Source organism: Melospiza georgiana, chromosome 26, assembly GCF_028018845.1.
Source record: "Melospiza georgiana isolate bMelGeo1 chromosome 26, bMelGeo1.pri, whole genome shotgun sequence".
Taxonomy (NCBI): Eukaryota; Metazoa; Chordata; class Aves; order Passeriformes; family Passerellidae; genus Melospiza; species Melospiza georgiana.
In genome coordinates this window covers 2,569,008-2,702,500 of record NC_080455.1, presented here as the reverse complement: position 1 = coordinate 2,702,500, position 133,493 = coordinate 2,569,008, and the positions used below count along the sequence as shown (strand labels likewise).

Below are 133,493 nucleotides of genomic sequence, written 5' to 3'. Positions count from 1 at the left end.
TTTTGTTATAGTGTATTTTAAAAACTTTTTAGTAAATAATGTATTGTTAAAGTCTAGAGATAATTAGTTTAGTTCACTATTAAAAGTATATACATATTTGTTTTATATAATGTTCGGGTTATAATTAATAATACAAAATATATTATGTATAAGAGGAGGATATGCGATTATATATAAATAAATATTTATATATATATAAAATATATTTAAAATAGAATAAATAGAATGAATATTATGTATAAGAGGAGGATATGCGATTATATATAAATAAATATTTATATATATAGATAAATAAATAAATATATATAAAATATATTAAAAATAGAATAAATATAATAGAATAAATATTATGTATAAGAGGAGGATATAAGATTATATGTAAATACATCTTTATATATATAATAAATGGAATACATAGAATAAGTACTGTGTATAAGAGGAGGATATCAGATTCTATATAAATAAATATATATATCTTAAATATAGATTAAATAGAATAAATACTATGTGTAAGAGGACGATATAAGATTATAAACAAATATTTATAAATATATAAAATATATCATAAATATAATAAATATAATAGAATAAATATTATGTATAAGAGGAGGATATAAAATTCTGTATAAACGAATATTCATATGTATTTTAAATATAGAATAAATAGAATCAATAGAATCAATAGACTAAATAGAATAAATATTCTGCATAAGAGGAAGATATAGGATTCTATATAAATAAATATATATATCTTAAATATATAATAAATAGAATAAATATAATAGAATAAATATTCTGTATAAGAGGAAGATATAAGATTCTTATAAATATATATATCTTATAAATATATATATATCTTGAATATAGAATAAAGATAAATATAGAATAAATATAGATAAGGATAAAGATAGAATAAATATAAATGAATAATTGTTATGTATAAGAGGAGGATATAGAATAAATATAATTGAATAATTGTTATGTATAAGAGGAGGATATAAGATTGCATATAAATCAATATATATCTCTTAAATATGGAATAAATAGATAAATATCTATATATAAGTATATATATATTTGTTTAGATATATAAATTTATGCATATAGATATATATTTATATAGACATATATAGAAATCTATAAATATCTCTGTATATAAATACAAAGATAAATATAGAATAAATATAATTGAATGATTATTACATATAAGAGGAGGATATAGGATTGTATATAAATAAATATATATATCTTAAATATAGAATAAATAGAATAAATAGAATAAATACCATGTATAATAGGAGGAGATATATATATATATATGTAATAAAAATATTAATAAAAATAAAATAAAAATATTAATAAAAATTATTAAGAGAAGGAAAATCTTGGAGGTGAGTTGGGTGCCCAGGCTGGGTGGGAATGAGGGCACATCCAGGGTTAAATGAGGATGGAACCAGGGCACATCCAGGGTTAAATGAGGATGGAACCAGGGCACATCCAGGGTTGGTGAAGATGGAACCAGGGCACATCCAGGGTTAAATGAGGATGGAACCAGGGCACATCCAGGGTTAAATGAAGGTGGAGCCAGGGCACATCCAGGGTTAAATGAGGATGGGAATCAGGGCACATCCAGGGTTAAACGAAGGTGGAACCAGGGCACATCCAGGGTGGGTGAAGATGGAACCAGGGCACATCCAGGGTTAAATGAGGACGGGAACCAGGGCACATCCAGGGTTAAATGAAGGTGGAACAAGGGCACATCCAGGGTTAAATGAAGATGGAACCAGGGCACATCCAGGGTGGGTGAAGGTGGAACCAGGGCACATCCAGGGTGGGTGAAGATGGAACCAGGGCACATCCAGGGTTAAATGAGGATGGAACCAGGGCACATCCAGGGTTAAATGAAGGTGGAACCAGGGCACATCCAGGGTGGGTGAAGATGGAACCAGGGCACATCCAGGGTTAAATGAGGACGGGAACCAGGGCACATCCAGGGTTAAATGAAGGTGGAACAAGGGCACATCCAGGGTTAAATGAAGATGGAACCAGGGCACATCCAGGGTGGGTGAAGGTGGAACCAGGGCACATCCAGGGTTAAATGAAGGTGGGAACCATGGCACATCCAGGGTTAAATGAAGGTGGAACCATGGCACATCCAGGGTTAAATGAAGGTGGGAACCAGGGCACATCCAGGGTTAAATGAGGATGGAACCAGGGCACATCCAGGGTGGGTGAAGGTGGAACCAGGGCACATCCAGGGTTAAATGAGGACGGGAACCAGGGCACATCCAGGGTTAAATGAAGGTGGAACAAGGGCACATCCAGGGTTAAATGAGGATGGGAACCAGGGCACATCCAGGGTTAAATGAGGATGGGAACCAGGGCACATCCAGGGTTAAATGAAGGTGGAACCAGGGCACATCCAGGGTCAGCAAAGATGGGAACCAGGGCACATCCAGGGTTAAATGATGGGATCCAGGGCACATCCAGGGTTAAATGAGGATGGAACCAGGGCACATCCAGGGTTAAATGAGGATGGAACAAGGGCACATCCAGGGTTAAATGAGGATGGGAACCAGGGCACATCCAGGGTTAAATGAGGATGGAACCAGGGCACATCCAGGGTTAAACGAAGGTGGAACCAGGGCACATCCAGGCTCGGTGAGGGTAAAGCCCCTGTGCCCCCCCGCCCCCCCGGACGCTCCGCAGCCCCCCCGGATGTGGCTCTGGGGGTGGGGAGGGGCTGCGGGAGGGGGGAGGCCCCGAGCCCGGAGCTGCCACCTGGGGCTGCCCCACATCTCACACCTCGCTGTTGGCATCCTGCCCTCCCCCAGCCCAGCTCCGCTCTGCCAGGGGGGCCAGGGGGTGCCAGGGGGTGCCAGGGGGTGCCAGGGGATGCCACGGGCTGCCAGGGGTGCCAGGGGCTGCTAGGGGTGCCAGGAGGTGCCAGGGGTGTCCAAGGGTGCCAGGGGGTGCCAGGGAGTGCCAGGGGTGCCAGGGGGTGCCAGGGGGTGCCAGGGGGCCCGGCAGGTGCCCCCAGCCCTTGGGAACCCCCCAGCTCCAAACCCAGCCCCGGGGTGATCATACCTCCCTCCTTGTGGGAAATGGATTTGTAGGAAATGTTTAAAATTTAACAGAATCGTTAAATTCTTAATTATTAAATTCAATAGAATTGTTAAATTCTTAATTATTAAATTTAATAGCATGGTTAAATGTTTAAAATTTAGTAGAATTAAATAATATATATTATATTAAATTAAATTAAAATAATTAAATTTAAAAAGATAAAAATATTATTTATATTATCTATATTATCTGTTATATAATTATTATTTAATTATTGAATTAAATTATATTTTTATAACATATATAAATAATATACATTAATTAAAATATATTATATGCAATCTTACATATAATATAATATAACATAACATAACATAATATAATATAATATAATATAATATAATATAATATAATATAATATAATATAATATAATATAATATAATATAATATATATAATATATGTTATAAATAATATATATTATTTCTATGTAAATTTTAATATAAGAAATATTGATTTAGAAATATTATAGAATGAGATAGGTATTGTTAAGAGAAAAATAGAAATAAGTTTTAAAAGATAGTTTTATAAAAAAACAGATTAGCTACTTTAGAAAAATAGAATTATGAATGATATATTGCAGTAAGATTTAGGAAAAAGCTGAATCCAACACCTGCTGACCCCCAGTGACAAATCCTGGGCTCAGCTGGGGGCGCAGGGTTTGGTGCTGGGCCCTCTGCATGCCCAGGGCTCAGCATCTCTTCATCCTCCTCCTCTTCCTCCTTCAGCATCCCTTAACCCCCGTTGGGTTCCATCCCACATCCCCTCCGTGCCCCCCTTGCACAAATCCCCGAGTCCAGGGCAGGGGAAGTGCCCTGAAAAATGCCAGGGAGGGCATCCTGTGCTGGGGGGGTTATTTGTTTTCTTATGAACAGAATGGGATTGTTGGGGTATGGTTTTTTGAGTTTTATTTAAAAAATAATGGTTTTATTATATGGTAAAGATAATGGGAAGATGGTAATATTTATGTATAGTTAGTGGTAGTTAAAGATTTTTTTGCTATATTTTGAAAACGTTTTAATTAATATTGAATTGTTAAAATTTATAGATGATTGTTTTAGTTAATTATTAAAATATATGTATATTTCTTTTATCTATTCTTTGGGGGGTTTTATTAATAATACATAATATATTAAGTTTAAATCTTTTTATTATTTTGGTAAGTACATTTTTATGTAGTTTTAAGCTTTAGTTAAGTTTAAAACTTAAGTTATTTTTTAATATTATTGTTTGTTGTATTATTGTAATGTTTTAAAAAATTTTTAGATTTTGGAGTTTTAGTTAATTTTTGGGGGTTTATTGTAATTTTTGTTTGTTAAATTATTGTAATTTTTTCTATTTTTAGATTTTGTAGTTGTTAAATTTTGAGTATTAGATTTTGTAGTTGTTAAATTTTGAGTATTATTGTAATTTCTGTTTGTTATATTATTGTAATTTTTCCTATTTTTAGATTTTGGAGTTTTAGTTAGTTTTTGAGCCTAACGACAATTTTTGTTTGCTATATTATTGTATTTTTTCTGGTTTTAGATTTTGTAGTTGTTAATTTTTGGGGGGATTGTTGTGATTTTTATTTGTTATATTACTGTAGTTTTTTTTTTTTTTTTTTTAATTTTTACATGTACTGTAGTCAGTTTTTTATCTCTTTTGTTTTTAAGGTTTGTTTCCTCAGCTTCCTAAAAACCTCCTTACCTTCACCATTTCCCACAGCGCCCCACAGCTTCAGCCACAGAGCGGGCACCCAGGGCCAGGCTGTGCCCCCTGTGCTGTGCCACCGCCCTGGCACCGCCACAGCCCCTCTGGGCACAGGGCACAGCTCGGGGGGGACACAGCAGGGCCAGGGCACAGTTTGGGGGCTGCCCTGCTCCCCTTGGCACCCTCAGCCCCTCTGGGCACAGGGCACAGCTTGGGGGGGACAGAGGAGCCCCAGCCCCTCCTTGGGGCACAGGGCACAGCTCGAGAGGGCTCCCCTTGGCACCCCCAGCCCCTCCTTGGGGGACAGGGCACAGCTTGGGGGGACACATCAGCCCCAGCCCTCCCTTGCTGGGCACAGGGCACAGCTGCCCTGTTCCCTCTGGCAGGCCTGGGGCACAGGGCACAGCTCAGGGGGGACACAGCAGGGCCAGGGCACAGCTCAGGGGGCTCCCCTTGGCACCCCCAACCCCTCTGGGGACAGGGCACAGCTCGGGGGGATTGCCCTGCTCCCCTGGCACAGCCCCAGCCCCTCTGGGCACAGGGCACAGCTTGGGGGGCAGAGGAGCTCCAGCCCCTGCTGGGGACAGGGCACAGGAACTCGGGGGTTGCCCTATTCCCCTTGGCACCCTCAGCCCCTCTGGGCACAGGGCACAGCTCGGGGGGGACAGAGGAGCCCCTGTTGGGGGACAGGGCACAGCTCGGGGGGGGCTGTCCTGCTCCCCTTGGCACCCCTAGCCGCTGCCTGGGGGGACAAGGCACTCGAGGAGGTTCCCCTTGGCACCCTCAGCCCCTCGGGGCACCGGGCACAGCTCGGGGGGCTCCCCTGGCACCCCCTGCCCAGCCTTGCCAGGCACTCTGCTCCCTCTGTGCCCGCAGTGCCCCGGGCTCCTGGCTCCGGACGCTGCTCCGAGCCCGCCGAGCTCCAGGTCAGTTATAATGAAAAACTTCACAAATCCAGGACTGGTGTTTTGCTGAGGACAAACCAACCCGAACAAGCCTGGCACGCACCCCGAAGCACAGGGGAGGCTCTGCTGGGCTCGCCCTGGCACTTCGTTCCATTTCCTCCCGTTCCTCCTCCCCAGTTCTGCCCTGCCCCGGGGTCTCCACACTGGCCAAAAGGCGCTGGTGGCTGCAGTGCCACCCCCGTGTCCCCCAGCACTGCTGGAGGGATTTGGGGGCTCCCTGGCAGGGTTTGACCCTCCCTTGGCTTCCCAGTTGGGCTGGGCTCGGTTCCCCAGCACCATCTCAGCCTGGGGAAGTGAGAGCTGAGCTCAGACACGGCACAGCCACAGCTGCAGCCGGGCTGAGCAGGGGCAGGGGCTGGCACAGCCACAGCACCCTGTGCCCAGCCCTTCATGGACACAGGGATGGATCTGGGGCTGTCCTAAAGGGGGAGGTGGGGTTGTGTCCCCAGAGAGGCACACCCAGCCCTGAGCCTCTTGCTGGGGAGATAAACCATGAATTTGGGTCACTCAGGGGTCACACATGGGGAGTTTTCAGCAATGAAGGTTCTGTCCCCCGAGGCTGCTGGGCACTGCCCAGGCTGCCCAGGGAATGGTGCCAAGGCTGCCAGAGCTGCAGGAGCTCCCGGGGGTGCTCAGGTGGGGGTGTTGGGGTGGCTGTGCAGGGACAGGGGCTGCACTGATCATCCCTGAGGGTCCCTTCCAGCTCAGGGTATTCCAGGATTCTGTGATTCTGAACCCCTGAATGGAAACACCACCAGTGCTCTGAATGAGGAGCATCCCTGGCCAGCGCTCCCAGGGTGGAATTGTTGGGGTGGCTGTGCACAATCCCTGTGGGTTCCTTCTAACCCAGGATATTCCAGGATTCCACCCATGCCAGAGTCACAGTGGGACAAGGACATGGTGCAGTGTGGGACAGGACAGAGCCAGAGGATGTTCCTAAAGCCAGCAGGGCTGGATCCAGCAGAGGGAAGGCAGACGGGGCAGGCAGTGCCCACAACAGCCCTGGGATGAGACTACGAGAAAGGAGGATGGAAAATGGGGCTGAGATGGGAAATGGGGCTGAGATGGGGAACAGGGCTGAGATGGGAAATGGGGATGGGATGGGAAATGGGGCTGAGATGGGAAATGGGGCTGAGATGGGAAATGGGGATGGGATGGGAAATGGGGCTGAGATGGGAAATGGGGATGGGATGGGAAATGGGGCCGAGATGGCAAATGGGGATGGGATGGGAAACGGGGATGGGATGGGAAATGGGGCTGAGATGGGAAACAGGGCTGAGATGGAACATGAGGCTGAGATTGGAAATGGGGATGGGATGGGAAATGGGGCTGAGATGGGAAATGGGCTGAGATGGAACATGAGGCTGAGATTGGAAATGGGGATGGGATGAGAAATGGGGCTGAGATGGGACATGGGGCTCCACTTCCCTGAGAAAGGCTGAGCCCTCTCCGGCTGCAGCAGAGCTGTCACTGGATCTGCTGAGCCCGTGCCACGCACTGGGGACAGAGCCTGGAGCAGGGACCCACCTCACTGTGTGGTTTCTATTACTCCTCACATGAAGCTGAAACCTGACATCAGATCACAAAACCCACCGAGTGAAGAAATCTGGGGAGGGAGGGGAAATCCTCCCTTGGGTCCCAAAGAGGCACCACGGTGTCCTCTCCTTGCCCCTGAACAAAGGCACAAAGGCCACCGTGGTCCGGGTGTCCCCAGGCTTGGACCAGCTCCACTTCAGGGCATCTTTGCAGGCTGGAACTTCCTGATCCTCTCCCATGGGAATGTTTGATTCACTGAGCTGTTTTAGCTTGAAAAAAAAAAAAAAAAAAACAAAAAAAAAAAAAACAAAAAAAAAAAAAAACAAGAAAAGTGCCCCAAGAATGGCACATTCACATCCCAGTGACATCCAAAACTCCAACTCAGCCAGGCAAAAACTCTCCTGTGCCTTCCTCACTATGGGGCACCCATCCCTGCTGTGGGACTTGTCCCGGGCAGCCCTGGGTGCTGTCCCCTTCCTTGGGCAATGGTTACCCTCAGGTTTGACAGCTGCCTCAGCCCCTGCTGGTTTCACCTGTGACGGTGCTGGGTGCCCCATCTGGCATCCTGGACAGCCTCTGTGGGCAAGGCTCCTGTCCCTGTCCCCTGCTCCGTGTCCAACTCCCGTGACAGCCATCTCCTCTGCTCCATCCCTCGCTTTCCTTCCCCCTGTCCCCATTCCCTTTTCCAGCGCCTCCTGCCCGTGCCCGTGCCCAGCCCAGGTTCTCCCAGCCCTCTCTGGGTTTCTGCCACCCCGCTCTGCCCCAGCCGTGCCCTGCTGGGGGAGCGCAGCCCCAGCCTCGGGGAGATCCCCCGGCCTCGGCGAGGGCGCTGCGATGGTTTCTGGGGGCGAGGGCGCCTTTCCTTTCCACTCACAGGAGATTTCCCCGCCCCGAGAACGCCAACCGAGGGTTTCCTGCCCGTGGGCGGATTCTATCTTGGGCTGCAGCCGCCGGGGGACCCCACCTGGGGCCGGGGATGCCGCGTTTCCTCCTCCTCCACACATTGCCAGGGCGCTCTCAGCAGCCCAGATCATTTTTTTGTCGATTTTAAAGGCGTTTTCCAAGCCCCCAAGGGCAGGATTGAGCTCCCAAAGCAGTTCCCCGAGGGTCCCCAAGTTCCAACAAGGATCCCCAGGCTCTGCTGTGCCTGTGGGGGATGATATTTTTCCCCACTGCTCAGGGAAAACAGCACAAGGACCTGGTCCTCACCTGTGGGAGATGGGCTTGTAGAGAAATAAAATTTTTAAAAAAATTTTAAAAATCAAACTTTAAAAATTCTCTACAAATCCATTTCCCACAGTCGCCCAGGGTGGGGTTTCTGTACAACCAGATCATCTGAATGTGGCAATTTGGGGATCACCTTCCTTGAGCCCTGTGGGTGTGCCAAGGGCTGGGGTGGGTTCTGCAGAGCTCCCACCAGCCCATGAAGGGATTCAGGGTGATCGTGGTGGGCATGAGGAGGGTGAGCAGCCCCGTGGTGGCCGTGGGAGGTGGCTGGAGGGGTTTGGTGACAGCAGCAGCACGGCAAAGGAGCACTGCAAGCACTGCTGCATTCTTCAACACTGGCACAAAGCACGGCGCTTGCACGCAGAATTCCCCCAGAACTTTCCAAGAGCTGCCCCAGGCTCTCTGACGTGGGGTGGAGGAGTTTCCATCTCAGCTTTGCCCGGGCTGGGTCCCAAGTGAAGATTCCAGGTCTGTCCCCTCACTGTGTCCCCTCCATCCCATGGGAGGGGACGTGGCCCTGCCTGGCAGGTGCCTGTGGGTGCTCAGTGCCCACCCACTGCCCTTGCCTTGGTTTCCCCAGCTGTAAATGGGGCTGGGGGCTGTGCAAACCCCCTGGGCAGGTCACACCAGGGCCCTGGGGACGCACATGGCCCATGTGCAGCCATCAGTCACACTGCCAGGAGCAGAGCCCCATGGACAGGGGTGTCCTGCCCCGTGACAGGGACCCCCAGGTGGTGGCAGTGGGGCAGCAGAGCCACCGGTGTCCCTGCTCTGTGCTGTGCCCAAAGGGACAGAGGAAGAAGAGGGTCCCTGATGCCTCCTGGCAGGGAGGACAATGAGGGTGACAATGCTCTCAGCATCTCTTCTGTCACCACAGCTGGAAGGAAAGGAGTGAAAGGGGTTGGAGAGAGGGAACCATCCCTGTCACCAATGTCCCAATGGATGTCACCATCCCTGTGATCAATGTCCCAATGGATGCCACCATCCCTATCACCAATTCCCTCAGGTGCCCTGTGGGGCAGCCCCAGCAGGCAGGGATGAGCTGGATCTGTCCTGTGTCTCCAATATCCCATGGGGGACAGTGACTGTCACAGCTCAGCTGGCAGCAGGGGCTGCTGGTGACAAATGGCACCTGCAGGGAGGACAGCAAGGATGCTCTGAGGGAGCTGCTGTGGCCCGTGCTGGGCTCACCCTCAGTGCAGGAGTGTCCTGGGGGTGGCAGGAGGGTGTCCCAGCTCTGGGGGGTGGCCAGGGAGGAGGGGACACCCTCGGGGGGACAGGGTGTCCAAAGCAGCCAAGCCAAGCCCAGAAGTCGCCCCCTGGGGCTGCTCCCCGCCAGAGGCTGGGGACAAAGTCGCTGTAATGTGAGAGATGGGCGGGCTTTAAAAAAAAGGGGGAAAAAAAAAAAAAGACGAAAAGGGTTTTGAGGCCTTTCTTCTCCCTCGCTGTTGTTGTTGTGATCCATAAATAATAATTAAACCACCATTTCCAGCCCAGGCCACTTGTTTTAAATTTCCTGGCTAAAGTGATGTAACAGCTGTGCGTGATGCAACGCCATGTGGAATGCATCATCCAGGAAACCAAAAACAAAATCGCCTTTCTGGCCAGGAGCTCGGCACGGCTCCCGCCCCCAGCCCCCGGAGCGGGGGTCCCGCAGCCCCCACGTCTGGCCCGGACACTTTGATGTCCCCGTGGGAGCCGCCTCTGGGTGAGGGGGACAGCAAGGGGGGGACACAAGGGGGAGGCAGCTCCTGCTCAGGGCCTGCCGAGCTCCAGGTCACTTTTAATGAAAAACTTCACAAATGCAGGACTGCTGTTTTGCTGAGGACAAACAAACCTGCACAAGCCTGACACGTACACTAAAGCACGGGGGAGGCTCTGCTGGGCTTGCCCTGGCACTTTGTTCCATTTCCTCCCACTCCTCCCGCCAGTTCTGCCCTGCCCTGGGGTCTCCACCATGGCCAAAAGGTGCTGGTGGCTGCAGTGCCACCCCCGTGTCCCCCATCATTGCTCAACCCCCTCCACCTGGCAGGGTTTAACTCTCCCTTGGCTCCCCACTGCTCCAGGGAAGAATAAACCCTGCAGGATGCCCCTGCCCAGCCCTGTGCCCCATCCACCTGTGCCCTGTGCCAGTGACCTGCCTCTGAACTGGGGCTGGCCAGAAAGGTCAGAGAAAGGGAAAAAAAACGAAGAGAAAGGGAAAGGGAAAGAGAAAGGAGGAGGGGGAAAAAAAAAACCCAAACAAAAAGAAAATCAAAAACCAACGCAAGGCTGCAGTGGGAAATCAGAAGTCAGAGCTGAGGCATGTCGGCAGCCGGGGCTGGAATGTCTGACTCACACTGTGACTAAATGCAAATATGAACTCAAACCTGCTCCTTAAAGTCCTGGGGATCCAGCGAGGAGCCCCGGGCTCCCACAGGCCCCCTGCCAGTGCCCAGCCCAGCGGGGCAGTGCCATTCCAGGATGGGCACTGCAGCTGGCACAGCCTGGCGGGGCAGTGCCATCCCAGAATGGGCATTGCAGCTGGCACAGCTGGTAGGACAGTGCCATCCCAGAATGGGCACTGCAGCTGGCACAGCTGGTGGGGCAGTGCCATTCCAGGATGGGCACTGCAGCAAGCACTGCCATTCCAGGATGGGCACTGCAGCTGGCACAGCATGGTAGGGCAGTGCCATTCCAGGATGGGCACTGCAGCAGGCACTGCTGTTCCAGGATGGGCACTGCAGCGGGCACTGCCATTCCAGGATGGGCACTGCAGCTGGCACAGCCTGGTAGGGCAGTGCCATTCCAGGATGGGCACTGCAGCAGGCACTGCTGTTCCAGGATGGGCACTGCAGCGGGCACTGCCATTCCAGGATGGGCACTGCAGCTGGCACAGCCTGGTAGGGCAGTGCCATTCCAGGATGGGCACTGCAGCTGGCACTGCTGTTCCAGGATGGGCACTGCAGCGGGCACTGCCATTCCAGGATGGGCACTGCAGCGGGCAGTGCCCTCCGTCCCGCTCTGTTCCACCTCCCCGAGGGGGAATGAGAGGGAGCCGGGGCAGGATGGAGCTGTCACACCTCGGCTCTGGGTGGGACACGCTCCAGCTTGTGCCCCTTGCTGTCCCCACACTGAGACCCCTCCTCGGGCTCAGTGCAGCCACCGGCCCCGCTGGGCAGTCCTGGCCCATCCATCTCCTCTGGACCAGCTCCAGGTCCCTGGCGTGGGTGGCTGTCACAGTGTCCTCAGTCACTAACACAGGGAAAAAGGGTCTGCGTCCCTGGAGGGGGCAGTGCCATGGCAAGGGAATCACAGGGTGGGAACCCAGCCCAGCTCGAAGGAAATTCCAGGGAAATGGAGACTATTCTGCAGTATATATATGATTTTTTTTCCTAAAGTCTATTTTGTTGCCTGGCACTGACTTGTACTTCATTAATTTCCAGTTTTGTAAGAAGGGGTGGGAGGCTCTGAGGGCAGTTGCTGGTGTCCCACAGCTCCTACTGGGAACACAGCCTCCCCCACCCATTTCCACTGTACAGAGGCTGGACCAGCCCAGCATTCCCAAGCTGTCCTGGCCAAGGACTGATCGAGCCTTCCCCAGACCTTCATGGACCCCTGGAATGTGCCCTGGGAACACTGACAGGCCAAGGTGGGGGGTCAGAGGTAGAACAACCTGCCCCAAAGCTGCTTTTGAACAATCCATCCCTCCCTCCATCCATCAGTCCATCCATCCATCCATCCATCATCCATCCATGCATCATCCATCCATCCATCCATCCATCCATCCATCCATCCATCCATCCATCATCCATCCATCCATCCATCCATCCATCCATCCATCCATCCATCCATCCATCCATCATCCATCCATCCGTCCATCCATCCATCCATCCATCCATCCATCCATCCATCCATCCCCCATCCATCCATCATCCATCCATCCATCCCTCCCTCCATCCATCAGTCCATCCATCCATCCATCCATCCATCCATCCATCCATCCATCCATCATCCATCCATCCGTCCATCCATCCATCCATCCATCCATCCATCCATCCATCCATCCATCCATCATCCATCCATCCATCCATCCATCCATCCATCCATCCATCCATCCATCCATCCATCCATCCCCATCCATCCATCCATCCATCATCCATCCATCATCCATCCATCCTCAGGTCTCAGCCTTTCCTTCTGCCCCAGGACCTCTGAGGACACAAGTGGCACCTGCACCTCCTTGCTGATCTCAGTGACCTCAGCTGGTTTTTGGCTCTGGGAATGGGCCCAGGACACCTCATTCAGTGCCCCTGGGTCAGGCAGGTTCTGCTGGGGCTTGTCCAGGGCTGGCCTGCCCAGGGATGCTGGGCTCACCCCCACAATGGTCTCCAAGGATTCCATGAGAGCAGAGTGTGGCCCTGATGTCATCACACAGAGGGGAAACTGAGGCACGGAGACCAGGGACAGAGGTAAAAGCCCAGCCAGAGGAACTGCTCCTCTTCCAGGGGAGATCAGAGAGTCATGGGATGGTTTGGGTTGGGAGGAACCTCAAAGCCCATCCAGTGCCACCCCTTGACAAGGGCAGGGACACCTCCCACTGTCCCAGGCTGCTCCCAGTCCTGCCCAGCCTGGCCTTGGGCACTGCCAGGGATCCAGGGGCAGCCACAGCTGCTCTGTGCTCTGGAAAACCATCGTGGAGGATGACCTTGCCTGTGGGGGAAGCTCTCCATGCTCTCCTTTGGACAGTGCTGCCTTTGGAGCCGCCACTCCACTTTTCTGCCCCGGCATTGCCAGCTCTGAGCACTGCAAGAGCTGCTGTGGAACGGCTTCATTTCAGCCACAGCTCCCAGCACTTGGACACAACCCCAGAATTATTTTCTTATTTATCAGCTGTGTGTTATCAGCACAACCAATTGTGAAGATGGTGAAAACTGCTACTCCCATCCCAAAGGTCCAGGGGAGGGAAATTGAGAACTTTGAGCTGTTCTTGGGGTTCTTGGGAGAATCTTGACAGTTCTTGGGGCTGTGCAGGGCCAGGCGCTGGAGTCGGATGATCCTTGTGGGCTCCTTCCCACTCAGGAGGTCCCAGGATTCTGTGGTTCTGTGTTGCCCATGCTGTTTTGTGCTCCTATCTCACCTCACGAGGTGCCCAGGGGATGCTGAAGTTGCCCCTGAGCCTCCAGCCCCTCTCCAGGTGGGGAATGTCACCAGAGCTCCTCTGGTGTCACCTCTGGGTGGACATGTCTGCAGAGCATCCTCGTGGTGCCCCTTGTGCATCCCCTCATCCCCTCTGCTTCCTCCTGCCCGACCAAAATAGCCTGAAATGGGAAACTGAGGGGGCCATGCTGTGAACTGGAAGGGGGAACTTGTCAGCTGCAAGGAAAAACCCCACAATGTCAGAGGAGGTTTAAGCCTGCCTGGTTCCCCACCAGCAGGCCTGGGGACACACTTTGTGCCATGATGCTGCCACCCATCAGAAAGGAGGCATTATTAATTATAGACTAATTAATTACAGGCTGCAGAGCTGGGTGGAGAGAAGCCTAAGGAGGTTCAACAAGGGCAAGTGCAGGGTTCTGCACCAGGGAGGAACAGTCCCAGGGGCCAGCACGGGCTGGGGGTGACCCATGGAGAGCAGCTCTGCAGAGAAGGTCCTGGTGGATGGCAAACTGTCCCTGAGCCAGCAGAGTGTCCTGGGGACACTGGGACCCTGCCCCTCAGCTTGGGGGGCACATCTGGGGTGCCGTGTCCAGTGCTGGGACAAGGAGGACAAGGAGCTACTAGGGAGGGTCCAGTGGAGGCTCCAAAGACGATTTGGGGTCTGGAGCTTCTCTCTGATGAGGTCCCCTCCAAGCCCAACCATTCTGTGAAACACAAATTCCATTTTCAACATAGACCAAGTGACCAAAACAGCTCAGAGCAGGAAAATCTCCTCACTGCTTTCATCCCACACTGTCCTGGCCATGAATGCCTGTGGAAAACCAGTGAGACCCATCCCACCCCATCCCATCCCATGGATCCCATCCCATCCCATCCCACCCCATCCCATGGAGCCCATCCCATCCCATCCCACCCCATCCCATCTCATCCCATCCCATGGATCCCATCCCATCCCATCCCATGGATCCCATCCCATCCCATGGATCCCATCCCATCCCATCCCATCCCACCCCATCCCATGGAGCCCATCCCATCCCATCCCATCCCATCCCACCCCACCCCATCCCATCCCATCCCATCCCATCCCACGGATCCCATCCCATCCCATCCCATCCCATGGATCCCATCCCATCCCATCCCATCCCATCCCATGGATCCCATCCCATCCCATCGATCCCATCCCATCCCACCCCATGCCATGAATCCCACCCCATCCCAGGGATCCCATCCCATCCCACCCCATTCCATGGATCCCATCCCATCCCATTCCATGGATCCCACCCCATCCCATTCCATCCCATCCCATCCCACCCCATAGATCCCATCCCATGGATCCCATCCCATCCCACCCCTCCCCTCCATCACGGCTTTGCTGAGCCACCAGCAGCAGCAGAGCGAAGCTCAAAGGTTTAATTACAATTGTTGACAGGGAAATTATGGCCACAGATGCAAAATTAGAATATAATTGTGTTAGGGAAATGTTTCATCTTCTCCCTGTCATCCCCGGGAGCGGAAGGCAGAGGGGGAGCAGCAGGAGAGGGATGAGGTTGGCAGGAGGCCCCACAGTGGGGGGAGTGACAGGGCTGGGGGTGCTGGGGGGGTGACACCAGTCCCAAGGGCCACTGGGCCCAGAGGAGGTGTGGCAGAAGGTGGTGAATGGCTCCTTTGTACAGAGCAGCAATGAGGCAACGCTCAACTTCCTTCAGGAGAGCTGCGGAGGGACTGGGGACAGGGGATGCAGGGACAGGACACAGGGAATGGCTCCCACTGCCACAGGGCAGGGCTGGGTGGGAGACTGGGAATCAGGAATTGTGGAATCCATCCCTGGAATGGATTTCCCAGAGCAGCTGGGGCTGCCCCTGGATCCCTGGCAGTGCCCAAGGCCAGGCTGGACAGGGCTTGGAGCAGCCTGGGATGGTGGAAAATCTCCTTCCCCGGTGCATGAGGATGGACCAAGATGAAGTCTAAGGTCCTCTCCACCCAGACTGTTCCATGATTTTATGATTCCATGTGCCTTGGAGCAGCACCTCGCTGCCAGCCCACACCCCCATCCTTGCTGAACTGGGGCAGGGCCCATCCTCACCCTGCAATGATCCATCCCTGATGACAGGAGATGACTTTGGTCAGTGACCCCATTTAAATGCAGGCAATTCTTTCCACTTTAAAAAAAAGAAAATAAAAGCCAAATGGCCCAAAGCTGCAGGTGACAGCTGGCCCCAGATCTGGCTGCAGAGGGGTCAGGCACAGGGAAACCCAAACCAGCGCCGCTGACAGATGAGCCTGGAGCTGCTTTAGCCAGGGAGAACAGCCCAGCTCCTCCAAGACGCCTGGGTTGGGATCCAGGGTGGATGCAGGGAGAGGAGCTGAACCTCTGCCCACACCTGCTGCAGCCACGTGTTTGTACCTCCAGCACCTCCTGAACCACAAGTAACTGGGCAAAGCTCCGTCCATCCACCCCCACACTGAATCCCAGTCCCTCAAAAACCCACTAGAGAAGATGTGGGGGAAACAGCTCGCAGGACCCTGGGGAATGATACAAACACCCTCAATCTAGAGAGCCAGACAGACACACATTCCACAGTCTCATTGGCACCTTTGATCCCAGGCACCTGCCAGCTGCTCCCAAGTGCCAGCACCGGCTACAACAGCAAAGTGGGCAGGGAAATCGGTGGGGAGGTGAGGAGTTCTATGGGTGACATGAACAGTGGGACCCAGGGCATGTGGTGAGACAGAGCTGTGTTGTGGGGTCACACGCTGGAGAGAAGGGATGGGAAACCACAGGGGCCTACAAGGGCTGAAGAGGGATTGTGACAAATAATGAAGTTCAACAAGTTCAAGTGCAACATTCTGCACATGGGTCAGGGCAATCCAAAGCAAAAGCACAGACTGGATAAAGAACAGATCAGGAGCAGCCCTGGGGGAAGGACTTGGGGTGTTGGTGGGTGAGGGGCTCAGGCTGCCCCAGAAACCCCCCCTGTGCTGGGCTGAGCCCCAGCGTGGGCAGCAGGGCAGGGGGGGATTCTGCCCCTCTGCCCCTGGGCTCAGCTCAGACCCCACCTGCAGAGCTGCCCCAGCCCTGGGCAACAGCAGCAGGAGGACGTGGGGCTGCTGCAGCCAGGCCAGAGGAGCCACGGAGATGCTGCCAGGGCTGGAGCCCCTCTGCTCTGAGCCAGCCTGGCACAGCTGGGCCTGCTCACCTGGACAGGAGAAGGCTCCAGGGACACCTCAGAGCCCCTTTTGGGGCCTGAAGGGGCTCCAGGAGAGCTGCAGAGGGACTGGGGACAAGGCCTGCAGGGACAGGACACAGGGAATGGCTCCCACTGCCACAGGGCAGGGCTGGGTGGGAGATTGGGCATCAGGAATTGTTCCCTGTGAGGGTGGGCAGGCCCTGGCACAGGGTGCCCAGAGCAGCTGTGGGTGCCCCTGGATCCCTGGCAGTGCCCAAGGCCAGGCTGGAGGGGGCTTACAGCGACCTGGGACAGTGGGAGGTGTCCCTGCCATGGCAGGGGGTGGAACGAGACGAAATTTGAGGCCTCTCCGCACCCAACGAGCTCCAGGATGTCTCCCACGGACTCTCCACCCCAGCCCCGTGGCTCTTCAGGGCCCGCTCGGGCCCGGGTCGCAGCCGCGCAGGCCGGTCCAGGCCTCGGCGCTCCCCGGTGCCCCCACAGCAGGGCTGCCCCGGCCCCACCACCCCCGGGGCTGCGCTCCGCCGGGGGCACCGCCATCCCCAGCGGCGCGGAAGGTGCCCCGGGGCCCCCGAGGGGGCGGCGCGGCGGGGCCACGGCCGCCACGCAGGTCCCGCCGGGCCCCTGCGGCCCCTCGGCGAGGGTTCCGGGGGGCGGCGGCTGCGAGGCAGCAGCTGCCGGGCGGGGGCTCCGCGACGGGACCCCCGGGACCCCGGCCCTGCGCGCCCTGCCCCGCCGGGGGCCCCGCCGGCGGCGCGGGGGGGAGCCGAGCTGTGGGCGGCCACGGCAACCGGCGGCCTCCCCCGGCCCCGCCCCGCCCACCGCTCGGTGGGCGGGGACCGCGACAGCCTACACCCTGGTTGGCCGCAACACCTGCCAATCACAGCAACAGAGCATTTCCATTGGCTGGGGCCCCGCTGCCTTATCAGTCCATCTCGCGGAGCTCCGGTGTCGTCACCGTCGGTGCTCGACCAGCCGCCCGTCCCCGTCCGCTAGGAAATGTAGTCCCCGCCACGGCGGTGCCCCCGCCGCGCCGCCGCCGCCCCGTTCCGCCTGCCCGGGCGCGGCCACGCCAGTGCGGGTTCCGTGAAGCCCGTGCGTCTCGGCATCACCCCCCTGGCTCCCCACTGTTTGTGCGGGCCGCGGAGCGATACGGCGGGGGCGGGGCGTGCGGCCGCGAGTCGTGAGGGCGTGCGGGGGGGAGGCGGCAGAGGCGGGCGCGGGGGGGAGCTGCCGTCGCTGCTGCTGCCGCCGCCGCGCGGGGAACTATGCAGGGAGCGCGGGGCGGGCGGGCGGAACAGCGGCGGGAGGCGGAGCGGCAGCGGCGGCCCCGGCGGCGGCAGCAGCAGCAGCAGCAGCGTTAGGGCCCGGCCCGGCGCGGGGCGGGGCCGCGGGGCGGGCCGGGGCGCACGCGCCGCCCGGTGCGGGGCGATCGCGCCGCTTCGCTACATTGTATCCGCCGGCGGCGGAGAACAATAGGCGCCGCCGCCGCCCCCGGGCCTGGGCGCCGCGGCCGCCCCCGCCCCCGCCGCGACCCCCGACACCCTTCATGCGCTTCCCCTGCCCCGGGCGCGCCGGGCCTGGAACAGGTAAAAAACGAAATAAAATCAAATGTAGGAATAATAAAATAATAACCACGTCAAGCCGGCCGCGCCGCCCCGGGGCTGCGCGGAGCGGGGGTCCCGGCGCAGCGGGCGCGGGGTGCCGGAGCTGTGGGTGCCGGTGCGGCGGGGCTCGGAGCGCTCGGGGTGCGGGCGCGGAGCGGGACGGGACGGGCTCGGCGCTATTGTCCCCTCGGCAAAGTTTGCCGGGGCCGGGGGAAGGGGGGCGGCAGCGGCGGGGCGGGCTCGGGGGGCGTGCGGGCCGCGGGGAGGGGGTGCGCGGTCCCCGCCGGGGAGGGGGGCCCGGAGCTCGGTCCTGCCGCGAACTTCAGCCGAGCACAGCCCGCCGCGGCCGCCCGGGGGTCCCGGAGCCCCGTCCCGGCTCGGGAGCCGCGGCACCCAGCGCGGGGGCGGCAGCTTCGGCTTTCCCCCCCGGCAGGGAGGGGAGGCTCGTGGGGGCCGCTTCGCCCTCCTGCGCTGCCCGGTCTGGGCGGGGGCTGCCGGCCGGGACCCCCTCCCTACGGCACGGGGGGCAGCAACAACTTCAGCCCCGGCCCGCGGCCGTCCCGGGGCAGCCGAGCCTTTGTCCGGGCCGGGGAGGGACCCCGGGGGCGCGGACACATCTGCGAGGGGGTCCTGGCCCGGCGCCCCGGCCCCGCGGGCTGCGGTGGGGTCAGAAAGTGTGCGTGGAATAAATAAAAATAACCCTCCCAGCCTGGCTTTGGGGCGGCCGAGGGTTTTGTTCACGTTGTCCCCCGGTGCTTTGGGGGGCTGGGATGAGATGTACCCGGCTCCTTCCACGGCTTCTCTCGTGTCCCCCAGCCCCACTTGAGGCACCGGGACAGAAGGTTGGGAAAGTGGCTTTAAAAACACTGACCAGATGCACTGATGACACTTTGAAAATGGCTTTTCAAAGAAAATGAAAATAAGAAAAAAAAAAAAGAAAAAGAAAATTCCCGGGCTGTTTTTTATAGTGGTGAAGGCTTTTAACACGCTGGGCTGATTTCAGCCCTTTTTTATGAAACTTCATTGAAATGTAGTGGCTGAGCCTACAAACACTTTGGATCATGTGGAGTTTTTTTTCTTCTTTTTTTTTAACCTTACGATTAATGAGTTAAATTTATTGGCCAGCTGCCCTTTGTAACCATGAATGAGTTCCTAAAAAAAAGGCCAAAAAAAAAAAAGGAATCTTTTATCTCATCCCAGGCCTCTCTTCCTCCCTCCCAAAGAAATATTTTTCTATCATAGCAAGCTGGCCAAAAAGATCAATCTCCCTTTTGAAAAAAAATAATCTGTAAAATTAGGAAGAATAATATTTACCTATCTTGCAAGGTTGCCTGGAGGGCTTTATTTTTGCAAAAAACACTCCGAAAACAAAATTTTTTTTGTTTCCAGCCCCTTTTGGGAGTGGAGAGGTTCAGTTCTCACTGAGCACGGCCTGGCTGGGCATCCCCAAACACAGCCCCTGAAAAAGCAGCTGCAGGTGCTCGGCGACCCGAAGGAAAGAGCTGTAACATCAGACTTTTTTTTTTTTTCTTTTTTTTTTTTTTAAACAAAACTCGGCAAGGACAAGAGAGCCTCCTGCGGGGAGCAAGTGTGGGGGAAGGCGAGGGGGCGAGCTGAGCCAGACAAGCGCCTGAGTGATAACTTGCCTGAACCCTTTGATAAATGAGTTCACTCTTTTTTTTTTTCTCCCCCCTTTTTTAATTTTTTTTTTTTCTCCTTTTCCCCCCCTTCATTCGCCACACGCCAGGAACAGAATTGGCCTGAACTAGTGGAACTGGCAGCAAAAAACTAACATACAAGTGTGTCTGGTCAATAGCAGGCTTGTTCCTGCCGCTGGGTGCTGTGTGAGGACTCCGACTGTGCTCTGGCCCCGCAGTTGGACGCTGCCGACACGCTCAGGGCTTTTTCTTTTCTTGCCCCTCCGCTCTGTCTTTTTAAAATATTCATCAATGGGGTGGGTAGTTTGCTGTAGTCATTAAAATATCTCTCTCCCCTCCCCCTCGCTTTCTGCAGGACTGCCACTGTTGAGTCTGTGGGAATATGAATCAGCAGCAGCAGAGAATGGCTGCAGTTGGGACAGACAAAGAGCTCAGTGACCTGCTGGACTTCAGTATGGTGAGCGAGCGTGGCCGGGGGGCTGCGCAGCCCCGGGGCTGGGAGCTGCACAGGGGAGGAAATGTGAGCCTGTAAATTGGACATGATGGCTTTCAGATGTGCCGTGTTTGTGTGCGTGCACATGTGCTGCAACTTGTTTATTTTCAAGTTAAAGCAAAGCCTCTGCCCCTCCTCTCCCCCTCTTCCCCTCAAACGTGTGTTGTTCCCTCGCAGGGAAGGCAGAGAGGTTTCTTCTCTGGATGGGAAATTCTGGGGGAATTAACAGAGTTGTGTGTTCTCTGTTTAAATGCTCACTGGGTGACTGTTTCTGCAGCCGTGCAGAGATGTAACTTCAGTAGCTGATTAATCAAGCTTTTTTCCTCTCCCTAGATCCAGACTATTAAACTTTTGCTCCCACAGGTTATTTTGTCACAGTTTGAAATGTGTCCAAGCTCTCCAGCGCGTTATTTTTGCAGGAGTCGGACACTTGTGCTCCCCATGCTCTGCTCTTCTGTATCCTGGAAACCTTGAGCTGCATTTAGGAGGTGTTTATTTTCTAAGAAGCAGGACCTAAGAGTTCCCCCTGAAGGGTGTGCACAGCTCGGGGGGAGGAGAAGTCCCTTTAGTCACAGCAGAGCGGGGTTAGTCCCTGGCACATCCCGCTGTGGCACTGCCAGCGCTGCTGCCTCTGCTTGGCAGGTGACTGGTGGAGGGCAGAGCTGCTGTTCAAAGGCACATAACTGTCTGTTGGGTTCCTCTGTTGTGTGCTGCACCCTCATGGCACTCCAAGCCTGTGTCTTGCTGTGGAGATAAGCAAACGTGCTGCAGAGATAGAAACAACAGCTCCAGGAGGGGGAATGGCCGTGAGAGTCACCCCAGCCTGGGTGGGCTGATGTTCCTGCCCTGTGGGGAGAAGGGACAAACAGGGGTGGCAGAGCTGGGGTCACCTGTGGCACCTGGGGGTGTGCTGAGCCTCATCTGCTGTTCTGCATCCGCACACTGAGGTTCAGCCCTGGGAAATAAAGCTTTTTCTACAGCTGGGGGTTGTACCTGTCCTCACAGGGCTCTGGGGGGTGTCTCTCAGCCCCCCAGAACAAATCTCCTGCAGGAGAGGCCCAGTGCTTCCAGTTTCATACTTCTGCTGGGAGGCTGCTTCTGTTAAATTGCTGGTCATGGGCTTTTCTGGCAGAATGTTTTACAGTGGGTACAGGGACTGCAGTGATGGCATCCCTGTCAAACCAGGAATCTGTTCAGAGTTTTCTGGGGTTATTTGTCCCTCTCAGAGATCCTGCAGGTTGGCAGGAGCCCTGGGGCTTTCCATCAACTGCACTTTGGGTCAGTAACCCACAATCTGCTCCCTGATGGGGGCTGCAGCAGCTCCTGCTTCGCTTTTTCTCCTCCTTGTAAAAAAAAATCAAAAAATCCCATTCACCATTTGGAGCTTTAAAAACCCTCAAGACCTTATTTTCCAATTTAACCAGCCATCCTCATTTGCATGCCTAGAGCTGTATTCCCAGGAGGAGTCTTGACCTGGTCCCTCTGTCCACAAATATTTCTGTCCTTGGAGGTGAATCCACGCCAAAAAGGTTAAATATGGGGTTGGATTCAACGCTCTTCCACTGGTGTAATTCTGAGAAGGACCAGCACTCACCCTGTGCTCTCCAAGGCTGGTGTGGGGGTGCTGCTCACAGCACCAGGGCCTGTGGATGTCATTTGCCAGCAGATGATTCGGAGATGTTCCCTGCAGGAGCCCTTGGCCGATGGGCTCCGGCGCAGCCTGGCCTGCAGCCAGCTCTGTTTCACAAACCCTCATCTCCACACACCCTGCTCCTCTCTTTGCATAAAGGGAATATTAACAGCTCTCCTCGAGGACGAGGAGCTGAAATGGAAAAGCTTCCTAGACAGTAGATGGGTCTGTTGAAGAGGTGCTCCATGGTGTGCTCTCTCTGTGTCCTTGGGATACAGGATTTTTGACCACAAAGCTCGCTCTTTCAAGTGTATTTATATTTTTCTTTGAATAAACAGGAGTGGAGCATTGGTTCGGTAATCCTCTCCAGGAGAGTAGAGGGGAGGGAAAACTAGAGATACTCAGAGCAGCTGGAAGCATTTGCTTCAGATCAGTATTTTGATTCCTTTTTTCTAGGAAAAATGTGTTCAGCCCCAGCAGTCTGTGGTCCAGCCCTGCAATGTGTTTTACTGTGCAGGGAGGGAATTTTAAGGCCCTAAGGGGGTGGCATGGCCTGCCATGAGTTCCTGGGGTCAGTAAATGACAGGGTTGTGTGAGATGCTGCAAACTGGGCTTGCAGTCTGGAAAGAAGAGACTTATCCCCTCTTTAATAAATAAATCTATTGGGTAGATATTGAACACTCACCAAAGCTTTGTGGCACTGTAATTTGCCAAAAGGGTGAAATTCAAAGGAATCTGTAAGTGAGCAGGAGTCAAAGGAAAGGCCCAGTGATGGTTTGGGGTGTGCATGGCAGCACACTTGCCTCTACCCCCAGATAAATTGCCTTTTCTAATTACCCCAAAGTGCAGGTAATTTGTAAGCTTGCCTTCACCACTGCTCCCTGGCAGCAGGCCCAGATGGGCTGCCAAATCTGGAGAGGAGCTTTCGAGAAAACATCCTGCCTGTAGACCTGAGTGGGCAGCTCAGCCTATGGCTTAGGCTGGGCTTTGGTGCCTGCCAGGCTTTGCCAGGCTGTGTATGGGGGAGCTGCCCTCGGCCTCTGCTGTTGGGAGATGCTCAATCACAACGACTTGGATATGAGGGCAAGGTTCTTCCCCCTGAGGATGCTGGGCACTGCCCAGGCTGCCCAGGGAATGGTGCCAAGGCTGCCAGAGCTCCAGGAGTGTTTGGACACAGAATTCCAGAATCACTGGGTTGGAAGAGACCTCCAAGATCATCGAGTCCAGCCCAGCCCCAACACCTCAACTGAACCCTGGCACCCTGTGCCCACATCCAGGCTCTCAGGGGTGCTCAGGGTGGGATTGTTGGGGTGGCTGTGCAGGGACAGGGGCTGGGCTGGATGATCTTTTATCCCTTCCAACTCAGGGTATTCCAGCATTCTAGGACTTCTTGTGCTTACTGGTTATCCCAGGCAGTGTCTCAGCTGTGCCAGCACTGGTGTGCAGTGGGAAGGTGCCACACAGGTGTCCTGGCTGGGCTCTGGAGGACAGGGTCACCCCAGGCAGGGGACAGGGGGGCAGAGCAGCCCTGTGGGTGTTGGTGGCACCGAGTGGCAGCCGAGCTGGGAGCGGGCGCATGCCAGTGCCAGCCGGGGGCTCTGGCAGGAGCGAGGTGCTGCTAACAGCCATGATTATTAGCAGAGTATTAACCATATGCTGCGGGGAGCTGCCTGGCACAGGGGGTTTCTGGCTCTCTGCAGGGTGGGCAGGGGCTTGAGCAGTCACACAGGACCTGCTGCTCTCGCTGCACCGTGGCTCCAGCCCCGCATCCACGGGTGGGAGCCGAAGTGTTGGCAGCAGGCAGGGCTGGAGCAGCTCCTGCTGCTCTGCTGGAGGAAGCTGAGGCTGTGCCCTGCTCCAGCCAAGGCCCAGTGCCTGCATTTCCATGGTAAAACTCAGAGTTCTGTTCAGAGTGAAGCAGCTGTGGAGTTTAAAGTTTGACTACACACACGCAGTGGGCATTTGGGACTGGAGACAGGAAGGTCTGTCTTAAGTGAACATGTATAACATGTCCATGTATTTTGAGTCAAATTCCCTCTTCTCCCCAAATTAACAGCTGGATGCTTTCCATGCTGCGAAATAGATTTTGGGTTTGGAGTTCAGGCCTGAGGTTGGTTCAGCCTGGAGTTCATCAGGTGGGAGAGGAGAGGGAATGAGCACTGATTTAATTTGAAAAGAAGTGCACTTCTAGATGTGCACAATAAATGACATGCTGCTTGATGATCCTCATTTCTGGCAAATTCCCTTTCTTTCTTGGGAGTTTGCTGTATGAACTGTGGGAGTCTCTTGGCTATAACCTCCTCAGAGGAGGGTGCAGGCATTTGGATCTTCTCATGCTCTGGATTTGCCTCTTTTACCCAGGGAGAAACAGGGGAGAATAAATTCTTTGGAAGGGGTGGAAATTGAGCTAGGAGAGAACGAAGAAGTTGTTGTCAGCTCTCAGGGAGGCTGGAGATAGGGCTTGAAAAACCAAATACAGCAACTTAAGATAGGGGATTTTACATAACCGTTCAAATCTACATTATTCAAATCTAACAAAGGCCAACTAATGACCCAATTACAACTCTTGAGAGCTCTTGGGTCCCTCAATGCCTGGGTCCCCTGGTAGGTGCCAGCTCCGGTTCATCTCCTCCCTGCCCCCAGTTTATTTTTAAAGCAGCATTTAAAAGCAGAAAGGAAATTTGCAGTGGGTGGATGAACTTTGCCTCTGAGCAGCACACGCCAGCGAAGGCACTTCATGTATGACTTGTGCTGGGCTCCTCGGGGCAGCTTCAGCCCACACCACAGTGGAAAAAGAGGCTGGGAGCAAGAAAAAAGCCCAAAACGCCTCCTGTGGTTGGCAAGTGATAGATGTGGAGGGGTAACCTGGGGTTCTCCGCTCCCCATCACCCTTCTTTGACAGCGTGAGGTTGTGCCAGGCCTTGGCATGGAGCTCAGGGCAAGGTTCTGCCCCCCGAGGCTGCTGGGCACTGCCCAGGCTGCCCAGGGAATGGTGCCAAGGCTGCCAGAGCTGCAGGAGCTCCCAGGGCTGCTCAGGGTGGGGGTGTTGGGGTGGCTGTGCAGGGACAGGATTTGATCCCTGTGGGATCCACCTCAGGATATTCCAGGATTCTGTCCTTTAGCATCTCTCCTTTCCCTGCTGCAGGAGGGGGTCCATGACTCCTGAATCCCCTGGGGAGGCAGAGCAGGAAGGTGTTGCATCAGCCTCAAAATCTCTCTCCAAGCAGCTGGAGGAGAGGAGGGGTTCCTGTGTGGGAGTGTTTTGGGGGTGCTGGCCATTGCTGTCGTGGGGGACACTCCTGTTCTGCACACGCAGAAGGTCCCGGGTGCACAATGGAACGAGGCTGTTCCTTTTCTCCCTTCATGTTTGCTGCTCAAACCTTGAGTTTTTCAGCCTCAGGAAGTGCTGAGCAGAAATGCTCATGAAAAGAGCCAGCAGTGCTGTTTTTGGGGGGGTTGTTTGTTTGTTTTGGGGTTTGTTTTGTTTTGTTGGTTTTTTTCTTGTGTGAGTGTGCTTTTTTCTAGTCGGTTCATGGTGCATCCCTTCCCCCCTGCTCACACATGCAGCCCTGCCCCTTGCCACTTGGCAAAAAGGGAATTTGATCTCAATCTTCCCCACCTTGAGAAGAGGGAGTGAGAGCACAGGCAGGGTGGGATCAGGCACCTCAGTTCAATTTTCAGCACCATTGGAGATGTTTGCAGAGCCCCCCTCGTGCCCTGCAAGGGGGAGGGGGTGCAGGGAAGCCCTGCAGCAGTGCAGAGGAAGGTGAGCTGCAATCTTTGGGGTTTGTTTTTATTTTCTAGCCCAACTTCCTGAGGAAACAAAGCTCATCCGACGGTGGGGCTGCTGGGCCACCCCAAACACCTCGGGAGCCCCTGGGGTGAGCAGCAGCCTGGGGGCACCTCTGAGGGGGCCAGGGGGCCCTGTGCAGGCAGGTGAGGGCAGGTGTGTGCAGGCAGCTGGGATGAGCACTAAACACTGTTTACACCTTCATTTAAATCCGTGGATAAAACATCTACACCCTGCACATGCATATATATGATCCCAAATTTGTGCTCTTTATGAATGGCAGTTGGTTCCTTAACTGCTCTCTTTGCATCTTTACCACATTTAACTGTTTTTTGTTGGTTTTTTTTCTCCTCCCCAGCATTTGTGAAAACAAAGCTGGGCAGACAGTTCTGTACAAAGGAATGTTTCTGACCACAGCCAGACATCAGCTATGTCAGGGCATGAAACGCTGCCTTTCTGTAGGCTCTTGTGCCATTACATTGTTTAATCTTCAAAGCATTAAACTTTTGAGTTATTCAGACATTACAAAGCTAAAAATAATAAAAATTCAAATGACTTGGTGGTGAAAGTATCTTGAGTAGAAAAAGGATATTAAAATGTTAATTCACTAAGCGTTTTCCCACCAGTTGTTTTATTGGCTGGAGCTCCATTTGTGTGCAGGAGAATTAGTTTTCTTTTCTGCTGCACGCAGGTGCATGTAAATTATTAAATAGCAGCCTCTGAAACTCTCCCAACTTTTATTAAAAATATTTATACAGGTTAGGTGACGAGGTGTGTTTTTGAGGAAGCTCCTGGCAGGAGAGGCTCAGTTGTGATAATGAAGCTGCCGTGATAGAGCAAACAAGTCTCCAGAGCGACCAATTCTGTGAAATATATTAATTTTTTAAATCATGACTAACTGTATTTGCCCTTGGAGCAGCTTCCTCTCCCCAGGCCTGGGGCTGTGTCAGGTCCTGGTGCTCCCAAAGCAGCGGGGTGGGAGCTGCTCCATGAGTTGGGGGCTCATCCCTGAGCCAGACCCACAGGCAGCCCTTGTCCTGCCCAGGCACTGCACGTGGCTGGAGGTGTGGGATGGCACCAGGACTCCTGTGGGAGCTGGGACAGTGAGGGATAAAACAGCTTTGCTGTCATTATCCTGCTGGCTTTTTATCAATGGAGTTGGCCTTTCCCCAGGGCTCACCTCTAGCCAGGGTGAGCAGCTTTGGGGTGGAATGTTGGTTTGGACCATGGCAGGGATGGTCCCTGGCTGGTTTCCAGCTGCCCCTGCAGGAGCTGGGGTTGTACACGGGGGGATGTGTGTGAGAGCAGGGCTGTGCCTCCCTCCTGCCCCTCCTGAGCCAAGGAAAGGTTTTTGCATCAATAATGGGCTGCCTTCCCCTCCCCTCCCCCAGTGTGACCCCTTTGCAGAGCACAGTAAAACCAACATACTGAAATGTCTTTTCTCTTCCCTTCTCTCTCATCTCCTTGTTTTTCTAGATGTTTCCCTTGCCAGTGGCTAATGGAAAAAACAGACCCACGACCCTTGCAAGCACTCAGTTTGGAGGATCAGGTACTGTCATCTTGTTTTTCCCCTTATGCCATAATGTTTCTTGCAATAAATTTGTGTTTGGTTCCAGAGACACCGTAGGGGAGAGAGGGTTCTGTATTTTGGTGATGTATTTCTCGGGTGGTGCTCTGGATGGTTTCCTTGTTGCTCCATGTGTCTCTGGGTGGGCAAAACTGCTCTTGCTGAGCTGTCTCCCATTAAGATGTTGCTGTCTGAGCTGGAGGTTGTTGTCCCACTGCTCCAGGAGCCTGGAGCAGACAGGGCTGCTCTCTAAGCTGCTTAGATGTGTCTGCACTGCCCTGGAAGACTTTTGCTGTTCCCTTCTGAAGATGGGTGGTGGTGGCTCATTGCTGGTGCATTTTGAGGGTCTGCTCCATGCAGCCCCTCCAGCAGCTCGCTGCTGTGGGGTGGGATCTCAGCATTCCCAAAGGGATCTTGCAAAGCCTTCCAGGGTGCCAAGAGGGGAGCAGGGATGCCAACATCCAAGGCTTTGGGGAGGAGTGGGCTGGAGAAGTGGCTGCAATTGGAGGCTGAAAATTGTGCTGGTTGGTTTGAGGCTGAGACAGTGCTGGGCCAGGGTTTTAATGCCCAGGGAAGCAGCTCTGTGCAGGGCTCACACAGGCCCTGGCACGAGGGAGGTTCAGCTCATCTGCCCTCCTTGCTGAACACTTCCCTGTACAGGCTGTTTGCTGTACTCGACCTCCCCTGGCTGTGCTGTGACACTGGGAGCATCCCAGACTGGGCTGGGATTTTTGGAGAGCAGCTTTGATGCCCCAGTGGGGCACTGGGGACCTGCAGCAGCAGGGTGGGAGCCCTGCCCTGCCCTGCCCTGCCCTGCCCTGCCCTGCTCCTGCCCTCCTGGAGCAGGCAAATGTGATGCTCTCCAACTGAGCTGTTTAACTGTGTGTCAAGATGGTTTTGAGCAAACACTTTGGCAGGGAGGGAAGCTGTTGAGTGGGTGCTGGAGGAAATTGGAGGGGAGAAAACTCTCGGGTTAGCCCAGATGGAAGCTGATCTCTTCAGCGAGTGTTCCTTGTGTGCCTTCTGCTGTTAAAATAATCCACAAAAGACGTGCTGCACACTGGGGGGAGCAGAGCAGTGCAGGAGCTCCCATTAACCCGTTTCCTGCTCAGAGCCTGCCTTGGCTGCCTGCTCTGTGGTGCTGGCCAGGAGCAGAGCCTGGAGCGGGGCCCTGCAGCACAGCCAGACCCCCTCCAGCCCAAACGACACCAAATCTGTGATTCTCCCCCCACCCCTTCTTTTCTTTCGGGTGAGTGAAAGGTAATGTTGACACCACCCTTCCTCTGGGCTGCTGCTCTATGGGCCTGAGTGGGAGCAGTTCATGAAAACAGAGCACTGATGTTATACAACTGCACTGAGGGACGTTGCACAATCCCTGCTGTCCCAGCCTCGGACACAGCAGAGGCTCCCTCATCCTGCTGTGGGCATCCTGCCTTGGGAATGCAGCTCTGGGCTGGGTGTAGGGCAAGAGCTCTGCTCCAGCACCACATTTATCCCTTGGTCAGCCATCCTTGGTCTCACCTGGAGTTCAGGGGACAAATCTCATCTAAGTGTCAGCTTTGGGGCTTCTTCCTGCTCCTGCATCTTTGGCTTTTTGCTGGTGGGTGAATAGCTGCAGTATGACATCAGCGAGCTGTGCCATGCAGAGGGCTGTGCCCTGCCTGTTAGAAGGATCCAAGGTGTCTAAACAAGGCCCTAGAAAATGGCAAGAGGTTGTTCTCAGAGACTGTTGGTTTGTTGGTTTAGCTTTAGTCACAGATGCAATCAGGTACTGGTTAGAATTGCAGAATCATGGAAGGCTTTGGGTTGGAAGGGACCTTAATGCTCATCTTTTTCCACCTTCTGCCATGGGCAGGGACACCTTCCACTAGACCAGGCTGCTCCAAGCCACTTCCAACCTGGCTTTGGTCATCCACCAAGGTACTTCATCCCCCAAGACACAGGCAGTCATCCAGCTCAAAATTTGATTTGGAATCATCATTAACCGTGATGTGGTCAGAGGGTGGAGAGCAGATGGTCCTTGGATTTGGGGATCTGGAGTTGCAGGGGGAGCAGAGCACCTCACAGCCACACCACAACCTGGACCTGGAGGTGATCACCCTAGACCTTGCCATGCAGAAAGGCCTGGGCTTCTTTAATGTGTCACATGTGTTCCAAGCACTTCTCAGTTAGGGCCTGGACCTGCAGTGAAGGCAGTGCAGCATTTCCCCTCTGCCTGCAAAGAAGAAGCAAACACTGATTTGTCTGAGTCTTAGCTTGATGCTGTGCACCACAGCACCAGGATCTCTTTATTTGGGCTTGTTGTGGTAACCTCAAGATAACAAACTGATGTTGTCTCGTGTGCCAAGAAATAATGGTGTTTTATCCTTCCCCCAGGATGGGAGCCAGTCCCTGGGTTGGTGTAATTGGGTTGGACATGGGAATTCATGATCTCCCTCTTCCCATCTCAATGTGGAAATGCTGGGGCAGTGTGCAGCTTTTATTCTTTTTCCCCTCCAAAAGAGCTGTTATCTCCAGGCTCTTTCCTCCCCAGGGAAGTGAGGAGGAAGGAGGGAAGGGAGCAAAGCACTGACTGATCAGTCCTGGCCAAAATGAGGTTTTTGCTTCCAAAGCCCAGCTGGTAAATAAAGGAACAGAAGCATTTGAAACAGGCAGTCCCAGTGATAAAATCATCCCAAATCCAAATCCTTTTCTAATTCAACATTTCTTTACCAGAAGTGTTGTTAACCATTGGCTGCCCAGAGCAGGGATGGAATCACCATCCCTGGAAGTGCTCAGAGCAGGTGTTGGTGTGGCACTCGAGGACATGGTGCTGGGCTGACAGTTGCACTTGAACACCCTAAAGATCTTTTCCAACCTTAATTCCATGTTTAATTTCCAACCTTCCAATTCCATGTTTCTAACTGCCCTGACCAATCTGCGAGCGGCCCCTTTACCAAGGGAACCCTTTTATCTTCCCGAGGCCAAAAAAAAATTCAAAGAGTTCATGCAAACCCTCCAGCTTTGAGATCCCTTTGCTTTCCTATTTGCCTCCTGCTTTTATTTTAAGCCCTGCCACTGTTTCCCTCCTTTCTGTCCTCAAATGCTCCGGGGAGGAACTGGTTTCGCTCCCCCGCCGCATGGACAATTCAGCACCTCCGCTTTGCCTTTTCTTAGCAAGGAGAGAGCCAACAATTGCCACAAGGATGGAGCTGACGTCACCCAGCCCGTGGCTGCAGCATTTATAGCACATATAGGTCACCGCGGGAAGTTGGTCTTCCTGGGGCTGGCAGTGCAACCAGTGTTTGCCAGCATGGGCTGTTTTCTGCTGGGTGTTTATTTCAGCCCGTGCCCTCAAAGGGGTTCACCTTCCCCTCCCCAGAGTGTGTTTGTTATTGCAGTAGCAAAACATCTCAAAGCGTGTCCCCCGTCGTATCATAGTTCATAAATGACTAATCTGAGCTGCAGCAAGCTCCCTCCCAGTGCTTCATCGAGCCCTGCCTCGAGCAGGAAACCACTGGGGCTGAATTTCACATGGAAATGACCATTTTAATTGCCATCGAGGCAGTGGGAGTGGCTGGAGGCAGCAGAGTTGTGCTGTGGCCTCGTGGCTGCTGAGTTTTCGGCAGGGTTGGTGCGTGCTGGCTGCACCTTTGCTCCAGCAAAGGGGTTTGGGCTCTGCAGAGCTGGGAAATAAACCCAAGGCATGTGGTTGGTTGTGTGTGAGGTAAAACATCTCCTGGAGCAGCACACGAGCAGCACTTCCACCTGTGGGTGGTGTGGGGGGTGTACAACCATCTCCCTTCCCATCCCAAATGTTGTGGGGTGCCAGGGCTGGGTCCTGATGGGACAGGAGCCATGGGGTCTCTTCTGACAAATTATTCTGCTCTCAGCAAGAAAAACCTCTGTTATTTTTTTTTTTCTTTTCCTCCCATTTTAAATAAGCAAATTCAGCATTAATGCCTTTTTCTTCATGCTTTGTGCCAAAGTGGGTTGGGCTCTTTGCTAGGGCTCTCAGGTGGGTTTGGGAGGGAGAGTCCCCTCCTGGCCCATGTTGTGATTCCCACCCCCAAAATTCATTGGGTGCTTCCTTGCTCGTGAGCTGAGGCTCCCTGTGAGGGAATTGCTTTGATCAGGGGAAGTTCATCAAGTCCATTTGAAGCTGGTGGAGCAGGGAGTTTTTCAAAGGCTTACAAGCTGGTGCATGTAACAAATTTTAAGTTATAGTCTGGTGAACAAAGCAAATGGATTCTCCCTGGAGGGAGGCGAGCCCGGATCCCCTTTGAAACTCTCTTTAAACAGAGCACAAACTCAGATACCTGTGGCAACAGCACCGAGAGTCATAAATTCTCTGCAAGCTGGGGTTGTCTCTTTAATTGGTGCTATGGGGGAGCTGTTTGAAGGTTTAATTATTTTGAGTGCATTGGGAAGCACTGAGTGGGATGGGCAGGGTCTGGTACAGCAGGATGGTGCTGGGCTCCCCTCTACTCTGGAGCTGGGTGGTTTGCAGGGACAGCAGGGCTGGGAAGAGCCAAGCACAGCGTTTCTGTCACCGTGCTGTCAGCAGTGAGTCCCAGGCTGCAGAAACCCATTTGCAACTGTTTTCCATAGTGAGGAAAGCAGGAGCTTTTATTAGCAAGGCTGTATCACGTTTTCCTACTAACTGCCTCGAGTTCCCACATGTTTTGCTTATGCTGAAGTGGGAGTGCTGGGCTCCACTTGCTATTTTGATGGATGATGAAAGGCAGACATGAGGTGTGCAATATGGGACTCGATATTTAGAACTGGCACTTCCCCTTCAAGTTTGGGATCCGGGCTGTGTGTTTTTGTGGTGTGCCCGTGCAAACTGTCACCAAACACACCAAACACAAAGCCACCACAACAGAAAAAGGCAAAGCAGGAAAACTCACTTGCCAGGCTGTTGGTGTGACCATTTGTTTCCAAGTAAATGTTATTGTTTAGCCATTATCAACTGAAATCAAAGGACAGCTGGGAGTGTTCACCTGGGAAAGAGAAGGATCCAAGGAGAGCTCAGAGCCCTGGCAGGGCCTGAAGGGGCTCCAGGAGAGCTGCAGAGGGACTGGGGACACAGGGAATGTGTGGCTGGAGGACACAGGGAATGGCTCCCACTGCCACAGGGCGAGGCTGGGTGGGAGATTGGGCAGGAATTGTTCCCTGGCAGGGTGGGCAGGGCCTGGCACAGGGTGCCCAGAGCAGCTGGGGCTGCCCCTGGATCCCCGGCAGTGCCCAAGGCCAGGCTGGACAGGGCTGGGAGCAGCCTGGGATGGTGGAAGGTGAACCTGGCCACAGCAGGTGTTTGGAAGGAGAGGAGCTTTAAGGTCACTTCCAGTCCAGAAACCATTCTGGGGTTCCATGGAAAATCCTTGCCATGGCCAGGTCCAGCTTGCAAGGCTGTGCAGTCTCATTCCTCCAAGTCCAGACCCTGCCACCCCCTGCTCTCCACAGCACTGGAGCCTTTCCATTGCTGCTGCTGGGGTGCAGGAGGATGCTCCAGCCATGGCAGGGACACACCTGTGTGCTGCTAACAAAGCCTGGGCACTCTCAGTGAGTTCATCTCCTCTGTGCCAGTCAGGCTTTCTGCTTTGGTGTTGCATTTGCCATTGGGAAGCTCCTGCTCCCCTCCCTCTCCCCTTTGTGCTCCCTGTTTTTCCCATGGGCACATCCCATTTACCAGGATATGGAAAGCAGGGTCTGGAGGAAAAGAGTTGGAGGGGCCAAAAGCTGCAGGCAGGGAGTGCAGGTCAGCAGGAAACATGTTTGGGGCAACAAATGTCAGGGGGAGGTGTTCACACCTGTGTGCCTCAATCCAGGGTCACACCCCATCTCTGATCCTCCTCTGCATGTTCCTGCTCCCAGGGGCTTCTCCTGTGCCTTTGCAGTGATGTTGTAACAACCCCAGAATGATTTGGACCCATCTCATTCCATCTCCTGCCATGGCCAGGGGCACCTTCCACTATGCCAGGTTGCTCCAAGCCTTGTCCAGCCTGGCTTGAAATATGAAGGGCTCTCTCTTTCTTGCAATTAATTGCTTCCCATTGAATTTATTTCACTCCTGGGAGTGAAGGTGTCCTGTCCTGCCAGAGGACAGCTGGTTTCTAATGGACACATGAGGAGCAAGTGGGAAGAGCAGGGATGTGGTGGCAGTGCTGTGGGGATGCTCTGGCAGCAGCTGGGGAGAGGCAAATACAACCCAGTCCCTGTCTCAGTGTGTTTAACTTGAGGGGTGAAGGCTCCATGTTTTCAAGGGAAGGTTTTAGGGTTTGTTTTTTTTTTTTTTTTTTGTTCATCTCCCACCTGGAGAAGAATCCTTCTTACTGGATTGAAGATCTTTAACTGTGAAAGAGTACAGAGAATGCTGGGTGTGCCAGAGCCAAAGCTGTACTGAGATAAGTGACAGCTTTTGTTTAGAAACTGCCAGTTTGCCACAGACCTTGTTTAAGCACAGCTTTAACTTTGCCAGAATTGCTGAGGCAGTGCAGGGCTCTCTTCCCAGCAGAGCTCTTTCCTCCCATGGATGAGGCAGTTCCAGGCTGTGAGGCTCAATGGGCTCTGAGGGGATCAGTGTAAAAATCTGAGGGCAAGCTGGGCTTGGTGTGTGCCCTCTAAAAGAACAGGTACAAGCTCCAGCACAGCCCTGTCTTTAATGAGAGGGCAGTAATTAGTAAGTTCAGTACTGGTGGCAGTAATTAGTAAGTTCAGCTTTGATATTGGGAAGAAATTCTGCCCTGTGAGGGTGGGCAGGCCCTGGCACAGGGTGCCCAGAGCAGCTGTGGCAGTGCCCAAGGCCAGGCTGGACAGGGCTTGGAGCAGCCTGGGACAGTGGGAGGTGTCCTTGCCATGGAGGGGTGGAACTGGAAGGGCTTTAAGTTCTCTTCTAATCCAAACAATTCTGGGATTCTGTGAATTCCCTCTGCCCTGTTCCTCAGGGCTCTCATGTCCATTCTGAGCTCTCAGATGCTCTCTGGGGTCAGGACTCTGGGGTTTGGTGCAGCTCTGCCTGAGCTCACCTCCCATCCTGCCCCAACCCAGGGCTGCTGGACCAGCACACGTTGGCTCAGCCTGCCAGCTCCAGCCCTCCACGCTCATTGTGCCCTTTCCAAAGGGGAGAGATGGCTTTGGAAGGGGCCCAGCAGGTCTGGCAAGTGTTGCTGCTGGACCTGGCTGCTGCTCATTTGCAATTCCCCATGCCCTGTGGGGTGCCCTGCTGCAGCACGTGTCCCACGTGTGACCAGCTCCCCAGCCTGGTGCATCTCCATTGTTAATGGTTGTGTGCAGGGACACTCAAACTGCAATTATTGGTAATATTCTTAATTAGAGACAACAAATGGGTGTCTTCAGGGGGTGGATTTCCTGCAAAGTGCTATTTTGTTACTCTGGAGGGCCTCATCTCTCACCTGGTGCTCCATTCCCCAGTGCACACAGCTGAAGGACACTGTAAATACCTGACTGTTGTCTCTGTTGTCCTGGTGGCCTGGAGAGGATCCTCTTCACTCCTGTGCTCCCTGCTCTGGGTGCAGGATTCACCCAGGGCCATTTCCATCATGGCAAGGGAGGGAGCCCAGGGGGAGCCAGTGGTGGATGTAGGGACAACAGAGCTGTCCCAGGGATGTCACAAAGTTTACCCACATCAAATGGAGAGGAGCCACGGAGATGCTGCCAGGGCTGGAGCCCCTCTGCTCTGAGCCAGCCTGGCACAGCTGGGCCTGCTCACCTGGACAGGAGAAGGCTCCAGGGACACCTCAGAGCCCCTTTTGGGGCCTGAAGGGGCTCCAGGAGAGCTGCAGAGGGACTGGGGACAAGGCCTGCAGGGACAGGACACAGGGAATGGCTCCCACTGCCACAGGGCAGGGCTGGGTGGGAGATTGGGAATCAGGAATTGTGGAATCCATCCCTGGAATGGATTTCCCAGAGCAGCTGGGGCTGCCCCTGGATCCCTGGCAGTGCCCAAGGCCAGGCTGGACAGGGCTGGGAGCACCTGGGACAGTGGGAGGTGTCCCTGCCATGGCAGGGAATGGGAATGAGCTTTAAGGTCCCTTCAACTCTCATCACTCCATGGTTGTGTCAGCCTGTTGGATTCCATCTGTCTGGGCTGGGATATCCTGCCCTCTTTGAGCACCTCCAACAGCTGGCAGTGGGGGCACTGAATTGCCCACCAGCCCCTGTGTGGCCAGGACCAGGGACCTGGGCAGTGCCAGGACCAGGTGCTGTTGTTTCCCTGGCACATCCCAGGCCCAGCTGGATCCTTGCAGCAGCCTCAGTCTGATCAGCCTGGGAAGGCAGGATGGCAGTGATCCTCTGGCACTGCCCAGGCTGCCCAGGGAATGGTGCCAAGGCTGCCAGAGCTGCAGGAGCTCCCAGGGCTGCTCAGAGTGGAGCTGTTGTGGTGCCTGTGCAGGGCTGATCATCTTTGTGGGTCCCTTCCAGCTCAGGATATTCCAGCATTCTGTGATTTCCAGCCAGTGGGCAGCTCCCACACCCCCAAAGCCCTGGGATGATGAGTTGGCCTCACTGCAGGTGAGGAGGGGTTGCATTTTAGGAAATCTGAGCTCTTTCAGAGCCTGGTGGCCTTCCCTGTGCTTGGACAGTTCTGGTCCCCTCCCAGCAGAGCCCATCCTGTGCACACCTCAGAGCCCCCCCTGCCACGAGCTCCCCAAATACCTGGCAAGCTTTGATGAGCACATTAGCTTAAACAAATTGAGTTATACCCACAGAGGGAAGAGGTGCTGCACTCCTTCAGTGGTGACTTAGAGTTTAATTAATTTTGTTACCAAATGAGGCATGAAATACAGTTTGAAATACATTGTGGTGCTGAATGTGTAATTGTACAGGGGCCTGGGAGCACGGCTGAGGATCAGGGATCACCTGAGGCAAGGCAGGCGGCCCCAAAACGGGGCTGTGTGACAGCAGAGAGCCCATTGGGGGGACAGACAGACAGACAGAACCTCCAGAATGTTCCCCAGTGGGGAGCAGGCCAACGCCCCATCACAGCAAAGATGTCATTGTGCCCACAGGTGTGGCACTGTTGGGATTTTCCTGGGCAGGATTCAGGCTGGTGGCAGTGTCCCCAGCTGTGTCCCCTCAGGAGCAGCCACTGTGGCCATTCTGCCTTTGCCATCCAAACAGGGATTTGCCTCAGGTTTGGGGGAGGATGGAGGGTGGGGGTTTGCCAATGGGTTGAAGAGATCCTGGTCTGTCTGGCCCTGTCTTGCAGGGTGGAATTGCATCTGAACAAACATCAGAAAGGGAAAATCTGAGCCATGAGAGGAGATTGCTTGGTTCAGCTTTGGAGTTTCTGCAGTGGCTGTTTGGATGCTCTTCTCCCTGCCCTGATTAATGTTTCTGGAGGGAAGTTGCCTCCAGTGCCTCACTCTCCCAGTAAAGAAGGGAAAGAGACAGTCCAGGACATCTGCCTTCATTTTTTAATCCTGAATTTTTCAATTAACTCACCAGGTAGGCCCAGCTCCAAAGCCAGCAGGGAGAAAAATCTAAAAAACACTGTCCATCTGCCTGTGAAACCTGGGAAGCACATCCCCACCTCCAAAGTGACCTCAGGCAATGTCTTCCTCTAAATTTAGCTGGGGATTGCGTCAGGAGTAAGAAGGAGGTGAAGTTAATGTGGCATAAGCTTTTTCTAGCAGGGGAGTTTGCCTGGTTAGACAGGGACTGAAAATAAATAAATGAGCTTCATATCAGAGCCTCTGGGGCCAGGGCTGGGAGGGAGGGCAGCCTCCAGCATGCAGGGACATGAGGAGGTGGCTTTTTTTGGGATGAAGCAGGGCAAGGGACAGTCATCCATAAGCCTTGCCTTGTCCTGGCTGGCAATAACCTTGCAGGAGAGTGGGTGGGCACTGGATGTGGCAGCAAGCCCTGGGGTCACCTCTGGTGGTGGCACCTCCTGGAGCAGGTTTGGTGGTGGCACCTGCCTCTCCTGGAGCTGCTTTGCTGGTGGCTGCTGGGCACTGCTCAGAGCAGAGCTGCTCCTCCCCTTCCCAGGGAGTTGTGAAGCATCTCCTGCCCATCATTGCTCCATCCTGGCCCTGGGGTGAGGACTTGGTGATGTTTTCCCCCTCCAAAAGCCCTCCCAGATGTGTGTGTGTAGCACCCAGGGAGAACCTGACCTGGAAGAAGCCAAAGTCCTTCAGGACAAGCCCTGGGGTCTCTGTTGCCTTCTCTTACCTTTGTGCCTCATCCTTGCCAAGCTAGGGGGACAGATCTCACTTTTGACAAGTGACAAACCCATCCTGGTGGTGGTGAGTGCGTGACCTTCCCTGGGAGCAGGGCTGGCCTGGGCCCCTTGTGCTTTCTGGGACATTTTATTCTGCAGTGATGTGCTCTCCCCTGCAAAGGCTCCTCCTGCCCTGTTAACATTGTTATACAAAGCAGCAGTTTGCCATCTAATTAGGAAAAATACGCACTAACCTCTACCATATGTTGCTCTCCTCCTTGGATTTGCATTTGAAAGTCCAGCTGAATTTCAATGTGAAACTGGATTTTATCCAAATGATGAATGGCCCAAAAAGCTGTGGGAAGGTGGATATGCCTCCCCATCACATATGGTTGGTCGGTTTGTTTTTTTTTTTCCTTTTTGAAGAAAAAATTTTAAAGCAGGGTTCCTTCATTTCTTGTCCCATGGTTCAAAGTGTTCACACCTTTCCTCCCAAACTGGATTCATCTGGCTGGGTGGTCATTGCAAGGCCTGTGAGGAGCTGGAGCTCCAGCCCCATGAGGGAGAGGGATTAGATTTACTCTTTAAAACTTGTTTTTGGTGGCAGCTCCACTCCTGGCTGTGTCCTGGGCTGAGCCCCAGCGTGGGCAGCAGGGCAGGGGGGGATTCTGCCCCTCTGCCCCTGGGCTCAGCTCAGACCCCACCTGCAGAGCTGCCCCAGCCCTGGGCAACAGCAGCAGGAGGACGTGGGGCTGCTGCAGCCAGGCCAGAGGAGCCACGGAGATGCTGCCAGGGCTGGAGCCCCTCTGCTCTGAGCCAGCCTGGCACAGCTGGGCCTGCTCACCTGGACAGGAGAAGGCTCCAGGGACACCTCAGAGCCCCTTTTGGGGCCTGAAGGGGCTCCTGGAGAGCTGCAGAGGGACTGGGGACAAGGCCTGCAGGGACAGGACACAGGGAATGGCTCCCACTGAAAAAGTGACATTTAGATGGGAAAAAATTCCATTTAGATGGGATATTGGGCAGGAATTGTTCCCTGGCAGAGCTGGGGGTGCTCACCTGGACAAGAAAAGGCTCCAGGGAGAACTCAGAGCCCCTGGCAGATCCCAAGCCCTGTGACTTGAAGCCAGGGGATTTGAGCAGTGCCCGTGATTTCAGTGAGAACAGAAATGGGTTCAGATGTGTTCAGTCCTTGGGGAAGCAGGGCTGGAACCAGGAATTGGGGACTGAAATAATCTGCTTTGCTTCTGTGCTGGCAGAGCTGGGGGTGCTCACCTGGACAGGAGAAGGCTCCAGGGACACCTCAGAGCCCCTTTTGGGGCCTGAAGGGGCTCCAGGAGAGCTGCAGAGGGACTGGGGACAAGGCCTGCAGGGACAGGACACAGGGAATGGCTCCCACTGCCACAGGGCAGGGCTGGGTGGGAGATTGGGAATCAGGAATTGTGGAATCCATCCCTGGAATGGATTTCCCAGAGCAGCTGGGGCTGCCCCTGGATCCCTGGCAGTGCCCAAGGCCAGGCTGGACAGGGCTGGGAGCAGCCTGGGACAGTGGGAGGTGTCCCTGCCATGGCAGGGGTGGCACTGGATGGGCTCTGAGGTCCCTCCCAGTCCAAACCAGATGGGATTCAGTGCATTTTCCCAGCCCCTCAGGTGGGTTTGTGTTTGTGCAGGAGCTCCCACGTTGCTCCTGCTGCTCCCTGCAGGGCTCTGGCTGCAGCCCCAGGGTGGCCATTGAGGCTTTTTGGTTTTTCCCTTCATTTGGAGCAGTGGCTGCTCCCAGCCCCTCCCCACCCAGGGCCCTGCTTTGGGCACTGCTCCCCAGGTCCCAGAGAACAGGAGCAGGGCTTGGGGAGCCAGAGCATTGCTGAGCCCACTCTGCACATCCCCACAGTCCCTCAGAGCTGCCTGGACTTCCCCCTTGGCTCAGGGCTGGATTTTTCCCCTTGGCTGAGGGCTGTTTGAGCTGAGTTAAGCTCTGTGACAAGCTCAGCGTTACGTTGCTGAGCTGGGTGTGCTCACATGGCTCTCACTGACCTTTTACCTCACCTACCTGGCAAAAAGAGCTCTTAAAAATCACATCACATCCTGATTATTTCACATCCTCCGTGAATCTGTCATCAGAGAGTGTCTTGGGTGCTGGGCTGGCCGTGGTGCTCACAGGGGAAGCTGCTTGCTTTGGGTTTCTGACTTTTGTTCTCCTTTCTCTTCACTCCTTGGAGATCAATTCAATTTTTAAGACAGTTTTTGTTGGGATTTTTTGTTGTGTTAATGCAGCTGAACTAATATGATTACATTTCCAGATTTGGGTAATGGAATAACAAGTCAGGAAGCTTTTTTTTTTTTTTTTTTTTTTTTTTTTTTTTTTTTTTTTTTTTCAAAGAAAGGAGAACTTATGTCACTTCCAAGTCTCCAGTTGGGAAGCTCTTTCCCTTTATCAGTTACTCAGAGAGGCTGGGGGCTCTCCATCCCTGGGAGTTTCCAAGGCCAGGTTGGACAGGGCTTGGGGCACCCTGGGATAGTGGAATGAGGTGAACTTTGAGGTCTCTTTCCACCCAAACCATTCCTTGTTTCCATGTTCTGCCTGTGACATGAGGGCTCCTGGGGGCTGTGGCCGTGCAGGGACATCCAGTCCTGGGTGCTGCATTTTGAGCTCCCTTTCGTGGTCAGCCACAAACACAGAGAAGTGACAGAGATGATCTGGGTGCCCAAAAAGATGCATCTTCCCTTTGCCCTGAGAGCTGCCAGGCCAGAGGGGCAGTGTCCTCTGTTTGGGGCACAGGCCCTGGCACACCCACCCTTCCTGGGGCAGTTCAGCTCCACCAGCATCTTGAGGCACGCTGGCTTTGCTCATCTCTGTGCTTGCTCTCAGGTTCAGAGCAGGGATCTGGAAAACAGCTCAGCCAAAGCATCTCACAATGGCAACTTCCTTTCTAAAAAGAGAAGGATGTTGTGGAGTTGGTGGCTTCCCATTATTTGCCCCAATTTGAGCTTTCTTGCCGCTGATCCCACAGTGTCAGAAGGACCCAAAGCTGTTGGAGAGTGCCCAGAGGAGGGACACGGAGCTGGGGAAGGGCTGAGGAGCAGCTGAGGGCACTTGGCTGGTTCAGCTGCAGCCCAGGAGACTGAGGGGAGGCTCCTCGGGGGCTGCAGCTCCTCCCCAGGGCAGGCACAGGGGCAGGGGCTGAGCTCTGCTCTGGCACAGGGACAGGAGCCCAGCAAGGGCTGCAGCTGTGCCAGGCCTTGGCATGGAGCTCAGGGCAAGGTTCTGCCCCCCGAGGCTGCTGGGCACTGCCCAGGCTGCCCAGGGAATGGTGCCAAGGCTGCCAGAGCTGCAGGAGCTCCCGGGGCTGCTCAGGGTGTTGGGGTCTCCTGGTTAATGCCTGGATGATCCCTGAGGGTCCCTTCCAGCTCAGGATATTCCAGGATTCTGTGAGTGTCAGGCTGTGTGTCCTGCTCTGCTGCTGGAGCTGGCTGTGGCTCAGGGTGTCACCTTGTGCCACCACCTTGTGTCACCACCTTGTGTCACCACTCTGTGTCCCCGAGCTGCTCCTGCCCTCGGGATGGGGTCCTGGCCAGTGGAGCAGAGTGGGAATGGGGCCGTGGTGTTTTCCCTTTTTGGGAATGCTGTATGAAGGTAGTGACTCACTTTCCATGGGGCTGATAGTTACCCTGCTCCTGTCTTGGATTTGTGTTGTGTAGCCAGCAGGATTATTTATAACTTAGCCAGCATCCCGAGTCTATTGTTTCTGCAAAGAGCAGGAATGACTAGATGACTTCCTGAGATTTTTTTTTTTTTTTTTTTGCCACCCCCTCATTTTTTATTTTTTTAAAAATCTACTTTTCCTTCCAAGTATTATATTTGCCAGTTGGATGCTTTCCCCCCACATCTTCCCCTCCTGATTGTGCATTTGTGCTGCTGACAATCCCACTACCGGTGTTGCTTTAACTCTAAAGTCTCTCCCAGGAAAGGCTGGGGCACCTTCCCATGGCATGAGAAGGTGCTGGGCACTGAGGCAGGAGGCCCTGGCTGTGCCATCAATGGCAGGACTGTCACCTCTGTACCCTGTGGATGCTTTGGTGTTGCTTTAACTCTAAAATCTCTCCCAGGAAAGGTTGGAGGCTCTGCCACAGGAGGGCTGGGGCACCTTCCCATGGCATGAGAGGCTCTCTGACCTTGGGCACCGAGGTAGGAGGCTCTGGCTGTGCCATCATGGCAGGACTGTCACCTCTGTACCCTGTGGATGCTTTGGGACAGGAGATGCATGCCAGGAGCAGGGTTGATCTGGGCTGGGATTGCACATTGAGCTCTGGGTCAGCCTTGTTGTCCCTGCCTCTCTGAGGGGGTCACTTGGGACAATCCAAAGGTGTTCCTGAGCTCAGGGATGTGCAGAGCAAAAGCCATCTCCATCCTGGCACTGCCAGCCTGGGGGATGTGGCACAGGTGGGCATGGAAGGAGTGGGTCCTGAGCCCTGCCCTCAGGGGTGTGGCAGCGATCCCATCTGGGCAGTGTTTGCCCCAAACCCTGGAGCCCTCCTGGTTCTTGTCCCCCCTTCTCTTTACCCACCCACCTGGTATTGATTCACTGTTGGTATCACGAAGCCCAGCAGCCATCACCACTTTGATTAATTAATTAATTCAGCACTTCCATGGAAATCAGTGGGGAGTGAAGGTGCAGGATGGAGAGAAAGGGCAGGGTGGGTTTGGCCAGCTGAGCTGATCTGAACCTTTGAGGGGGTCCTGCATGTTGAGCTTCCTTGGGGAGCAGCCCCAGCTGCCATCCACAGCTTCTCCTCACCCAAACAGCTCCACTTTGCACCTTCTTGCTTGACCCTCACACCTGAGACTCCTGGATTGGGTTTTGGTGTGTCCAACTCCCTTTTGGCTCAGTGTGGAGCTCAGTGGTGCCCGTCCCAGCTGTGCTTCCCTTGCTGTCTGCAGCCTGGCTGTGATGGAGGAGCAGCCTCTGAGGCTGGGCTGAAACAGCTGAAGGGGAAGGAGCCTTGTGGGCAGCAGGGCCCTGCTCAGCTCCTCTCAGTTTCCATCAGTTCAGAACTCAGAACCTGGGGTTTGTTCAATGTCGAGCTGCTGTTTCTGGCTGAGGTGCCTGGGGTCTCTCCCCATGGGTCACCAAGAGCTGCCTCATGTCCCCTCCAGCTCTGGCTCCTTCCCAAGCTGCAGGGGAGCCCTGGCAGAGCCTGGCAGTTCTGGTGCTCCCCCTTTGAGGGCTCGTGGCTCTGAGGTGTTGCTGTCCCTGCAATGGCTTTCCAGGAACTGCCTGGCTCTGCAGGGAGGCGTGGGGTTGATCCAAGTGGAGTTCTGTCCTGCTGGAAACACCACTTGGATATGAGCAGCTTGGAGTGAAAAACGAGTCCTGAATTCTGTCCTGTGGGGTTTTACATGCTCTTCACAGAATTCCTGACTGGTTGGGGATGAAAGGGACCTCAAAGCCCATCCAGTGCCACCCCTGCCATGGCAGCAACACCTTCTACTGTCCCAGGTTCCTCCAAGCCCTGTCCAGCCTGGCCTTGGGCACTGCCAGGGATCCAGGGGCACCCACAGCTGCTCTGGGAAATCCATTCCAGGGATGGATTCCACAATTCCTGACTCCCAATCTCCCACCCAGCCCTGCCCCTGTGTCCTGTCCCTCCATGCCTTCTTCATGGCCAGTTCTGCTCTTCCAGATTTCTTGTGGCACAGAGCCCCAGGTGTAGGTCAGAATCTGCAGGAGTGTCTGTCACTGAGATCCTGGCCTTGGGGCAGAGGTGATGCTCTGAGAAGGGTCTGGGAATTGGGGCATCTCAGAGAAGTGATGTCTGGAACCATGGGTTCACAGCAAACTTCTGGGGCTCTCTTTGGCTGCAGTTTTAGTCACCCCTGGAGGTTCCTTAGGCCTGGACTTCACTTGTTTCCCCTGGGAGCTGCTCCCAGCACCCTGAGCCTGAGCAGAGCAGGTTTGTGCATCCCAGAGGGTGCCTGTGCTGGGCTGCTCCTGCTGCTGCTTGTGTTCATCCCTGTGAGGTTTTCCAGCTGCCAGGGCACCCTTGTGCTGGCTCCTTCCATCCCAGACACTCACTGGGTTGGGTTTCTCCCTGAGCTGGAGCTTACAGGCTCTGAGTGATGTCCTGAGTGAAGGCTGGTACAGTTCCATCCCACCTGGCTCACTGCAGCCTTTCCCTGCAGCACTGGGCAAAGCACTGAATTCCCAATTCCTGCTGGCCTCAGGTTCATTAAATTGAAAGACATAGGAAATAAAACTGGGTGAAAAAATGGGCAGCTCCCTCCAGCCCCCATGGAGCTGAGAGCCAGGCAGGAGCATCTCCCCCAGCTCCCTGCCCTGCCCAGCCCTCCTGGGTCAGCTCAGAAATAGAGAAGAGCCCTTCTCCCCCAGCTTGCTTTGTATTTTTAAAATCATTGTGGTTTTTTGTTCTGTATTCTTTAAATAATTTTCTAAAAAGTTGAAACTATAGAACTGGGGTTTTTTGGTGTTTTTTTTTTTCCTTTTTTTTTTTTTTTTTTTACCCAAAAAAGAAAACTGAAAGAGGGGTGAGACATTGTGGTTTGGAGCACCAGTTGTAAATAAATTTTTGGGTGCTCCAGCATGCCAGGCTTTCCCACCTGGACAGTGAGTGCTTCTCCCAGGAGCTGTATTTGCCCACACAGCTCTCCCAGGGATGATGTGTGCCACTGTACTTTGTGCCAGTAAAAAGCTGAGCTGGCTCAGCTCTGGGCTCTGCTGCCTCCCTGAGCTCTTCCCTCATTTTTGGGCAAGTCTCTCCATCTATACAATAGCAGAAAGAGTTTTGTTCCCTGGAGAGGCTTCGAGGTTTAACATTTACAAAGTGCTTTGTGATCTGCAGATAGAGGAAAGCCAAACAATAGCCAGTGCCCAGGGTTGTGCCAAAGGAGTCCCTGGATCACCACGGCAGAGCTGAGCAGGGCTGGGTGGAGGTGCCTTTTGTGAGAGGGCAAAAACTGCTCCAGCTGCAGCTCTGGTGCTGGCCTGGCCTTTAAAGGGCTCCTGGCAAGGAGATGAGAACATTATGGGATCACAGAGTGCTTTGGGCTGGAGGAGACCCTAGGGATGATCCAGTGCCACCCTTGCCATGGCAGGGACACCTTCCACTGTCCCAGGCTGCTCCCAGCCCTGTCCAGCCTGGCCTTGGGCACTGCCAGGGATCCAGGGGCAGCCACAGCTGCTCTGGGCACCCTCACCTGTGGATCAGAGCATGACTGAAGCACTTGGGTGATTTTTTTCCCGGGCTCCCTATGAACAATCCTGCTCTGGAAGAGATGCTGCCCATTTGCTCTTTGCTCTCCACCCTGGCAAACCTGACGCACCCCATAAAGTGCATGAACTCTCGTTTCCCTGCCTGTGCCGGCAGTGAGCTCTGTGCAGTCCCCAGACAAAGGCAGGCGGAGGGGGCAGGACGGGACAGGGCCGGACGGGACCGCGGCCCCGGAGCTGCTCCTCCCTCCGGGCTGGGCTGGGGCTCTCGGCGGCGCGGGGCCCGCTCGTGTCTCGGTGCCATGGCAGCCCAGGACAGCCTGCCCGGGGGTACGTGTGCTGCCACACGGCTGGCAGCGGGGCCGGGCGAGGGCTGGCAGCGTGGGGTGGCGAGGGCGGTTCGTGCAGGGCCAGCTGGCTCTGGAGGGATTGGGTGGCTGTGGAGGGCAGGCTGGAATTGTGCAGGGTTTCCTCACGGTCTGCGTGCTTTGTGGTGCTGTTGGGCAGGAACTGAGAGCCTTAAAGCTGCTTAAGGACCCCCCAACCCTTTCTAGGAGCAGGAACAGCTCAGCTGTGTCTGCTGCCTGCCCACAGTGTGTGCCCAAACCCCCTAAGCCTGTCTCAGCTGTAACAGCTTGAGGACACCCAACCCTTTTTGGGAGCAGGAACAGCTCAGCTGTGTCTGCTGCCTCCCCTCTGTGGGTGCCCAAGCCCCCTGAACCTGTCACAGCTGTGACCAGGGCAGGGCTGTGGGGGACAGGGGTCTGTAGCTGGGGACACAGCACCAAGTTCAGGTGCCAGCTGAGGGGGTCCTGTGTAGGGTAACCCATGGCCCCCACCCCGTTAGCCCATCGCTGGCACCGTTAATTGCCGTATTGTTAATTGCCGTATTGTTAATTGCTGTATTGTTGATTCCTGTATTGTTGATTCCTGTATTGTTAATTGCTGTGGGGACGCGGCCTGGGTGTGGGGTTTCCTTGCCCTACGAGGGGCTCGTGGGATGGTTTTTATTTCAGGTGGTTTTAGATATGAATCAAACAAGGCGCAGCTCCCTGGAGGTGGTCTGGCTTTGATTGGAGTTTTTTGTGTGTGTGGAGTTGTAACTTAAGAGGAACATTTAGTCTGAATGTGGTGCCTGCTTTGAACTGACGTGGGGTCCAGGGACACCTTGGGAACTCTGCACCTCTGGGTTTTAAATAAACCTGAGTTTGTGTGTAGGTGAGGCAGCATCCTGGGTGCAGCCTGGGCTCTCTCTGGGATGCCAGGGAGCAGCTGAGGCTTTGGGATGCTGCAAGATCAGGGGGGATTGCAGGGTGGGCAGAGCTGTGCAAGCCCAGGAGCAGGTTCCCATGAGCACCCTGGGATAGTGGAAGGTGTCCCTACCCATGGCAGGAGATGGAACAAGATGAGCTTTAAGGTCCCTTCCAACCCAACCAACTGTGGGACTCTCTGAGAGAGTTCAAGCTCTGTGCCAAGGTGAGCAGAGGTTGGTGTGTGCTCCTCACCCTCACCACAGCAGTGTGGGCAGAGCTGCATGAGCAAACCCAGAGTGTGGTGGATCCTGGGCACCAGAGAGGTTGATAACAGCTTGTTTCCCCTTGATTCTGTTGGGGATGAGGGCTCTGGTTGGAGCAGCCAGGGCAGTTCATCCCTGCAGCCTGTCCCTGCTCCCTGTGCCACGGTGGCACCAGTGCTGGGGCTCTCAGAGGAGAAGGTGTGGGGCTGTGGTTTAGCAAACCAGCTGCCAGCTGAGATCTTCCTCTTCCCGTCCATCCTGGCCTGCCCCATCTTGGGGGCTTCTGGGGCACGTTGTGCTCCAAATGGGGAACTGATTTTCTTTGGGTTTCCTGCTGCCTTAACGTGTTCAGCAGCCCCTGGAAAGTCCAGCAAGCCCAGAACTCACTCAAGAGAAATGCAGGGTGGGCAGGGCCCTCTCCTCCCACAGCAGGCAGTGCTGCCCTCACCTGCTGCACTGAGCATCTGGAGGGAGCTTTGTCAGGGGCCAGCATGGCCCTGGGTGTCCCCAGAGCAGAGGTGGGAGCTGCCAGCAGAGCTCACATGCTGGAGCCAGTCCAAGGCTTTGGGGATGACTTTGGTCTTTGTTTTCCTTGCAGCACTACTCTGAGTATGCTGTGCTTTTTTTTTTCCTATTCTCATTTTTATACATATAATTTTTAATTTTTGTTATGTTTCAAACTTGGATTTGCAAAATGCAGCCACTTTCCTTCAAAACAGGAGCTTCTCATCCACAGTGGTGAGCTCAGCTCTCACCATCCCAGCAAACTGCAGCTCCAGGTTTTTAACTGCTGCAGCTCTTCTTGTTCATGTAGGAAAACATTTCTTTGAGCTTCTGATAGTTAAAAGAAAGCAATCTTTGAGCAAAATATCAGAGGAGCTTGTTAATGGTCAATTTTCCTAGACAGTTGTATTAGGATTCCTGATAAGGAGTGTTAGTGCTTGGCTTGACAAAAGCACCAGAAATCGAAGGCTCATGTAGAGGAGACACAGACAAGATAATCTAATGGGTCTCTTTTTGTCTGCAGCTTGTTCTGAGCAGCAGAGAGCCCTGGAGGGGCTGGGATGGGCTGTGAGGGCAGGCTGGTGCTGCTGTGGCTTTGCCTGCAGTGGAGCAGGGAGGGGAAATTGCCTCCCCCTTCCCAGGGTCACCTATCCACAATGGCCAGTCTGTGCCCAGGGTAATGTGAGAGATGTCCACAAAAATCATAAAATCTGCTTTCCTGGCATCTCTGGGGCTTCCAGGGCAGTGGGGTTTTTTTTGTGGCATTTTGGGGATGAGACCAAGGAGCACCAGCTCCTGCCAGCTGCTGCTGAGTGATGCCAAAGCTGCACCCAGGCCATGGTTTGCAATGTGCAGGCAGGAGAAAGGTGCTTCCCTGGTTAGTCCTGGGAAGGAGGAGGATCCGTGCTTCTCATTGAGTGCCATCTACTGGCACCTCACCCGTGCCACCGTTATCCCAGGGCAGTGGGTGCCCAGGCTGCAGGGGTGCTGAGGGTGGGCTCCCTTTGCTCTTTGGGCACTCCCTGCCCCTCGTAGGGCAGGAGGAGCCTGGCAGCACCTGCTGAGGGTGGCATGTGCCAGCCAGAGCTGGTGCCACCACAATCCATCACACACAGGCTGGGTCCAGCACTTGGCTCTGTCCCTCTGGCCTGTCCTCTCCCTGGGGCTGCCCCAAGCTCTTGTCTACACCCAGGTGACACACTGACATTTATAAAACCTTCCTCCCCACCACCTCAGTGCCTCAATCCCTCCACCAGTGTTTAGGCACTGCTTGGAGATGTGTGCTGGAGCTGGATTTAGGTACAAGGGGGTGAGGGCACAAGGGGCTGGAGCAGCTTTTTGGTGTCCCCTGAGAAGTGTGTGGCAGACAAGGTCTGCAGGGCTGGTTGGCAGTGCCATGCACCAGTGACTCTGCCAGGGCATGGGGTGATGGCCCTGCCCCATACCTACCACAGCCTTGGTGCCTTAAAGCTGATGGGTTGGGATTTATCTTCAGGTAAACTCTTCCTGTGACTTGTCCTTGTGGCTTTAGGGCTACAAGGAGAATTTAGGGCATGGGGTATGGTTATACAAAGATGTGGATCCTTTCAGGGTGAGGGACAAGTGAAGTGGAACATCTTGAAGTGTTTATGTTTAAAGAGGGAGAAAAAGAGTTGTTCATGGAAACGGTGCTTTGTAGGAGCAAGTGGATTGAATTCAGCCCTTTTTAATGCAATTTAAATAATCAATGGTCTATTCAATTACAGAAATATTTGGCAGAGCTCTAAATAGGTCACATCTGTCTTTAAATTGTTCTTCAGGTAAATACCTCACTGTGTGGTGTCACATGGACCAGATTCTGTAAAAAGCTGCTGTCTGGGAAGGAGAACTCCTTGGCTGTACATGCAGTTATCCCCAAAGCTCTGCACTGGTGTGCTCTGACCCATGGATTTGCTTTAGGGACTCCTTAGGGAGCCTGGCTGGTGTATTTTGGGTTATCCAGCTCTGAAGCTCGCAGCCATGAGGCTGCTGGCTGTAACTGGATGTGGCCAGGGGCTTTGTTGGCAGCCTGTGCGTTGCTCTCGGGGGCCAGGATGGGATCCTGAGCCCGCTGTGCCCCAGGAATGCCCACCTTGGGCAAGGGGAAAACAAAAACACCGCACGAGTTTTGTTGTGGTGAGCGGAGCCCCGAGGTTACTCGCGAGCAGGAGCTGGCTGAGGGAGGGAGGCAGGTGGTGCTGAGAACGCTTTGTTTGGGAAAGTTTTCCTCATTGTGTCCAGCAATTCTTCTGAGATGATCCTTCCTGTGGGCTGAATCATCGTCTGGGCCAGCGCTGGCTCTGGGGCTGCTGCGGCCGCATCCTGAGCCCCAGGGGCATCCACAGGAGCCCAGCACCCTCCAGGATCACAGATCACAGATCACAGCCCTGCTTGGAATAACCACCCTGGCTGTCCCCCTCACCCTTTGGGGGCTGTTTTCCCCAAGGAAGCTCACAGGGATTTGTTCATTAGTGCACAAGTCATTCCCCAGCATCCCTCTCCCCGCTGAGAGGAGGCTCACAAACTGCCAAGGCCACCCTGGTGGGGTGTACGTGTGTTTGGCCACTTCCCCACATCATTTCCACATTATTTGGAAGCCATCCTTAATTTGTCTAATTTTTAACAGCCCCTGGCCTCCCTACCTGTAGGGCTGCAGCAGTGCAGGGCTGGGAGGGCTCACGTACACACGGCTGGCACTGCCTGCCTGTTTGATCTCAAATGCCTCTCTGGCAAACTTCTGGGGGTTTTTCTGGTCACTTGTAAGTAAACAAGCTCCTGTCCCCATTCGTCTTGTTGGTGAGTAATGGAAACCAAGTGGGAGAAGATTTTTGTTCCCCGGTGTTCCGGTTGCATCTCTGCGGCTGTAATTTGATTTTACATTGCAAATTAAACAATACTTGGAAAGATGCAAATCACAGCGGAAGTAGAGGTGGCTGCTGCTAAGTGGAGTAAGTGGGGGTGTTGCAGCTCCTCTGTGCATCTGTGGGGGTGTGCAAAACACCCATGGCTGGAGGAACATGAGAGGTCACTGAGGGTGTCCCAGGGGAGCCGGTGTGTTTCACTCCTCGCTGCCTCCAGGCTGCTGAGCTCCCTTGTTCACTCAGCACACTGAGGTTTGTCTCTTTGGGCAGCAATCCATGTGTGAGTGTGCAGTGTCTGCCCTGCCATGAGTGTGCAGCTCTCAATAAATGACCTGGAAAAACCAGGATTTGGATTTAGATTCAGTCTTCTCGCTGAAGCTTTCTGTTTAATGGAATATAACCCCTGGCTTTGGGAATTACCCCATATCTCCTGAATTTCAGTTGTTTGGTGGTAGCAAATGAGTTGATGTTGTTGAGTGTGTGTGAGGCAGAAATAGGGAAGGTTCTCCATGGGGCTTTCTGTGTGTTTGTGGGAGAATGGATCCAGAGCAGCCCTGGGGGAAGGACTTGGGGTGTTGGTGGGTGAGGGGCTCAGGCTGCCCCAGAAACCCCCCCTGTGCTGGGCTGAGCCCCAGCGTGGGCAGCAGGGCAGGGGGGGATTCTGCCCCTCTGCCCCTGGGCTCAGCTCAGACCCCACCTGCAGAGCTGCCCCAGCCCTGGGCAACAGCAGCAGGAGGACGTGGGGCTGCTGCAGCCAGGCCAGAGGAGCCACGGAGATGCTGCCAGGGCTGGAGCCCCTCTGCTCTGAGCCAGCCTGGCACAGCTGGGCCTGCTCACCTGGACAGGAGAAGGCTCCAGGGACACCTCAGAGCCCCTTTTGGGGCCTGAAGGGGCTCCAGCAGAGCTGCAGAGGGACTGGGGACAAGGCCTGCAGGGACAGGACACAGGGAATGGCTCCCACTGCCACAGGGCAGGGCTGGATGGGAGATTGGGAATTGGGAATTGTTCTCTAGCAGGGTGGGCAGGCCCTGGCACAGGGTGCCCAGAGCAGCTGTGGCTGCCCCTGGATCCCTGGCAGTGCCCAAGGCCAGGCTGGGCAGGGCTGGGAGCAGCCTGGGACAGTGGGAGGTGTCCCTGCCATGGCAGGGGTGGCACTGGATGGGCTTTGAGGTCCCTTCCAGCCCAAGCCATTTTGGGATTTTGTGATAAAAATTGAGTAAGAGAAGTGAAGGCAGAGAGGCTTTTGGGCCTCCCAAATGCAGGGAAGATCCTGCTCCCTCCACAGGAAAGCCCCAGAGCAGCAGCCAGTCCCTCTCCCAGCCCCTGGGAGAGCCAGCAAGATGCCACACGGAGAAAGAAAACAAACCTGTGACGACAACCAGAGGGAAGAAAATAAACTTTAAAGCTCAAAACACTTCCCCCAGCTGTAAAAACAAAGGCCAGCAGTGACCAAACACGAGCACAAAGGAGAGGCAGGAGAAGGGGATGGAGGATAACACAGTCAGGGCTTTCTAAAGGTCACCAGCCTGCAGGACGAACCCACCGTGTCCCCTGTCCCCAGGCTCCTCAGGACAAACCCATCCCTGTCCCTCAGCCCCAGCCTCCATCCAAGCCTGACAGCCCTGCAAGAAGCAGGATGTCCACGAGGCTCCAAGGGACAACAGTGCAGGGAAACAGCCCAAGAATAACACTGGGCTGAGTCAGAGCCACAACAGGTGTCAGAGGAGTCTGTTCCTCACTGTGCCCTGCATCAGTTCTGCTCTGCAATGGACACAGAGACCCAGGGGGAGGTGACACTGGCACCCACAGCCAGCCTGCAGTGTGACAGGGTGGGTGACAGGGACCATGGAGGTTGGGAGGGCACAAGGGAATGTCCCAAAGCTCTGGAAGTAGCTTGGGATAAACCAAACCCTGCAGAACAACAAGGAGGTGGCCAGACCCAAACCTGGGGTACCCCTTTACAGGAAGGTGTCACACAGCACCATGTTTGTCATTACAGAATCATGGAGAGGTTTGGGTTGGAAGGGATGCTGAAGATCATCCCATCCCACCCCTGCCATGGCAGGGACACCTCCCACTGTCCCAGGCTGCTCCCAGCCCTGTCCAGCCTGGCCTTGGGCACTGCCAGGGATCCAGGGGCAGCCCCAGCTGCTCTGGGAAATCCATTCCAGGGATGGATTCCACAATTCCTGATTCCCAATCTCCCACCCAGCCCTGCCCTCTGGCAGTGGGAGCCATTCCCTGTGTCCTGTCCCTGCAGGCCTTGTCCCCAGTCCCTCTGCAGCTCTGCTGGAGCCCCTTCAGGCCCCAAAAGGGGCTCTGAGGTGTCCCTGGAGCCTTCTCTTGTCCAGGTGAGCAGGCCCAGCTGTGCCAGGCTGGCTCAGAGCAGAGGGGCTCCAGCCCTGGCAGCATCTCCGTGGCTCCTCTGGCCTGGCTGCAGCAGCCCCACGTCCTCCTGCTGCTGTTGCCCAGGGCTGGGGCAGCTCTGCAGGTGGGGTCTGAGCTGAGCCCAGGGGCAGAGGGGCAGAATCCCCCCCTGCCCTGCTGCCCACGCTGGGGCTCAGCCCAGCACAGGGGGGGTTTCTGGGGCAGCCTGAGCCCCTCACCCACCAACAGCCCAAGTCCTTCCCCCAGGGCTGCTCCCATCCATCCATCCATCCATCCATCCATCCATCCATCCATCCATCCATCCATCCATCCATCCATCCATCCATCCTTCCTTCCATCCTTCCATCCATCCCTCCCCTTTTTCTGAGTTTATTAAATCCTGTCCAGTCTGACCCATTCTCCAGGGGGAGCACAGCCCAACAATTCAGTACTGGTGTGAACCTTGGCACCCTGAGGCAGGTCCTTGGCCGTGTTCTGGACACAGGGGATGGTGGCTGTCACCCAGTGCCACCATGGGCACCCTGTGCAGTCGTTTTGCTAGGCCTTGATGAGATTTGGGCTGGCCCAAGTCATTAATTTCCTTAATGATGACTTAAAGGCAAGCTTTTATTTTGATTACCATAAAATCACTGCATAAAATGCAGTGGGAACCTTCCTTTACAGCTGCAAATATGATTTGTGTCTAAAGTGAGGGATGGACAGATTTGCTGGTTGAGTTTTGTTGGTTTTTCCAAAACTTCCTCACCCCAGTGCTTGGCACTGATATGTACATTTATTATTGAATATAATTATCACTGGTTTTGCACATGGTGGGATTGTTGGGATGTCCTGAGCAGGGACAGGAATTGGACTCAGTGATCCTTGTGGATCCCTTGTGGCTCAGGACATTCCAGGGTTCTGTTTCTGGGGTGCCACACCAGCACCCCCAGATCCAGCCCAGGGGCTGCCATGGAGCCTGCCCTGCCCTTTGAGGTTCAGTGGTGCCAGAGCAGCTTCCAAATGAGCAGGAGTTGCTAAAGAGCTTCTTTGACTCCTTTCCCCTCTTTCTGGCTTTGTTTGGTTTTGGTGCAGGTTCACTTTCTCCCCACAGTTATCCCTCATGGAAAGCCATTGGGGAATGGATCATTTCCCCCCACTCCTTCCCTGGTTCTCTCCTATTTTTCCCCGGCCCCAAACATTTCCTAAACCCCATCTGTGTTGTGCAGAAAGTGCTGAACTGGAATACAGTACAGGAGATGCTGAGCAGAGGAATTCACAATCACCAAAGTGGTGGCATCAGCTTTTTGAAGTCAAAAATTATCCCTGAGTGCACATTTGGGGAGGGGGTGGCAGCAGCAGGTGCTTCCCTGGATCAGGGCTGTGTGTGGGGTGGGTGGGGCTGTGGTGGCTTTGGGTTCTGGGTTCATTCAGCATCACAAAGATAAAGGGGGCCAGAAATGGTGCAGGGCTCTGTGAGTTTGATGTGGGTGCTGTGTGTCCCCCCTGGGGATGATGTGTCTGGGCTCTCCTGGGCCAGAGCATCTGTTTATGGAATCCTGGAGTATCTTGAGTGGAAAGCACCCTCAGGGATGATCAGTGCAGCCCCTGTCCCTGCACAGCCCCCCCAAACCCCACCCTGACACCCCTGGGAGCTCTGTCAGTGAGGGGCTGGGAGCACAAACCCTGTGAGGAACAGCTGAGGGAGCTGGGGGTGCTCAGCCTGGAGAAAAGGAGACTCAGGGGTGCCCTCATCACTCTGCACAGCTCCTGAAAGGTGCCTGTGCTCAGCTGGGGCTGGGCTCTGTCTGCAGCAGCACTGACAGAACCAGAGCACACAGCCTCAAGCTGTGCCAAGGGAAATTCAGGTTGGATATCAGGAAAAGGTTTTTTACAGAAAGGTGATAAAGTTCTGCAATGGCTGCCCGGGGAGGTGGTGGAGTCACCATCCCTGGGTGTGTTTAACAAAGCCTGGATGTGGCACTGGGTGCCAGGGTTCAATTGAGGTGTTGGGGGTGGGATGGACTCAATGATCTTGAAGGTCCCTTCCAACCCAGTGATTCTGGAATTCTGTGTCCAAACTCTCCTGGAGCTCTGGCAGCCTTGGCACCATTCCCTGGGCAGCCTGGGCAGTGCCCAGCAGCCTCGGGGGGCAGAACCTTGCCCTGAGCTCCATGCCAAGGCCTGGCACAGCTGCAGCCCTTGCTGGGCTCCTGTCCCAAAGGGAGATGCCACCTGGCCCTTTTGATACCCTGGGACAGGTCAGGAAGTGGCAGCACATTCCAGCCCCTGCCATGGTCAGGGACACCTTCCAGTGTCCCAGGGTGCTCCAAGCCCTGTCCAGCCTGGCCTTGGGCACTGCCAGGGCAGCAGAAGAGCTGAGCCTCACTGTCCCTGCAGGGAGCTCTGGTCCAGTCTCACATTTCACAGCATTGAAGGGGATAAAACATGCCCTGCCCAGCCCCATGAGCAGACCCTCCAGGCTGGCATTGCCAGGGCCCTCGTGCTGCCCCTCCAGGTGTTCAGGGTGGGTTGTTTTATCCAGCCCCCCCTTATTTTTATTGTAATTGTTTTGTCGTGCTCCGGGAAAAGGAAGTGAACAAATTGTATGGTCCCTCTACAATAACGTCCTGTAAACAGCTCCCGGCTGCCTTCCACTCACAGCTGTTTTTTCCTATTTGGGGGTGGATGGGGCTGGTAAATAAACAGGAATTCTGGGAGCTGCTTCCAGCACCCCCTTGTCCCTCCCTGGGGCCGTGCCAGCTCCTCAGAGCCTTTCCTAGGGGTGCCAGGGTGGGCTGCTCCGAGTGGAGCAAACTCTCCTCAGGAAAAACAACTTTGCTGCTTTTCCTGGGACTAAAGCTAATTACTAGTCAACTAATTTTATTGATTTCCAATCCCTTTTAGCAGAGATTTTGCCGTGGGGCTGATTGCCAGAGCGATTAGCACACAAAGCTGCTTAATTTGGAAGTGTTTATCAAGCAGCCTTCTGTCACCTCTGCTTCAAATCAAATTACAGTGGCACCGGTGGCCCTGCCTGTGGTGGCTTGTGCTGTCCCACCCCGAGGGAGGCAGGTGGGGAGCAGGGCTCCTCTGTTTTAAATAACCACGGCAGGCTGGTTGGAACTAGGTGGTCTTTAAGGTTTCTTCCAACCCAAACCATCCCATGGAGCTAAGTATTCCATGATTTGGAAAAGCTGCTGGCTCTGGGGTTTTTCCTCCCAGCTGCCACCACATCCTTGTCCTGCTCCTGCCCTCGGGCACTGCTGTGGCTGCAGAGCTGGAATTTCCCTCCTGGCACTCAAATCCCCACCATGGGCACTGTGTGGGCTCTCTGAGGATGGAAGATGCACCTTCATAGCAGCCACAGCTGCTTCCAAACCTCCTCCAGCCACAGGAGGGATTTGGCCTAAATATTTTAAATAGAATTTACCAACAAAACAAAACAAAACAAAAAAAAAAAAAAATAGCAAGCCTGGCCCAGTGGTTTTGCTGGAATCAGATTAGGCAGGGCAGATTGTGGAGGCTGGGGGAGGGAGAGGCTGAGCCTGGCTCAGTCACAGCTCCAGCACAGAGACCCCAGCAGTGTCCCCCAGTGTCACCCAGGCGCTGCTGGGAGGGTCCCTCACTGCCTCTTCCTCCTGACACAGGAAAACAAGGTGCCTTTGAGACATTCTGAGTCACAGAAATCCCAGAAATTCCTCCCTGGCAGGGTGGGCAGGCCCTGGCACAGGGTGCCCAGAGCAGCTGTGGCTGCCCCTGGACCCCTGGCAGTGCCCAAGGCCAGGCTGGGCAGGGCTGGGAGCAGCCTGGGACAGTGGAAGGTGTCCCTGCCACAGCAGGGGTGGCACTGGGTGGGCTCTGAGGTCCCTTCCCACCCAACCATTCCATGACTGGAGCCTGCAGCACTGCAGCTTTCCAGCACTGCATGTTCTCCTCAGGGTATCCCTTAGCACAGGATTTAAGAGCAAAAACTCTGTATTTGCTTTACAGATGGTATCTGAGAGGGTTCAGGAGCACAACATGCCATTGTCCATCCCTGCATGTCCTCTGGATCCAGGGAGATGGCTGCACACCCCTTGAGCTTTGCTTTGAGCAAGGCAGTTGTTAGGGATGAGCTTGTTCAGAAGACCTTTGAGAGACTCCTGGAATGTCCTGAGCTGGGAGGGGCACACAAGCACCACTGAGTCCAACTCCTCACCCTGCCCCATTCACACAAAGCTTGGGGGAGTCCTTGGCTGTGTCCAGGTGGTCAGAGCTGCCTCCAGAGCCACATTGCCCCCACACATCTCCAAGTGCTCAGATTGGGGTTCAGAGCTCAGAGCTCAAGGACCAGCCCCTGTGCCCAGGTGGGTTTGGGGGCTCTGGTTGTTGAAACCAGGGCAGCCTCTCCAGGGCAGCTGGAAGGATGTGGGATGGATCACAAAACCCTGCCCCCTTTTAATGCTTTTACATAGAACCCTGGAATAGTTTGGGGTGGAGGAGGAACCCTAAAGCCCATCCAGTGCCAGCCCTGCCATGGCAGGGACACCTCCCACTGTCCCAGGCTGCTCCCAGCCCTGCCCAGCCTGGCCTTGGGCACTGCCAGGGATCCAGGGGCAGCCCCAGCTGCTCTGGGAAATCCATTCCAGGGATGGATTCCACAATTCCTGATTCCCAATCTCCCATCCAGCCCTGCCCTGTGGCAATGGGAGCCATTCCCTCTGTCCTAAAAAGTCGTCCTAAAAAGTTCCTTTTTTCCCCACCACATTCTTGATTCTTGTCTCAGAGGCTCCAGAGGAGGCCACTAAGTTGATCTTAGGGCTGGAGAACCTTTCCTATGGGGACAGGCTGAGACACAAGTGGGGCTGAACCCTGAGCCTCCTTTTCTCCAGGCTGAGCCCCCCCAGCTCCCTCAGTCCCTCCTGGTGCTCCCAGCCCTGTCCAGCCTGGCACTGGGCACTGCCAGGGATCCAGGGGCAGCCACCCTGTGCCAGGCCCTGCCCACCCTGCCAGGGAGAATTTCCTCCCAGTATCTGAGGTAAATCTGTCTCCTTTAGGTAAAACAGGTCCCTTTCCTGTCACTCTCCAGTGTTTCTTGTTGGACTTGTGTGTCCAAAGTGTTCTGTTCCTCCTGGGTGGGAACAGCTGTCCTGGCTCTGTGTCACTGGACACTCATCCATAGCCTTTATTAGGGTTCATTGCTGCACTAAGGATGCTTTTTCTGAGCCTAAATGTGGTTAAATTATTTTTATCCCTGCTGAAGCTTAGGACAGCTCTTGTCTATCAGCTCTTCTTGGCTGTGGCAGGAAAACCGTGAGGAAAAAAAAAAAAGACTGTCTGACAGCTACATCTTATTCTATTAGTATGTTTTAATTAGAACATGAGCAAGAAATGTGTTATGAATATTCATGCTGAGGGTTATTAAAATGCACAATTAATCTGTACTCAGTTTAATAACTGTATTAATGGCAAGAGGAGGTAGCTCCTATTTTTGTCGTTTCTCAATTGGAAAGTGTGCCTCAACTTGGGGAGCTGGGAAATGGGGGTATTTTAAAATCAGCTTGGCTCCTGCCAGCAGCATGGGCACGTGGGTGTCTCCAAAACTCACACACCTCAGGGTGGCAGAGCACTGGAAAGGTGGCAAAGCCAAACCCTGCCACAATGGAGCTTCCCTGTGCAGACAGAATTCGGCTCAGTGCCATGGGAGTTTTCAAAATCACAAAATCCCAGAAAGGTTTGGGTTGGGAAAGACCTTAAATCCCATCCAGTGCCACCCCTGCCATGGCAGGGACACCTCCCACTGTCCCAGGCTGCTCCCAGCCCTGTCCAGCCTGGCCTTGGGCACTGCCAGGGATCCAGGGGCAGCCCCAGCTGCTCTGGGAAATCCATTCCAGGGATGGATTCCACAATTCCTGATTCCCAATCTCCCACCCAGCCCTGCCCTGTGGCAGTGGGAGCCATTCCCTGTGTCCTGTCCCTGCAGGCCTTGTCCCCAGTCCCTCTGCAGCTCTCCTGGAGCCCCTTCAGGCCCCAAAAGGGGCTCTGAGGTGTCCCTGGAGCCTTCTCCTGTCCAGGTGAGCAGGCCCAGCTGTGCCAGGCTGGCTCAGAGCAGAGGGGCTCTTTGCAGCATTTCTGTGTCCCTTTGGCCATGATCTCTCTTTGGTGACTTGGATTTATGGGGTTTTTTGCCAGCCCTGGGGGTGTTTTAAGGCAGCAGGGTGTCCACAAGCATGGAGCAGTTGAGGCCCAGAAGGTTCTCAGGGGATCTGCATCTCACCTGGGGCAGCTCCTGGGCAGTGCCCAGAGGCAGCAAACACATTCCAGGTGCCCCAAGGGGCCTCTGAGCCTTCCTGGGCACCTGGGTCACCTCTACAGCTGCTGGGGTGCCCTTGGCTGAGCCCTGGGGCTGCTGAGCCGTGTTCTTCCCCCCCTTCCTCTTCCTCATGTCCATCCTGGCTGCTCCCAGGGTGTGGGGCTGTTTGGGGTGACCCTGCTCAGGGGCTGTGTGAGTGAGTGAGCAAACCCTGCTGATGGGAGCTGTTCCAGACACACCTGCCCAGGGCACACCCTGGCTTTGCAGGGCTGGCTGAGGGCATTTGTGCCAAGCTGCAGATCCTCAGGAACACGAAGGGAGGGGAGAGTGGGCTGGCAGGGAATGTAGGACAGATGCCAGACGTTGAAAGAGGGCAGTCTGCTTTTTCCTGGCTTCATCCCAGAAATCCCTGAATTCCTACAACACCTGCAGGTGCTGAAAATAGGGAGATTTTTTGCTGTCACTTTTCAAGCCAGTAACTGCAGCTTGGGGAAGGTGCAAGACTTTATTTTCCAGGAGACATCAGACAGAGCTGGCATGGGCACCTTCAGAGGAGCTTCCAGAACCTTGGGATGCTCTTGCTGCTTTTGTGAGAGAGTGGAATCACACTTCACCTTGGCAGCCTCAGGAACTGGAGGCTTTTGTACCCCTGGAGGGTGTAAAAAACCTTTTGGGTTTCCTTGGGGGTTGTAGAATCCCAGAATGGTTTGGGTTGAAAGGAACCCTAAAGCCCACCCAGTGCCACCCCTGCCATGGCAGGGACACCTCCCACTGTCCCAGGCTGCTCCCAGCCCTGTCCAGCCTGGCCTTGGGCACTGCCAGGGATCCAGGGGCAGCCACAGCTGCTCTGGGCACCCTGTGCCAGGGCCTGACCACCCTGCCAGGGAGGAATTTCTCCCTGAAAGGAAGGGTTGGTTTGCTGTGACCCCATTTGGGGTGACAGAGGGGCCAGGGAGGCTTGGGGAGCTGTCCTTGCTCTGGATGAGTGGCTCATGCTCTGCAGTTGGAGCACTCAGGGGTTTGCCCCTCTCCAGGCTCTGCCATGCTGGTGCCACCACAGGGTGCAGCAGTTCCAGGTGCCAGGGCTGTGTCCTTGTGGAGGGGATGTGTGACCCTCACCCTCAGCCTGTGCCTCTCTCTGTCTCCTCTCCTTCCCTCCTTGGGGAGCCAGGCAAGGCTCACTTTTAGTTTTCAGGAATTTTGACACAAAATCCCAAAATGGAGGAGGTTGGAAGGACCACAGTGGCTCAGCCCACGGGGCACAGGATTGTGTCCAGGCTGTTTTGGCATAACTCAAGACAATATCTGAAAGGACATTCAAGGGAGGAAGACTCCACAACCTGAGGAAAATTTCCCTGATCTTCCAAGCCCCCTATCCCCCTCCAGAGCCCCTGAGCATCCTCTCCAGGGATATTCCAGCCTGGGAATGCTGCTCTGCTCTCAGGACCCCCAGGGGTGGCTGTGAAGGTCTGGACCCCCATTCCTTGGCTTCCCCTCTGTCTCTGAGGCTCCTGGTGTTCCTCATGGGCACTGTGCTGCTGCAGTTCTTGTCCTTGCAGCCAGAAGGGACCATTTTTCCCTTGGACCATTTTTCCAACCACGTCCAAGGCTGCTGATGCTGCTCATGTCTTCTCCCCGAGCCTTGGGGAGCTTTAAAATCACCCGTGACAGCAAAATGACTCAAAGGAGCATTTCTGCCTCCTGCCTCGCCAGGGTTTGCAGGGATTGCAGATGAATTGCTTTGGAAAAACACATTAGCAAAGCAAAAGTTTATTCTAGGAAGTAGGAGGTGGGAGAATTGGCAGTAATTCTCCCTAGTATCCAAGGTATTATTAGAGGCTTATCCCTGCTCTGCACAGTAATCACATTGGAAATTTTTGATTAGAAAACAAAATCTAAATGAGAATTATGAATATTCATTAGGTGTGGAGATTAATATGCATAATTATGCAAATTAGACAGCAATTAAACACCAATTCTCTGGGGAAATGATTAACACAAAGGCACAGAAATAGAAGGATGTAATTTGAAAGAAGTTTCTGGTTAAATGAACAGTGAGGGGAGCGGAGGAGACAAATCTGAGGCATGTTTGCCATAATAATCAGCTTTGCCAAGCAAAATGGGAGTGAGCCCTGACCCCCTGCCCCCCTGTCCTTGCTGCCACTCAGCTCCTGCTCCCACAAGGGCATCCTGGGGCACCTGGAGGTGCCACCCCCTTTGGAAGAACCAGCACAGGACGGGTCCCCAGAGAGCCACAGGGCCCTGGTGCTGCTGCTGGAGGGTCTGGTGTCACTGCAGTGTGCCCCTGCTGGGGACAGGGCTGTCCATGGGTTGGGAGGTGTCCATGGTTGGGCCACCCTCACTCTCAGCCTTCTGCACATCTGGGATTTCTTCTGTCCTACCCAGCAGAGTGCTCAGTGTTTGTGCAGCACCTCAAAAGATGATGGATGCCCCCATCCTGCCCAGCCCCTCCCAAATCCCTGGATTTGCCCCCTTTGAACACCAACACTGCTCCCCAGCCCCTGGTCACCCACTGGAGCAGGAGATGGAGCAGCACAGTCAGAGATCCTGCAGCTGAGTCAGGTCGAGGTTTTTTCCAGAAGGTTCCTTCTGTGTGGTTTGGTATCAGCTGGAACTGTGGGAGCTGTGCTGATGCAACATCCCAAGGGTTTTGTGTCATGGTGGACATTCCCAGCTCACTGAAGGGCTCCAGGAGAGCTGCAGAGGGACTGGGGACAAGGCCTGCAGGGACAGGACACAGGGAATGGCTCCCACTGCCACAGGGCAGGGCTGGGTGGGAGATTGGGAATCAGGAATTGTGGAATCCATCCCTGGAATGGATTTCCCAGAGCAGCTGGGGCTGCCCCTGGATCCCTGGCAGTGCCAAGGCCAGGCTGGACAGTAGAAGGTGTCCCTGCCATGGCAGGGGTGGCACTGGATGGGGCTCTGAGGTCCCTCCCAGCCCAGCCCATGCCCTGCTCTCTGCCTGCCCAGGAGGTGCCGCCTGCCTGGCCTTGGCAGGAGATGAAAGGAGCTCAGCTCCCACCACAGCCTGTGCAGGAACATTGCAGAACCTCCTGCCTGCTCCTCTGCTGGATCCCTTTGTGCTGAGGATCCTCTGGGCAGGGCTGGAGCTGAGAGGGCTGGGGGTGTGCTCTGATGGTCCCACTTCCTATGGGGAACCTTGGGGGGCTGAAAGGGCACCCCCAGATAGGTGACTCTGTAATGTTGGACCCCCAGCAATTCCCACCTTTGGGCACTCCTTCACTCTGCTCAGATTGAATAGAGCTTGGCCCACAATCTTGCACCACCATGGGCAAAATTCAAGTCCTGCTGGAGCATCCAGGTGGATGCAATGTGGTTTTGATTTATAGTTCAGTCTCTTTCACTGCTGCTCTCTGGGGGAAGGAGGTTCGTGGGTGCTCTCTGGAATAAAGGAGTTAAAATACTTGTTTCTCCTCTTCCCACTGGCCCACGTTTTGAACCATTTCCAGGCTGTGGTGGGATGTGCTTTGAAGTTTGTGGAATAACTCCCAGTGGGAGTGGGAAGGTGAGGAGGCAGAGGGGAGGCTGGGTCACGCCAAGTGGAAGTGGTTTATTAATGAAAATATTGTGTTGTTTGTAGAAGGAAGAGTTAATTTTACGAGAACACCTTTGAGGCTTTGCTGATAAAGCAAAGAGTAACCTTTGTTCTTCCTGTTTTTCACTAGGCTTGGATGAAAGGCCGGGATCAGGTTCCTGGGGAACGGCAGATCAAAACAGCTCCACGTTTGACCAAGGCAGGGTAAGGACAAAGCACAAGCACCAAACTCCAACCAAAACAAAACAGGGCCCTTCCCAGGCCTTCCTGAGCCAGGTCTAACCCTGCAGCAGCTTTTCTGACCCACTTTGGACATGGGTTCTGTGAACTCTCTGGGGTTTTCCCCATCCCCATCTCCCCAGGCTTTGCTGCCTTGAGGTTCCTCCTCCCAGACCTGCACTAGAATGGGCTCCTGTGGCTGCTCTGGCATCTCCCTCCCTGCACCCAGTGTTGGTGTGGGGAGAGGGGACCCAAAGGAGACACAGATGGGTGGGTGGAGGGATCTCATCTGATGGCAAAGCTTCCTGAGCATCCACCCCACAAGACTTTGGGAACCTGAGGAGGGAATCCCTGCAATCCACCCCATTGTCTGGCCGTGGCACCCCTGGTGGGGATGGAGACCTTGGGAAGGTTTTGCAGGGAAGGAGTTGAGGTTGCAACACTGATGACTGGGGCCTGAGTATGGGAAGAGAGAAATGCCACAAACTTCATGGAAATTGTGTAATTTTTGTTTTAATGGCTTTGTGTGATTCATTTTTGCAATGGCACCTTGCCCTCCCCTCCCATCAGCAGCAGAGCTGGGGCTGTGCTGTCAACTCTCATTTGTATATTTAGAATTTATATATTTATATAAATATATCTAAAAATATACATTTATATTTATCCAGCCTTTTCCTTTCCCCTTCACCCCCCTGGTTCAGGGAGGGGCTGCCTGGATTTTACCTGGTGGGTGCCAAGGAGCTGCCAGCATGGGGCAAAGTGGTTCCATGTCCCCTCTTGCCATGTCCCCTCCCAGCAGCCTCTGCACTGCCCAGCTCTCCCTTGGCATGTGGCTAAAATCCTTCCCATGCCCTTTTCACAAGGATCCTTTGGCTTTGCCCCTTCCTGGGGGAGGCTGGGCCCTGTCAGCCTCGTGTTTTGTCCCCTGCTGTGTGTGACTGTCCCCTGTTGTCCCAGCAGAGCTATGGTGAAGGCCCCCACTACGGCGAGCACCGGGAGCTGCCATCCCACAACAGCATCTCCTCGTCCCCGTTCCTGGGAGCTGGACTCGTGGGTGAGTGCTGGGACAGCATTCCCTGTGCTGGGCCTGCTCCAGGGAGGTGGCACCCAGAGGTTCCATCAGTGCCAGCTGTGCCAGCTGTTTCATGTGTGTGGTTATGTTTCCCTGCTCTGTGGTAGCACCCCAAGGCAGGGGTGCCCCCTCCAGGTCAATGCCCCCCAGGATGGGCTGAGTGTGCCCCTGGGAGCTGGGAATTAGGGATGGAAGATGTTTATTTTTAAGGATTTATTAAGGATTTGGAATGACCCTGCTCATGTGGGGAGGTGGCACCAGATGATCCCACCATGGTCACCTCCAGCCAGACCCCCTGGGTGACTGTGACGTGCAAGGGGCTGTGTCACTCCCCAGAGAGCTGGGGGTGCTCCCTGTGCTGCACTGGGGTTTGGAGGGGCCTCTGACCACATCCTGCCAGGCTCCAGCAGCCTGGTGTGGCCCCTCATGCCCAGCTCCAGGCAGGCAGCATGAGGAGCTCAGGGATGGTGATCCTGCATGGCTGATGTGTGTGACCATTCACCCAGTCACCTCTGCCAGCTCAGGGTGGGAGGGGAGATTAAGAGCAGAAAATATCCCTCCTGGAGGGCTTAGAGAGCTCTAATGGCATTAGGTCAGGAATTGGGGTTAGTCCTCCCCACCTTTGCCCACACAGGGGTGGTTAAAGTGCTCCAGCACATGTGGAAGGAGCAGGGCTGGGGCAGGGCTTGCTCGTGGTGAGAAGGGAGGGGTAAGAAAAGGGAATCCTGTTTGAAACAAAATCCCCCAACACAAACCCCCCCTGTGGATGTGGAGGCAGAGGGGAGGAGCAGAGCAGGGCTGTGCTGGGCCAGGAGCAGCCACACGTTGGCCTCTCCTGGCCTGGGTCAGGGCTTGGGGCTCGCTGTGAGCTCTGCCTCCCCTTCCCCCCCTTGTGCTGCTGGGGACAACGTTTGGGTGTCCCTTGGGGATCTGTGCAGGGGAAGGAACCTTTCCAAGCCCCAGGGGGATCCCAGGTACAGGCAGTGCTCACCCTCCTGCACAAATCCTGTCACACTCAGACTGGTCTGACAGGAGCAGGGAGCAAGGACAGGAACTGGGAGGCTGCAGGGCTAAGGGAGCAGTGGAGTGTGTCCAGCCAGATTTCTGTCCTTCCAGATTTCTGTGCTGGGAGCTGTGTCACAAACCCCACAAGCAGCAAACTCCATGGGACAGGCAGGGCTGGAGGGATCTGCCTGGCCCAGGAGAGAAGGAAAGCTGGTGTGGGTTTGAGGGGAGCAGGACACTGCCAGCACATCCCTGAAACCCCACAGGCTGCAGCCCTGCCCTTTGCTCCTGTCCTGGCTGGGCCCTTGGGTGTCACCCCAGCCCAGGGTCCCTCCCAGGGGCAGTGAGGAAGGGGCTGCTCAGCCCCTGGGGTGGAGCTGGGGGAGCACAAAGCTCTGATTTAATCCCTGCTGTTCCCTGCAGTGGCCCCAGGGAGGGATGGTCACTGCTCCTCACCCCATCCAGCCCAGTCCTGGGGTGGTGACCTTGTGGATCACAGGGTGCACACCTGAGCCAAAAGCAGTTTGGAAGGAAAAGCACAGATTTCTGTTCAGCTGTTGAGTTTGAGCTCTTTGGATGAGCGTGGGGCACAATGGGAGCTTGGCTTCAGGAGGCACCTTCTGCACAGAGCTGAGAGGGGCTGCACTGACACAGCTCCTGGGGGAGATGCTCCCCCCAGCCAGGGTCCCATAGGCTCTGGGTGCTGCCCCTCCTGCTCTCACTAAAGGCACAGTGTGAGGGGAACCTTCAGTTCCTGCCCTCAGCCACAACTTCAGCTCCAAAGGCGATGGGGAAAATCAGGATGGACTGGGCAGGGACCTCTGGGCTGTGTTGCACTGGATGGAATAACCTAAATTTGTCAAAAGAGTAAGAAAATAAATTAGAAAGTGCCCAGAGGAGGGACACGGAGCTGGGGAAGGGCTGAGGAGCAGCTGAGGGCACTTGGCTCGTTCAGCTGCAGCCCAGGAGACTGAGGGGAGGCTCCTCGGGGGCTGCAGCTCCTCCCCAGGGCAGGCACAGGGGCAGGGGCTGAGCTCTGCTCTGGCACAGGGACAGGAGCCCAGCAAGGGCTGCAGCTGTGCCAGGCCTTGGCATGGAGCTCAGGGCAAGGTTCTGCCCCCCGAGGCTGCTGGGCACTGCCCAGGCTGCCCAGGGAATGGTGCCAAGGCTGCCAGAGCTGCAGGAGCTCCCGGGGCTGCTCAGGGTGGGGCTGTTGGGGTGGCTGTGCAGGGACAGGGGCTGGGATCAATGATCCCTGAGGGTCCCTTCCCACTGAGCACATTCCAGGATTCCGTGGTCTGTCCAGTCTCTGAGCCTGTGTGGAGCTGCCTGTGCTGGCAGTGCAGGCAGTGGGGTCGTGTCTGTCACTCCTGGTGTCACCTGAACTCTCAGTGGCTGCTGCTGCCCAGGGTGACAGAGCTGGACAGGGCTCTGAGCAGCCTGGGCTGCTGGAAGGTGGAACAGGATGGTCCCTAAGGTCTCTCCCAACCCAAACCAGCACTCCCGGGGTGCTCAGGGTGGGGGTGTTGGGGTGCCTGTGCAGGGACAGGGCTGCACTGATCATCCCTGAGGGTCCCTTCCCACTCAGGATATTCCAGGATTTTGTGATTCTAAACTCCTGAATGGAAACACCCTCAGTGCTCTGAATGAGGAGCATCCCAGGCTGGGTGGGTCCAAACCAATGTCTGAGCCCTCCATTGCTCCCTCCTCCAAGTTTCCCAGCTCTGAGCCTTTGGTGCTGCTCCTGGAGCACAGGGAACCTCCTGGAGAGTTCTGAGCTGCCCAGCCTGGGTGGGGACAGGTGACAGGAGCATCCCTGGCTGTCCCAGTGACAAACCAGCTCAGCTCATCCCAGAGGACGAGGAGGGTGAGGAGAGCTTTTCCAAGTCACCAATTTCACAATTTACCATTCATCTTCAGCAGGGACAGGCGGGGAGTGGGGTGGTTAAACAGCAAGGAAACTGATAAGCCATAACAGATTTCTTTCTAGTAATTATTTCTAGTAATTAGCTGCCTTTCAGAGCAGTGCTCCTAATCGGGTGGGTATTGTCCGTGCCTGTAGATTGGGGTCTTCCTGGACAATGGGTTTAATCAGGGGGTGGTCGCTGCTCCTGCTTTTTTAACTTCTTTTTTTCCTCCTTGTTTTTAATCCCTGGCTGTGTTTTGCCTCCCCTTTTCCCCCAGGCCAGAATTGTAATGGAATTCTAATGGAATTAGCAGTGTGGGGCTGGGGGAGGTGCGTGGTGGGTGGTGGCTCTGCTGGGGCTGGGGTGATGTGGGGGCACTGGTTCTGCCAGTGGCTGCTGGAAAAACTTGTAGGCAGCATTTAAATATTTTATTCTTGGCCTGTCAAGTGCAGGGCCAGGAGTTGGACTTCAGTGATCCTGTGGATCCCTTCCAGCTCAGGCGAGTTCCTTCCCTCCACCCCCATATCTCAGGCTGTTCTGTGATTCTGTGGTTTATGAGAGAAATGGCAAAGCCATGATTTATTATTATTTAAAAGCAGTTTGCTGCAGTGGAGGTGAGATGCTGCCCTGATCCAGGGTGCCAAAGCAAATCCCTGACACTGCCAGGGTGGGTGGGAACCTCTGGGAAGAGCAGTTTGTGTTTTTCCACCTCAAGCTCAGAAGCAGATGTGCACTGGAGGAGAGGCACAAGCAGCGTGGGGGGTTCCTCTGGAAAAGCCCTGGGGGAGGCAGAGCCTGCAAGAGGGAACATGCTGGGAGAGCAGGGAGGCTGGGAAAGGCTCCTCGGGCAGGGCTGGAGGCAGCACAGGCACATGGGGGCAGGAGATGGCAGGGGAGAGGCAGGAGGGGATGCCAGGAGGATCTGGAAATGCTGAGTGCTCTCAGCCAGTGTGTGGGTGCACTGGCTCGAGGTGCCTCCACTGTGCTTCACCTCCTTTCCAAAGGAAACCCCTTTCCTCTCTGAGGGATTTATTCCCACTGTCTTCTCCTCCTCCCACAGGATCCCTTCACATCCACCTGCAGGGTTTCAGTAATTCTGCTGGCAGCAAGGTGGGGTTTGGGGAGATTCCTGGTGGGATTTTCCCGAGTTACTGAGATGTGTCTCCATCCTGGTCCTTGCCTCCTTCTTTACCACCTTTGACACTTTGCCACCTTTCCTGGTTGGTGCCCTGGGCTGTGGCTGCCAAGGGGTGACAGGATGGGTCTGGGATTGCCACCTGTGCCATCTGCATGCCCACAGAAACAGCTCCTTCTGCTGGCAAGCTCAGCCTTTCCTTGCCCAGCTCTGCACCTTTTGAATTTCTGCAGGCTGAGGTACATTCCCATCCAGAAAAGTGCCATTTTCCCTTCTGCCATCTTTTCATAGACAGTTAAGTGTAAAATCTTTTGTGCTGAGTTTTTACTGCTTTTTTCCCTTGTTATGTGATGATGGAGGGTGCAGGAGCTGCCCTCTCTTTGCCAATGTCCCCCATCCCATGGGGCACCCACAGACCCAAGGGTGCAGCAGATGCTGAGTGAGGAATGAGAGACATCCAGAGGAGTTTGTGAGTTTGGGGCAGTGCAGAGCTGGCACTGGGTTCACAGAATCCTGGAATATCCTGAGCTGGAAGGGACCCTCAGGGATCACCCAGGCATTAACCAGGAGACCCCAACACCCTGAGCACCCCCGGGAGCTCCTGCAGCTCTGGCAGCCTTGGCACCATTCCCTGGGCAGCCTGGGCAGTGCCCAGCAGCCTCGGGGGGCAGAACCTTGCCCTGAGCTCCATGCCAAGGCCTGGCACAGCTGCAGCCCTCGCTGGGCTCCTGTCCCTGTGCCAGAGCAGAGCTCAGCCCCTGCCCCTGTGCCTGCCCTGGGGAGGAGCTGCAGCCCCCGAGGAGCCTCCCCTCAGTCTCCTGGGCTGCAGCTGAACGAGCCAAGTGCCCTCAGCTGCTCCTCAGCCCTTCCCCAGCTCCGTGTCCCTCCTCTGGGCACTCTCCAACAGCTCTGGGTCCTTCTGATCTCGTGGTGCCCAAAGTGCCCCCAGCACTGGAGCTGAGGCTGCCCCAGGGCAGAGCAGAGTGGGACAATCCCTCCCTGGGCCTGGTGCCCCCAGCACAGGGTGGCCCTTGGGGCTGCCAGGACCCAGCAGTGACTCAGATCCAACTTGCACTGACCAGGACCCCCAGGGCCCTTCCCAGGGCGCTGCTCTCCAGCCTCTCATTCCCAGTCTGCCCCTGCACCCAGGGCTGCCCCATCCCAGGGCAGGATCTGACACTTGCCCTGTCAAACACCACATGGCTGGGGATTTCTCAGTGTCCCTTCAGCTTCCCACACACATCAGGAGCCCCCTGGTTCAGCCAAAGTTCTCTGGTGATGGCAGAGGCTGCTGGATGGGGTTTGGAGCACCCTGGACAGTGGGAGGTGTCCCTGCCCATGACAGGGGTGGCACTGGATGAGCTTTAAGGTCCTTCCAACCCAAACAATTCCATGATTCTGTGATTCCCCACTGCAGTCACACATGGAAGCTGCAGTGTGTTAGCAGAGGGAGACCTGGCTGCTGCTGTCCAGCCAGCCCCCCCTGGCATTACCCTGCTTTTGCTGTGCTTTAGGAGTAATCAGAACCTGCCTGATGCCACAACCTGCTGTGTCCTTTGTGCCCGTGGCTGCTGCTGCAGTGGATGGAGCTCTTAAGCTCTTTTAGAAATTAGGTCATTTAGGAGATCCATCCTCTGACATTGTGACCTTTGTTTACTTAACGTTTAAGCCTCTGAAAGGAAATGGCAGCAGCACCCAGGGCCTCCTGCTGTCACTGCAGGGAGGGAGGGGAGCCTGAGCTGTGCCAGGACCTTCCCAGCAAGAATGGGGGTCTGGGGCTTGGGGGAATCCACTCTAAAATTTTTGGGTTGAGTTCAAGACCTCCATGGTTAGGTTGCACAATGAGCAGCCTCCTCTCTGTTCCCATCTGGCCCAGGAATGAGAGAATCCTGGGATATCATGAGCTGGGAGGGACCCACAGGTCCATGAGTCCAGCCCCAGAGCAGCTGTGGCTGCCCCTGGATCCCTGGCAGTGCCCAAGGCCAGGCTGGAAGGGGCTTGGAGCACCCTGGGATGGTGGAAGGGGCTGGAATGAGATGGGCTTTGAGATCCCTTTCAGCCCAAACCACTCTGGCATTCTCTGCTCTCTGGGCCCTGTGCTTCAGGGGGGATGGTTTGAGGCATTTTGCTTCCCCTCCCCTGTTCCTCTGCTCCCCAAACCTCTCAGTGGTGTGGGGAGGGTCCTGCCAGCCCCAGTGCATTAAACTGCATCTTAGTGGCCTGGGGCTGGCTTTAGGCTAAGCAGATTGGCAAAATCCTGCCCCTCCCATTGTGCTCACTAAGCCAGAGCAGAGGCAGGATGTGATGTGTGATCCCCTTTGCAGGAAGGGTTTGGGGGTAGGAGCTGGTGCAGTGCCTCTTCCCCACTAGGAGAGTGTCTGGTTGTGCTTCAGAGGGATGGAGAGAATCCCAAAGGACACTGTTGTGCCTCCAGCTGCTGCAGGCACAGCACTGAACCATTTCCATTCCCTCTCCCTTCCCTGTGTCTTTGCTGCCCTGGCACCCCTGGGTGCTGCTGGCTGGGGGCAGGCTGTCCCCAGGGCAGGGCCCTTGAGGCAGGAGAGTGCCAGGATGTTTTGGACAGGGAACATCCCACCAGGTATCTGGGCTCCTTTTTTTGGTTTTTTTTTTTTTTTCCCCTTCAAAACTTTATTTTCAGCTGCATGTGTGCAGGGTGAGGTGGTTGTGAGAGAAGCCCTCATTGATCCTGGGTGCCAGGACAAAGGGAATGGCTCCCACTGCCAGAGGGCAGGGCTGGATGGGATCTTGGGCAGGAATTGTTCCTGGCAGGGTGGGCAGGCCCTGGCACAGGGTGCCCAGAGCAGCTGGGGCTGCCCCTGGATCCCTGAAAGTGTTCCAGGCCAGGTTGGATGGAGCTTGGAGTAACCTGGAAGGTGTCCCTGCCATGGCAGGGGTGGCACTGGGTGGGCTTCAGGGTCCTTTCCAACCCAAATCCTTCTGGGATCTGTAACTTCACAGGGGCACTGCAGGCACAGGGCTGTGCCCACACAGGTCCCAGCTGGCTGTGAGGAGCTGCAGGTTTGGGGGAGCTGAACCTCCCCCAGGAGAGGGGCAGAAGGTGCCCAGTGCCCTGTGCAGAGCAGGAGCTCAGCTCTCCTTGGCTGGGAGTGCATTTCCCTGGGGTCTGTCCCTGTCCTGGCCCTTGGTGTGCTCTGCCCTGCCCCTGCCAGGTCCAGCTCTCAGTGTCTGCAGGGAGCCTTTGGCTGGGGGCTGGCACTGCCAGTGTCCATGGCCACAAATACTGCCCTGTGCCACTGCAGCTCCAGGCTTTTGGTGGTTTTGGACCTGCTCTCTGTGAACTGAGTGCAGCTCCTGCTTTAGCACAAGCTTTTCATGGGACATGAGCTGCTTCATGGGAACAGGATTTGTCCCTTGGCAGGGTCCAGGAGCCTGGGGTCAAAAAAATGCTTCCACTTCCCTCTTACCCCAAACCTTGTCTTGTCTCTTCTCCTTCTGCAGGGAAGAGCAGTGAAAGAGCCTCATACTCCACATTTGGAAGAGACACAGGGATGCCAGGACTAAACCAGGTAATGATAAAATGCACTGAGATTCTCTGCTTCATTTACTGGCTCCCAAGAGTGGGAGTGTGGTAATGAAACCAACCTGGATTTCCATCTCATCTCCATGCACGGGGTCCTGGGAAGCCTCTGCTCTGCTCCAAAACCTCTGTGCAGTGTGGGGGGCTCATACTGGTGTGTGCTGCTGGCTCAGAGGAGGTTAGAGGAGGTTAGAAAATGTTGGTTGTAGCTCTCGCTTCTTTCCCAATCTTCTTCAGCCTCGCTCATTTTGTTGTTGTTGCTCCTGGTTTGTGTTTGATCAGCCCTGGCCCAGCCTCGCTGCCTTTGGGGGGTTCCAGCAGTCAGATCCAAGCAGTTCCTTTCCCTTTCCCTGTGCCAGGCTGGGCATGGGCAGGGAGCATTCCAGGAGGCTCCTTCCCCTCCTCTGCCTGCCCTGGGCTTTCCCTCTCCCTCTCCAGCAGCATCTCCCCCTCCCTGGCCAGTGTCCAGTGCCCCAGTTCTGGGCAGGGTCTCTGAGGGGCTTTCTGTGGTGTTGCAGCATCATTTGAGTGACTGCCAGGTGGAGCTTTGGTTTTATGGTGGGGCTGTGGGTGCAGGACCTGCAGCAGGAGCTCTGTCCAGCCCTGGGGCAGCATCAGGACCTGGAGCTGCTGGAGGAGATGCTACAAGGGCTGGAGCCCCTCTGGAGCCAGCCTGGCACAGCTGGGCCTGCTCACCTGGACAAGAGAAGGCTCCAGGGACACCTCAGAGCCCCTTTTGGGGCCTGAAGGGGCTCCAGGAGAGCTGCAGAGGGACTGGGGACAAGGCCTGCAGGGACAGGACACAGGGAATGGCTCCCACTGCCACAGGGCAGGGCTGGGTGGGAGATTGGGAATCAGGAATTGTGGAATCCATCCCTGGAATGGATTTCCCAGAGCAGCTGTGGGTGCCCCTGGATCCCTGGCAGTGCCCAAGGCCAGGCTGGGCAGGGCTGGGAGCAGCCTGGGACAGTGGGAGGTGTCCCTGCCATGGCAGGGCTGGCACTGGATGGGCTGTAAGGTCTCTCCCATCACAAATCCTCCTGGCACTCCATGATCTCCACAGCCCTGGAAGGGACCCAGCACACCAGAGGCACCTCTGGCAGGCACAGCCCAGCCCTGCTGGGTCACCCCATGTGAACCAGGGCTTTGCTGGGGGGAACAGCTCTGCTTCCTGTGGGGAATACCAGAGGTGTCAATGTGAGCTTGGAACACAGCAGAGCAGCCCTGAGATAACCTGCCCTGCTGCCAGCAGCATCCAGAAATAGCTGTTTGGGAAGGAGGAAGGAGTGAGCACCTCCCTTTGATGTGTGGCTCCAAGTGCCCCCTCAGTGCCCGGCCTGGCCTGGGGAAGCAGTCTCAGCACCGGAGCCAAGGGAGGAGCTTTTGGCTGGACAGCTTTTATTTTATCCATGTACACACACACATATTACATGTTTGAATTTTACACAAATTTGTCATAATTTCCTCCTCTCTGAAGTGAGGATGTTTCCTTTGCTGGAGCAGCTGTGCTGGCTGTGCCAGAGTGGATTTCATTTACCACTGAAGCTGCTCAAAGAACACCGGGCCCGGTGCCAAGTGTTGCTTTTGGATGTGATGGTTTTGCTGGGCTTTTGTGGAGGAGGGGGAATATAAGGTAACAGGAATGGGGGGGCAAATGGCCGGGAGAGGCCCCGGGAGAGGCGGGCACAGGGCTGGGGATCGGGTGGCAAATCCCACTTGAAGTGGAGAGGAGACAAAACCCCCTTGTGGGGGTGGGGGGAGGCCAATGGAGCCTCTGTGGCCCCCAGAGCAGTTGTTGCTTCTGGCTCCAGTTTGGGGGAGTGAGGGGGGTTGACCTTTTTGTTTTGTTTGTTTTTGAAAAGATGAAAAATTGTCTGGTGGAGATGCCCTGGATGTGGATCAGGTTCTTGCTCCAAAAATGCCCTGCTCTGGTAGGGCAAAGCTGGCAGGGCATTTCCCCTTTGTTTAACCCTGAACCATCTCCTGGGGCATCCCCAGGCAGAGGAAATGGGAAGAAAAGCCCTTTCTGTGGGAAATGGCTCCAAGTCCCAGTGTGTCTCCTGCCTGCAGGAGGAGCAGCTCCGGGATCCCTCCGGGTGCTTTCCTTGGCCGCGCTCAGAGCGGCTCCGGAGCACAGGAAACCTGAGCACTGGAACAGATTGCAGGAATGTCACCAGCTGTGAACACACGAGCTCCTCTTTCCCTCCCTGACCCCTTTCTGGAGGAGACAGAGTTTGAAAGCAAAGGGGTTTTTTTCCAGTTTCTCAAAAGCCTGAAATCCTCCTTTATTTCCATGTGTTGCCCTCGGAAGATGGGTCAAAGCTGAGCTTTTGGGACTTGAGGGCCCTTTGGCAGCCCTGGGCAATTCCATGTAAATACACTGAACTTCCTCCTGAGGTGAGAGTGCTGGAGGAGAGGCTCCATCCCAGGAGGGAGCACCCTGGGCTCTGGCTCTGCTGCTTCCCAGCGTGCCCAAGGTCAGCAGGGATAAACAGAGGGAGGAGTTTCCTGGCTTTACAAAGAGGGATTTGGCTTTTCCCTGATAAAACTCAGGAGAAAACCACCCTGAGTAGTGGCAGCAACATTCCACAGCACTGGCCACAACATGGGCTGGTGACATGGGGATCATGCTGTCCTCCTGGACATCAGGGTGAGCATGGCACCATCGAGGTGAGCATGGCACCATGCAGGTCCTACCATGGCACCTGCGAGGTGACTGTGGGACCACAATGTCCCCCACCATGGCACCTGCGAGGTGACTGTGGGACCATTATGTCCCCCACCATGGCACCTGCAAAGTGGCTGTGGGACCAGTGTCCCTCACCATGACATCTGCAAGGTGACCATGGGACCACAATGTCCCCCACCATGGCACCTACAAGGTGACTGTAGCACCACAGTGTCCCCCACCTACAAGGTGACCATGGGACCACAGTGTCCCCACCATGGCACCTGCAAAGTGACCATAGGACCACAATGTCCCCCACCATGGCACCTACAAGGTGACTGTGTGACTGTGATGTCCCCCACCATGGCACCTACAAGGTGACTGTAGCACCACAGTGTCCCCACCATGGCACCTGCTGGTTTGCATCCCTGGTTTGCAGAGGTTCCTTGCTGGGGTCCAGCAGGAAGGCACAAGCTGAAAGCCTCTTTTGTTCCTCCACACCTATTCCCCCACCTCCACCCCCATATTTACGGATTTGCTTTCCCTCCTGGCCCCTTGGCTCGTGTTTATTTTTCCCCTCAGCTGAATTGGTGTGAAGGTGGCTCAAAGCAGCTCTGTTCTCTCCCAGTGAGTCGTTTTGCAGTGTGATTCCATGGAAGGGCTTTTCTCTCTGCTTGTTTGCAGCCTGGTTTCCTGCCCAGCGAGATGGGAATTGCCAGCCCCAGCACGCTGTCCCCCACCGGGGGCAAAGGGGGGGCTCAGTATTTTTCCTACCCCAACAATCCTCGCAGGAGAGGTGCTGAGAGCAGCATAGGTGAGTGACTGTGTCCCCTGGGTGCCACCGTGCCACCTGGGCAGGTGCCCTGCTCAGAGCTGCCACTGGGGAATGAGGGCATGGATGCTGGGAATGAGGGACTGATGTTGCCATGTGTGCCCCTGGCATGAATCTGGTGTTTGCTCTGTTTTGGGGAAGGAATGCATATAAATATCTCTTTTATATGTATAGAGAGAGATCTAACCTCAAAAAAGAGTCAGGTAGAATTTCCCTCTTTCTGGAAAATGCCAGATTAGCTGAAAGCAGCAAATGGCTTGAGGTTCTTGTAAAAACACCTCCAGCCACACTGCACACCACTGATCCTTCCTGGCAATCCCTGGGCTGCTCTGGAGGCTGTTCCTGTGCCTGGTGGCTCTCCTGGAGCTGCAGCAGCAGGACTGTCAGAGCAGGGTGTGGGAGGCAGCAGCAGGGGCTGGAGCTGTGCCTGGGATCAGGGAATGTTTGCTCCAGGAGCTCTCCCTGCCCGCGCCGCTGTTCCCAAGCAGGGCTTGCCCATGTCTGGATGGATCTGGGAATAAAGGCTGGGGTCAGGTGTGAGTTTAACTTGAGAGGGAACACAAGCTCCAGTTCCCCAGAACTGCTGTTTCTCGTCACAGTTCCCCTGCACCCACCAGAGCCACTTTCCTGGTGCTATTTTGGGCTTTCCCCAACGAGTGAAACCAGAAGTGACCCAGTGATGGGTGCACTTTTCAGTGCTTTTCAGAAAAAGGCACCTACTCTGGTGCTGCCACTTGAGCCTGGAAGATGATTCTCTAGCATTCTGTGGGATGAATTTCTGCTCTGGAGGAACATCCCAGCAGAGTCCCTGGCTTGGCAGGTTGCTGTGTTAGCACCCCCAGCCAGGGCTTTCCTTAATTATGAAAAATTTCTATAAATTAATGAAAAAAATTATGAAAAAATAGTTATAAAAATAATAATTATGAAAAATATAATTAAAAAAAAATTTAGCCAGTGCTTCTCCTTGAGCCACTTCTGGATGTTTCCTCACCACCTCCCTGACCTGTCCCCTTCCCCCAGGACACTGTGTCCCCTCCAGAGCTGGAACTGGAGGGATGGGCTGGGGTCTGTCCCTGGGAAGCACATCCCTGCCTCCTGCAGCAGTGAAGCTTTCCCAAGTCTATCCCTGTGTAGGAAGCAAATGAAAATACAGCCCAGCCCTGCATGTGTTCCCTTTCTGCATCCTCTCTCCACAAACCCACTTCAAGTTAAAAGTGTTTCCAAAAAAACCCCCAATGTGGGGTTATAACAGTAAATGTTATTATATTTATGGGCTCAGTCTCTCCCAACAAACCCTTCCTGTCCTGGGATCTCTGTGTGGGTGTGAAACCTGCCCCAAAGGGAGCAGACAAGATTTGGAGAGGCTCAGCCTTGGACATTTTCACTGTTGGTGCTTCCTGGGCCACGGGACATTGGGGATCCCAGCCCTGTCTGTAGCTGTATTTTCCAACCCCTGAGACTTTTGCTGCAGCTCATTTCCCTTCACTCTAACCCTTGCAAACTCAGATCCTCTCTTGTCTGACAGATGGACAGCCCAAAAAGGTTCGGAAGGTGCCTCCTGGACTCCCCTCCTCGGTAAGTGCAGTACTGTGTTCCATTCTCTGCCCTGGAGCCATCCCTGCTCCCTGTGCCCCAAAATGCTGGGGCCTGCAGCCCCAGACTGGCCAGCAGTGGGGTGATGATGGCAACATTGCAGACTTTGCTGGATTTCTCCCAAACCAAAGCTGCCAGCAGCTATGACCCTGCCTGCTGATAGAGCCCCAAGCACCACCTCTGAGCTGGTACCCAAACCCTGGGGAAATGATTCTTTTTCCCATGGAAAATGGCCTCCATTTGGGGCTACTCACACTGGCCCACACTGGGACACCAACTTAAAACTTTGCAAAACTTTGCTTGATTTCTCCCAAGCTAAAGCTTGCAGAAACTAGGACTGAGTGTTCCCTTAAAATCCCAAATGCCACCTCTGAGCTGTTACCTGTTGCAGTGTGATGACATAGGGTATTTCATTCCAATAGATACCCAGTGCCTGGGGAAATTACTTCTTTTTCCCATGGAAAATGGCCTCAGCTTGTGGCCACGTGCCCTGGCAGACACTGGGGTGTCAAGCCTAAAAATTCAAAAACTTTGCAGGATTTCTCCCAAACTAAAGCCGCCAGCAACCAGGACCCTGCATGCCCTGCATGCCTCCCGGGCTGGGATTGCAGCAGGATGGGGAAGGGAATTCCCGTGCGGGAGAAGGGGCAGCGATGGGAGCTCGGGGAAGCGATGGGAGCTCAGGGAAGCGATGGGAGCTCGGGGAAGTGATGGGAGCTCGGGGAAGCGATGAGAACTCGGGGAAGCCATGAGAGCTCGGGGAAGCGATGGGAGCTCGGGGAAGATGGGGAGCTGGGGAAGGAGCGATGGGGAGCTCGGGGCAGCGATGAGAGCTCGGAGAAGGAGCCGATGGGCAGCCCGGGGAAGCGATGGGAGCTCGGGGAAGCGATGGGGAGCTCGGGGCAGCAATGGGAGCTCGGGGAAGGAGATGGGGAGCTCGGGGAAGCGATGAGAGCTCGGAGAAGGAGCCGATGGGGAGCTGGGGAAGGAGCCGATGGGCAGCTCGGGGAAGCGATAGGAGCTCGGGGAAGCGATGGGGAGCTCGGGGAAGTGATGGGGAGTTCCGGGAAGCGATGGGAGCTCGGGGAAGCGATGGGGAGTTCCGGGAAGCGATGGGGAGCTCGGGGAAGCGATGGGGAGCTCGGGAAAGGAGATGGGGAGCTCGGGGAAGCGATGAGAGCTCGGAGAAGGAGCCGATGGGGAGCTGGGGAAGGAGCCGATGGGCAGCTCGGGGAAGCGATAGGAGCTCGGGGAAGCGATGGGGAGTTCCGGGAAGCGATGGGAGCTCGGGGAGGCGATGGGGAGCTCGGGGCAGCAATGGGAGCACGGGGAAGGAGATGGGGAGCTCGGGAAGCGATGGGGAGCTCGGGGAAGCGATGGGAGCTCGGAGAAGGAGCCGACGAGAGCCGGGGAAGCAGCCGTGGAGCCCGTGCGGCGTTCGCCGCCGTGTCCGGCTGAAAGGCGACACCGCGGGCTCGGGTTTCGCGCTGGCGCTGGGGCCGGCAGCTGAGCCCGCTCCAGGTGTGCGCTGCTTTATAGGAAAGCTGAGCAGCCTGCAGGAATATCCCTGCTCCCGCGGCTGCTGCGGGGGAACCGACTGAACAATGGCTTTGTGGCTGCAAGTAATGGGATCTCCAGGAAAGCTAATTGGAGCGGGCTGCGGGGTTCCTGCAGGAGCACGGGAGCTGTCTGGGCCGGGGCTGCGTTCCTGGCTGGAATGTTCGCTCTGTCCCACTGGGCTCTGTCCAGTGACGTGCCCTCAGTCTGTGCCCCATCCTGGGGGAAATCCCTGCTCTCACATTCCCTGGGTGCACAGCTGGAACCTGCCACAGGCTCTGCCCTTGGGACTGGACCCCGAGGTGCTGGTTCTGGAGGATAGAGGGAGAGGAGGGCACTGAGGCCTTGCCAGCTTGGGCTCACAGACCTGGGGATCCATGTGGATCCACGTGAGGCAGAACCAGCTCCAAGAGTGTGTGTTTTGACAGGGAAAACCTGCTTGAGTCACAATCTGTGTCACTGCCTCGAATTTCTGTGGGAAATTTGGAGCTTTAAGCCCCGGTTGACATGTGGGGAAAACATCGCCCCAACAAATGGCCTTTATTGGCCTCGAATTTCAAAGTGCTGGGGCTTGGCCCGTCCTGCTGGCAGAGCCCTGGAGGGCCCTGATTCCCACAGGAAGAGCTGCTTGGTATTTGCCACAGCTCAGCCCCTTCCCTGTGTGTGAGTGACACCTGCGCTCCAGCCTTTCATAGGATCATGGAATGGTTTGGGTTGGCAGGGACATTAAAGTTCATCCAGCGCCACCTCTGCCATGGCCAGGGGCACCTCCACTATCCCAGGGTGTTCAAAGCCCCATCCACCTGGTCTTGGACACTTCCAGGGATCCAGGGAAACCTGTGCCAGGAAGGAGTTTTTCCCCAGCATCCAAACTAAATCTCTGCCCTGGCTGTTGCCTCAGCTGCCCCTTGATGCCAAAGCTGCAGTTTTCAGAGCGGGGGCTGGTTCTGCCTCTTTCCCTCACCCTCCGTGTGCTGGGAGCTGCAGCTTCCCGGTTTGTTTTTGAACTTCCACACCTGGGGAGACAGATCTGTGCCGAGGCAGCGGCAGAAGTGTGAGGCAGGAGTGGCCTCAAAGGCAGCGGATCAAAGGCTCTTTCTTGTCTGACTCGCCCATGCAGGAGCCCGCCCCGTGTTATCGCTGGACCCCGTGCAAAATAAATAGGTTAATCAGCATCTTATTCAAATGAAGTGCTTTAATCTGTAATTCCCGAGCTGCTTTGAAAACTCGCCGAGGTCAGCGGCTGCAGGAGCTCAGGGAGGGTGGGTGAGCAGGGAGTGATGCCAAGGGCAGCCAGAGGGGTTCAGGGGGTGTGAGCAGCAATGCCAGGCAGGGACGGGCACAGAGGAGCTGTGCTGGGAACCCAGGGCCCCTGGGCTCAGTGCTTCTGTGCCAAGGAGGCCACAGAGCTGCTCCCAGGGCTGGAGCCCCTCTGTTCTGGAACCAGGCTGGGAGAGCTGGGGGTGCTCACCTGGACAGGAGAAGGCTCCAGGGACACCTCAGAGCCCCTGGCAGGGCCTGAAGGGGCTCCAGGAGTCAAAGGGCAGGGCTAGATGGGATATTGGGAATCAGGAATTGTTCCCTGGCAGGGTGGGCAGGCCCTGGCACAGGGTGCCCAGAGCAGCTGTGGCTGCCCCTGGATCCCTGGCAGTGCCCAAGGCCAGGCTGGACAGGGCTGGGAGCAGCCTGGGACAGTGGGAGGTGTCCCTGCCATGGCAGGGGTGGCACTGGATGGGCTTTGAGGTCCCTCTGAACCCAAAGCATTCCATGATTCTATTCAGTAGGTGCTGGCTTGGGGCTGCCCTCAGGGCATGGAGCCCCTTGGAGCCTCCCTGCAGCTCTCCAGCTCCTGGCCAGGGGCTGCTGTGTCTGGGCACAGGATCCAGGGCTGGATGTGGCCCCACATCGGCTGCAGTGCCAGAGGAACCTGGGCAGGGATTCTGTACAAGTTGGTTCCTGCAGGATTTTGTTGCCACAGCGAGTTCAGTGCCTGGGAGCTGTTTCAGGCTGTGCATTCCCAGTCTGGTCACTGCTCTGTTTAGCCTCAGTCTGCCCAAAGTCCCACCCCAGCTCCTGCATTTGAGCAAGAAAAACAGGGAGGGAAAAACAACCCCAGACCACAGAGCGCTGCGGATCCCAGCGCTGGGGCTTTCAGAGCAGCTCTCGCCGCGCTGGCAAATGTTCACCGGAGGAAATGACCTCACCTGGAGGTCCCGGGGCTGCTGGCCTGGGGCTGGGGCCAGGGGCTGGGAATGGGGAATGGGGAATGGGGAATGGCCCTGATTTCCAGCTGCCTGCAGCGCCCAGCCCAGCCCCACCGTGCCCACACGTGGCTCTCGGTTGAATTTGCTTTTCACAGCCCCCCCTGTGCTGGCCAGCAAAAGGAACAATCAGCAGGGTCAGGGCCAGGAGTGTGCTGAAGCTTGGCCCCGCAGGATCCTGCAGGAGATGTTCCAGGGGTGCTGGAGCAGGGTGGGCATGCAGCAAGGTGAATTCCCTGCTTTGCAGCGCTGCTCCCTCCATCCCTGCCATTTTCTGGCCGTTGTTTTCTCGCTGGGCTCCTGGCTGGGCTGTTGGTGCAGCTGCCGGGCGCTGGCCCCGAGCCAGCCCCTGCCAGATGGCGCGGGGCTCTCAGACGTGCTGCACTCCATTCCCCAGCCCGCTGCCGCTATTTAATCAAATTATAGCAAAAGTCAATTTGCTGGATTCCCGTCCTGCAGTGCCTCCCCCACCCCCCCAGCCCACGCAGGGCTCCCTCTGCCCACAGCACCCGCAGCATCCCGGGGACCCGGGCCTGGAATTCCCTGTTTTGAGCAAGGGACAAAGGGCAGCTGCCTGTGTCTGTCAGGGTTTGCCCTTCCCCCTCTCTCTTCTTTTTGTGTCTTTATTTTACGAGTTCTCTGTAGAGTCACAGAGTCATTAAGGTTGGAAAAGCCCTCTGAGGGTCACAGAGTCCAACTGTTCCCCTGCACTGCCAAGGCCACTGCTGACCCATGTCCCCAAGTGCCACATTCACACATTGTTTGAACACTTCAGGGATGGTGACTCCACTCCTACCCTGGGAAGTCTGTTCCAAAGCTTCACAACACTTCCTGTGAAGAAATTTTCCTAATTTCCAATCTGAACCTCCCCTGGCCCACCCTGAGGCCGTTCCCTCTGCTCCTGTCCCTGTTCTCCCCCGGCTGTCCCCTCCTGTCAGGAGCTGTGCAGAGCCACAGGGTCACCCCTGAGCTTCCTTTTCTCCAGGCTGAGCCCCTTCCCAGCTCCCTCAGCCTCTCCTGGGGCTCCAGACCCTTCCCCAGCTCCACTGACCCTTGCTGGATTTCTGGGGCGCTTTGGGGTTGTTTTTTAAACAAAAAGAAGCCTGGCACAGGCTGTCCAGGGCCATGGTGGAGTCACCACCTTGGAATTGTTCAGAAAACATGTGGATGTGGCACTGGAGGACATGAGTTAGTGGTGAACATGGTGGTGCTTCTGCTTTTATGTTTGGACTTGATCTTAAAGGTCTCTTCCAACCTTCAGGATTCTCTGATTGTGTCTTTTATTCCCCACCATCAATTTTGTCCCTTTTTACTGGTGAGGGCAAGGGCTGGAAGGGAGCAGCTGGCTGTGGGGAAAAAGAAACTCAGGCAAGTTTCCTTCCCAAAGAGAACTGTGTGTGCCAGGCAGGGCCTGGCCCCTGCCCCACCTCTGCTTTCGTCTGGATTTAAAAAAAAAAGATTATCGGTTTCAGAATGAATCAAAGGAGATTAAAATAACCTGTGACAAAAGTTCTCACATCATCTGAGAGCTATTTCAGTTTCTTTGAATGCCATTTCGGTTTCTTTGCATGTCGAATTTCTGCTTTAAAAAAAGAAAAGTCTGTTTTTGTCCTGGCAGAAGCTGATTTTCGGTCAGGGCTTTCTAGGATAGGTTTGGTAATTTAGAAGGGAAGGAAAAGCTTTTTCTTGTGCTTAATGTGCTGTTAAATCACAGAGCAGAGCAGTGCTGCAGAAATCTGACCCAAGAGCTCTGTGAGGGCTCTCTGAGGTTTGTCCCTCCCCTGTGACAGTGGCTGTGAGGGGCTGCTCAGCCCCACGTGCCTCAGTTTCCCCTCAGCCTGGTTTTCCTGAGGGCTTTGAGTGGGAGTTGTGCTCAGGAGCCTGGCACAGGGCAGGGTTGGCACAGGGGGGTACCAAGGTGACACAGGTGCCCACTGGCACTGCCCAGCCTGTTCCCCCAGTGTGGGGTCACTGCAGCAGTGGTGGCTTTTGTGGTTACCCAGAAAATGTTATAACCATGGAAAAAGGAACTGGAGCAGAGCCGAAACTTCTGCTGGAGCTGGGCAGGTTCTGGGGACCAAGGAGGGTGACAGGAACAAACAGAAAGGAACACTGTACCCTGTCCTCTGTGCCCTGGCCCCTGCTCTGCTCCATGTGGGGCTGTGCCCTTTGAGGACTTTGGCTGAGCTGCTCCAGTTCCCCCCCACATCTGCTGTGGGATGAATCAAAGCAAAGCTCCTGGGTCATCAGATGGTTTGGGATGGAAGGGACCTTAAATCCCATCCAGTGCCACCCCTGCCATGGCAGGGACACCTCCCACTGTCCCTGAGTGCTCCAGGCCCTGCCCAGCCTGGCCTTGGGCACTGCCAGGGATCCAGGGGCAGCCCCAGCTGCTCTGGGCACCCTGTGCCAGGGCCTGCCCACCCTGCCAGGGAACAATTCCTGATTCCCAATCTCCCACCCAGCCCTGCCCTGTGGCAGTGGGAGGCATTCCCTGGGTCCTGTCCCTGCATCCCTTGAAAGGTCAGCTGAGTGAAGCAATTGCTGCTCTGTTGCCATGGCTGAGGTGGTGTTTGATCATCTGAAGTTTGAGGTTTTAAGTTTAAGCTGCACAGGGTTGAGATCAGCCATGGTGAGGATGTGGGGCTGTGGACTGACCAAGGCCTTCTCTTGAACCCCTTTCCTGCCCCACAGGTGTATCCATCCAACTCAGGTGATGACTACAGCAGGGATCCAGCTGGATATACTCCCTCAAAACCTCCCAGCACTGTGTATCCTGGAGCCTTTTACATGACAGGTGAGTTATTCCCAGCCCTGTGATCCCACAAGCTGGGCAGAGCAGGGGCAGCCTTGCCTGTTATGGACCATGGGAGGGATTGCACATCTGGAGGGAACTCAGGGCAGCAGTGCATGAGGCACAATGCAGCCCCAAAATCATCCAAAATCCTGAGTGGGAAGGGACCCAAAGGGAATATCAGTGCAGTCCCTGCAGAGCCACCCAAACACCCCCACCCTGAGCAGCCCTGGGAGCTCCTGCAGCTCTGGCAGCCTTGGCACCATTCCCTGGGCAGCCTGGGCAGTGCCCAGCAGCCTCGGGGGGCAGAACCTTGCCCTGAGCTCCATGCCAAGGCCTGGCACAGCTGCAGCCCTTGCTGGGCTCCTGTCCCTGTCCCAGGGAGTTTGTCCTGATTTGCTCAGTGGGTGATTCTCAACACAGGCAGGACACGGTGGGGACAGTCCCAGCCCCTCAGCCAGGGCTGACTGTTCCCCCCTGGGGCTGGGGGCTGCCTGCTGCTGTCCCTGCCCCACTCAGCTCTGGGTTCCCTGCAGATGGACTCCATAACTCTGCAGACCTGTGGAGTTCCCCGGGTGCCATGAGCCAGTCGAGTTACGGTGCCATGCTGGGCAGCTCCTCGTCCCCGCTCCCGCAGTCCAGCGGCTTCAACAGTTTACACCAGCACGAGCGCATGGTAACGTGTCACCTCCTCCCCTGGCTGGGGGTCCTGCCCCACTGCTGAACCCCACAGCTTTTCCTCTCACCCCCTCTCCCTCCCTGCAGAACTACCAGCTGCATTCAGGCGAGGTGAACGGCGGGCTGCCCTCCGTGTCCGGCTTCTCCTCGGCGCCCGCGGCGTACGGAGTGTCCAGCCACACACCCCCCATCAGCGGCACCGACACCATCATGGGTACGGCCCTCACACTGACCCCTCAGCCAGCACAGCTCACCTGGGCAGCCTGGGCTGGGCACACCTGCTGCCTGAGGCATCCAGCACACCCAGACACCTTGGGTCCCTCGTGTGTCACCTTGTGTGTCACTTCGTGTGTCACCTCGTGTGTCTGCCCGGGGAAGAGGCACAGGGAGGTTCTGGGTGCTGCTCTGGGGGTTTAGTTTACAGCTCTTGGAGTGGGTCTGGGAGGAGCCCAGCAGCTCCTCCTTTGCACAGCTGTAAATCCATCCAGTTGTGGGATGGATTTACAGCTGTGTGAAGCTGCTCCCCTAGATCCAGAATGGGAATGTTCCTGGTGGGTTTGGGTGCCACATTAACCCCTGAGTGCTTTAATCTCTGACCCTGTTACTGAAATGAGCTCATGCTCCTTAGGAAATGAGCATTCTGACACAGATTTGTAGAAAATACCTTGTTTTACTATGGAGAAGCAAGTTTGGGATTCACAGAATGAAGGTATCATTAAGGTTGGAAGAGACCTCTTGGCTCATCCAGTGCATTGGTGATTGCTGGGGTTTGAGATGCCCCATGGCAATGGCTGATTGCTGTTGGTGGCACTACACCTCCAGCCCAGGGCTTGGAGAGATGTCCCTGCAGCCCCTCGATGGCTTCCAGGGGAGGGTGCCCCATGTCTGAGCTGCTCCGAGCTGCACAAACATTTAATTTTCAAGCAAAGCACTAAAGCTGAAAAATTCTACTCCAGAGTAGGTGACCCCAAGGAAGGTCCTGTAGGGTGCTGTGTCCTGCTGGGGTCTGTGGCCTTGGCAGTGGCACCTGTGTCTCTCTTGCAGGTAACAGAGGAACCACGGCCGGGAGCTCCGGGGACGCGCTTGGGAAGGCTCTGGCCTCGGTGAGAGCTTGGGATGGTCCTGGCCCAATCCCAGTCCTGCTGCTGCAGGGACCCTCTGCCCAGCAGGGAACACATCTGGTGAATGCACCCCACATCTACAGCAGCCTTTAGGAAGGGTTTTCCCTTCTCCATGTGCTGTCATCTCAGTCCAGCACATTTTGGTGGATGGGGAAACTGAGGCACTGCAGGTTGTGGTGGCTCTGCAGCCCCATTTGCTGCCCTGTGCCCTCCCAGCCTGCTGCTGCTCTGCCAAGACCACCCTACACAGACCTTGTGGCAGCACTTGCAGGTCCCAGTAGTCCTTGCTCTGTGTGTGCTGGTTCAAACTGGGGGGCACTGGTCTCACTGGGTCACCAGAGAGTTCCCTCTGTCCCATTCAGTGATCTTTGCACAGTGCCAGAGGGGTGCTGACAGTGACCCTGCAACAATTCCTGAGACCTCCTGCTTCCTCCTGAGAGGGGACCCAAAGAGCAGAGGCTGCACTCAGGGGTGGTGACAATGGGGACAGAGAGAGACCCCGGGGTTGATGGGGGAACTGGAGGGAACTGGGCTCGGTCATTGTGCTGGCTGTGGGTCTGTGAAGGGAGGTCCCAGCAGGTGCTGGGTGCCACTGGGAGGGGACAGCTCGCTCAGGTGGCCCTGCTGACCATGCCCCTTCTGTCCCTGCAGATTTACTCCCCCGACCACTCTAGCAATAACTTCTCCTCCAACCCCTCCACCCCGGTCGGGTCCCCGCAGGGCCTCGCAGGTGAGTGACAATGTGAGGGGTGAGGGGGGTGGGGTTTGCTTTGGGGAGCTCCCAGGCACTGAATTTCCCAGGTCAGCCCCAAAACCTCAGCCCGGGGCTGGCAGCAACCCTGGGGCCTTCTCCTGCCCTTCCTGCCCCTGTCCCTGCATGTCCCATCCCAGAGAGGCTGTGGCTGGGTTTGCCTCCCGTGGGAGAAGTGCAGTGGGAGCTGGGAAGCAGCCAGTGGTTCAAACCCACGTTCAGCACCTGCTGAAAGCCCTTTGCTGTTCTCCTCAGGCAGGACAGGTCCTGTTGTGCCCAGCAGAGCTGGTGCCCAGGCTCCCTGTGCCCAGGGAGGTCACAGCGAGTCACTGAGCCCAGGGACATTGGGGACACCTCTCGAGGCCTGAAGGGCTGAGCCAGAGCAGAGCTCGTAGTGCCACACAGTGCCACAGTGCCCGTGCAGTGCCACACAGCCCTGGGGTGGCCCATGAGGTGCCATGGTGATCCATTTAATGCCACGCAGTGCCTCAGTGCCCGTGCAGTGCCATACAGCCCTGGGGTGGCCCATGAGGTGCCATGGTGATCCATGCAGTGCCATGTGGTGTCACAGTGTCCTGTGTAGTGCCACACAGCCCTGGGGTGGCCCATGAGGTGCCATGGTGATCCATTTAATGCCACACAGTGCCACAGTGCCCGTGCAGTGCCATACAGCCCTGGGGTGGCCCATGTGGTGCCATGGTGATCCATGGAGTGCCATGGAGTGCTGTGGTGGCCTGAGCTGTGCTGTGGTGATCCATGCAGTGCCATGCAGTGCCACAGTGGTCCGTGGCATGCCGTGCCGTGCCGTGCTGGTGCTGTGGCCGCTGCGCTCCGCGGTGTCCCAGCTTCCAGCCCCATCTAGTGGCAGCCGTGGCCATGGCGGGTCCCCAGCTCTGTGTTTGTCCCCAGGCTCGGCGCAGTGGCCGCGGGCGGGCGGAGCGGGTGCCTTATCTCCCAGTTACGAAGGGAGCCTCCACACTTTGGTGAGTGGCACCAAAAATTCCGGGTTCTCCTTCTCTCTCTCTTCCCTCAGGGCTTGGTGGTGAAGGGTTTTGGGTGGCACCCTCTGCCCTAGACGCCTGGAATCAGCTGGGTGCCAGGGATGGATATTTGGGGAGCAGCAGCTGAGCAGAGCCCAGGGCTGCATCCCTGACCTGGAGTCCCCCACAGCCCCAGGCCCATCCCGGGGCTCTGGCCCAGCCCTGGGGACTCCTGGCAGGTTCTGCCTGCCCTGAGCAGTTCCACTCATGTGAACCTTGGTGTCTTTGGGGAATGGCTCTGGCTGAGGGGGTTATTGCTCCCCATCCCTGCCCTGTGGCATCTGAGCCATTCTGTGGTGCAGAGCAGCAGGGGGCTGCTGGCTTTATGGGATTGCAGTCATGGAATTGGACTGGAATCATGGAATTGTTTGGGTTGGGAGGGATCTTAAAGCTCAGACATTGCACCCCTGCCATGGGCAGAGACACCTTGTGCTAGACCAGGGTGCTCCAAGCCCCATCCAACCTTGGGCACTTCCAGGGATGGGGCACTTAACACAGACCTGTCTCTGTCCTGCCCTTCCAGCAAAACAAAATGGAAGACAGGTTGGATGAAGCCATCCACGTGCTGAGGAACCACGCCGTGGGCCAGACCTCTGCCATGGCCAGCAACCACGGGGACATGCACGGGCTGCTGGGCTCAGCTCCAGCACACAGTGCTGCCGTGGGCAGCCTGGGCCAGGCCTTCCCTGCCTCAGTCATGGCCCTGGGGAGCAGGCACCCGAGCCTGGTGAGTGTGGGAGCAGTGTGGCAGCTGGCAGGGACACGCTGGGGACAGGTGTCACATTGCTGTGACGTGGCATTTGGGGGGATGTCCTTTGGTGCAGGAACAGCTCAGTGTGGTCAGCCTGGGTCAGGTGCTGGCAGTGTTCATGGGTGACAGGCACAGAAATCATTCCCCATGCTCCTGCAAGGGAGAGCTGAGTCACAGAGTCCCAGAGTGGTTTGGGTTGGAGGCACCTCAAAGCTCGTCTTGTTTCACCCCCTGCCATGGCAGGGACACCTCCCACTGTCCCAGGCTGCTCCAAGCCCTGTCCAGCCTGGCCTTGGGCACTGCCAGGGATCCAGGGGCAGCCACAGCTGCTCTGGGGACTTTGAGTCCAGCCTTGGCACAAGCTCTGTGTGCCCTTCCCTCGTGCCTCTTCTCAGGGCAGGCAGAAGTGGTGAGAGAGCTGCTCTTCTTTCCCTGCAACATGATTGAAAATCCCTCAAAACAACTTCAAGGCATCCCTGGGATATGCAGGGAGAAGAGGGATCCAGTGGGTACAGGAGTACCAGGTGTCACCAGGAGCTTTGAATGGTTTGGGATTCAATGAGTACAGGAGTGCCAGGTGTCACCAGGAGCTGTGAATGGTTTGGGCAGGCACCTCGTCCCTGTGTGGTGTGTGAGGGCTCATTCCAGCTGCAGGGAATGGGATGGATCCAGGGCACCCTGGGCAGGTGGATGCTGGGGTCCCATGCAGGATCACCCCCTTGTGCAGAGGTTGGTGAGCACAGCAGCAGCACATTTTTGGCAGAGCTGGTGCCTGCTGCAGAAAGCAGTGACACATCTCTGGAGAAGCAGCTGTGATCCCCTGCCAGGCTCCCTGGGTTCTGCTCCTGAGCAGGGAATGAGATGTGTCCTCTGCAGGCTGCTGCCAGCTGGGGAGTGTCCTGTCAGTGCCCAGCCTGTGTGGCACTGCCTCAGGAGTGTGGGCTCACAAGGGGCCCTCACCCTTTGCCTCCAGCCTTTCGGAGCCATGTTGATGTTGCTGGCATGTCCTTGCTCTGGTGGCACTGGGGAGGTGGCAGTGGTGCTCAGTGACACAGGGCACGTGTCCTCTCTGCTGTGCTGGCCTTGCACTGGGCACAGAGGGGCTTTTCCTCGGGATGGGGCACAGTAGTGACAGGGGCTGTGGGCTGGGTGCAGCTCCTGCTCAGAGCAGGGAGCTGCAGTGTGCCCAGCACAGTCCCAGAGAGCTGCTCCTGCACAGGCTGGCTCTTCCCTGCTGCATTCCAGAGCTGCAGGGGTGGGAGGGCAGGGGAGCACCCAGAGCACCCAGCTGTGCCTCAGCCCAGTCCATGTGAGAGGGCAAGGGGAGCACCCAGCTGTGCCTCCTCCTGCTCCGTGTGGGAGGGCAAGGGGAGCACCCAGCCGTGCCTCAGCCCGGTCCATGGAGCCCGGGGGTGGCCTGGGGTGACAGCTCAGGTGAATGTCCCCATTACCTGCTGGCAGTGACACATCCCTCCCTCCCTGAGGCTCACTCTGCTCCTTGCTGCAGGTGGGAGGAGGCCACCCTGAGGATGGGCTGTCCAGCACCCCCAGCTTGCTCCACAACCATGTCACGCTTCCATCGCAGCCCAGCTCGCTGCCGGACCTCAGCAGGCAGCAGGACACGTACAGTGGTAAGGCAGCTCTGCAGGGGGGTTTACCTGTGCCCAGGGCTCACCTGTGCCCAGGGTCACCTGCTGGGGGCTGGGGGGACTCACCTGTGGGGCTGGGCCCAGGCCTGTGCAGCCTGGGGGAAGATGGATGATGTCTCTGCAAGGCTGCTGCTCCCTTGCAGCATTCACAGGGCAGTTTCTACCTGGAGCCTTTTCCAGAGGTTTCACAGAGTCCCAGAATGGTCTGGCTTGGAAGGGACCTTGAAGCTCGTCCCCTTTCACCCCTGCCGTGGCAGGGACACCTCCCACTGTCCCAGGCTGCTCCCAGCCCTGTCCAGCCTGGCCTTGGGCACTGCCAGGGATCCAGGGGCAGCCCCAGCTGCTCTGGGCACTCTGTGCCAGGGCCTGCCCACCCTGCCAGGGAACAATTCCTGCCCAATATCCCATCTGACCCTACATGTTTGACCTGTATTTTCCCATTCCCCCTGCCAGGTGTGGGTGCACAGTTCCCAGTGCTCTGCTGTGTAGGTTGGGTTCCCAGATTGGAAGAGGGAGAACTGGGAGCATCAGCAGGGCAGAGGCAGCAGCCTCACATCTTCCCCAAGTGTGGAGCAGCAATGCAGGATGAGTTTGTGCTGCCACTGCAGGAGCAGAGCCTGGGGACCCCCCCAGCCTCCCCTGTGGGTCAGGCCCCTCAGGCTCTGCTCTCTCTGCAGGTTTGTCCGGGGGGCTGGGCCGGAGCAGCGTCTCCTCAGGAACGAGCGAGATAAAGAGGGAGGAGAAGGAGGATGAGGAGAACACGTCGGTGGCAGATAACTCAGAAGAGGAGAAGAAGGAGCTGAAACCCTCCCGGACCAGAACAAGGTGCTCTTTGAACAGGTCTCTCCCTTCACTTTCTCTGTTGCCAGGCCAGGGCTGTTTGGGCTGGGGTTCAGCTGCCAGGACCCACCAGGCACTGGGCTTGGCCTGAGGTCACCCTGTGGCACAGACACCCAGCCCTGCCCACACTGGAGCCTGGTGTGGTCTCACACAGCCTGGGCTCCTGCTACTGCCCAGGGGAAGGGTCCCTGTCACCCTCCTGCTGGCTGCTGTCCCTGTGGGCTCAGGGCATCCTCGTGCTCCTAAAGCAGAGGGATGCACCTCATCCCACACCTGCCTGTGCAGGGAAGGAGCCAGTGCTCCCAGTCAGACACAGTCTGACCCCCTCCCTGCCTTGGGGCATCTCTGCTGTCTGCTTTGGGCTCCTGTGTCCTCTGTCACATCCAGCCAGTGGAGTGGCAGAGGCTCAGGTGGAGTCCTTCAGCCTGTTGGCTGCTCTGCAGCCTTGCCACCAGCTGGGAGACCTCAGCAGGGTGATGGTGCCCAGAGAGGCAGCACCAGCCCCACTCCTGCCCTGCAGGCAGAGGGCTGCATCTTCCCAGATTCCAGCTGGGGATTCCAGTGCTGGCCTTCACCTTGCCTGGGCCACCCTGCACACTCCTGGCAACAAGCTCAGGCCTTAATCACATTGTGTGTTCTTTCCTTGCTGTTTAAAACCAAAAGAAAACAAAAAAAGAGGCAGAAGAAGAGCCTTAGCTGGTTGTGTCTGAAGCCCCTGCGTGTCCCTGCCCGTGGCACAGGGCAGCAGGCCCTGGCAGGGCACACGAGGGGCTCTCACCTCGCTGCGTCACCGTGTGTTTCTTGTCTGTGAGTTGACCGGTGCTGAGAGTGCACACGAGGAATGTCCCTGTCTCGTTCTTATTTTAAACCATTAGTCAAGATGAGGATGAGGAGGACGATCTTCTTCCCCCAGAGCAAAAAGCCGAGAGAGAGAGAGAAAGGAGGGTCGCCAATAATGCCCGTGAGCGCCTGCGGGTCCGTGACATCAACGAGGCCTTTAAGGAGCTCGGACGCATGTGCCAGCTGCACCTAAACAGCGAAAAACCGCAGACCAAACTGCTAATCCTACACCAGGCCGTATCAGTCATACTGAACCTGGAGCAACAAGTTAGAGGTCAGTGAGGGTCCCGGAGTGGTGATATTTACGTACCTGATCGGCACGGGGCTGTCTGTCTGTCTGTCTCCTGTGACGTGCTGTGGTGCCTCGCACTGTCTCTCTCCCCTGTGGCCTTGGGGACCAACCCAAGGCCATCGATGTCCTTTTAATTTTATTTTTTTTTTTGCCTTTTTTGCATCCATCCCTGCTGTTCTCTCCTTTGTCCCCCGCTGCCACCGTGTGTGCTGCATGCTGGTCCCCGTGGGGACGCCTGTGCCATGTCCTGCTTGCCCGCAGCCAGGAGTGCTCAGTGCTTGGCCAGCAAAGTGACAGAAACCCCCCTAGAGAACCTCCCAGAGGGGTCCAGCTCTGCCGTCTCCAAGGGCAGCACAGAGCCTGTTCCTTTCCCCTCGGTGTGCCTGATGGGGCTCTGTGCTGCCGTGACCCAGTGTGGCACCTGACAAAGCCCTGGGGCACGGGAGGGCAGCGGGATGCCCGGGCTCAGCAGCCCTGGCTGCCTGCACTGGTGTGGGAGTGCTGTGCATTCTGAGCCTGGCGCTGCCAGCGGGGTCCTGCAGCCTCTGCCCTCACCAGGACACGCTCAGGGCACACTCGCTGCCTTCCACACGAGTGCACCACGGTGTGTGCACCCATGGCAGGGGGAAGCGAGGGTGGCAGTCCCGGCTGTCCCCCCAGGCTGAGGGTGGCAGTCCCGGCTGTCCCCCCAGGCCGAGGGGAGCTGTCCCGGCTGTCCCCCCAGGCCCAGGGTGGCAGTCCCGGCTGTCCCCCCAGGCCGTGGCGCTCTGTCCCCACCCCGCAGTGCATGTGCTCCTGTCCCGCCCCTGCCCCGCCTGCAGCGCTCCGGGCAGGTTAACCCCTTTCTCTCTGCAGAGCTGTGTAACACGCGTCGGGGGCTGTGCCTGCCTGTGCTCCTCTCTGCTGGCCTTGCTGTGCCTTGATGTTGGAGTCCTTTGTGCCTCTCTTCAGTTTGTAATTTTTTGCCTTTCATAACATGTATATTTTTTCCTGTCTTCTTTTTTAATTTCCCCTTCCTTTTTGATTTTTTTTTTTTTATTTCAAGTTTATACTTTTTGGTTCTGTTCTTTCCAATCTCCTACAGACATGCCCCAGCCGTGACCTCTCGGTGGTCCCACTCTACCTTGTACTTGCTGCTCACGGATCCCAGGCAGGCCGAGGGTGGGGCAGGGCTTAGGCAGAGTTGGCACCGTGTTCACTTTGGTCTCCCACGCTTGTCCCTTTTTAAACCCTTCCTGGAGGCAGCCAGAGGTGGCTGAGCCCTGCAGGCTCCCTCAGCAGAGAGTGTAGACAGGCAGTGTCCCCTCCTTGGCTTTGTGCTGCTTTCCAGGAGAGGATCCCACCCTCACAGCCCCTCTGGCAGTGCTGCCATCGGGTCCTTGTGTGCCAGGGGGGCTGCCAGGATCCTCCCACTGCCACAGCAGCTGCAGGAAGGGAAAGGAGGAGACTGAGGAGTTTTAGGCTGGTCGGTGACTGCAGGGGCACAAGGCAGCTGAAGCATCCCATGCTCACACAGTGCAAGCTGCTAGTGCTGGTGCTGGTGCTGGGGACACAGCTCTGTCCTGCCCAGGTGTGACATCCAAGCTTGTCCCTGCTGGGGGAGCCACCAGCTGGGACTGGCCACCAGCAAGGAGCTGCAGCCCCCAGCCTGTGCTGGAGGGAGGATCTGGGATCCTGTGTGGGGGCACAGGATGGCCCCGTCCCCCTGCCTGTGCTGTGTGTGGAGAGGAGGTGGCAGTGCCACTGGGGCAGCCAGGAGGGGACACAGGCAGGGACAGGGCAGTGAGGAGAGGGTGCAGCAGGGCCAGTGGGCAGCCCTCAGTCCCACACAGGCAGTGCTTGCCAGGGAGCCCCTGCTCCCCCTCACATGGCCCTGCACTGTCCATGGGCTTTCCAGGAGGGCTCTGACTCTGCAGCCCCTCTTTGCTAAAGGCTGATCCCCACATGGCTCCCGGGAGCCCACAGGCTGTCCCAGTGTCAGGTCTCACCCAAGGACTCTCCTCAGATAGGTGTCTTCCTGCAAGAAGTTTTGCTCTGGGGGAGAAGGTCGTCTGTATTTAAATTGGGGCTTTGGAGGGGATGGGCAAGGCCATGGTTCAAGATGCTGCCAGCACAACTTTGCTTCCCCCAGCCCTGCCTGTGCTGGGCATCCCTGAGGTGCTGTCAGCAGTGGGGGCTCCCCCTGAGCTTCTCACTGTGCCTGGAAAAAAAAAATCACCCCTTCTGGTTGTGTGGAAAGATCTGGATTCAGTGTCTGCATCCAAGTGTGATCCTCAGAGCAGCTCCTGAGGGTGCCAGGCCAGGCTGCTCATGCTACTGCAGCACCACTGCTCCAAACACCAGCACTGGAAGCTGCACACGGAATTTAGGAAGGAAATCTTACAAAGCAGGATTTGCTTCCTGCCAAAATCTTTCCATGGGGGACAAACCTTACGTTTTTGGCAGAAAGCCTCCCCCAGTCTTTGAGTTTTCAGTTGAAAACAAACAATAAGGCAAAATTTTGCAGAGGGTGGAAGGTGTTGGTGGGTGACGCTGCATCAATGCCCACCCTTGCCCCCAGTGGCCCCTCCAGCCCCCCTGGGCACCTGGCCCTGTGCTGGCAGCACCTTCCCTGGCCTTGCAGAGGTGACACAGCCTGGGCTGCTCTGGAAGCACCCAGAGGAATTGGCTTTGCAAAGCGAGGCCGTTTGGGCCCTTTCCAGTGGACACCCGGAGCACTCCCAGCACGGCAACATAGCGAGCCCCCCTGGTGGCACCCCCTGACTAACCCTGTGGTGCTGTGAACCCAGCAGTACAGACGAGGCCTTGTCACTGGAGGACAAAGATCTGAGGGACCGGGAGAGGCGCATGGCCAATAACGCCAGGGAGAGGGTGCGAGTGCGGGACATTAACGAGGCCTTTAAAGAGCTGGGACGAATGTGCCAGATGCACTTAAAAACGGACAAAGCACAGACCAAACTGATCATCCTGCAGCAGGCCGTGCAGGTCATTCTGGGCCTGGAGCAGCAAGTACGAGGTATGGTACCGCTGCAGGTGCATTTCGGGGCCTGTCTCTCCCCCTGTCTCTGCATGCTCCTGCTTCTCTGTCCTCACTCTACTTTCACTCTGAGCTGTGTGTTTGCAGTGCCAGCAGCACCTCTGGCTGCTGAGCTCTCCCCAGCCCCAGCCCGGGGTGGATTTGAGGCTGCTCTCTCTCTCTCTGCTCATGCTTAATATGATTTTGCACCTGGATCCCATTAAGCAGCTTTGGAAAATTCAGTTCTCAGCTCTGAGTGCTGGCTGAGGCACTTGGGGGTTCCTGTAACAAGCACATGGAGATGCCCTGGCACAGGGTGCCCAGAGCAGCTGGGGCTGCCCCTGGATCCCTGTCCCTGGCAGGTTGGGCAGGGCTTGGAGCAGCCTGGGACAGCGAGATGTGTCCCTGCCCATGGCAGGGGGTTGGAACAAGATGGTCTGTAATATTCCTTCCAACCCAAAGGATTCCATGATTCCATGTTGATGGAACAAGATGGACTTTAATATTCCTTCCAACCCAAACCATTTCACAATTCCATGTTGAAGTGGGGGTGCAGCTGGGCCTGGGGTTCTGCTTGAGCAGGGGCCTGGCAGGATCCTGCAGGGACTGGGGCAGCAGTGAGCACTGCAGGAGCTCATCTCCTCACACAGGCCTGCCTGGCATGGTCCCCTCTGTCCCTCTGGGGTGCTGCTGCCAGGGTGATGCTGGTGCCCAGACTGAGGTTGCTCCCCTCCCTTGCTGTTTTGGGCACAGAGCGCAATCTGAACCCAAAAGCCGCCTGCTTGAAGCGTCGGGAGGAGGAGAAGGTGTCCGGAGTGGTAGGAGACCCCCAGATGACACTGTCAGCTTCCCATCCTGGTCTAGGAGATGGTCACAACCCTGTTGGACACATGTAAAGGTACTGGTCCCCACCTCTGATCCCACATCTCAGTGTGGCTCCAGCCCTGTGCCCGTGCCCTGCTCAGGCTGGTCAGCCCCCCTCCCTCAGCAGCAGCCACAGCCTTGCTTCATTTCCCTGAAACCAATGACCTGCATGTGTGCCAGGCCTGGCACAGGGTGCCCAGAGCAGCTGTGCCTGCCCCATCCCTGAAGTGTCCAAGGCCAGGCTGGAGGGGCTTGGAGCAACCTGAGATGGTAGAGGTGTCCCTGCCCATGGAATAAGATGAACTTTAAGGTCCCTTCCAGCCTAACCCACCCATTCCATGATTTTCTCTCTCTGTGTGTCACGTGCCCCATGGACACCCAGAGCCTCTGGCCCACAGAAGAGTGCAGCCCCATAGTTGGGATGGGGGTTTGGAGCTCTCTGTGGGCTCAGCTCTGCTCTGCACCTCCCAGTTCTGCCCCACTTGGCCACTGGAAACCAACAATTCCTTTTCCTTGTGGCTCTATGAGAGGGAATGAGCAGGTCCCAGAAATGCCAAGGGAGACAGAGAAGGTGCAAATCCCTTGGTGAGGCTGTGGCAGGCACAGGCTCCCATGGGCTGTTCCTGCTTTTAAGGGCCCCTGGAGCACGTGAGCAGCGCAGAGGTGGTGGGTGGGGGATTGAGCAGATCCAGGAGTGGCTGTCAGGAGCTGATCCCATGCCGTGCATGGAGAGCACACAGTCCCTTGGTGTCCCACTGAGTGCCTGGGGACAGCCTGACCAAAACAAAGGCACAGCTCAGCTGCAGCCCTGCAGGGACTGACAGCCTTGGGGCCCCCTGTGCAAGCAGCACAGTTGTATTCTCATGTAGCTTCTATCACTTCAAACTTTTCTTTTTTAATTTTATTTTATTTTATTTTATTTTATTTGTAGATCATTTTGTTCCTCTGGATACGGAGGTGTGTAGGAAGAAAACCCTTGGTGTGACCTGCAGCCCTGTTGACCCATGAACTGTAGTACTGCTCATACTGACACACGCAGCCGGATCCTGGCGTGACGTAAGGAGTGGAAAAAACACTTTGTCAGAAACAAAACGGAAACAAAAAATTGCCTTAAGTATAAAGTGCAGAACAGTCAATACATATCACTCAGTTAGGAGGGGGTGGCGTGTTCTCTTGGCTTGTTCACAAGCAGCCAGCAGCAAAATTGTGCCTAAGCTTGATATTTCTTTTTTAAAAAAAAAGAACATTAGTTATGAGATTTTTTATGTAGAACAAATAGCAATGCCTTTTGGTTTTTTTAGCTTCTTTTGCATATGTTTTGTAAGCAACGAAAAAAAAATTTTTTTTTTTGTATAAAAACATGTCTTGTACCCTCCGCTTTTCTGCTGCTGTTTCTATAGTTAACGTTGCATCTTTAGGATCAACCAGAATATTAAAATTGTATTAAGAGAGACTGGATATAAAGAGAGGAATTCTCAGATTCGGCTCGGAAAGCCACTAAAAGCGAATGTAGCCACAGTGAGGGAATGTTCTTCCTTGCCTGGCTTGTACCTTCCATGACAACAAACAAACTCATGTGCTGAATTCACCGTCTCTTTTCTTCGGCCACTTCTGATTTGGGAAAAGGAGGTTAAACAGCACGAGTGGCAGCAGTGCTCCCTCCCCGGGCAGTGACTGAGGCGCTCGGCACGGTTGCTTTGTTCTGGAGATGCCCCCGGGGCAGAGGATGTGACCAAGGAGGAGAACAAAGGGACTGAGGCACTGCCAGGTGAGCAGAGCAGCGAGGGATGCACAGGGAAGCGCCTGTTCCGTGGGCCAGAGCTGCCAGAGGCACTTCCAGGAGCAGCACTGAACAAAGACCGAGTGAACAAAGCTGCAGCACTGGGAAGAGGCAGAGGCAGCCGGAGCAGCTGTGGGACACGGGGCCAGGAGCAGCAGCAGCAGCAGAGGGTGCTGCAGGCAGGGAAGGAGCAGAGACCCGGCCACTCCAGCCTTGGCAAAGCCCTGAGGAGCTGCAGGATCCCTTCTGGCACTGGAGCCATGGGAAATGCAAAGTGCTGGCTCGGGAGGAGGGGTGGCCTCACACCCCGCTGTCACCTGCTGTCACATCTCCCCAGCATCCCTGGAGGCAGCCTGAGCTCAGCCCAGCCTCGGGCTGGGAGTGGCCGCCTCACCTGCACAGGAGGAGGAGGGCAGCAGGAGCTCCTGTCCCTGTGCTCCAGCAGCCAGGCTGGGCCAGCTGTCCCTTCACTCCAAGGGATTCCCAGTCACTCCAGACCACTCTGGTGTCCCCAGCAGGAGGAGGATCCCTGGCAGCCCCTCTGGGTGCCCTGGAGGTGTGGAGCAAACAAAGAGGTGCTGGAAAAACATCCACCAAGAATTTACTCTTGTTTCTTCCCTCTCCTTCCCCTTGGGAAACGTTTTGTGCCTGGTTCTTCCCAGCTCTGCAGGGCCCAGTCAGGCAGACATGGCTGCTGCTCTGGGGGATGTGGGGAGCTCCCCTCTCCCCTGCAGGCTCCATCTCTCCCTGTGCTGCTCCAGCCTGGGCTCCTGGGGAAGCTGTGTAGCTTTGGCACGGGGAAAGGAGGGACTGGCACACAGGACGTGCTCCTGTGGCACTTCCCAGGAACTCCAGGCTCTTGGCATAACCTGGTGCTCCTCCACGTGCTTTGTGCTCTGGCAAACCCTGCTGGAGGTGCTCAGGGCAGTGCTTGTTTCCCACCCACACCTGGGCACTGTGGCCTCAGCCCTGTGGCAGCTCCAACTGAGCCACTCCAAGTGCCAGGGCAGGATGGGGCTGTCCCTGCTGCCCCTGGCCCTGCCCCACCATCCAGCCATCCCTCTGAAGCTTTTGGGTGCTCCCACCATTCCTTTGCATGGTGAGACCTCAGCAGCCCCAGCTCTGTCCCTGGGAAGGGCAGGAAACTCAGTGGTTCCATAACCCAGGTGCTTCTAGGCTGATTTCAGCCTAATCAGCTCCACAGGTTACAGCACCTCCCTCCTGGGGCTCTTCTGGGTGCTGCAGCAGTGGGCAGGGACATGGATGAGGTTTTCTCCCTGTGTGACAGCCCTGACTCCCATTCATGCTCTGGAGTGCAAGCTGGAGGGCTCAGCAGCTGCTTTGTTTCATCCATGAGTTCCTGCTCCACTGGTGACAGTGCTGGGGCTGCAAAGAACCCACTGCTCAGGGGTCCCAGGGCCAGGAGGGATGGAGCAGTGTCCCAGCCCTGGAAAGCTTGAAACCCTACAAAAAAAAATATTGTAAAGTGGTTCACAATGCCTTTGATTTTGCCCCAAGAATTGGAGGTGGCAGTAATGGACAACTGGACTTAAAGGGACTAGTCAAGAAAAATCCATCAATTCAACAAAATTGGAAACCTGAGAAGATTTATGAGTTGTTCACAAATTTGCTGAACTTCTTTATCCCCTCCGAGTCCTGCAGGCCAAGGAGGAATCCCGATGAGCCAGAGCCTTTCTCACCATCCCTGAATCCCCAGGCATTGCAACAAAAATGGGGCTTTTCAGCTGAATTTAATGGTTTAAAATGTTCCTTTGACAGCAAATCCAGCCAACATCCTTCCATGGCAAGGCCTGAGTGAAGATCCTTGAGCACAAGCCCTCAGAGCCAGGGCTTGGAGAGATCATCTCAAAAGCACAATGTAGGGGGTGGCACTGCTGCCTCGATGGCACAGGGTGACAGCTGTGTGTGCCAGCCCAGTGTGGCCTCAGTGGCATCTCTGCTTTCAGGTGCTCAGGGAACAATTGGGAAGAGCAGCAAGGAAAAATTCCTTTGTCTTGCCAGTGTGTTTGGCTCAGTGTGAACATGGTGCCTGTAACCTGCCAGGGAAAGTGGCTTTTCTAAAAACAACCACTGCCAGGTGCTGTCCCCAAAATCCCACCAGCCCAGCCCTGAAATGTCACCCTGTAGCAATGAAACTCTTGTCTTTAGGTGTTGTGGTCAGTGAGGGCCAGGTCTGCACCCTCCCCAGCCCAGAGCTCTGCTCCATTCCACTCGGGGTGTTAGAGATGCCCAGACCTGCTCCTGTGCCTGTCTGTGTGTCCCCACAGCAGTGGTGCTGCCAGGAGAGGTGTCACAGGGGGTGACATGCTCTATGGTGCCATTTATTCCATTTCCTCCTTCCTCTCTCAGCCTTTGCTTGCATGGCTGCTCCTGGGGCCACTTTGCCCTCCTCTTTGGGGGCCACTGAGCCCCCCCAAGCTTCCTTTATCACATGGGGGCTGCCTTCCCTTCTGTGCAGCTTCTGGTTCCTCTGTGCCCAGGCTGCCTCAGGGAAGCAGCAGAACTGGGGCACTGCCATGGGACATTTCCAGTGCCCCTGTCAGCCAGCCCCTGCCTCCCTGCACACGAGCTGTGCATGCCACAGGACTGGGGAGCATCTGGAATCCAGTCTGTGAACAGCAAAATTGCAGATTGTTGTGTTTTCTCCCTTTTCACGTGCTTTTTCCCCCGAGCAAAGCAGCTGCAGCCTCCCATGGGTTGGTGCTCAGGCAGTGGTGGCTGCTCACAGCCCAGGGAGCAGAATTCCAGCTGTGTGGCACTCACCCCTGCCCTGACCCCTCAGATCCCCTCACAGCCCCAGGGGGCTCCCTGCTCCCCTGCTCCCACAGCTACCCCAGAGCTGGGCTGCAGGAAGGATGGACTCAAGCTGTAATTCCAGAGTCAGGGCAGAAACTGCTCCCCAAGGTCCTTTGTGTGTCACCAGTGTCCCCACTGAAGCCAGCAGAGCCTTTGGGCCCTTGCTGGGTGGTTCCAGTTGTGGGGGATGGAGAAACAGGACTTTGGAAACCCCCAATCCCCTGCAGCCCTTGAGCTTTGCTGCCAACTTTGTGGCCAGTGGAACCTGAGTTCTTCTTGCAGGCCCTGCTGTGCTGTAGTGGGGAGCTGGGCCAGCTCCAGTTCCACCCCTGGGCTCTGGGAGGTGAAGCAAAGCTGGGCCAGAAGAGCCTCCAGCCCCCACGTGCAGTGCTGGCTAGCCCAGAGCAAGCCCTGCCCACTGGACTCCCCCATTCCTGCCCAACACCAGCAATAGCAAGGCCTGATTTCTGTACCCCGAGCTTGCACAAGGTCTTTGCCCTGTTAAAAATCCTATGCAAATCTTATCCCTCTCCCCTCTCCCGGGGCTCTGCAGATCCCAGCCCAGCCCGTTCTCTCTGCTCTTGTCCGTGAGTCCTGCTCCCTGCTGCCCTCAGGCTCCAGCTTCATTCCTGGCAGCTCCAAAAGCATTTTGAGACCTGTGCTCTGGAGCTGGGAGGGGGCAGATGAGACTGTGGGAGCACCCAGCTCATACTGAGCACTGAGCTGGAGGGGGCAGGGCCTGGTCCTGGGGCTCCTCCACGCACCCTTCATCCTCCTGTGCCTTCTGCTCCATGCTGGTGGGGCTCTGCCAGCGTCCCTCATGCCCAGCCCCCTGACAGGAGAAGCTCTGTTCCACCTAGCTGCTGCCCAGACTGCCCTGTCCCAGCACCTGAGCCTCAGGCTGGGCTGGGGCTGCTCTTCCTTCAGCCTGCAGGGGGGCTTTCCTTCCTCCCATGCCCCCCAGTCTCTCCAGCCAGCATCTCTGAGCTGTTTCCCTTTGCAGAGGGGCAGCCCATGCCAGCCCTGGGGTGGGTGCTGCCAGTGTCCCACAGCACAGCTGCCTCTCCCTGCCCTTGGGGTGCTCTGTACTTTGATTTCCAGGACAATTCAGCCCTTTGGGGGAGCCAGCACTGCTGTGCCTTGGCCTGCAGGACTCCCATGGGGAGGGGGCTCTGCTTAGGAGGGTGGTGCAGGCTCCTCGTGACCTTCTGCCAAACCTTGTGTGTCCATCTGCAGCCCAGCTCCGGGCCAAGGGCACTCCTGTCGTGGTGTCCACATGGGTGTCTGTGTTCCCCTGGCTTTGTACCCCTCCTGCTGCTCAGGGCTCCCCATTCCCACCCTGGCCCAGCCAAGCCCATGCTGTGCTGGAGGGCGAGGCTGTAACGCTCACCTGGGACATCTGCAGCACCAGCCTGGGAGAGCAGAGGGGTTTCTGCTTCCAAAGGGGTGTCCTGGCACCGAGGCCTTTGGGCAAACAGCACCCCTGGGTGGTGCCCTGCACCCCTGGGTGGTGCTCTCCATCCCTGGGCAGTGCCCTGCACCCCTGGGCTGTGCCCTGCACCCCTGGGCTGTGCCTGCACTCCTGGGCTGTGCCTGCACCCCTGGGCTGTGCCCTGCACCCCTGGGCTGTGCTCTCCATCCCTGGGCTGTGCCTGCACCCCTGGGCTGTGCCTGCACCCCTGGGTGGTGCCCTGCACCCCTGGGCTGTGCCTGCACCCCTGGGCTGTGCCCTGCACCCCTGGGCTGTGCTCTCCATCCCTGGGGTGTGCCCTGCACCCCTGGGCTGTGCCTGCACCCCTGGGTGGTGCCCTGCACCCCTGGGCTGTGCTCTCCATCCCTGGGGTGTGCCCTGCACCCTGGGCTGTGCCTGCACCCCTGGGCTGTGCCTGCACCCCTGGGCTGTGCCCTGCACCCTGGGCTGTGCCTGCACCCCTGGGCAGTGCTCTGCACCCCTGGGCTGTGCCTGCACCCCTGGGCTGTGCCCTGCACTCCTGGGTGGTGCCCTGCGCCCCTGGGCTGTGCCCTGCACCCTGGGTTGTGCTCTCCACCCCTGGGCGGTGCCTGCACCCCTGGGCTGTGCTCTCCATCCCTGGGGTGTGCCCTGCACCCCTGGGCTGTGCCTGCACCCCTGGGCTGTACCCAGGGAGCCGTGGAGCTCCTGGAGGCAGCGAGCTGGGGACACCACAGTCCCCCTTGCCAGGGCCACATCTTCCCAAGCCACCAAAGCCACCAGCTTTGAGCAAACCTTGTACCATGCAGGCACTGGGCAGGAAGGAGCTGTGGGAGCCCCGCAGCAGCCGCTGCTCTGTGCCAGCAGAGGGGACAGAGGGGACAGAGGCAGGACAGGGAGGGTCCCAGCTGGGAGTGACCTGTTGGCTGCAGAGGGCTCCAGCTCTCCGGGGAAACAAAGCATTCCTGGGATGTTCTTTATATTTTTGTAGGAATGGGGGGTGGGAGAGCAGATGGGAGATGCCTGCGGAAGTTGTTTATTTTTAACCCTGTAGAAAGTTATGGGTTGTTTTTTGGTTTTTTGGCCTTTAAAATAAAAAATGGTCCTTGCTTTTGATGTTTATGCTGCCTACCTGTAAATCCAGATGTACTTAAGTGGCTGAAATCCTTGTTCTTAAATCAGATACACATTATAGTTTTGAACTATATATATAGTAAATATATATATATATATGCCTAACCCAGCAAAAAAAAAAAAAAAAAAAATAAAGTATTTGGGGGTGGGAAATGCGTTGCTCTTTGAAATGAATCACAATTGGGGGATGAAATTGTGTTTCTGAGTGCCTCAAGATATGAATTGTTTTCATTTTTTTAAATAATTTTATACAAGTGTCAAAACAGCTGGCTGGATTATTTGGAATTTTTAAATAATCCTAACTTTTTTAAAGTAGATTTTGAGAACTGTCCTGTATATAACAGTAATGTAGCAATAAATGTGACATTTTATAACAATATTACTTTTTTTATCCCCATGTGTGTCCTTTAGATGTTCTATCCCTAGGAATGAAAAGTTGGAATAAAGGCTTTGCCTTGTACTAAAAAACAAAAAAAAAAAACAAAAGAAAACACCAGACAGGTTTTCAGACACTTGCTCTGGGTGTGGATCCTCCCCCCTGCATCGCTGTTGTTTCCTTGCCTCTGCCCCTGGGGAGCACCCACAGAAAATCCACTTAAATCCAGTTAAACACCCCCAGACCAGCCAGGAGCCCAGCACAGACTGGATGGGAGAAATTCATCAAATCAGAGTTAAGAGTGAAAAGACCTTTCAGATCATCAACAGTCAGTTCAGCACTAACCCAAGCACCCCATCATTGTTTGAACACTTGCAGGGATGGTGATTTCACCCTTCAGCCTGTGCCAGTACCTGGCACCCCTCTTTGGGAAGAAATTATTCCTAATATCCAACCTAAACCTTCCCTGCACACCCTGGGGCCATTTCCTCCTGTCCTGTTCTTTGCTCCCTGGGAGCACAGCCCAACCCCACCTGGCTCCATTCTCCTGCCCCTCAGGCTCCAAGGTCCCCCAGGACTGTCACACAGTTACAGATTGATTTGGGCTGAAAGGATCACAAAGCCCATCTCATTCCACAAGTGGGGACACCTTCCACTGGACCACAAGCTCCATCCAACCTGGCCTTGGACACTTCCACAGCCGAGGCCTCTGCCTGGGAGCACCTTCCTTGCCCAGGTTTGCTGCCTGTGCTCTCACTGTGCTGCCCCAGAGCAGAACAGTCCAGGCTGAGAAGTGGCTCTGGCAGTGGCTGCTTGAATCTCCCTTAGCCTTGGGTGCCTTCTCTCAGCACTGAGGCAGCTCTGCCCTTCCCGAGCTGCTCCGGGTGCGTGGAGTGACATTCCTTCCTTAGGCTGCATCGTAAACCACAGAATCATTAAAATTGAGAAAGACTTTGAGGATCACCCAGTCCAACCATTAAGCCAGCAGCACTGCCATGTCCACCACTAAAAATGTCCTCAAGAGCCACATCCATGCATTTTTTTAATGTTTATAGGGATGGTGACTCCACCACTGCCCCAGGCAGCCTGTGCCAGCTGTTTACAGCTCAGATCCAGGCTAGGGAGGAGTGTGTGCTTGGGAGCAGCCTGGAACGTGGATGCTCAACAAATGCACAAGGTGGAGCACAAAGCAGGCGAGTCCCAGTGCCCAGAGCAGGCTTTGGGCTGGGAGAGCTGGTGAGGACAGGAGCAAGGAGCAGCACAGAGGAGCTGCTGAGAGCATACAGCTTCCCAAGAGCAGAGCAGTGGCCACCAAGTGAGCTCCTGCCAGCACTCCCTCCCTGGAGATGAGCTGGGATGAGGCTACCAGATCCTGTGGCAAATGTCATGTCATGTTTGCACCGCCACACAATCACAGGATCACAGAATTATTACTGCGCCTGAGTGGGTCGCAGCTGGTGAGAGAGAGACGGTGAATCTTGTTTCTTGAATCAGAAGGCTGATTTATTAAGATATTATATATAATACATTATATCTATACTAATAAGACTATAGAGAGAGGTTTGCAGAGCAGCCAGGCTAGCTAGGAATAGATAGAAAGAATCCATAACAAAGCTGTGGCCAAGGACTCAGTCCCCTGGCTTGCACTGGTGATTGGCCCTTAATTATAAACATAGAACATGAACCAATCACCAATCAAAATAGGTGCCCTGTTGCATTCCCCAGCATCTGATAATAATTGTTTACCTTGTCTTCGGAGGCCTCTGACCTCCAGAAGACACAGAAATCCAAAGGAAAGGATTTCTGTGAAGAAATGTCTGCGACACAGAATGGTTTGGGTTCTAAGGGATCTTAAAGCTCATCCCATGGGCAGGGAACCCTTCCACCATCCCAGGCTGCTCCAAGCCTGGTCCACTTGGACACTTCCAGGGACCCAGGGGCAGCCACAGCTGCTCTAGAGTGTCTGTTCCAGAGTTCCTCCTGCATGTTCACAAGAGGCTGAGCAGCTCTGAGCAGAGCCTGGGGAATATTATGGAATTGATGGTGATTTTATGATGCTGTCCTGAAAAACCTAGCTGGAAACTCCCTCTCCTGTTGGGGGAGAGTGAGCAGCCATGACGCAAACAGAGGGTTTGCAGGGGCACTGATGGGCTCTGGGGACACCACTCTGGGTAGGAGGCATTTCCCTCCAGCACAAGAGGATGGGAAGGGACAGTGTGGGGACACTGCCACCCCTCAGGGCCCATGTCCCCTCTCCAGCCTGGGGACATCCTGTGCCCTCAGGGCTCGTGTCCCCTCTCTGTTGTGAAGACAGGCCTCATGTCCCCTGTGCAGTGCAGGGGCAGCCAGTTTCCCTAGGGCAGCTGCTGTCCTCCCTCCACTGTGGGGACAGCCCGTCCCCTCGGCTCGTGTCCCCTCAGGGCTCATGTCCACTCAGGGCCAGTGTCAGGGCTCTTGTCCCTCCCCAGCATGGGGATAGACCATCCCTTCAGGGTTCGTGTGCCCTGTTCGGTGTGAGGACAGCCTGGCCATCCATCCCACATGTCCATCCATCTCCGTCTCACCTGTCAATCTCTATCCCACCTGTCCACAGAGCCACGAGGTGCAGTTGAAGCTGCAGGTGATCACCTCTGGCCCTGCCCCTGTCCACGTGTTCCACCTGTCCATCCATCCATCCATCCATCCATCCATCCATCCATCCATCCATCCATCCCACCTGTCCATCTTCCCGTCCCCTCAAGCTGTGTCCCCTCAGGGCTCACGTCCCCCTCCAGCACAGAGACAAGCCCGTCCTCTCAGGGCTCGTGTCCCATCAAGCCCCGTGCCCCATCTGGGCTGGCGTCCCCTGGGCTGGTGTTTCCTTAGTGCCCGTGTCCCCTTCAGGGTGGACCATGTCCCCTCAGGATGCCTTGTGTCACCTCAGGATGGCCCATGTCCCTTCAGGGTGCCTCGTGTCCCATCAGGATGGTTTGTGTCCCCTTAGGACCCTTGTCCCCGCAGGGTAGCCCATGTTCCCTCAGGGTGGCCCGTATCCCCTCAGAGTGGCCCGTGTCCCCTCAGAGTGGCCCGTGTCCCCTCAGGGCGGCCCGTGTCCCCTCAGAGTGGCTCGTGTCCCCTCAGGGCTGCTCGTGTCCCCTCAGCACAGCTCGCGTCCCCTCAGGTTCGCGCCCAGCCCTGCGCGGGGCCGGTTCGGCCGCAGCCCCGCCCCGCTGCAGCCCCGCGCGTGCTCGGAGCGGCCTCGCCGCCGCCGCTCGGGGTCACTTTGAGTGAGGCGGCGCCATCGCCATGTTGAACCAGCTGCTGGGGCCGCGCTACGCGGAGCTGCTGCGGACCTGGTGAGGAGCTGCCGGGCTGCCCACGCCGCGCTGGGGCTGCCCGCTTCCACCCGGGGCTCTCTGTCCGCTCCGAGCCGGGCTCTGCTCCTCCTGCCCGGGTCTGTCCGCCCGGCCCGGGGCTCCGCGCTCCCCTCACCGCGTCCTCGAGGCACGGCCGCGCTCGCAGCGCGCTCTGTGGGAGCCTGAGGGAGCCTGAAGGGCATCCCGGCCCCTGCCCGAGGCCTCCCCGTTCCCTCCCCGCTCTCTGAGGGTCGCTGGGGATGGTGCTGGGGTGCGGAGCAGCGCTGGGGCCGTGCTGAGGGCCCGAGGAGCCGGGGAAGGGCTTGCGGCCCACCCGGCGCTGGCTGTTCCACGTTCGGTAATACAGCAGTGCCGTGGGTGCCCTTTGCAGGGCTGTGGGACGCAAGAGGACGGGGCAGAACCGACGGGATGTGGCGGCAGCCATGTATGGTAGTGTGTCCTCTCTTCGCTGTGCAGTAGTCTTTTTAAGTGAAAGACTATGAACTTCTTCCTGTCAAATATCTTGGCTGCCCTGAGGACTAATGCTGTTCCGTGTTTTTGAGGTTGTTTCAGTATTTCTGTGTCCAGCTTGGTCACCACGAGATCAGAAGGAGCCAAAGCTGTTGGAGAGTGCCCAGAGGAGGGACACGGAGCTGGGGAAGGGCTGAGGAGCAGCTGAGGGCACTTGGCTCGTTCAGCTGCAGCCCAGGAGACTGAGGGGAGGCTCCTCGGGGGCTGCAGCTCCTCCCCAGGGCAGGCACAGGGGCAGGGGCTGAGCTCTGCTCTGGCACAGGGACAGGAGCCCAGCAAGGGCTGCAGCTGTGCCAGGCCTTGGCATGGAGCTCAGGGCAAGGTTCTGCCCCCCGAGGCTGCTGGGCACTGCCCAGGCTGCCCAGGGAATGGTGCCAAGGCTGCCAGAGCTGCAGGAGCTCCCAGGGCTGCTCAGGGTGGGGCTGTTAGGGTGGCTGGGCAGGGTTGGGATCAATGATCCCTATGGATGCCTTCTCACTCAGGATATTCTGGAATTCTAAGCTCTTTTCCTGATTGAAGTGCCTTTCTCAGGTACCTCAGCCATGAGCATCTGCCAAGCCTTTCCCAGTGGTAATTTGTTGTTTCCCTGGGTGTGTCTCTCCTTTAGGACCCCCACCCTAGCGACATGGGGTGGTGTGGCTGGCATTGGGGTGATCTGGGCCACTGACTGGAAGCTGGTCTTGCAGTACGTTCCCTACATCGGCGGCAAGTACAAAACTGAAGACTGAGCTTCCCCCTAATGGTGAGTTTTGTTTGTGCATCTCTTGGCTTAATAGAATTATAAAGTCACAGAATCCCAGATGAGTTTAGCTTGGAAGGACCTTCAAGCTCACCCTGCTCAGCCCCTGCCATGGCAGGGACACCTTCCACTATCCCAGCTTGCTGCAAGCCCTGTCCAGGACAGCCTAGCCTGGAACACAATAACCCTGTGTTGGTGTGACAGTGGAATATTTCTTCTTTGCCTGGGGCACAATAATTTTTTTTCTATTTTTTAAATGGAGCTTCACAGAGCACCAAAGGATGAAATATTCATTAGAATATGTTTTTCAATGATTATTTTGCAAGCAGCAGGTTTTCCACAACATAATGCAGTTCTTAAGAGGTCAAATCAAGCTAATTTGGAAGTTTTGACTTATCTTCTGTTCCTGAGCAGAAGAGCTACAAGCTCAGGGCTAGTATTGTGACTATGCAAATTCAGACTCTCCTCTGCTCCTTGTAACTGGTATTAAAAGTAAATTGCTGGTTATTGTATTTCATAAATTCATTGGGAGATTTGCTTTCTCCAGGTTTTGGTTCTTTTCCTTCTTTAAATGCATACCAGAAGTGCTGATCTGAATGTTCTGAAAGTTTGACCATTCCTAAAGCTGGAGCAGCAATTGTATAATCCTTCTGTAGGGGCTCAAACTGCATATTCTTTTTAGAAGTCAGGCTTTGATTTTCTTTATTCCTTGCTGCAGATAGAAGGGAGTCAGGAAGATTTTTCTATTAATTAAAGGATGCTAATGGAGAAACTCTGAGTCCAGAGCAAACTCTGTCCACCTCAGGGTTTGTTTCTTCTGGTCCGAATAACAGTTACATCTAAATGTTGATTAATGCAAGTGAGCTATTTCTGTCCAGCTACACAGTGCTTTGTAGGGAAGTCAGTCAGTTTGGAAAGCACAGACAGTACTTTTTAAGTCCTTTTTCAGCAATAGTTGTTGCAGTTTAAACAATTTACTGTTTGCAAACTTTGTATTGCACGGATCCTTCTGTGACCAAGAGAGGGATGAAACTTGTTTTGGAAGTCAGCTGAACTGGAGGGATTGTGGGTCATTGTGATGTTTACAGCTAAGTCATGGAACCATAAAATCACCCAATGGTTTGGGTGGGAAGGGTCCTCAAAGCCCCTTCAGTGCCACCCCTGCCATGGGCAGGGACACCTTCCACCATCCAAGCCCTGTCCAACCTGGATGGAGAAAAAGTTTTCAATTGGAAAAGCTCTCAAGTTATGTAGTGGCAATTAAATTACCTTTCCTTCCTTAAAAATTGTCAGTGGTAGGAGCACAGCTCTATTCCTGAGCCAACAGCCTGTGTTTTCCATTTTGAAGTAAGAACTTTGTGGGAAGAGAAGCTGAGAAAGGAGATGTGTCTGTGGTGGGCTGTGCTGCCCACCCACACCTGGATCAGCTCCTGTACCTGAAACTTCTGCCTGGATGCTGGAGGATCCTGAAATCTCTCAGTTGGCTGCTGTATAGAAATGTGCCCTTTGTTGATAGAGTGACAAAACTATCTTTTGTCTCCTTAAAAAGAAAAAGAGCCTAGAAGTTTCTCTTCAATTAGGTGAAAAGACACCTCATAGAACTTGGGAGATTTCACCATAAACTCAAGGATAGCTAATTGAACAAAAGCTAATTACTAGAGCAATTTACTAGAAAGAGAACAAAGAAACTAATGGCTTTTGTGAGGTGTTTTACCAGGAGCAAGGACCTCCTGCACCTAGCTCGGTTTTTCTCTGTAAAGTTTTGTTATTTTTGCCTTTTGTTAATTTTTTCTGTTTCCAACACTACCTCAAAAGCCATCCTGCTGATTTTATGCCTTCTAAGGCAGCTGAACTATCTTGGGTGTGAAACAGATCTCCATGAGCTGATGAGACCTGGCTTGAGGAGACCCCAGTTTCCCTGCTGTGGCTGTGTGCAGGAGGCTCTGCTTAACCACTGCTCTGTGTTTGTTGTAGGATTCTTTGCTGGAGAGTGTCTGGAGCCATCCGTCCCTGAGACCCTGCTGGGGTGACCCTGAAATCACTACAGATTCTGCAACAAGCTGTGCTCTGTCTGTGTGTCTGTCTGTCCCATGAACAGCTGTGAGCAAATTCACCCTCACTGACCACTTCCTCTGAGCACTTTCCCAGCACATCTTGCCCTGATGGGAGCAGTTTATAAACCAGGGGTACAATGTACAAAATAAACCAAGTGAATGATTTTTGGGGGCTTGGGTTTTTTAGGATTTTGTGGGGGGTGTGTGTCTTACCTTCTTAGTCCATATTCTTAAGACCAGGTTCCTGGTTTGGTTTTGGGTTACAGAATCCTGGAATGATTTGGGTTTGGGTTGGGACACCTGACACCATCCCAGGTTGCTCCAAGCCTTGTCCAGCCTGGCCTTGGACACTTCAGGGATCCAGGGGCAGCCACAGCTGCTCTGGACACTGTGTTTCATCTTCAGCTTCTTGGACTGTGTGTCCTAAGGCAGGTCTGCCACATGTTTGCCTCTTTTCCTGTGCAGGTTGCTCAGGAATCAACCACTAGCTGCTAGGATGCTGGGCTTGATGATTTATTTATATCAATTACAGCTCTTGAGCTACTCTTAGGGATGTGTTGATTTTTGGCTCATCATTCCTGGATCATTGTGGCCTCATGGATGCAGTTAACTTTTCACAGCCAATACTGCAGAGTTTCGTGGTAGCAGATTCCTAAAATGTAGTTTAAAGAAAGGATTTGGGGTTTTTAACATCAATTCATGGACCCCTTAAATTATCTATTTTTTAAGCTTTTCTGGCTTAATCTAGAGGCTTGAAGAAGGCAGGCCCCAAATCCTGGCTCTCTGTGTACCACGATGAAAACCAGGGGTTCAGAGAGCTGCTCAGTTCTTAATTTGGGGTTTAAGTAGAAAAATAATCTATATTATCAATTAATAGATCTATTATTTGTGAACTTAAATCAGTGGTGAAAAAACCCCTTAACACAAGCCTTCAGATGAGAGTTCTTAGCTGTTAGAAAACCCCTACACAACCCTTTAGATGAGAGTTTTTAGCTGTTAGAAAAAGGAAGAATGAGGATTATTTTGCTCTGGTCTCTGTCACTCAGCCACAGATGACTCAGACTCAGGGGCAAAAAGTTCATCCCTTTTCACAAAGACCAGAATTTACAAACAAACTTCCTCTGTGTGAGAACAGGGTCACTGTTTTCTCTCTGCTTAGTGCCCAATTTCATCTTGCTAGAATGTTTGGCTGTAATGCAAGGTTTGAATCTCTTTAGGGGAAAATTCCAGTTGTGGCTGTGCTGCCCATGTGTCACTGTCAGGGCTGTGTCACCCTCAGAGATGTTTCTGTGGGAAACTGGTGGAGAACCTGCCCAAACAGTAGCACTATGCAGGACACTTGGATTACTTAATTAACAGTAAAATTTCTTAGTGTTGCTTCACCATCATCATTATTAATTAATTTGGGGCAAAGAATATCATTTTCACATGTAAAAACTGCCTTTGCTGCTCTTCTGTGTCCACTGAGATGCAATCACAGAATCCTGGAATATCCTGAGTGGGAAGGGACCCACTGGGATCATCAGGGCAGCACAGACACCCCAACAATTCCACCCTGAGAGTGCTGTCCAAACACTCCTGGAGCTCTGGCAGCCTTGGGGCAGCTTCCCTGGGATATGGAATAATGGGATAGTGGTGCTGATTCCTCAGGCTGTCCCATCCCTGCTCCAGCAGTGCTCCTGCCTGACCTGCAGGAGATCAGAGCCTCCCCTTCACCTCAGGGTGCTGAGAGTGCAGCTTTGACAGCAGCAGCCTCTGCCTTACATAGGGGGCTGATACTGATCCATTTCCAGCCAAACTATGCCTGGAAATTTGGGAAGTTCTTGGGAAGTGGATGTTCTGTCAGCCTGGCCTTGCACAGCAGCAGGATTGTAATCTCAGCTCTGGACAGCTCAGTCCCTGCCCTTACTTTCCCTGTGTGACACAGCTGGGCAGGGTGGGTGTCACCTGCTGCTTCAGAAATTCCCTGCATTTGCCTTGTTCCATGGCGTGGAGATCTTTGGGAAGGCTGGAGCTGGGGCTCTGGTGTCCATCCCCCTGAGAACCCCAGGGTCCCCGAGCTGGCAGTCAGTGGTGACAGTCACCTTTACACAGCCCCAGTGGCAGAGGTGTGCCCAGCAGGTGAGATGAGATACTGAAAGGAGAAAAACATATTTAAAATCCCAGCTGTGTGCACAGGCAGCTCTGCAAGGAGTGCACAGAGCTTGGATTTGTTTGGGGATTGTTCAGCTCCTTGTTCTTCATGCAGCATTTCCAGTGATGGATTTATTGCTAATTAACCCTAGAATTTGTGTGTAACTGGTTTAATTGCTATATTTCTTTTGCTACAAGAGCAAGAAACACACTCTTGAAAATACCTTCTGCATTCTTGGGCAAGTCTCTGTTAAAATTCAAATAATTACTGTTCAAGTGGCATGGGTGATCTTTCTAATTTAGAATATCCTAGCATTGCCTCTCTTCTAACAGTTAATTATTTTCATAAAGAGCTATGAATGCCACATACATTAGGAACAAAATAAAAACAATGACCTGACAGAGGGGGAAAAAGCTTCCCCTCCCAAACCTGGAGAGGGCCCAGAGGTAGCTTTGGATTTAGAGCTGTGGGTTGATGATGTAAAGGGAGGCTTTGCATTCCTCCTGCCTCTTCCAAGTGTTTGCCCTTGTGGTGGTGCCCCCACTTCACTTCTCTCCTGGAATGTGCCAGTGGAGCTGGGACAGGGTTTTCTCACTCACCTGAGCCCTGGGAGCCTGCCCAGCCCCTGTTGGTCTCTGCTCCTGGAGCAGTCTCTGCTGGGGCTCCTGGGTTGGGAATTCCGTGGCCAGCCCTGCTCTGGAATAATCTCTTCAGCTGGCTCTGGGAATGCAGAGTAGGAAGCTTCAAACCAGGGATACCTGCAGAGTGAAATCAAGAGTTTTTCTGTCAGGATATCCTGCTGCTTCTTTCTATGTCTGACAACTGATTTTGGTGATTTTTGGGATTGTCTGCTCATCCTGGGGCAACATAGAGTCTTTGGCAGCTGAATCCACTTTCAGCTGGTGCTTCTACCTGCAAATACCTCACCTGGCAGTGTTCCCAGAGGAACACTGGAATATCTTCCCTTCAGCTCAAGAGTTCATTTCTACTCAAACATTTCACGCAGTCCTAGGAGAGAGTAAATGTTTCCCTTCCACAAACCGGTGCCAGCTGCCAGTGAAAACTGATTTTCCACCTCCTGATACCCTCAGCTCGAGGTCCAGAGGACGTGTGGGGATTCTCCCACAGACTGCCTGTGACACTCTTCCACATCCAAACAGCTCCACTTGCTCCCAGCTCTGCCAGTTCATTCTTAAAACACATCACTGAAGGTTTCACCGTGCTTCAGTTTCCCTTTTGCACTCCAGAGCTCCACATCAGTACAAGTTTTTGGTTACAACAGTATACATTGAGCTGGATTTGAGGTTTGGGGTGTTTTTAACAGGGAAGTGCATTGATGGAAAATAGTGTGGGTTTGATCAATAGTAAGAATTGGAAGTTTTCCATTTCTTTTGTGCAAGATTGAAGGAAATAACAGCAATGGCAGAGCGAGATGAGACATTTCCTACCTGTGAGCCCAGAGGAGACAACACAAACCCCCAAGCCCGGTTCCTGGGGAGCCGGAATGCCTTCGGGGCAAAGCTCAGCATCGATCACGTTAAAGACACCACCTCCACCCGCACGAATCTTAAACCTTTTTAAACAAAGTAAATGTAACCCAGCACCTACGGGCGCACCTTGCTCTTGGGAATTGTTTCCCGTTTCTACTCCCGAGATGGACAATTTGCAGCCCGTTGTGGGGGTGTGGGCTTCCCTCGCATCCCTGACAAGTCTCACATCCTCCCTCATCTCCTGATGCTTTTCAAACGAGGGAGTTTGAAACGAGTGAGTGAGCCCCGACTTGAAAAGAAAAAGGCAGCAAGTAATTCCCAACAACGTGATATTTAATGATGGCTAGTGCTGGTTCCTGCCCTTGAGACAGACTGGGGATGAGAGGTGCTGCGGGAAGGGCCCTGGGGGTCCTGGTCAGTGCAAGTTGGATCTGAGTCACTGCTGGGTCCTGGCAGCCCCAAGGGCCACCCTGTGCTGGGGGCACCAGGCCCAGGGAGGGATTGTCCCACTCTGCTCTGCCCCGGGGCAGCCTCAGCTCCAGTGCTGGGGGCACTCTGGGTACCACGAGATCAGAAGGACCCAAAGCTGTTGGAGAGCGCCCAGAGGAGGGACACGGAGCTGGGGAAGGGCTGAGGAGCAGCTGAGGGCACTTGGCTCGTTCAGCTGCAGCCCAGGAGACTGAGGGGAGGCTCCTCGGGGGCTGCAGCTCCTCCCCAGGGCAGGCACAGGGGCAGGGGCTGAGCTCTGCTCTGGCACAGGGACAGGAGCCCAGCAAGGGCTGCAGCTGTGCCAGGCCTTGGCATGGAGCTCAGGGCAAGGTTCTGCCCCCCGAGGCTGCTGGGCACTGCCCAGGCTGCCCAGGGAATGGTGCCAAGGCTGCCAGAGCTGCAGGAGCTCCCAGGGCTGCTCAGGGTGGGGCTGTTGGGGTGCCTGGGCAGGGCTGGACTCGATGATCCCTGAGGGTCCCTTCCAGCTCAGGATATTCCAGGATTCTAAGTTGCTGCCAGCTGGGGACTGGAGGAAGCGCTGGTTATTGACACAAATAGAGTTTGATGTCAGACCAGAGCGGTGGCCAGACAGAATGGACACACTGCTGTGGACACCCCTGCTCTGTAGCGTCCAACACTGATCCCTTCCAACTGCTGCTCCAAGCAGGATTCGTAACAAAAAGCTAATACATCATTCATTAAAGGAAAATTGATTTCTCTGACTTGCTTTGGGAAGGAGGCTGCCTTGTGGTGTTTCTCAGCATGTGGATACTGGAATGGAATGGCAGGAACACAGCAGCTGGGATTCAGGTGCTGGCTGGTGTCTCATTCCCAAAGCTGGGGTTCCCAGGTGGCCGTTCCTCGGCAGACACCTCTCCTGGCGGTACCACAGCCGGGAATTTGCCACTGCAGCTGCAGTAGGTGTTGGTTTACACGCCTTCCTGAAAAACTTTTCATTGCTTTGTCTTCACTCCAGTTCCTCGTGCGCAGATTTCCCCCCTTTTTTGTGCTTTTTTGTTGTTGTTGTTGTTGGGTTTTATTGAGCGGTATTTTTTCGTATACTTCTGTTGCACGGCACGAACCCCGAGCCCCCCCGGGGGCAGCCCCAGGGCAGGGGGCCGGTTCTCCCCGGGGGTCCGGGCGGGTCCGCAGCCCGGGGCGCGGGGCGGGGCCGGGGGTCGCAGGGCCGCCAGTGCGGCCGGGGCGGGCGCGGGGGAAGATGCCCAAAGCGGCGCTGCCGGGACACCGGGGGGGCCCGCGGCGCTCGGCGCTGGGGTAAGGCCGGCACCGTGCGGGTTCGCCGGGGGAGCGGGGCTGGCACGGGGGGGGCACCACGCGGGGGCGGCGGGGGGAGGGACTATATGCGGGCGGAGGGATCCGGGCGCGGCGGGCGGTGGGAGGCGGCTCGGTGGGTGGAAGGGGCGGGCGGAGGGAGCGGCGCGCACCGGACGGCGGGAGCGGGGCCAGGGCCGGGACCGGCACCGGGAGCGCAGCGGGAGCGGGACGAGCCGGGCCGCGGCGCCGCCTCCCGGGGGCAGCGGGAGCGCGGAAGGGCCGGCGGCGGCAGGAGAGCGCGGCGGCCGGGAGGAGCCGGCGGGAGGCGGCCGGAGCCAGGCGGGAGCGGGCCGGGAGGAGCCGCCATGGAGCGGAAGAGGTGGGAGCGCTCGGCGGGGCCGCCCCGGGCGCGGGGGGCCGGGCCGGGGCCGCAGCCACAGGTGGAGGGGAAGGGAGCGGGGAGCCGGCCCGGGGCGGCCGCGGGGGGCCGGGGATGCTCGGCCCCCCTCAGGGATCGGGGAGCGCCGCGAGGAGCCCCCGCGTCCCCTCAGAGCGGCTCCTGCCCCGCGGGCGCTCCGGGTTCTTTATTCTCGCAGGAGCAGCGCGGGGGGTGCTCCTCCTTCCCCGGGGCTCGCTCCGCTGCCCGCTGGGTGCGCTCGGGGATTGCGGGGAGGGAGCCCGGGCTGCTCGCGGTGCTGCCCCCGGGGCGGGTCGGGATGCGCCTTGCCGGGAGTGTGGCTGCGGGGGGAGCACACGGCCCGGGAGCTGGAGGGGTGCTATTTATAGCCCTGCATGGCTCATACGGCTGTAGGAGGCCATATGGATCCTCCCCGCACCCACGAGGCACCCGCGGGCTGAGGTGTGAAACTCGGGTCCAGCGGGAGCTGCGAACGCAGCAGGAGCTGTCCCTGTGTCCTCAGCTGGCCCTGCCTGTCGGGAAAATCCAAACCCTCAACTTCTGCCTCTGACACAGGATCCTCGCAGCACGGTTTGGGTTGGGAGGGACCTTGAAGCCCATCTCATCCCACCCTGCCATGAGCAGGCACACATTCCACTGGACCCGGTGGCTCCCAGCCCCGTCCAACCTGGCCTTGAACACTTCCAAGGATGGGACAGACACAGCTTTAGCTCCAGGTTTCATTTTTAGAATCAGGTTATGGTTGTGAGAAAAGGGGAGTGAACCAGAAAGTGCTATCCTCGAGAACGTGAAGCCGGATTCAGCTGCTGCAGCTCGGAGGCTGAGGGCAGGATGAGACCGCCAGCAGCAGCTGAAAGCTTCAGAGATTCTGTTTGTTTGTCCCAGAACTTGTTTGTTAAGTTGCAGTGTTGGAGATAAACATTAAAAAAAAGGGGAAGAGAGGATAAGTAGCATATTTTTATTCCAAAATTTCTATGGGTTTTCCCTTTGTATCAATTTGGACAGAGATCAAAGGTAGAATAGAGCTTTGTTGCGCTAATTTTTGGTTTCTGTTGCATTTTGCATTACCTCAGAGTGGCAAATGCAGGTGTGGCAGTTCAGTAATACCTGTGGGACTTCTGCCTGTTGTTTACCTGGGTAATTGTTCTGTCCAGCTCCCAGGCACGCACAGATGCAGGGAGGGTTTGTGGAAAACCCCCTGTGAGATGTGTGTGAGCCAGTGTCTGGCTGGAAATTCCATCTTCCTCCAGGTCTGAGTGCCTGGACAGGTTTTTACAGCCAGTCCTTGAACCTCATCCTTAGGAGGGTTTCTGGCTGAGAGGGTGGGACTTGTGAGCAGGAGAAGTGCAGGGATGGAGGATTTCAGGAAGAAAATCGTGTCAGGGATTTTGTCAAAGTGGCAGGTTGTCTTTGAGAGAGTTCTGGCTCCCTTCAAACTCGGGGTTCTCACATGGGGGAAGAAGAATTTAGTGCTGCTTTGTGGGGCTTTTTTTCTGCAGAGTGTTTTTCTCCTGAAGGTTTGATGGCCAAGTGTCAGAAATTTGGGATTGCTGCTCATCTCTGCCTCAGGATGTTGACATCACTGTGCTGGGAAACTTCACACTCTTGTGTGAAACTTATTTTGTTGAGAATTCCTTACCTTTGCAGCACAAATGTAAGAAGTTGGAAGGGAATGTTTTTAACACTCCTCCAAAGATATTTTGATCAGTACAGTCTTTTCCAAAAAAAATTGTGGAGCAAAATGCTTTCACTGAGTCTGTCCTTTGCTTTTCCTGTGTTGCTCGGGTTTGCCTGCAGGGAAGCTCATAATTTCTCATATGAGAAGGAAACAGCCTCAAGGTACACCAGGGGACTTTTAGGTTGGGTATTAGAGAGATTTTTTTCATGGAAAGGGTTATAAAGGATTAGAACAGGCTGCCCGGGGCAGTGGTGGCGTCATCATCCCTGGAAATATTCAAAAAACATGTGGATGTGACACTTGGGGACGTGGTTTAATGGTGAACATGGTGGTGATGCTGGGGTGATGGTTGGATCTGATGATCTTAAAGGTCTTTTCCATCCTTAATTCCATGATTCCTGAATTGAGCCCTGCAAAATCATCTGGTTGTAATTTTGTTTGTCCCGGTGTTACAGAGCTGCCATTTGGGCTCCCCTTTAGGGACGTGATGCTTCTGGAAATTTGGGGAGATTTTGTGTGTCTCCAAGTGCTTTCTTTGGGTTTTTTGGGGGGGTTTCTTTTTGGTATGGTTGGAGTCCAAGTTGCTGAACGAAGACCCCCCTGTTGTCCTGCAGGGAAGGGGACATCATCCCTTGGGACAGCCCCACGGGGATGGGGACAGGTCAGGTCCCCGGGGCTGTGGCTGTGTAGGGCTGTGGGGTGCTCTGGGGCACATGGAGGTGTCACCCTCTGGCTTGGTGTGGTTTTCATGGCCGTGCCAGCCCATGCCAGGGTGGCCCAGCTGAGTGTGGGGACCCCGGGGCAGGGCTGGCTGTGGGTGCTGCATCCAGGGGTGACTGGGGGTGCTGTGACAGAGGTGCTGGCGCTGGTGCTTGTGCGGTGTTTTGGGGTCCCCATCTCCCTGTGAGGGTATCTCCTGCAGCCCTCCAGGAGCCCCCGGTGCCGGGATTTGCCCGGAGCAGAGCTGCGGAGAGGAGTGAGCACGATGGAAAGCAAGAAGGAGAATCATTTTGTGTTCTTCCCTTGCCCCTCCAGCGAGGACACAAGGCTCGGAGTGTCTGCTCTCAGTGCCCCGTTTTCCTGGGCTGTCCCTGCCTCCATTCCTTCCAGAGGCAGGCGGTGGCTGGCTTTGCTCAGGGTTTGGTTTTTTTTTTTCTTTTTTTTTTGCCTTTTGTCCCTCGCTTCCCAAGTTGTGCAGATCCTGTGCGGGCTAAATGGGAGAGCGGAGGGGTGGAGACTCAGATGAGGGAGGGAGGAGGGGAAGAGGGCCTGGGCAGCCGCTCTCTCCTTAAGGATATAAGGCAGGAAACAAAGGCTGAGCTGCACATGGAGAGCAGGGACACCTGGCCCTTCAATGGGCTGCCCCGAACGGGCTCAATCTGCCCGCAAAAGTCTGGGAATGAGAGCCGGGGGTGCTCGGGGTGGGCTCCGGCAGCCAGGTCTGTTTTGTTAGCCAGAACCAGGCGGCCCAAGCGAATAAAGCCCCGGAGCTGGTGATGGACGAGCGTGAAAAATCCTTTGCAAGTTGTAAAGTCCTTTGCAGCTCGGCCTTTCACGCAGGGAGCTGTGGCACAGCCTGATTCGGGAGCTCGGGATCAATCCGGGCTCTCAGCGTCGCTGCCTGGGGGTGTTACAGAGCAGAGGTTGGGCTTTGCAGCTCTGTACCAAAATGTCTCGTTTCTGGGCCTCTTTGTGCAAAGCCAGGAGTGCAGGAGGGGCAGAAGGAGGTAAATTCTGTATTTTGTGACATTTTAAGTCACTTTAACATTGCTCAGAGTTCTGTGGTACCGGGGGAGTTTCTGTGTGTCCTGGTGTGCATCAGGGATCCCACTCGAGATTCGGGTTCCTGTGGCTCCCCTCACACCTCTGACCCTCCCAGGTGTGTGTGGGTGCCCCAATGTCCTGCATGGTCCTGCCAGAGGGTCCCCAGGAGCTCCAGGGTGCCCCATCCCTTCCTGTCTCAGTTCCCTGTCACCTTTTGCTCATAGCTTTGCTCCCTGCTCTGCTGTTGTCCCAGGGAGCCTGGGGGTGATCCTGCCTTTTGCAAGACCTAATCAGAATAAAAGTTTTTCTTCTGAACATTTCAGTGCTTTTCCTTTGGGCCAAGCTTCCCCAGGAAGAGACAGGACTCTCAGTCATTTCAGGTGGGTTTTTTGAGACTCTGAGCAGCTTTTGAGTTCTTCCTTGCAAAATGACCACAGCACATACTAAACACACAGAGGTGAAGGGTTCTGTTCACTTAAAATCCTGTCTTCGACTGTACTGACTGTTCTGGAAGTTACTCTGCACTTTAATGCATTATTTTTAAACCTGCTAAGACACTAAACCCTAAATTAGAGCAGCAGATCTTGGAAGAGGAAGCAGTGCCATGTTCTTCATGTAGCAGGAGTTTTTCTTCCTGGCTTCACTGGCAGCAACAGCCCTGCCCTAAAGCTGCTGAGTTGGTTATTCCTCTCTCTGGATTGAGGCAAATAACTCCCTTTAGAGTTTGAAAAAGTTAATTAATGAATTTGGGGCTGGACACAGCCTCTGTTGCTTGGTCCTGCTCTGTGTTGTGTCCTGGCCCAAGTGCAGCTCCACAGGGAGCTGGTCCAGCTGAGGAATAACCAGTGGGGGAGTGTTCCCTCCTCCTCCCCTGGCCTCCAAAGATGGATTATTTTCCTCAGCTGCTTCATTTGTGTGAGCAGTGGTGGTGGCAGGGAGGAGATCCAGGCAGGATAAGCAGCTTGGGAGCAGTTGGAGCCAGGAGCTTCCTCAGCAGATGCTGTGTGGGATCACCACAACCTTTCAGACTTAATTCCTTCCAGAGACTTTTTCTGATTTCAGTTTTACTGTAATTTATATTAAATTTATCTCAGTTTTTGGAGACCTTTTAATACTTGGGTACTTTCTGGGTTTGGTTTTTTTTTTTTAATCTATTTTTTTCACGCACAGCCTGACTTAACCTAATTGCTTTGTCACTGTCCTGTACCAGAAATTCTCTGCTCATGCTGGCTTTCCCCTAATAAAGCTTCAGGGCAGGAGACAATATGTGAACATTGACTTTTCCTTTTGCTTTGTTTTGTTGTTGTTAAGACCTTGGTAAGGCTATCAGTATCTCACCAGTGTGAGATAAGGGGGTAACTGGCATTTTTGGTCTTAAAATGCCTTCCAGCCCATTAAGCTGTGATAGTGGGATGGGTATACAGGGAATGAACTTCTCCTGGGTGTGAACTAGGACTGAATATGCAAGTTGCAAAGTGGAGAAAACCAGAAGTGAAAGTTATTGATAGAATAAAGAGGTGTTGTTTTGCTGCTCAGTGAGAAGGTGAAAAATACTTGGTGTTATTGTCTTTACAGTCCCACACTGCAGCCATAACACAGTGGCTTATTTTTGCTTTATGAATAAAAAAATAGCTTATGTTGGATTATTAAAAAAAAAGAAATTCCCCCAAAAAACCAAACCAAAACAAAAAAATCCCAACAACAACCAGAAAAAAATATAAAACAAAAAACCCAAACAAACAAATAAAAACCAAACAAAAAAAAAACTCCTCAAAAAACAAACTAAAACAAAAAATACAACAAAACCCCAAAGAAAACATCAGTAAGAATTTGGAATAATTTATGCCTGCTCTCCAGGTTGAGTCTTTGTAGAAACCCAGGTGTTACAGAAGAGTCTCTCTTCCCTTTTGCTGTTAATGGAAAGTTTTACAAGGTTTTGACATTTATCTTTGCATCACTTTGGATTCTTTATTTTGCAGCTTGTCAGTAGTTAACTTCTGGTTTTCTCTTTTTTCTGAAGTCTTCAGGATGCTACAAAAGACATAGAATCAAACCTGAATGTGCTGTGCAAGGGGCAGGGAGAGCAGACAAGGAGCATTTTTGGTGCTGGTCAAACGCAAGAGTCCTGAGAGAAGAAATTATACTTGAAAATGTGCATTTACTATGAGAGACAGCTGAATGAAAAGTGCATCTGTGCTGAGATCTCCCTTGATGGTTATTGTGTGCATTATGCTACATTTGTTTATCTGATCTGAATCTTCCTCTTGACATACCAAACCATTTTAACTTAATTTGTGTGTTCCACATGAGAAGCAGTCGATACGAAAACATTTCAGAGCTGAACGTGAGCTTCATCCTGCAAAGTCCAGCGTGTGTTTTTGAGCGTGGCAATAAAAGCCCTCCCTGCTGAGGTGCAGAGGGGGTGCAGGAGGTGGGGGTGTCCCTGGGGGTGGACACCTGGTGTGTTTCTTGCAGCCCCAGTGGGAAGAAGTTCCGCAGCAAGCCGCAGCTGGCACGCTACCTGGGCAGCTCCATGGACCTGGGCACCTTCGACTTCCGCACGGGCAAGATGCTGATGAACAAAATGAACAAGAACAGGCAGAGGATGCGCTACGACTGCTCCAACCAGGCCAAAGTAAGAGAGGGAGAGGCTCTGCTGCTCCCCCTCCCTGCTGAGGAGCTGCCAGAGCAGCCTGGGAGAGGAGGGAGAATGCAGCAGTTCAGAGCTGGAGTGTGAATTGGAGCTGTGTCAGAACAGCTCTGCTGGTGGGGGTTGGACAAGTGCTGCTCCCAGGGGGTTGGTGCTGGGGAGGAGAGTTGTGGCACTGCTCAGTGTTCTGTGGAGGAGGGCAGGGAAGAGACTGTCACCTTCTTCAGTTCCCAGCACAAGACAGGCATTGCCCTGTGGGAATAAGTGCAGAGGAGCCCCTCTGCTCTGGGAGAGCTGGGTGTACTCACCTGGACAGGAGAAGGCTCCAGGGACACCTCAGAGCCCCTTTTGGGGCCTGAAGGGGCTCCAGGAGAGCTGCAGAGGGACTGGGGACAAGGCCTGCAGGGACAGGACACAGGGAATGGCTCCCACTGCCACAGGGCAGGGCTGGGTGGGAGATTGGGAATCAGGAATTGTGGAATCCATCCCTGGAATGGATTTCCAAGAGCAGCTGTGGGTGCCCCTGGATCCCTGGCAGTGCCCAAGGCCAGGCTGGGCAGGGCTGGGAGCACCAGGGACAGTGGGAGGTGCCCCTGTCATGGCAGGGGTGGCACTGGATGGGCTTTAACATCCCCTCCAATCTAAACCATTCCAGGATTCTGTGATCCCTCTCCCTGCAGTGTGAGCTCACCTCCTCCAGCACAATCTGCTCCAGAGCCCCACATTCCTGGAGCTGTGCAGCAGCTCTGCCCTGCCCTTGCCTTTGCAGAGGAGAGGAGGGGTTTGGGTCCACAGGGATGAGGAGATGCTGCAGGAGAGGTCAGCTCTGTGCTGCTGCCCCAGCTTTGGCACTGATGGAAGGGGAGGTGGCATTTGGGGCAAAAAGCCTGAGAGGGAAAAAGAACTGTGAGGCCTATTTGTAGAACAAAATAAAAGGTTCTCTAGCTGTTAATTCAGGTTGTTGAGGTGTCAGGGTGGCAGTGTCAGGCTCCCTGTCTGCATTGATTGTCCCAACTCATTCCTCAGGATCTTCATCAGATGCTAAAATCCTTCCCAGAACCCAGCAGCTGCTGTGTATGCACCTAAACACTGAATGTGGAAAAGGCACAATGCTCATTTCTGAAATACATCAGCCAGTCAAGGATCATCTTCACGAGAGTGCTGGGAACATTTCTTACAGTCCTGGTGCTGCAGGGATATTTTGAGACCTGCCTTGAGGCAGAGAGCAGCAGCTCACACACCTCTCAGGCTAAAAATTCTGCCCAAAACTCTCAATAAATGTACAAATGTTATCACTGGCTTCTGCAAGGATTAGCACCCAGATGGTTCAGAATTATATTTGTCCTGAATACATCTTTTCTACATCTCATGAATAAATCTGTGAGGCAGACACAGTGTTTGCATCCCTGAGAACAAAGCGTGTCCTAGAGCCATTCCAAGGGTTGTGTGTTGGATTTTGGGAATGAGGAGCAGCCTTCCTGTGCTTGCCCTAACAGAAAATGCAGTCCTGTAGTGCAAAATTATGAGCTGCATTTAAAAGCTGAGCTTTGTTCAGAACCAAAGGTAAAAAAAGGGATTCAGCTTTCAGTGGTGTTGGTTTATTGGTCACAACTTGATTTAGAAGGAATTGTTTGGAGTAGTTTCTGGATTCAGAAATCAGCCTCTAAATCCCTGCTTGTAATTTTTTTATTTATTACAAATATTGTGTTGTAACCCTCTCTTTTAGTGATTACACATGGTTTGTTCTGACTCCTAAAGTCATTAAAAATGGGAGTAAAACTGATGTGTGTGAGCTCACATGGGAGGAGGCTGCTATGCTAAACAGAATGAGTGGAAAACTTTGATAGGTCTAAGGCAAGATTTGAATTTAGTTATGTATTTTTAGCAACCTAACTTGTATAACTTGAGATTAGACAAGATTTGAAGCCCAGGAACTGTTCCCTGCTGCACTTCTTTGTGGCTGTAGTAGCATTTTAGCAATCTGAAAACATTTTTGTGGCTTTTTCCTTTTCTTTTTGTGTGAAACAGGGCAAGCCTGATTTGAACACAGCCCTGCCTGTGAGACAGACTGCCTCTATCTTCAAACAGCCTGTCACCAAGATCACAAACCACCCCAGCAACAAGGTGAAGAGTGACCCCCAGAAAGCTGTGGACCAGCCCAGGCAGGTAAGGCTGAGGAACTCATGGATTTCCTACTGGGAGGATCCCAAAATAATCTGCTTTAATTTTGTGATGCTGAACAAATGCTCCCTGGTAATTCCTGATCTCTGGCACTTCAGAATTCAGAAAAATCTGATCTTTCAAAAGCAGAGGCTTGCAGTGCTCCCAGCTCTTAAAATCAGAACAAATCCCATTCCCAATTTCTAGTTATGGACTCTGCACACTGGGATGTACAAACTGCAGCCTTTGGTTGGATCCCAATTCTGTTGTAGCTGAATTTCCTTCATGCTGAAATTAAGTATTATCTACAAAATTATTCAGACATTGTAGCCACTTCAGAGGACACTTGGGTTTAGAATCACTGTCAAATGTTGCAGTTGTGTAAGAATTCCATGTTCCATTAAATCCTTGTTCCATTAAATCCTTGTTCCTGCAGGGATCACATCCACTGTGGTGTTTGTTGCAGTGCAGGGGACTGTACGTTAGTAGGAGTAAACTCTGCCAGTATAAGATCATAAATTCACTTAGAGTCTTATTGTTAATACAAAATCAAAATGTTTTTCTTACCATAATGTGTATTAGCAAGCAAGAGAGCACACCAAATTTAAAGGAGAGAATGCTCAGGACAAGGCAAGGTAAAATAAGCTGTACCTGTTGGAGCACTGAAAACCTTTTCTGAAAACTTCAAAAAACACTTTTTGAAGGCAGATTTTAAGAATTTAATAAACCCAGTTCAACTTAGAACTAGAACCTCCAGATATGAGATAGAACTTATCTGAAATGGGTGTTTTTTTGCTGGTTGGGGTGGGTTTTTTGTTTTTTTAAGCAGGTTGGCAGGGTCTCACCATGTTTTTTTGGGGAATCAGATCCTGTATGTTCACAGTGTTGTTGCTACTCCTGCAGCTTTTATAGTTAAGGCAACAAAAAAGAACACTAAAGATAAAATACCCTCTCCCAGCTCTGAGCTGGATTTGTGTTCCTCTTTAAGATATTTTACTGGATTGCAGAATATTGTGACTTTTTCTCAGCAGACTCCAGATGTTTCTGCAAAATTTGAAATCAGAGCCAAGTCCCATCATGCACTGGCTTAAAAATCCCAGAATTCTTGGGGGCTGGAAGGGATCTTAAAGATGATCCCATTCTACCCTCCCACCATGGGTAGGGACACCTTGCACTATCCCAGGTTGGTCCAAACCCCATCCAGCCTGGTTTTGGACAATTCCAGGACTGGGACAGCCACAGCTTTTCTGAGTAACAAAACCCCCCCCCCCCCAAAAAAAAAAAAAAAAAAAAAAAAAAAAAAAACAAACAACAAAAACCCCAAAACAAAGCAAAAAAAAAAAAAAACAAAAAAAAAAAAACCAAAAAAACCCCCACCAAACAAAAACAAAACAAAACAAAAAAAACCCACCCAAAACCACAAACACAACCAAAAAAGCAAAACCAAAAAACAAACAAACAAAAAAAAAATCACCTATTTGAAGGGCTAGGGAATATCCAGCCTGTGTTTGGGCTGTGACTGCCTCATTCCCCTTTTTGGAAAAGTCATGTGGGGTCAGTTGAACTTGGATTTTGACAGGCAGGAGAAGGGGTGGGATATGCATGGACTGTTTGAGGTGAATTCTTCATTTCTCAAAACCTTGATAAAAATGTGGGTTTTTGCAAGTTGTGCATTGCTGTCCTCCTGATACCTCTCCTGCACCAGGTACAGAGTTAAAGGTGTGTCAGGGTGATGTATTTGAATTTCTGCCACACCACACATTCAGCTTTTAAACCTGGGGAGAGCCTGTGACTCAAAATCTGGTAAAGGAGAGACATGGGGGAAAGGACCAAACAGAAGGAAGAAAATAATACTTTACCTTGAATTCAGCTCTTGCATTTCTTAACTTTCTGTGGGATATGTTGGAGAGAAATAGAGTGCTGACAAGGGCTGGTCTCACACTGTGGGCTTGCACCTGCAGCTCAGAGCAGTGAAAGTTCCAGGCCCTGGAAGACAAGAGAGTTTTCCAAGGCAGCAAACTGGGAGAGAGGAATTGTGGGGCTGTGTTGGAGCCCTGGCTGCTGGGAATTTCAGACTTGCTGTGCTGCCAGGCACTGACCCCCAAGAGAGCACTGCACTGACCTGAGGCTGTGGAGAAGCTTCCAGAATGGAATGATAGAGCTGGGATTGTGGGTGTGGAGTTTGAATAGAAGTGAGTGATATCACAGGGTGGAAACTTAGAGTTGAAGGTTTTAGAATATAATAATATATATAAAGCAAGATGGAGGTTTTAGGGCAGAGGCTGGTCCTTCTCCTTCCTTCTCCTTTCCTTCCTTCTCCTTTCCTTCCTTCTCCTTTCCTTCCTTCTCCTTTCCTTCCTTTTCCTTTCCTTCCTTTTCCTTTCCTTCCTTCTCCTTTCCTTCCTTCTCCTTTCTTTCCTTCTCCTTTCTTTCCTTCTCCTTTCTTTCCTTCTCCTTTCTTTCCTTCTCCTTTCTTTCCTTCTCCTTTCTTTCCTTCTCCTTTCTTTCCTTCTCCTTTCTTTCCTTCTCCTTTCTTTCCTTCTCCTTTCTTTCCTTCTCCTTTCTTTCCTTCTCCTTTCTTTCCTTCTCCTTTCTTTCCTTCTCCTTTCTTTCCTTCTCCTTTCTTTCCTTCTCCTTTCTTTCCTTCTCCTTTCTTTCCTTCTCCTTTCTTTCCTTCTCCTTTCTTTCCTTCTCCTTTCTTTCCTTCTCCTTTCTTTCCTTCTCCTTTCTTTCCTTCTCCTTTCTTTCCTTCTCCTTTCTTTCCTTCTCCTTTCTTTCCTTCTCCTTTCTTTCCTTCTCCTTTCTTTCCTTCTCCTTTCTTTCCTTCTCCTTTCTTTCCTTCTCCTTTCTTTCCTTCTCCTTTCTTTCCTTCTCCTTTCTTTCCTTCTCCTTTCTTTCCTTCCTTCCTTCTCCTTTCCTTCTCCTTCCTCTCCATGGGTTTGGGTGGTTTTGTGTAATTGGATATAAAAGTCCACATTATGAGCCATGGGTTGGTTGTTTATTGGGTAAAAAGTAAAAATAATTTAGGTGTCATTTCTTAATTGGATAGTTCATCCTTAAAAGGATAAGCTGTCTTGTAGAGAGAGATGGGGCTCCATTTTTAGTTTGTTGGAGTGAAGTGCTGTAGAACTCAGGGTTGGTGAGGCTGTAACATAGATTAGAGCTAATAAATATCTGAGTGCCAACGAGAAATGCCATCTCCCACATTAATCCCAGCCCTGGCAAAAAGAAGTTAAGGCTTGACAGGGCTGATTGGCAGTGAGGATTGTTGCTGCTGTTGGAGGTGGCAGATCCATCCCTTCTGTGGTAAATCCACATTAAATGTCCTCAGCCCTGCTGTTCCCTGTCTGCACAGGAAGCAGGGATTGTGTGGAGCTGTCAGTTCCACTCCTGGTTGTACCAATAACCTCCTGCTTTGTCTGCAGCTCTTCTGGGAGAAGAAGTTGAGTGGCCTGAATGCCTTTGACATTGCAGAGGAGCTGGTGAAGACAATGGACCTTCCCAAGGGGCTGCAAGGTAACCACAGGGTGCCCTTCACTCAGGGCTGGCACCTGGCAGGGGGAGTGGAGGTGCTGGGGGTGAGCTCCTGTTCCCAGGGCCTGGCAGGGCTGTGCCCATTCCTGCTGCAGCAGGGGCTGTGCTGCTGCCTGGGCTCCCAGTGCCCTTTGTTCTGAGGGCACACTGAAGCAAAGCCTCTCTGCCTTTTGGGGATTCATTTTCCAGAAGCAGCAGAGCATCCCACATTGGTGCTTGGGCTTGGGTTGGGAGGGACCTCAAAGCCCATCCAGTGCCACCCCTGCCATGGCAGGGACACCTCCCACTGTCCCAGGTGCTCCCAGCCCTGTCCAGCCTGGCCTTGGGCACTGCCAGGGATCCAGGGGCACCCACAGCTGCTCTGGGAAATCCATTCCAGGGATGGATTCCACAATTCCTGATTCCCAATCTCCCATTCAGCCCTGCCCTGTGGCAGTGGGAGCCATTCCCTGTGTCCTGTCCCTGCAGGCCTTGTCCCCAGTCCCTCTGCAGCTCTCCTGGAGCCCCTTCAGGCCCCAAAAGGGGCTCTGAGGTGTCCCTGGAGCCTTCTCTTGTCCAGGTGAGCACCCCCAGCTCTCTGAGCTTTGTTCAAGCAGAATGGAAACCTCTTCCTTTCCCAGTTTGGTGATTTTTATTATCTTTTAGGTTCTAACAAAGAGGAACTGCTCTAAGTTTCAATACCCTCAGAGAGCTGCAGAGGTGCTGTTAGAATCATTTAGCTCTGAGATTTATATCATGTGAGCTTTCCAACTGACAGCCTGTGCTTTGCCATTAAAATTTCATTCCCATTGTCCTGATTTCCTGCTCCCTGCCTGGGGCAGTGCTGCTCATGGATTTCCCTCCCCCTTGCAGGGGTTGGCCCTGGCTGCACTGATGAGACTCTGCTCTCTGCCATCGCCAGTGCCCTGCACACCAGCACCATGCCCATCACTGGGCAGCTCTCTGCAGCTGTGGAGAAGAACCCTGGGGTCTGGCTCAACACCTCCCAGCCTCTCTGCAAAGCCTTCATGGTGACTGATGAAGATATCAGGTAGGAGCTGGAAATAGCACTTGCTGTTCTGGAATGAGGTTCCTTGTGCTCAAACAGTGCTTTGCTGTTCTTTCTGAGTGTCTGATGGAACACTGTGCCTTGGGAATTCACTGGAATGGCTCTGGAGCAAGAGAGGAGACAAAAGTAGTTACATGAAGCTCTGTCATGTGCTTAAATCCCCACTGTTTTTTATTTTGGCCACGCTCAGTTACTCTGCAGTTTCAGGCTCATGTTTGTTTTTCATGTCAAGTTTCCTTTTATTACAAAAGTGAGCTGGGAGAGCCTCAACTGAGGCACCTCTGAGCAGAGATGGCATTGGAGAAATCCTGTACAGGAGGATTGCATTCTCTTCACCTTCCTCTGTGTCAGTAAATGAATTAAATAAAATTTCTGGATTGACCAAACCCAAGTCATGCCTGCTGTGGTGACAGGGAACAAGGTGCAGAGATGGCATTGGAGAAATCCTGTATGTGGGATTGAAGTCTCTTCACCTTCCTCTGTGTCTGTAAATGAATTAAATAAAATTTCTGGATTGACCCAACCCAAGCCATGCCTGCTGACAGGGAACAAGAATGCAGCTGATTCTGCTATAGGTTGCTGTAGTAATTAAATCTTGTTCAATCAGGATTGGCCAAATTCAGCTTTAAGCTTTTAATGGAGAACTGACTATACCAAAGGCCTGCAGCTTGCAATTTGCATTCATTAAGTGTTTAAAGGCAGTCCTTGCTTTGACTGCTTGATAAATCTTTTGGAATTGCAGGATGATTTTTCTGGGCTTGATTGAGATAAATGGCCAGGAAAAACAGTCTGTTTGTAACTTTGATGTCCTGTGGCTGAGCTGAAATAGGAGCCCCATGAGCCACTGCTTGTTGATCACTTCTTTGCTGTGCTTTGACTTCTTAGGGTTGGGACTCAAAAGGAAAATGAGCAGAAAGAAATGGCCTGAAACTTAATTTTTTCCAGTCACATTTTTGAAAGTCTGTGCAGGGTAGGCTGACTTTAGATATTAGTAGCAGGAATTAAAAATCAGCATTAGGCTAAAAAAAAAATTGGCTGCTAGATTAGCCAAACTTCAGCCAGAAATCAACAGGTCCAGGACACATAATATAAATACTGAAGGAATTTTTAAAGTGTTTTTCATCTTCACTCAGAGTACAATGCCAGGTGGGTTTTTTTTTTTTTTTGTTTGTTTTTTTGGGGTTTTTTTTGGTTATACAATGGAGTTCTTGGTTTTTCCAGTCCATGCTTTGATGTTGGAGGGATTGGGAACTCTTTTCCCTTGACAGGGGCAGCCTGGGGCTGATGTTGGGTGTCCCTGTGTTGGGCAGGAAGCAGGAGGAGCTGGTGCAGCAGGTGAGGAAGAGGCTGGAGGAGGCCCTGATGGCTGACATGCTGGCCCACGTGGAGGAGATTGCCAGGGATGGGGAGCCTCCCTCGGAGAAAGAAGGAGCAGAGGAGGAAGGAGAAGAAGAGGAGGAGGAGGAGGAGCAGGACCATGACCAGGAGATGGAAAATGTATAGTCCAGGTGGGTGATTGTGCTGTGTCTCACCTTGAACACTGGGGACAGAAAGGTTTTCAGAAGGAACCTTAAACATTGATGAATTTTCACTTTTTGGCCTGGGCTTTGAAAGGTGTGGGGGCCTTGGGTCAGGAATGGGGGAGGTGGGAGTGAGACCCCACCTGCAGAGCTGCCCCAGCCCTGGGCAACAGCAGCAGGAGGACGTGGGGCTGCTGCAGCCAGGCCAGAGGAGCCACGGAGATGCTGCCAGGGCTGGAGCCCCTCTGCTCTGAGCCAGCCTGGCACAGCTGGGCCTGCTCACCTGGACAGGAGAAGGCTCCAGGGACACCTCAGAGCCCCTTTTGGGGCCTGAAGGGGCTCCAGGAGAGCTGCAGAGGGACTGGGGACAAGGCCTGCAGGGACAGGACACAGGGAATGGCTTCCACTGCCACAGGGCAGGGCTGGGTGGGAGATTGGGAATCAGGAATTGTGGAATCCATCCCTGGAATGGATTTCCCAGAGCAGCTGGGGCTGCCCCTGGATCCCTGGCAGTGCCCAGTGCCAGGCTGGGCATTGGGGCTGGGGAGCGCCAGGAGGGACTGAGGGAGCTGGGGGGGCTCAGCCTGGAGAAAAGGAGGCTCAGGGTTCAGCCCCAGTTGTGTCTCAGCCTGTCTCCATAGGAAAGGTTCTCCAGCCCTAAGATCAGCTTAGTGGCCTCCTCTGGATCCTCTGAGACAAGAATCAAGAATGTGGTGGGGGAAAAAAGGAACTTTTTAGGATAAATAGCTGAGGAGCTCCTTTGAAGGGAATGAGGATTTCAGGTGGGAGGAAGATTGATTTTGTTTAGCAATCCTTGAAGCTTGAGGATTGATTATAATGTGCAATCTGCTTGGCCTTTGGGAGATCCCATCTTTTATCTGGGCTCTTTTTTCCCATTTTCCCCTATCAGCAGCAGTAGCTGTATTTGGACAGTGAATACCTTGAATTCCTTTCTGCTCTAGAGGTCTGGCAGGAGCCAGAACAAACTGACTGCTGTAGGTGAAACCCAGGAGATAAAGACATGAATGTGTTAAGACAGTGGGATTTCTCCTTTTAAGAAAAGCTACAGAAATTCTTTTTGAGTTACAAGGTCTTTGTTTTTCCTCTTTCAGGGAGTTCCATCTAAGAATTCCCAGTATAAACCCATTCAGCAGGGTCAGCACAAGCATTCACAGAGCCAAGAGTGCACCATCAGTCCAACTGTACCCCAGAGCCTTTGGATGGACTTCAGGAGACGTGCAAGCTGATGGTTCATTCACTGCAGGGGAGTTCTGCAGATGGAACTTGACTCAACTCTACTCCCCTCCCTTTTTCTACAGGGATAGGGTGATTGGGAATGCAAAAGTGGGAGGGGATAAAGAATATCACATGGTGGGAGGGAAAATCCTAGGAACTGAATTTGCTGGCTCTTTTTTTTGGGTTTTGTTTTTTTTTGGTATTACTTTTTGTGGGTCAGTGCTGGGTGATACATTTTTAAGCTTTTCTATCAAAGTACTTCTAATGACCCACAGAAACAATTTTCTCCCTAACCCAAGGGAGGGAGATGCTGTTTCACTCCTTGGCTACTCTGCTGTGGGCTACCTGTTTGTACCTGACTGTAGGGAGGTCATTTCATGTTGTGAATGGTTCATTCCATGTGTGAGTTGCTGTTTCCTCACAAGACCACATTGGTCTTGCAAGTGTTTGGAAATGCAGTCTCAGAGCTGAGCTGCCAGTGCCTCTCCCACCTGGGCTGGGTTGAGGAGGGGAAGCTGCACTCGAGGACTTGGGCTGCCAGCTCTGGGCATTTGGCTATTTGGTTATTCCACACCACAGTTTGGATCCAAGCTCTGTGTGTCCAGACATTTGCCTCCAAGACTCTGTTCACAATATACCCAACCTGAGGTATATTTTACTTTGGTTTTAAGTCCAGTCAGAAGGACTTTCTCAACTGGGGATGGAAGGATGACTCATTTCTGACTGATAATGAGGAAAACTTCCTCCTTTTTCTCTTCTGGTGCCAAGAACCTGCCCTCTGTTCCTCAGTGTGGAGGGAAGGGGATCCATTCCAACAGGTGTGGCCACACACCTGCTTTTGTGTGCAGTAATGTTCTGACCTCTTTAAAAAAAAAAAAAAAAGGTAAAAGGTTGATTTTTCTATAATTGATATCTAAAAAAAAAGGAATTTAAAGCTTTTTATTCAGTACTGAATCTTTCTTATTTGCATGTGCAGTGAGGTGACCAGCATTTTGTGTCAACAATTGGACTGATGTGAAACCTGCCTTAATGTGTTTCTAAATATTTGGCTTCACCATGGGTACCTTGATTGATCCCTCAGTCTCTTCCAGTACATCTTTGAGCATTTTGGGGTAACTTGTGGCTAAAAATGGATTTCTCTGGGAAGGGAGACAAGGAGAGGGGAGGAAGATGAGAGCTGATAGCTTGGGGAATGTGTTGACTGGGTTGCAGAATTATTTTAGTCTTAGGGTATCCATTGCATAACCGTGCGTGGACGTCTCTGCTGAGAGAACACTACAGGGTGGTGCATTAAATAGTGTGCCACCAACCAATTGTATGAGTTGTTGGTATCCCAAAACTTGGGGAAGAAAGTAGCTCCCAGAGCCTTTATTGTGTGAGAAAGATTAGCAGGGACAGCCAGGGGCCAGGGAATTGCCTTTGGGAGTAGTGCAGCTTAGTGATCCCTGAAAAATATCCCATGCCAAAGTGATTGATCCTTTATTCACTCTTTTCTTAAAGGTCTGCAAACACAAAATTGGTTGATATTGCTCATTTGAGTACTGCTAGGAGACTGAATTGTACTTTGCTGATGCTGTGCCAGGTGCTGCTTTGGGGAGCTTTACCTGGCACTGCAGGCAGCCACCATTATTTTCCTTTCTGAACAGTCTGTTACAGTTACTACTCTGTAAATCTGTCCTCTTGTAAGTCATGGTGTTGAATTAAATGTTTCTCACAAAGAAGAGGTTCCTCTCGTCTGCCTCAAGCCCTACCTGGAGTTTTGTGCTCTGCCCTTTCCCTTTCTCCCAGTGGAGATGCTCTGGGGGTTCAGTTGGGGGCTCCAGTCTGAGATTTGGTTCTGGACATCTGGAGCCTGGCAGAGGGGAACATGGAGGGAAGCTTGTGGAAAGCAGTTCAATCTTCTGCAGAATCCTCTCCTGTGTCCCCAGCAAGGGAGAGGCTGCCAGGGTGTCCCATCTCTTGGGCAGGTTGGTAACAGAGTCACAGAATTAAGGTGGGGAAAGATATTTTAGATAATAAAGTCCAACCATCAGCCCAGCACCTCCACATTCACCACTAAACCCTGTCCCCAAGTGTCACATCCACTCTGCTTCTGAACACCCCAGGGATGATGGCTCCACCACTGCCTTGGACAGCCTGTGCCAGGGCTGGACAGCCCTTTCTGTGAGGAAAAAACCAAAAAATATATCCCTAATATCCAATCTAAACCTTCCTGGCTCAACCTGAGTCTGTTCCCATGTGGCCCTTTGAATCTCAACTCCAGCAGTTCATATCCCACCCCAGAGCTGTCCTTGTGAGCAGAGCAATCTTACTCTGACACTGGCTCTTTGAAAACCTGTTTAATATCTGGTGATGTCTTTATCTGCTTTTACTTGGATCTAAACACACCACTGAGGCACCACACCACAGGTGATTGAGTGTTGACACTCATTTTTTGATGCACTGAATATCAACTTAGATTGCTGCCAACTCTGTTTCATCCCCCCTACCCCTTTCCCAGTTCTCTTTCCTTCAGTGTACAAAGTTTATGATGTTTTCATTTAAATGGAGGAGTTGCTTGTGCAAAGTGCCAGCAAAGGACCCAGGACTCCTCTCACAGCCAGAGAAAGTGAAATAACTTCACCTGCTCACCAAGGTGAGGAAATGAAGTGTTTGTTTTCGCTGACCATGATGTGTTTCTTGTTGCTGCAATAACAACTGAATTAGTTTGTGTTATCTCAGCCCTGGACGTGACTGACGGGCATGAAGTGTCTGCCATCATCAAATCTATCCCCAGGGTGGAGAAAGCAGCTGCTTGGAGGTACAACTTGTTAGGCAGATGATTAGTAAATAATGTACTTAAGAGCACTGAGTGAAATTGAGGCAATGCTTATATTTCATTAATTAATGTTCTCTTCAGCATAGGGTGTTGATGGCTGCAGTTTTTTCCTCTCCACTTTGTTTTACAAAATTCAAGAATTAAAGGGAATGTCATTTCCCTGCTGTTTGGGGGGTGTTATTTTTCCTGAATTCTAGCTGGATTAAATTTTGTGCAAAACATGGAATGGATATTGGTGCAGTCTGGGTTTGGCCAGCAGAGCTCTTGGAGGTGGTTCTGCCCAGGAAAAGTTGGCTCAGTTCACATCTGAAATTGAGCTTGCTGCACTGGCTGTTGAGCAAGGAAAGGGAGGAGTTTTCTTGCTTGTAAACTCAGCCCAGCAGGAAGAGCAGGGAGTCGGGGATGACATGGCTGGGCTCTGGGAGTGCAGGCCTGTCAAACCCTGCCTGGGGAGGCTCTGGTGCCACGGCTGGAAT

At 54.3% G+C, this 133,493-nt stretch overlaps 4 protein-coding genes across 12 annotated transcripts; 3 read left to right on the top strand and 1 right to left on the bottom strand.

Moving 5' to 3' along the window:
- Positions 1-18,380: 18,380 nt before the first annotated feature.
- Positions 18,381-96,315, top strand: TCF3 (transcription factor 3). 8 transcript variants are annotated; one of them, XM_058040649.1, is made up of 20 exons: positions 18,381-18,461; positions 20,493-20,594; positions 27,527-27,599; positions 62,274-62,347; positions 63,323-63,416; positions 70,962-71,029; positions 74,393-74,522; positions 76,066-76,115; positions 82,646-82,748; positions 83,282-83,421; positions 83,511-83,637; positions 84,468-84,526; positions 85,196-85,274; positions 86,205-86,278; positions 86,859-87,062; positions 88,594-88,717; positions 89,413-89,560; positions 93,497-93,723; positions 94,477-94,621; positions 95,519-96,315. In XM_058040649.1, the coding sequence occupies exons 2-19, from the start codon at positions 20,520-20,522 to the stop codon at positions 94,617-94,619; spliced, it is 1,992 nt and encodes a 663-aa protein (XP_057896632.1). In that variant the 5' UTR covers positions 18,381-18,461; positions 20,493-20,519; the 3' UTR covers positions 94,620-94,621; positions 95,519-96,315. The 8 variants fall into 8 exon arrangements, with proteins under 8 accessions (XP_057896632.1, XP_057896631.1, XP_057896625.1 ...); XM_058040648.1 differs by lacking the exon at positions 93,497-93,723 and adding an exon at positions 90,451-90,689; XM_058040642.1 differs by lacking the exon at positions 93,497-93,723 and adding an exon at positions 90,451-90,689 and having other exon boundaries at positions 89,413-89,575.
- Positions 96,316-98,920: 2,605 nt separating this feature from the next.
- LOC131093491 (uncharacterized) lies at positions 98,921-102,128 on the bottom strand. Its single transcript, XM_058040657.1, has 2 exons — positions 101,324-102,128; positions 98,921-100,973 (listed from the first exon to the last, which is right to left on the bottom strand). Exons 1-2 carry the CDS (start codon positions 101,595-101,597, stop codon positions 100,108-100,110), a joined length of 1,140 nt encoding a protein of 379 aa, XP_057896640.1. The 5' UTR covers positions 101,598-102,128; the 3' UTR covers positions 98,921-100,107.
- Positions 102,129-105,373: 3,245 nt separating this feature from the next.
- Positions 105,374-108,968, top strand: LOC131093496 (cytochrome b-c1 complex subunit 10). The gene is made up of 3 exons (XM_058040665.1): positions 105,374-105,479; positions 106,618-106,752; positions 108,724-108,968. Exons 1-2 carry the CDS (start codon positions 105,430-105,432, stop codon positions 106,736-106,738), a joined length of 171 nt encoding a protein of 56 aa, XP_057896648.1. The 5' UTR covers positions 105,374-105,429; the 3' UTR covers positions 106,739-106,752; positions 108,724-108,968.
- A 5,519-nt stretch (positions 108,969-114,487) lies between these two features.
- MBD3 (methyl-CpG binding domain protein 3) lies at positions 114,488-131,917 on the top strand. Of its 2 annotated transcripts, XM_058040950.1 has the most exons (8): positions 114,495-114,570; positions 118,375-118,431; positions 120,527-120,686; positions 122,730-122,867; positions 126,287-126,377; positions 127,248-127,425; positions 128,754-128,951; positions 130,076-131,917. In XM_058040950.1, exons 1-7 carry the CDS (start codon positions 114,557-114,559, stop codon positions 128,944-128,946), a joined length of 831 nt encoding a protein of 276 aa, XP_057896933.1. In that variant the 5' UTR covers positions 114,495-114,556; the 3' UTR covers positions 128,947-128,951; positions 130,076-131,917. The 2 variants fall into 2 exon arrangements, with proteins under 2 accessions (XP_057896934.1, XP_057896933.1); XM_058040951.1 differs by lacking the exon at positions 118,375-118,431 and having other exon boundaries at positions 114,488-114,570.
- The last annotated feature ends 1,576 nt before the right edge of the window (positions 131,918-133,493 follow it).

Excerpts from the sequence above, each read along its gene's own strand:
- LOC131093496 (XM_058040665.1), top strand. The coding sequence starts at position 105,430 with ATGTTGAACCAGCTGCTGGGGCCGCGCTACGCGGAGCTGCTGCGGACC. Across the intron at positions 105,480-106,617 it reads GCGGAGCTGCTGCGGACCTG|GACCCCCACCCTAGCGACAT; the intron begins GTGAGGAGCTGC and ends TCTCTCCTTTAG.
- MBD3 (XM_058040950.1), top strand. Across the intron at positions 120,687-122,729 it reads ACTGCTCCAACCAGGCCAAA|GGCAAGCCTGATTTGAACAC; the intron begins GTAAGAGAGGGA and ends TGTGTGAAACAG. Across the intron at positions 126,378-127,247 it reads CCTTCCCAAGGGGCTGCAAG|GGGTTGGCCCTGGCTGCACT; the intron begins GTAACCACAGGG and ends TCCCCCTTGCAG.
- TCF3 (XM_058040641.1), top strand. The coding sequence starts at position 20,520 with ATGAATCAGCAGCAGCAGAGAATGGCTGCAGTTGGGACAGACAAAGAG. Across the intron at positions 83,422-83,510 it reads TACACCAGCACGAGCGCATG|AACTACCAGCTGCATTCAGG; the intron begins GTAACGTGTCAC and ends CCCTCCCTGCAG. Across the intron at positions 88,718-89,412 it reads GCAGCAGGACACGTACAGTG|GTTTGTCCGGGGGGCTGGGC; the intron begins GTAAGGCAGCTC and ends CTCTCTCTGCAG.
- LOC131093491 (XM_058040657.1), bottom strand. The coding sequence starts at position 101,597 with ATGCTTTGTTTCCCCGGAGAGCTGGAGCCCTCTGCAGCCAACAGGTCA. Across the intron at positions 100,974-101,323 it reads GGAGCTCCACGGCTCCCTGG|GCACAGCCCAGGGGTGCAGG; the intron begins GTACAGCCCAGG and ends CCAGGGGTGCAG.